This window comes from Antechinus flavipes, chromosome 5 (assembly GCF_016432865.1).
Source record: "Antechinus flavipes isolate AdamAnt ecotype Samford, QLD, Australia chromosome 5, AdamAnt_v2, whole genome shotgun sequence".
Lineage (NCBI taxonomy): Eukaryota > Metazoa > Chordata > Mammalia > Dasyuromorphia > Dasyuridae > Antechinus > Antechinus flavipes.
This window is the reverse complement of record NC_067402.1, coordinates 90376064-90517079: the sequence shown is the minus strand read 5'-3', so window position 1 is coordinate 90517079 and position 141016 is coordinate 90376064. Positions and strand designations below refer to the sequence as shown.

The following is a 141016-nucleotide window of genomic DNA, read 5'->3' as shown; positions in this document are numbered from 1 at the left end:
AGAGAAACAGCATTGACAAATGAACCACAGTAAAACCAGAAGAATATAGGAGGGCCCAGGCAATGGGCACATGGGTCAGGATCACTGGAAGGGACAGAGAAGCAGAAGGATCCAGCATAGAGGCAGCTCAAAAATTCAGATCTGACAAAGTCTGAGGGAGAAACGTGATGCTCTTTTTCCCGGGGAGGAAGAAAAGCTGGGGCTTCATTATCTCTCTGAGAGCCAGTCTGGTATCCTGTCCTGAGACCTTGGACTAGGAAGAGATTGTTGCCATTCAGTCACATCCGACTTTCGTGACCTTGTGTGAGGCTTTCCTGGCAGAGATAATGGAGTGATTTGTTATTTCCTTCTCCTCAGGTTTTCTTGACTCTAGGCCAATACTTTAGCTCATCCAGCTGCCCTAGATCCCAGTTCTGCTCCAGGGCCCCACTTCAGTGCCTTTCCTACAAGAAACAAACCAAATCTTAAGATCAAAAGTCCTTTCTTATTTCTATCCAACTCAACCATACCCCTTCCCATCTGCCTTCCCATTCATTCTGCTGAGTCCTTTGGAACCCATTTCATTAACAAACTTCCCACTGTTTTCTTTCTTTCTTTCTTTCCTTCCTTTCTCTTTCCTTTCTTCCTTTCATCATTTTTTACTCTCAGAAAAATTTGCATGGATGATACAGTATCCTTGATCACACTGTAGGTTCTCTCAAATCCCAGGATAAGGAATTAGAAAGCTCTTTGCTTACTATTGCTACTTCCATTTCCATTCTCCCCCCCCCCAATCTGTCTCTGTCTTTGAAGTTTTCTCTATCCACCTATTCAAATTCTCGTTTCTATAATCTATTTGAGTTACTTTTCCTTTCTTCCTTCCTTCCTTCTTCCCTCCCTCCTTCCCTCCCTTCTCTCCTTCCCTCTCTTCCCTCCTTCCGTCCCTCCCTCCCTTCCTTCCTTCTTTCCTTCCTTCCTTTCTTCCTTCCTGAGCTAATAAGTGAAATAAGAAGCCCTTCTAACTCCAGGGCTGATGCTGCCCCATTGTCTTTTCATCCTAAAGAAAATCAGTACTTAGGCTCAGTCTTCTCCACCCCAAACCTTGCCACTAATACTTGAGGGGATTTCAATATGCACAAATCCTTAAACTTCCTGCCTTGCCAGTACATTGACCTCTTTAAACCTAATATGTCTCCACTCCACCCTAGACACTTACACGAATACCTAAGATTTAGTCATCACTCATAACTACAGCACCTTCATAATTCCTCTCTCCAATAATAACCATCTCCCTCTCTCCTTCCCTTCCTCCTCCCCTTCCCTTCTTCCTCCCCTTCCTGCCTTCTCCCTCTTTCTATGTATTGGTCTCTATCTCTGTCTGTCTCTCTCTCATTCCCTCTAAACATTTTTAGCTTCACAACAATCTCTAGTCCCTTATCTCTTCCTTTAACCTCATTTTTCTTTGACCTTCACAGCCTGATCCTATAATTAACCAATTCAGCTAAACTACATTGTCCTCCATCCTCCATGCCACGGCTCTTATCTTTCCATCCTTTTTCCACATGTCAGTTTTCAGCCCTGGATTACCCACATCACAAGTTTCTCCACTTCTACTAGAAGGATGGCAAATCCCTTTGAAGGAAGTCATCAATCCTGTCCAGTGGGTTCACTTCTAATGTAATCTCAACTGAGCCCTCACTGCTACCCAGCAAAGTGTTTATTCTTCCTGGATTCTTCACTCCATTCCCTTCTAAAAGTTCTCTTGTCAAGCCTCCAGGACCACTCTACTCTGCTCTTAGATGTCTTCACCTTCTACTTTTATGAAGAAAATTGTCTATGTCTTTTTTGGTACATTGTTATTTTTGTATTATCTCCACCATTAGACAGGGAACTCATTGAGAGCAGGACCTGTTTTTTAACTTTTCTTCATATACCCAACATTTAATATACTACTTGGCATGTGCTAGGCATTTGATGAATATTTTATTATATAAATATAAATGGCTGCTTGTAACATTATATTTGTACATTATAGATTATGTGTGATATCATAAATATATTATAAACAAATGCTTTAATTTTATTATGTTAATTAAAATGCACTTTTTCTCTTCTGATTTCTGCCTTCATACTAGGAGACTTCAACATACATTTCCATTCTCTTTCAAACATCCTTATCACTCAGTTCCCCAACCTACTCCTTTCCCATGACCTACTCCTTCATTCCACTTCCACAACTCACAATGATGGTCATATCTTTGATTTTGCCATCACCCACAATACACTACCTCCTTATTCAAGAATTCCAAAATCTGGGGCAGCTAGGTGGCATTGTGGATAGAGATCAGCCCTGAAGACAGGAAGACCTGAGTTCAAATGTGGTTTTAGACACAACACTTCCCAGCTGCATGACCCTGGGCAAGTCACTTAACCCCAATTGGCTGGGGGAGGGTGGGGGAAGAATTCCAAAATCTCCTTATCATGCCATAATCTAGTGTTTTTCTACCTTCTCTTACTAAAACCTTACTCTTCATCCACCATAATTTCCTATGATTTTCAATCCTTCAACTCCTCAGTTCTCTCTTACTTATACTCGCCACTCTCCTCTTTTTCTCATTTTGACCTCTTTGTATATACCATCTCAACTCTATACTTTCCTCTTTTTTTGACTCTTAAGGCTTTTGGTCATCTTGTCAATTGGGCCCTGCCAGCTGCCAACCTTGGCTCATTCTCCCCATCTTCCTCCTTCCCTCCTACATGAGTTCTGCTGAATCAAAGTGGAAAAAAGCACGAAACTTTTCTGACTGGGTCCCCTACAAATTTACATTACACAATTCTCTCAGCTGAAAACTCAGTGTCATATTTACAGGAAAAACTGGGGCCAATTATCATAAATTCCCATTTCTCCTCCTTTTCATCTCATGTTACTCATATGCTTTCTGCCATTATTTCACATGCAGATTACCTTACCAAGGTCAATCCCTCTACCTGCACAATCCATCTCATCCTGTTTTATCTTCTCCAACACTTATTTTCAGTTGTTCCTTTTGATGTCAATTACATACATAAAGTCATGCAAAAACATTTCCATATTAGCCATGTTGCAAGAGAAAATATACAGACAAAACTAGAAAAATGAAGAAAGTGAAAAAATATCTGTACTCATAGCAGGCAAGAGGTCATGGGTATCATTGGAGAGAACAATTTTAGAAGTCTAGTGGGTTTGGAAGGCAAATTGAAAGGGGAAAAATGAGATTTGAGGAAATTAAAGGACATGAATGTAGACATCTTTTTTCTTTGGGGTTTAGCCATGAACATGAGGAGACATACAGCTTGAGGGGATGGAGGACTATAAACTTTTTTTTAAATGTGGGAGACTTAGTCATGGTTATAGGTAATAGGGAGAAAAACAATAGATAAGGAGAGAATGAAGCTGAAAGAGGGAAAAATGATTAATGGGTCAATATTTCTAAAGAAATTGAGATGAGATCTAGGACAACAGGTAGGAGAGTTGGCCTTTAATGTGAGAAGGATCACTTCTTCATAGAGTGATCTAAAATAGAATAGTCTGTGTAAAGAAGGCATTTATGAGTTGTGAAACAGGGAATATGAGGTATGAGATTAGAGGTTGGGCAGGAAAGGTAGATTTGATAATCATCAGCATAGATATGATAATTGAATGCATGGGAACTGATGAAATCACAAAATGAAGCAATAGAGAAGGAGAAGAGGGCCCAGGATAGAACCCTGCCAGACACCCATTGTAAGTGGGCATGAGAATAGGGCACAAGATACTGAGGAGAGAATCAGGAGAGTGGAACCCCAAAAACCCAGAGAGAAGAGAGATTCAGAATGGTGGACAGTGTCAAAGGCTGCAGAGAAGTCGAGGAAAATTAGGATTGAGAAAAGGTCATTGGATTTGGCAACTAAGAAATCATTAGTAACAGTGGAGAGAGTGGTCTCTGTGGAATGATGATGTCAGAAGCTGTATTGTGGGTGGTTAAGAAGAGATGATAGGAAAGTGGGAATACCTCTGGTAGATGGCCTTTTCAAGGAGTTTGGACACAAAAGGAAGGAGTTCCAGAATGATAGAGGGGATGAAAGGACCAATTGAAGGTTTCTGAAGGATGGGGGAGATGAAAATGTTTGTAGGAAGTAAGAAAAAAGTAAAGAAAAAACAATTGAAAATTGGGAATTTGGAACTCAAATTTTTTTAAATGAATTATTAAATTTTTCCTAAAAACTATTTAATGAAACAAATCAAAATATATTTGAAACAGAAAAAAATTAAGTAGTTCTCAGTTCTTATGTTCTCCCCTAAATCTGGACTCTCACATCCCTAGCTTCATAAGAACATGGCTCTTTGGGTTCTTCTGCCAGTCTGACAGTTCTTCTCAGTCTCTTTTATTGGACCATCATCCATATCCTCATCTCTTTCTTCTTTTGGGTGTTTCCCAAACTCTGTTCTACACAATCAAGTCCCAAATCTTAAATCCAACGTTAATTTCTTTCCTGAATTTCAACCCCACATTATCAGTAGCTTAATGAAAATTTCCTTGGGCATGATCCATATTCATCTCAAACTCAACGTGTCCAAAACAGTAGTCATTATCTCCACCTCTAAACCTGTTCCTTCACCAAACGTTCCTATTTTTTTAAGGATACCATTATCTTCCCAATCATGGTTTTATTAATAACCAGGAAATCAACCTTGATTCAATTCAATACCTATTATGTGCCCAATAACTCTCTTTTAACTCCCATATTAAATCAGTTGGATCTTTTCAAGAGGCAGTGGTGAAGAGTAAAGTGAGCCGGCCTTAGAATCAGGAAAATGTGTTTCCAGATCTACCTCTGAAATACCATGGCTAAATGACTTTAGGAAAGTCACTTCATCTCTCAGCACCTTAGGCAATTCTCTAAGACGAAATTTCAGAAAAGGTACCAATCAGTAGTGAGAAAGGAAATTTTCCTTATCAATGAAATCAGAGACCCAGTTCCTCTCCAATTAGTTTCCTCATTTCTCTATAGCAAAGCTTCTTAAACCCATATGGAGTCTCATAATTGAATGTGAGGGCTATGAAATTATGACTTACTATCAACAAATATTTGGTTTGTATACATATTTTATACACATATACCAGGAGTCACATAAAAATATCTCAGTTGAAAAGGAGTCTCAAGTGGGAAAATTTTAAAAAGACCTAATCTATAATATTTCTTTTATCTGCTCCTTTTCTTCTTTCATCATCACCCTTCTAGTTCAGGTTTTCATCACTTGCCTGGACTACTGAACCTCCTGATTGATTTTTCCTGCTTTAGCCTTTTTCCTACTAAAACCATTCTCCACACAGCTGCCTCCCTCCCCCCTTCTCTGTCTTTGTGTCTCTCTGTGTCTCTGTCTCTCTCTTTATGCACATCCATCCATCTATCCACCCATCTATCTATCTACCTATCTCTCTATCTATCGAGAGAATCTTCCCAAGGACCAATCACTTTATTGCTCTGCTCAATAGTCTTCCATGGCTCCCCATTACTAATTGGTTAAAAAACCCATTCATCGAGCCTTGGTCTTTGAGGCCCTCCATGCTCGGTATTCCGCCTAGCTTTCCAGACTTATTTCAGATGACTTCCAGCCAGAGCGGGGAGGTCGGTGGCCCTGATCCCTGGCATTCCATCTCTTGCCCCCACGAAACAGCACAGGTCATTTCCCATTCCCCCTCCCCATCTTCGCCTTTCAGAATACTCTCCTCCTGTCAGCGCCGGAAGCCCCTTGTCCCCCCCTCCTTCTTGGTCCCGTTCCCGGTGTAGCCAGCCCCTCCCTTCCCAGAAAGCTCTTCCAGATTGTTTTGGGACCTCCGTATGTTTGTCTAGAAGCTGCTTCTCGGCGCTCGCCGACTTCGCCAGCGTGCTGTAACCTCCCCGAGAGTCACAGCTTCCCTCATCCCCTCCCGTTCCCGGGCGAGGGCCGGCCCGAAGCAGGGGCCCGGAAGGCGCGCAGTGATGAGTGGGCGGTTCCTCCCAGCGCCCCGGGGCCGAAGAAGGCAGGCAGGGCTGGCTCGCGGAGCAGCCGCGGTTCCCGCTCACCCTCTCCCAAGCCCCAGCGCCCTCTTCCCTCGGTACCTTGGGCAGGGCCCCGGGCCAGATCCGCACCGCGCCGTGATTGAGTAGGGCTCGGACCACGTGTTCCGGGCTGCAGGGCAGGGCAGCGGCCGGACCCTGCAAGGCCCAGTGCAGCGCCGTGTGGCCGCCGTAGTCCATGGCGTTGACACTGACCCCCCGCGACAGGAGCAGCTCCGCCACGGCCACGTGGCCGCGCCGGCAGGCCAGGTGCAGAGGCCGCTGCCTGTCGTGGTCTGCGGCGTCCGCGTCGGCCCCTGCGGAGAGAAGCAGGCGGCACAGGTGGAGACACCTGGAGGGGGCCGCCTCGGCCTCGGCGCGGGGGTGGAAGGGGACCGAGCAGGCGGCCAGGAGCGGGGTCCGGCCTTCGGCGTCTCGAGCGTCCGGACACGCTCCCTTCCTCAGGAGCAAGGCGGCCAGCTCTACCGAGCCCCCTCGAGCAGCCACGTGTAACGGCGTTTCCTCTTCTTCCTCGGACCGGCCGTCCACGCGGGCGCCGAACCTCAGCAGCAGCTCTGCACACCTGAGGGTCAGAGAGGGGTGTGTGTGAGAGAGACTCCTATTCCCCAAACATATTCCCGGCCCTGAATCCTGTCCAGAGCCTGAGCATCACGGAAACAATCTTAGAGATTATCTAGTTCAGAGATTCTTATCAGAAGATTAATAACCTTGGTTTACAACATATATACATATAATGGTATTCAAAATAATTGATTTCATTTGTAATTCTCTGCATTAAAGTCTGTGCTTTTAAAAATGTTACTTTGAGTGCAAGATAACTGTATAAATATGTACACATATATTGGATTTAACATCTATTTTAACATATTTAACATGTATTGGACTACCTGCCATCTAGAAGAGGAGATGGGGGGAAGGAGGGGATAATTTGAAACAGAAGGCTTTGCAAGGTCAATGTTTAAAAATTACTCATGCATACGTTTTGAAAATAAAAAAAAAACTTTAAATAAAAGAATTTGAAAGATTTTCAAGTAGAAAAAAAAGAGTTACTCTGAGATGGGGTTCATAGACTTCAACAGATTGCCAAAAGGTCCATGAAGGAAGGAAATAAATATTTTAAGTGCCTACTAGGTGCTAGGTGCTTTACAAATATTATCTCATTTAATCTTCACAAGGAAGCTGAGAACAAAATGCTATCGTTATCCTCATTTTACTGTGGAGGAAACTGAGGCAGACCAAAGTTAGTTAAGTGATCTGCTCAGACTCAGCCAGCCAGTATCTGAGTCAGCATTTGAACTCAGGTCTCCAGACCAAGCCCAGTCCTCTCTCCATTGTTGCACCCACCCCCTTCTACACATAGATGATTAAGTATCCTGCTCTAGTCCAAGCTCCTCATTTTATAATGAGGATGTGGAGGTCTAGAGAAGGGGAAAGGTGGGCCCCAAATCACAAAGAGGGAGAGTTTCTCAGGAGCCAGCCCTGATGTGCTGCCTGGCTGGGCACTTAGCCTGGTGGCAGGCACCTGGAGGGCTCTAAATAAATGCTTGTAGCTTCCACCGATGCTGGCTTGTCTCATTCAGTTACTATTGTCTGTTTATTTCATAAGGGGATCCATGTCCTTTTCCAGGAAGGGGTGGAAAAGGGGAGAGCAGATATTTAGGATTCTGAAGAAGGTGGGGGAGAGTGCTCAGAGCGAGGAGGACTGAAGGGCAGCCACTTACTGGAGGGCACCGGGCCCCTGGCACAGGTGTAAAGGGCGCCGCCCATCCTGGTCTGGGACGTCTGGGTCAGCCCCCGCCACCAGCAGCAGGCGGGCGCAGGGCGCTTGGCCAGAGATGCAGGCTTCGTGCAGCGCAGTGCGGCCCCCGGGGGCGGCATCCGGCCGGGCTCCCCGATGCAGCAGCAGCTGGAGGACTTGATCGTGGCCTCGGCTGGCCGATACGTGAATCGGGGTGGTCAGCTCCTCCACGTAGGTCAGAGACCAGAGCCCTAGGGAGCATTTGGAGAGCTTGAGTGGGGGTGGGTCAGGGTCAGAGCCCCGCAGTGGGCGGTGGGCACCCTAGGTGGGCAAGGGAGGGATGTTAGGAGATGGGAGTCAGAGAGCCCCTCCGCCCTCCGCGGTACGCCCCCCCCCCTTCCCACGCCCCACAGCCCCGGTCTCGGCTGCCCATACTCAGAGCTCGGATGTTGAATCTGTAATCTCTCCATCTCTCAGGGTCGCTGGTATCAAAGACAACATCCGGGGTGAGACCCGTGTCAGGGGAGGCCAAGAGACGGGACACGGAGGCCGCATCCCCGACCAGCACGGCTTGCCAGAACTCCAAGGCGGGCCCCGAGGCCGAACTGGTAACTATGGGTCCCTGTCCTGGCCCCTTGTCCTGTCTGAGAACTGTGTCTGCTTTCTCGACTAACCTGGCGCAGAGGCTACTCAATGGGGCTCCCCCCAGCTCTGTGCAATCTTCTGGGGACGAGGGGCTCCCCATAAGGAAAGGATAATGGGGTCTAGGGCTGAGGATAAAGATATGGAGAAAAAGAGGAAAGAGAAATAGAATCCGGGGGAGAGAGAAGGCTGGGGGAGAGAAAGAGAAAGGGGGGCAAAGACAGACAGACAGACCGCCGCTCCTCGTAGCCATGGATCAAAGACAGACAGACAGACAGACCACCGCTCCTCGTAGCCGCAGGTCAGAGACGGACTCTCCGCTAAGTTCCCCAGGAGCTATTCTGGGCTCCACATGACTTCAGGTTGGAGCCAATATTTGCAGGGTGGGGGTGTACCTGAGGCGAAATCAACAACCTGGCCTCCTCCTGTCCCCACCCCCCTTTCTCAGCTCCTCCTCCCCCAGCCGACCGCGGGTCCTCCTGCGCTCCCGGGCCCCCGGCTCCATCCCCGCTCCCTCACCCCTCTGGTGACTGCTCCATCGAGGCTCCGCGCCCCGGCTCTCGAGCAGCAAGTCTGCAGTGCTGTGAGGGGGGAAGAGCTCTCGAAGCTTCTCCAGGTCGCCAGTGTACAGTGCATTGTGCAGGACCATGTCCCTGCTGAGCAGGGGGGCCCGCTGGGGCACCCTCCGGGCAGGACAGCCCAGGGGCGGCGAGGGCCCCCAGCCTGAATGGAGGGAGGCTGGGGGCAGCCGGCTCAGCCAGGAAGACGGCCGCCTGCTCTCCGATTCCTTGGGCATGGCCACGATTCTCAGGGCACTTCTGCGGGAAAGGCCCAGAAGGGTGCAGGGCGATTTATGGCCATGTCCTGAGCAGATGCTGGCCAGAATCCAGGCAGGAGAACGGTGCTGAGAGGGAGACCATAAATAGCCCTGGGCTCAGCTGTCCTCCAAAGCAAAACCTGGAGCTGGGGGTGGGGCTGGACATTTGAGAATGGGTTTGGGGCCAGCAGAAAGAACAGAGGAAGTCAGTGCTGATGGAGTTGTGGAAAGAGACAGACACACTAATGCCTTGTCAGTGGAACTGTGACTGTCCCACCATTCTGGAAAGCAAATGAGAAGTATGCTAAGAAAGCGGCTTAAAAGCCCATACTCAAAAGGCCCTACTCTTTGACCCAGAGACCCCACAGCACCGCATGTGCCCCAAGGAGATCAATGGTAAAAAGAAAGAGCTGATGTACACCAAAACATTTATAGCACTTTTTGTGGTAGCAAGAACTGGAAACAAAGTAGATGTCCATCAGTTGGGGAATGATTGAATAAACTGTAGTGGTGGAATACTACTGCACTGCACAAAATTTATTAACAAAATGATGAATATAATAATTACATTAATATTATGATCAATTCCAATAATAGAATGAAGAGATTTACATGAACTGATGCAGAGTGAAATAAGAAGAACTAGGAAAATAGCATATGTAATAACTATAATAATAGAAATGGAAGGAACAACATCAGTGTCAATTGACAATTGTCAAGCATGGCTCTTTCAAAAGAGTTATGAGAATGCATTCATTTCTTTCCTTCCTTTCTTTGCAAAAGTGGGAAACTATTATATCGTATATAATGTTAGAATAGATTGACATTATTTGTTTTGCTAAAGTGTTGAGTTTTCTTCTTTTTTGAGATGGTTCTTGGGGAGAGGGAGAGTGGAGAGATATATTGGAAAATGAAGGGGATGCAAAAATCAATAGTTAACATTTTTAAAGGAGAGAATATCTATCTTATCTTGTGCCCCTAGTTGAGCATATCCTAGAATGCTAGATTTAGAAGGAACCTCAAAGATTGTAGAAATCAACCCCCCCTTTTTTGTATGAGGAAACTGAGACCCAGAGATGCAAAGACTTAGATTTTCCAAGTTAGCACTTCCTTGCTTCATGGCAGCATGCCTCAATCTCTTGGCTTTTCCACCTGCTAATCTACTAGACTCCCTATCCCTATTTGTTCACTCCATAATGTAGAAAGAAAAAGAAATACAGAAAAATACTCAAGAGTCAAAGATGAAGCCAGAAGCAGGGATTGAGATCAAGACGAGAAAAGAGAAGGGAAGAAATAGGAACTGAGATGAACATGAGATAGGTTCATAGAAAGGCAGGATGGGGATGAAGGCAAAACATGAAGAACTGGGACTAGAGAAATAAAACCAGGGAAAATGGGACACAGAGATGGACATCCACACACATTCCCATAATCCCTACAGCTGCTGTTCAGATGTTTATACTTCTATGATCTAGCCCATCCACGCTGAGGATGCTTCCCCTCACACCCTAGTTTCAGCATCCCTCCCATTCTGGCCCTGCTTTGAACTTCATAACTTCTTCTTCTTCTCTCTTGCCAATCTTGCTGCCTCCTCCATTGCTTGTTCCTCATCAGTTTTAAAGTGCTGCCTCCCCAGAGGAGTCTTAATGTACCAATTCTAAGGGGAGTAGGTGAGAAAGCACAGGAGTTTAGATTGGGAAGAAGCAGAAAGCATCCCCATAAGAATCCTTTGACTTGCCTTTCAGCCAATTTCCTCCTCCTTTTTCTCCCCCCTCCTATCTTTAAAACTTCCTCCTTTCTTAACCTTCTCCTTCTTTCTCCCCCCTCCTGTTTTCTTAACCACCTCCTCCATCTTTCTTTCTAACTTCCTCCTCTTAGTAAGTAGGGATTGATCATATTGTAAATATGATGAGTCCCCACTCTCATGAAGAAATACTGGGTAGACCTGTCCCTCACTCTTTCCACATACATTCTTAGTCAACATGTAGCCTTTTTGTGATTTCCTTTTCCTTTCAAAAAGACAGTATAATATAATGGATAGAGAACTGGCTAGGAAGGCTTGGGTTCAAGGCTGTCTGTGGGACTCTGGGATAATTACTTAACCTCAAGAAAATCTGGGCAATTTTCTAACATTAAATGGCAAAGTATTGGTAAAGAAAGTTTTCTCATCTGGGAATTCCCAGTACCTCAGAAATCAAAAATCTAGTACCTACCCTTCCCTTTTTCCTTCAAAGCCTAGCTTTGGTGTTGTTCTCACCTATATAAATCTAGGGGAGGCCCTAAAGCCACAAAATGACTTTTCCCCAAAGCAGGCCCCTCTTATTAGGGGATTTCTCTGGTCTCTTTCCCAAAGGCTTCTGCAAATTCTCCCCTTCTTCCTCAGACCCCCTTGGCCTGTCTCCAGCGTTTCTGGTACCTTCAGCGATTCCTTCTCTTCCTCATATACTGGATCCTTCTTGGCTAGAAAGTCCAAAAACTCACGGGACTTCAGCGGCCGGCTGAGCAGTTGGATCTTTCTCCTCTCAGTCATCACAGAGCGGACAGCCATAGCTATGACTCCGGGAGTGTAGCCATCCGAAACCTTGGTCAGTGCAGTGAGATCTATGCGGTTTACTAAAAGCTTCCCATAACTCTCAATCAAATGCTTCCAGAGAACTGCAAGAGTGAAGGGGACCCGAGAAGGAAATTGTGGGGTACTGGGACAGGGTGGGGGCAGATGGCACAGAGCAGCTGGAGATACAGAATACAGTATCACCATTATTATTGTTTTTGCTGCACTTGGACCAAACAATTCTATAACCATGACTCCATTATCTCTTCATAATAACCTTGTGAGGTACATTGTTTAGAGCAGCTGTTGTTATCCCATTTGACAGATAAGAAAATTGAGACTTACTCAGAGTCACTTATATCAGTTTGCTCATCTGAAAATTGGGATAATAATAACATCTATTTCTCAGAGCTGATGTGAGGATAAAATGAGATAACATATGTAAAGTGCCTAAGTACTCTATAAATTTCAGCTATCTCCATCTCCTCCATCATCATCATCATCATCATCATCATCATCATCATCATCATCATTTCTTGATCAGAGTATAGAAGGGCAATCCAAGACCAGGCTCCCACTAGGAACATAGAACATAAAAATCCCTATTTGACTTGAAGCAGAATGTAATTCTGTATGGGGTCCTGCAGCTTGGTGAGAGGGAAGCTGGGGAGAAGAAAAGGGGACTTTGGGGCTTGAAGATATCTTTCAGTGGTTCTGTGCCTTGCTGGAGGGTATCTGGAAGTGGATAGAGTGCTGGACTTGGAGTCAGGAGAAATTGAGGGGAAATCCTGCCCACCATGTCATTTAGAATGGTATCACAAGCTACTTCGGAAAGGGGGCAAAGAGGAATTGGGGGAGACTTCTGGAGCCACATCTCTGATCTCCCCCCCAGACCACTAGATCCTCACGGTAGCGGGAGGCGTAATCCGGCTGGGGCACCATCAGGATCTTCTGATACATTCTGCACAGCCCGTTAATGTCAGCAATCTGTGGCTGGTTCGATGTTCCAATTAGCATTATTCGGTCACCGGGCTGCAGCTGGCGTATAGCCTTTGCTAGGTCCTTCTTTATCCGTTTGGGTTCCATCTGCTCTCAGGAAAGAGATAAGGAAGAGGAGAGGGGAAACGGATTGCCAGAATGAGGGTCACCAGGTAACAACAAAAGAACCCTGTATCTACAGAAGTTGCTTTAATTATTTAACTCTTTTTGGCCTCTTTTCCATGCGTTACCATACCAGAACTCTAGACCTGGAATGGGAGACTTAGGGGTTGTGTCAAAACACCAACATTTATTAGATATATAGTTTGGGCAAATCACTTAACTTTTCTGAGGCCCAAACTCAGATAATGTCTTTAGAACTATTTACTCCATAAGGTTGTTTGACAAGGAGAGCCCTTTGTAAAGTGCAATGCATTTTTGTTGTCCAAATGCTCAATTTTACCAGTGAAGAGAACTTCCTGAGTGGGAAATCTTTCCACTAAAGTAGATAGGCAACTGTCTGCAACTCAAAATCTTAGCCAGTTGCTAGGGATTCTGAGAGATCAAATGACTTGCCTGTGGTTAGCATCTATAGCATCCAATTATCTATCCATCTGACAATCCATCCATCCATCCAACCACCCATCCATCCATCCATCCATCCAATTATCTGTCCATCCATACACGCAATCATCTATACACATCCACCCATCCATCCATTCATCTGCTTATCCATCCAACCATCTATCCATCTAAATCATCCTTCCATTCTGCCATCCATCCTCATATCTATCCATACATCCATACACATACATCAATCCATCCCACCAGTTGTACGTGTCAGTGAAACTTGAATCCAGATCCTTCTAAATCCAAGGATAGTTGGGTGCCCACTATACCACACTACTTCTCCAAAGTACTAAGTACATGTGAATTGTTGCTCTCCTTATTTTAGAAGTGAGCAAATTATAACAAGGCTTCTCAAATTCACACAATGATTGAGTGGTAAAACTGGGTTTAGAACTCAGGTATTCTGACTCGTAGTCCTGTGCTTTCTTTACTGAGTCTCTCACTCCCCCAAAGCTTCCTTACCCATTTCTCCTCTTTTGGAACCTTCTTATAAAAGGTTTTCTCAGCATTCCCAATCCAGATCACAGAAGGCTGTATGAGTCGAGCTACCTAGCCAGGTGAGGGAAGAGGGATTAGGGGACATGTCCTGACCTAAGATCCTCTTCTCCCTTTATCTGTTGCATTGGACTCCTGGTCAAGGCTACTTCTAAGCCTAAAAGAAATGCCAAAAAAAAATTCTTCAGTGCTTCTTAGTCTTGTTTTTCTTCATCTTTTCTCCACTCCTAGTTCTCTCTCTTATCTATACTCCATGAGACTACTAAGTGCCCCCAAATTCTCTTGGTCTCAAAACCAGTTTTCAGGAAGTTTAATTTCACTCATTCACCCCTCAATGATTCAGTATGAATTTAAATCTCAAATTCCATTTCCCAAGAGTATTTAACAATGCATTTCAAGAACCATCTAGCAACAAGTAGAGATACTGGGATGGAGGGAGAGGTCTTCCTGGCCCCTGAAATTACACCAGGGATAGTGATTCCCTTTTCTGCCTCTATATAAAGTCAAGATTGTCTGGAATCAAAGTTCCACAGAACAAAAGCTTCTCCTTTATTGGAGGGTTAGTTGAAGAATAGGAGGATACGGGCAGGATAGAAGAAGAGGTGAGGTTCAGGATTCCAAACCTTGAAGACCATGTGCATCATCAACTGCAGCCCTGCCTTGCCAGGATATTTTCCTTTTATGTTTTCCGGGGACAGGTCAAACAAGTTAGCCCCAGCCTCAGTACAAACTGCATTAACTAGCATCTTCTTCCCCGTACCAGATGGGCCAACCAGAAGAATGGATCGGACATGGGGAGCCAGAGCATGTATTTCAGCAGAGCCTAGGAGAATGAGAAGGAGAAACCAGGGAAAAAGGAGTAGTCCAACAGAGGTGACAGAACATATAGAATATGGAGAGAGAAGGAACTGTGGGGATGGAGAGGTCAAGTAAGGGTCTTGGGGGTGGGGGAAAGAAAGGGTATGGACTCAGATCTGATGCTAGCCTCTCACCAACTAGCCAGGTAGAGTCAATATTTAGGGTTCTTTTAGATAGAATATCTGAGTGCAATATCAGTAGCTGGCGAGCCATGACCAACTGCATCCAAAGTAGCTTGTGAGACCATTTTAAATGACACGGTGATTCAGGCTGTAGAGGCAGGATTTCCTGACTCCAAGTCCCAAACTCCACCCACTGAAGCACCGGACCCCCAAATTCCCTTTTCTGCTCCCTGGGTCCCCTCTCACCAAGCCGCAGGACCCCATACAGAATTACATTCTGCCTCAAGTCGAATAGGGATGGCATTGGTTCTGTGTTTCCCAATTTCAAAATAGATCCAAGATATAAGTAGTCACCTGAAGAAAGAGCAGTAGAGAGGGCAGTTTGATGAGTGGGGGTAGGGAGAAGAGCTGGGTAATCATCACCCGGGGAGGCACAGGTCACCACTAGCAGTAGAGATAAAAGCGGTAGTTCTCACATTTACAGAGTGGGCCTCACCAATGTAATCAGACAGTCTCACATATTCGCTCTTCTTGATCAAGCCTTCTGCCACGAGTTCTTCATACAATGAGTCCAAGGTTCTGGGGGTGGAGGTGAGGGGTCAGGGTGAACCAAGGGGTGGCAGAGAATACCCCCCAATACAGAGAGTATATGAAGTAGGGAGAGGATGATTATCATTGAGAGAAGAGAGAAATGAAGAGGGTGTGAGATGAGAAGGGAAAAATGGGAAAGAATTAGATGTCATGTGGAGGTGAGGGAGAGGGGGCTTTCTACTTGTCCAGGCCAGTTGTAGAGTTAGTACTTCCATTAGGCAGAGGGAGAACTAATTTGTCACTATGGGCTGGGGTGGGGGGAAGGTGGCTAAAGCACATGGTGGATGGGGAAGCACCGAACACCATATCCAGGATCCCCTCTTAAGGAAGCATTAAGGAATTTTCACCAGGTGGTGATTATTCAGTCATTTCAGTCCTGTCCAACTCTTCCTGAGGCAGGGATTTTCTTAGCAAACATACAGGGATGACTTGCCATTTCTTTAGAGTGGAAGAAGCTGAGACAAACAGGATTAATTGACTTCCCCAGAGTCATACCACTAGTAAGTGTCTGAGGACAGATCTGAACTCAGGAAGATGAGTCTTCCCAGAGTTACAAAGCCAATATATGTCAGAGATAAGGCTTGAACCCCAGCATTTCTAACCCAGGCCCCCATATCTACTGGAATAGGCTACTTTATATCAATAATATTCATATCTTTCATTTGCATAGCGCTCTATACTTTTCCAAATTGCTTTTCCATGTATTTTCTAATTTGATTCTTGGAACACCTCTATAAGAGAATCAGGGTAGGTAAGATATTTTTATTCCCATGAAGGAAACTTATGAGGAAATTGAGACCTAAAGAGTTCATGTGGTTGGTTCATATGGTTAGCAATGAAAGTAAGACTAAAATCTTGGCACTCTGAATGACTGGCCCAGGGCTTTCCCATGATTTCTATATTGCCAATTGGGTACTGCAGGGTCTGGTACCTGTTTGGAGTCAGGTCTTTCTCCTGCCTCTTCTTTTTGCCTTTCTTCCCTTGCTTGCAGTTGGAAGCAAACACAAAGGTTATTTTTCTCTTGCCCTTTCTGCCTCTCAATTTGAGCCTTGACCCCATCATTTTTACTCTTTCTTCCCTTGTTCCTCACCTTGGTTTTGAGCCTCATTTTCTGTGGTCTTGTCATTTCCTTATCTACCACCAAGCGCAGGGCCTGCAGCTCTTGACGCATCAGCTTGTCCACCTGCAGCACACAGAGGTTGACCCAAGGATGGCCATCAGTGGGGAATGAAGAGAGAGGAATTGAAAGAGCAAAAGAGAGAGAAAAGAAAAATAAGGGAAGGAGATCCAGAGACAGGGAAGAAAGTGGAAAGAAGTGGATGTGGCTAAAGAAAGCAATATGAGCATTGAGGAGAAAATGTGGGGAAAGGGAGACACAACTGATGAAGGGGATGCCCCCTTATCCCTCTTTGGCTCACTCCTTCATCCTGAAAATTCTTATTCCCTTCCCATTCAAAACAGGTGACCTTTCTTGTGTCTCATTTTCATGGGAATGAGAATGAGCTCAAATCTGGGTCTGATACTTACTATTGTGTGACCCTGGACAAATGACTTAACCCTGATTGCCTTGAGCCCTGCCCTTCTTCCCCTCAAAAAAGAAAGGGAAACTCCTGGTCATAAATAAATCCTGGAAAGTTAATAGGTTTTTGACAATGAAGGATCACAGAATTTAGAGTTGGAAGAGACTTCAGACATTAATTAACCCAACCCTCTCATTTTCCAGATGAGAAAACGGAGGTTGGGAGAGAATCAGGGACATCCAAGCAGCAGAATTGGGATTTGAAACAGATCTTTTCCAGCACTTTGCTCTCCCCAGAATGCTTTCAGAGAATTACCCTTCCCAGGGACTCTTTCATTTCTCCTTTTTTTGTTCAGTCAGATTTGGGGTTTTCTTAGCAGAAATATTGGAGCATTTGAGCATTTCCTTCTCCGGCTCATTTTCTGGCAATACTTCCTAGGGTCAAACATCTAGTTAAATTTCTGAGACCGATTTGGGGTTGGAGGTCTTCCTGACTCCCGGCCCTCCTCAATCCATTGCACTACCTAGTTGCCCATTTCTAAAAAGCCTTTAAGATCTACAGTAATGATTTTTTTTATAGTGAGCATTTAGGCCCTAGGTGAATAGTTGGGAGAGAAAATCTGGAAGCTTGGGAAGGAACCTCAGAACCCTCAAAATCATATTGCTTCTCCACTTCTCAGAGAACTATACTTAATGACCAGGAGGGAGAGGTTGAGGTAGAGCTGAAGAAGTAGAGATGGAGTCACATGTAGCAAAATGGTAAGAGAGACAAGGAATGCGTGGAGCAGGCCCTGGATCAGAAAATTTACTAAATAAATACTCTTTTTGGTTGGTTTGGTTGGTGTGCTCGGGAAAAGAAGGAGGTGGAAGGCCAAGAGAAAGAGGAAGGGACAGAGAATCAAGTGGGGAAAGATGCAGGAATCGCAGAGGGAGATGGAAATGGGCAAGAAGTCTGCTGGCCAGAGCCTCCTACCTGGACCCGGATCTCTGCTTCCACCTCCTTCTTCTCCGCTATTCGAATCATGTCAGGGTTGAAATCCTGATCTGGGAACATCTGCACATTTGGAGTTGCCCATCTAGCTGAACACAGGCACAGATCACAGATGGAATGCGTGGATGCTCAAAACCCAGACCTCCCCACCCATACCCACAAAATCCCCACCCACTAGGGGTGCTAGTATAACAAGGCTGCTTTTATACGAAACTTGGACATCTAAACAGCAAAAGGCAAGTCAGAAGACTGAATCCCAATACCAAAGAGATGGTTCAGACTCTTGATTCCACCTCTTCCCCCCATAGCCTTGTCTTTTCAGTCAACCAGTGCCACACCAGAGTCTCCTAACTCTTTACACTCCAGTATAAGCAAGGGATCATAGATCTCGAGGATCATCCAATCCAGTGGTTCTCAAATTTTTATTCTCAGTATCTTTATACTATTAAAAATTATTGAAGACCTGTCCAAAGTGTTTTTGTTTATATGGGTAATATTTATAGATATTTACCATATTTATTAGAAATGTAGATATTTATAATATTATAAATAAAATAGTTACCAAATTAGAAATAAAATATAGACATTTACCATATTCAAAAATTAGAAATTAGGAACAAAAGTTAATTTCAAATTTGTAGGCCCTCTGAAAGGGTTTCAGAGACTCCCAAGTATTTTCTGGACCACACTTTAGGAACCACTCATCATAGGACCCAGAGTCCCCACCAACCTAGGAGAACTCCCAGAAAATTGTAAGCCCTAAGTCCTGTCCTCCCTTACTGTGGTACTCCTTATGCCCTTCATTAAGAATGGGTACAAATTTGGATGCCTTTTGCTGCAAATCTTCCTCCTAGAAAAGAAATTCTCTTTTATTTTAGTATCCTCACTGTGCCATTCCATCTTCATCTCTGCCCAGGTCCATCTTCTTGATCTTGTGTCCCTCCCCTCTGTTTTCCTTTCTTTTTTTGGGGGGGAGAGGGCGGGGGAGAAGAAGGGCAGGGTTCAAGGCAGAGTTAAGTGATTTGTCCAGGGTCATACAATTAGTAAGTATCAGACCAGATTTGCGCTCAGATCCTCTAGACTCTATCCATGGAGTCATCTTGCTGCCCGTTTCTCTTTCTAACCCAGACCCCTCATCAACTGCTCCTCAAGTCTTCCTTGCCCTTCCCTCCTCTCCCTACCACAGGAATGGAGTCTCACCACTTTCTTAGGCTTTTCCGCCTCCTTTTTCTTTTCCTTTGGTGATTTGTCTCCCCACTTCTTTCTGAAGTTTTCTTCATCTATAATGTCCAATTCTCTTTTCACCTAAGATCCCAAGAGACCCCATCTCTTAGACCACAGGTTCTCTAGAAGGGTGGAAACTCTGGCCCTGCTACTGAGATAAGCCCAGACTCTGAATTCTGGTCAATGGGATTATCAAGGGGTCCTGGGGAGACTATGATTCTGCAAACATCCTAGCATGGACATCAGAGAGAAATTATCTTTCTATGAGAATTGGGGTGTTTCCTTAGGTCCATGGATTTTGGAACTAAAACTGTCTTTCCAGTGTTCTAATAGTTTCTTTGCACATAATCTATTATTTTTCCAGACCCATCTCTTCTCTTTGACTGCATCTCTTCCCTTTTCCAGATCTGCCCCTCCTTTGGTCGTATCTGAACTCTCCATGTCATACTCCACACTGTTGTCAGTCCCTCAGCTTTAAGCTTTACTGGTTCTTAGGACACACACACACACCCACACACACACACACACACGTATTAATCCCAGCTCTCTTCCATCTATCTTTCCCCTGCCCCTTGGGTACCTGTTGTGGTGTCTTCTCTGAAAAGATTACACCAGAACCACCAATCTCATCACTTGGATATTCAGGGAAGCGGCCAGTGAGGTCACTAATTGGACAGAAGATGAATGGATAGATGGATAAGTGAAAAGATGAATGTGAGACAGACAGGGACAGAGAAAGAGAGAGAGAGAGAGAGAGAGAGAGAGAGAGAGAGAGAGAGAGAGAGAGAGAGAGAGGAGAGAAGGGAAGGAGAGAAAGGGAGATGTAGATATGTCACAGATAACATGAGCATCGTGGGCATTACTAATCCACTTTCCCCCATCCCTGGGTATTGCCCCTCCAGTTTAAAGACTGTTTTGGAGATACAGCCTGAAGGTGTGGACGCCGAGTAGGATCCAGAACTAGGGTCCATGGCCAGGGTTCAAAGAGTGTGGAGGATAAGTGTCCCAGTGGGTGGAGACATGAGGGCATCCCCAAGAATGAGGTGGGAGGGACGGTGAGAAGGGGGCGCTGGGTGCTGGCCAGATACTGACTGGCACTCGATGAACCACTGGCGGATCTGCTTCTTCATCTCTTCCTGTATGTCGGGCCCTTCTTTAACCTTCACTTGATGTCGGATTTCTGCTATTGCCTCCTGGTACTCCATCTCCTTCTCTTGCTGGCGCTGTCTGCGCAGCTCCTCCCTATTCTGGGCCCGGTTCATGATCACAGAATGCTCAGCCTCGCTGGAGGAAGGTATCTAGGGGCCCAGGTTCGGAAGGAGACTTCCCTAAGCTCACCCTCATTGACGGTCAGGGTGCAAGGGGGCCCATCTAGGAGATGCACACAGAGACCCCCCCCCCAAGTTGTCTCACCCCCACCGCACCTTTGTTTTCACCTCTGGGCTCGGCCACGGTGTCACGTAGCCCCTCATGGCCCTGGTGCAGCCCCATAGCACACATGTGACCCTCAGACCGCCTCCCCCCACCCCCCATCCCCCCCACTATCCAGACATGGAGCGGCGGGCGTGCTGGCATCAGGAGAAATTGCATTTGGAGCCGAAATTCATCTCTGTAAATTACTCTGATAATGAGTTTGTGCGCTGCATCTGGGCCGGCCCCCCACCTCCCCCTCTTCCTGCTCACCACTCCCCTGTGGGCCTCCAGCACCCCCCCAGCTTCCCCACCCCATGTCGGCAGCCCAACTCGCAGCCACTTTCCCGCCTCATTGGCTCCCAAATGTATTTTAAATATCACTGTGCGCAGAGACAATTACTGAAAACGCTGAGCTCACACTGCTGATGGGCCCGCGTGGTCAGGCTCATTCCTCACCTACCACCACTGGGCTGCCACCCTGGCCCCCCACCGGGGACCCTCGACTCCCCGTGTGGCTCATCTCCGCCTCCTCGCTCTCCATGGCCTTCCAGGCCTTCTGTTCTCCCATCATGGACCCTCACCTTCCAAACCCTCTGCCCTGGCGACCACCAGCAGGGGCTCTTCCGGCTGCAGACCCAAGCCCACTCCCCAAATGGTCCCCCTCTTGTGTCCCTGGGCCCAGTCACATCCTAGGGCAGGGGGTAATTTTGGAAAGGAACCTTGTTCTCAGGATGCCCAGGGAGCTCAGTTGGGGGGCAGGCAGCCATCCCCTCCCCCAGTCTTTCCCATCACAGGGATGTCTCAAGCTCTGAGGTCCAGCCCATGTTGGTTCTGAGGTTCAGGGTTCTAGCCCTTATCCCACCTCTAGATTGGAAGCTCCTCCTAGGCAGGAACCTTTTGCCTTTCTTTGCATTCCCCGGGCTTAGTACAGCGCCTGGCACACAGCAGGCACTTAAAAAGGTTTGCTGGCTGCCCAAGATCTTGCATTCTGGCAGCCTGTCCCTACCCATGTGCTAGGGGTATAGGAAGATGAGAGGGAAAGCAGTAGCTTTTGGTCTTCTGCCAGGAGCTTTCTCTTCCCCATTCAGTATCATAGCATTTATAGCTAGAAAAGACTTTAGAGACCCTCCAGGGCAGTGCCTTCATATTACAGACAGGGAAACTGAGACTGGGATAGGGAAAGTCCCTTGTCCAAAGTCACAGAGAGAGTTCCTCAAAAATCCCTCAAAATCCAGCACTTTTCTCAGAAACTATTCTGGACTGCTAGTTGTTCTGAAGAATTCCTCATCTTTTCCTCTTTTTTTCCTTCCTCTACTGTTCCGGTCTTTTTCCTTTCCCTTCATCTTCATCTTTCTCCCAGAGCTCAAAACCATCAGGTGCAAAAGGGGCTCTGATTAGAGTTAGAGAAAAGTGATCAGGTTTAGAGAGAGTAAAGAAAAAGGAAGGGAAAAGTTTTCATTTTTCTTTAACTTCCAAATTTTTATATGTATGAATCTCAGTCTATGGAATAGGATACTATATGGTATAATACATGCAAAGATAATTTCCAACATCCACCCTTGCAAAACTTTGTTTTCCAAATTTTTCTCTCTCTCTCCCGTGCTGGTTCTAAGGTTCAGGGTTCTAGTCCATATCTCACATCTGATTCCATTAGATAGCGAACTCCTCCTGGGCAGGAATCTTTTTTTGTTTGTCTTTGGACAACAAGTAATCCTATATAGGTTAAACTATGTGCACGTCTTCTAAAGACATTTCTACCTTTATCATGGTGCACAAGAAAAATCAAATCAAAAGGGGGAAAAATGAGAAAGAAAAAGACAAGCAAGCAAACAATCACGAAGGTGAAAATACTATCCATAATCCCCATATGGATGCAGATGACTCTCTCCATCACAAACTTAGAACACTTTTCAAGGTTCATTTGATATCCTGAGCCATAGCCTACATTCTAGATGCCAGCCTAGATCTTTGTCCTGAGAGAATCTTGTCATATAATCCTTGGGTTCCTAATTTCCAAGAGTATAGAGACATTCCCTGTTATGGGGAGAGAGGAACAGCGAGATGGTACAGTGGATAAACTGTCAGACCTGGAGTCAGGAATATTCATCTCCATGAGTTCAAGCCTGACCTCAGACTTGCTCTGTGACCCCAAGCAAGTCACTTCATCCAGTTTGTCTCAGTTTCCTCATCTGTAAAATGAACTGAAGAAGGGACTGGCAGGCCACTTTGCCAAGAAAACCCCAAATGGGATTACCAAGAGTTGGACACAATTCAATAATAATAACATCAAAAAATGGAACCAGAAATGACTTCTTGGGGAGGGGGGCAAGTACAAGGGGCAGGACTCACCATGCCGATGAATTTCATCTCCAACATCCGCTCCTGTTTAATTTGCCTCCGCCGAAGGAAACCTCTCCAAATCTGGAGTTGGGGAGGGGTGAGAAAATGGGAACCAGAAATTTCCCACACCCATCACCCCACTAGGATGAAGGTTTGGGAAGGGATTTTAACTCCCTTAAGAGATTGGGAGGAGGATCTAAAGGATACCTTCTTTTTTCCACTGGAGATGGAATATTGGAAGCAATATTTTTAGAACCCTTAGCTAGTCAAGAGGCATTTAGTGAATCCCTACAGTTGTACACAGATGTATTGTAGATGCCAGGGATGAAAGCAGAAAGGAAGAAATGGAATAATTCTTGTTTTCCCTCCACAGCTCATTCTGTTCTGTCTCTGTGAAATGTTTTCTCCACTCTACTTTCTCACTCGAGCTTTGATCTCTCCTTTAGCCCCCAGCTCAAGGTCCCTCCAATCTTGTTTGAGCACTAGAGCTCACTGAACTCTGACCTTCTAAAAAGTTCAGGTTTATCTCAGACAATTTAGCCTCTGCTGCTTCAGAGGCTGGTTCTCTCTGTTCCTGGGATGCTACTATTATCTTCCTGAAGAGGGTGTGAGCGCCTTTAAAGAGTTTGTTTATCTTGAAGCACTCTGAGGACTCCTTCAAAGTGGTTGGAGCAAAGAGGGATGGATCAGAGGCCTCAAGTCTTGGTGGTATCTATCCCCATTATTCACAATCCATATTTTCATTCCTCTGCCCCTCCACTGTCCCCTGGTTGGGTAAGGGGAAGATTCCTCGAGTGTACCTTTTGGATGATGAGAGCTGCCCAGTTTCCATCAATCTGATGCTTTCTTTCTCGCATCCTTCGATCACGTTCCACGTCCTTTCGAATCTCTCGCATGAACTTGGCCCGAAGCCGGCCCTGCCTGGCCCGTTCAGCACGTTGGATCATAGCTATCGCCTCTGCCGGGGGTAAAATTTTAGCAACCTGTGGGGAGGGGGAGGTAGGGTCTGGAACATGGCTCTTCCCCAAAGCCCAAAAGGCCCTGATGTCTGCAACTGCCTTTGTTCAGCCTAGGGGTATGGCAGCTGGGGTATGTAGCACTGTATGACTGACTTCCATGTACGTCGATGACGATAACACAGGCTCATGGAATTCAGAATTGGGAGCAATTTTAGAGGCTGTCCCTAGCAGATCCTCCTTATTTTGGTGAGGAGAAAAAAATATGACCCCCAAAAGGGACATGATTAACTGCTCTTACAGCTGATAAATACTTGAATAAAATTCAAATCTAGGTTTTCTGACTCTCAATCCAGGTGGGAGGAAAGAAGACATATCTAGAGTTTCAGTTCTTTAAAAAATATATACCATTTGGTGGAATCAGATGTTCCCTGACTGGTTGCCCTCCTGAATCATTAAGATTATAGTCTCCCAAAGGTTACATATAAGCTAAGGTGAGGAATGTCACAAGGTAGGGTCAGGATCTTGGGAAAGGAGAGGGGGTTTGGGGGCAATCAGTAGCATGAAAGGCTTCTTATTTCTCACAGTCTTGCGTCTCTTTCTCCCAAGTCTGTTCATGATTTCTTCAATCAATGCCTCCCGATCCTGGAGCACTTTCCCCTGCTCCAACATGAAGTATTTGGGAATTGGGATTTCTAGGTCAGCCTGGAAAGAGTGGAGAGAGCAGGGGGTCAGGACCTTCTGCTACCTCAGCATCCCCCCACCCTTACTGGCTGCCCCTGTGTCCCGCCATCCTAGGTGAGTTGGTGACAGCCTTGGTGCTAAGAGACCTCACCCAAAGCCATCCCGTCCTCTCTCATTCCTCCAGGCAGGACCACTCATGGATCCGATTTCTGGAAGGCTGTGACAGAGGCTCCACATTGGATTCGATAGGTACATAAGGGCAGGGTTGGATGGCTCCTACAGAACCCCTGAGTGTCTAGGTGGGAACCAGGAGTAGTTTGAAGGTTTTCCCAGCCATGAGGGAATTCTAACTAGGCAGTAGAGGCGTATACATGGAGACCATGGAGACGCACCTCCATCCTATAAAACAGGAGATCCTTCAGGGCATCCAGAGGACTTTAACATTTTCTGCCCTTTCTCACCACGTATGCGCTGAAAAGCCGAGTCCATCCAGCACTTCCCTACTTTTTATTTAATTTCAGTGGGAAGAGCCATTCCCCAGGAGTAGCCTCCATTTCTTGGGCAAGTCTAAACACTGTTCATAGTGCCCCTTGTGGGGCCGCCAGGCCCCCCAGTGAATTGAGTGCCAGGTGTGGAGTCAGGAACACACGTCTTCCCGAGTTCAAATTTGGACTCAGACACTTGCTGGCTGTCACTAAGCCACCAAGTTACTTACCTCTCTCTGCCTCGGTTTCCTTATCTGTAAAATGAGCTGGAGAAAGAAGTGGCAAACCATCACACAATCTTCGTCACCCGAATGTGGTTACAAAGAGATGTGACCGAAAAGTGACTGAACAACAGTATTCCCTTATTGGTCCATAGGATGGAGACCGCAAAAGGAGCTTGAGAGATCATGCAAACAGCTCTCTCATTGTACTGATGAGGAAACGGAGCTTTAGACAAGTTACGTAACGTGTGTGTATTGGCTGAGGCAATTGGGGTAAGTGACTTGCCCAGGGTCACCCAGCCAGGAAGTGCTAAGTGTCTGAGGCCGGATTTGAACTCTGGTCCTCCTGACTTCAGGGCTGGTGCTCCATCCACTGTGCCCCCTAGCTGCCCAATTATCCCCATTTTAACAAATGGGTACACTGAGGCTGACACAGCTAGGAATGATCCGAAGGAGGAAGTAAACTCAAGGTTCCTTCCCTCCGAGGTCAACATTCTATCTGCTACCTAGCTGCCCCTTAGACAAGTTAGGTAATTGACCCAATGTCAAGTACAAGTGTCAAAAGATAAGGAATCCAAGGCTTTCTTCCCTCTCTACCGTGCTCCTATGCATTTTCCTGCCCCCTTCTGCCCATCTCATCTCCCCGCGTACTCTGGGCCACCGGCGAGGGGCGCGAGTGGGAGAGGAGCCATCAGGAGGAGCGGGGGCTCCACCGAGAGCGGGTCTCCCCCACTCACGGACCGCTCCGCTCGGAGGCCACGCCGCGCTGGCGCCCCCTTCCGGTGCAGGGCGGAGAAGTCCTCCGCTCCCCCCCCCCCCCCAGCTCCGCACCGGGGTGAGTTTGAGGTCCTGAAGCACGTGGTCCAGGCAGTGGTACTCGGAGAAATCCACCTGCACCAGTTCCTCCTTGAGCTCCAGGAGGCGGCCGGCCACGCCGTCCAGGAGGCGCCGGACCAGCCGCCGCTTCTGGGGCTGCACCATCTGGTCGTAGATGATGTCCAGGCGCCGCATCATCCCCAGGTAGTGCAGGAAGAGCGTGGAGAGCTTGTAGAAGAAGGAGTCTTGTTCTCGCTCGGGCACGGGCTCCGGCGGGAACGGCTCCTGCAGCAGCAGCTCTCCCAGAGTCTGGTGCGTGGCGGCCCAGAGCCGCTGGTACGTCCTGCCGGGAGGGGGAGGGGAGAGCGCGGAGAGATTCGTGGGGGCAGGAGATGGCGGGAGGGCGCGGTGCCCAGGGAAGGGCCCGCGGGCAGTCACCTCCATGAGCTTCCTTTGGTCTTTCCTGAGGCAGTTGGGGTTAAGTGACTTGCCCAGGGTCTCACAGCCGGGAAGTGTTAAGTGTCTGAGGGCAAATTTGAACTCAGCTCCTCCTGACTTCCGGGCTGCTGCTCTGGCCACAGCGCCACCTAGCTGCCCCTCTATGAACTTTCTAAAATCACTTTTTTTCCCTCTAAAATAACAGGGTTACACTAACATGATCCCTGAGGTTCTTCTGGTTTTGACCTTATTATCAGAGATTCTATAACCTCATGTTTACTTACACTGATTAATACTGATGGATGAATCTAGAGCAAGATTGGGTGCTGGGGGGGGGGGGGACCAGTATGGGGTTTGGCTTGAATCCCTAAAGCAGGAGTCCTTCACTTTGGGTCCAAGTCTGTGGATGGATTTTAAGGGGTTCATGAACTTGGACGGGGAAAAAAATTACATCTTAATTTCAAAACACTTGGTTTCCTTTGTAATTGTGTGTATTCTGTATATTTAAAAACATTATTCTGAAAGAGATTGTCAGTGGGGTCCCTGGCACAAAAAAGGGTAAAGACCCCCACTCTACGGAGAACTAAGAGAACCCAAGTCCACTAAAGGGCCCAAGGGTCTTCATGGGAACCAGAAGACCACTGAGCATTTCTGGGATGCAATCCGGGTGTGCTAGAAGTTTATATGGGGAGGGGGGTGTATGATGATTGAAGGCAGAGAGAGAAGAGTAAGTATGCTCTAGCTGAATCATGAACTTTAGGCATGGAAGGTATTCCAATAGCCTGTCTCAAGGCTTCTTAAGTTTTTTCCCACTCATGACCCCTTTCTGCTTGAGAAATTTTTACACAACCCAGGAATATAAGTATATAGAATAGGTATATAAATCAAACATTTACTGATAGTAAGTCAGAATTTTATACCCCCCACATTCGGTTATGAGACCCCCATATGAGCTCATTAATTTAAGAAGCTGGGGCTTATCTAGTCTACTCTATACCCGAAGAGATGGGGGATAGATCGCTAGGCCTGAAGTCAGAATACATTTGCTGTGTGACTCAGGGCAAGTCACTGACCCCATTTGTCTCAGTTTCCTCCTCCGTAAAATGTAAAATGTAGAAGGAAATATCAAACTACTGCATTATTTTTGCCAAGAAAATTCCACATGGGCTCATGAAGAGTCATGTCTGAAACAACTGAACAGCTGTAATATATCCAACAAGAGCTTGGAGAACTTAATATTTCCCCAAACCAGTCCATTCTAGGTTTATTAATTGATCTACTTATCAGGGAGTTTTTCCTAACATCAAGTTTAAATTGGTTCTTGTCCAATTTCTACCCTTTGCCTCTGCCCCTCAACCAGATATCTCTTCCCTTATGACCAGGGTTCACATACTTAAAAATAGCTTTCAGATTGTGGCTCTGCCTCCAGCCCCTTTCACACAAGCCTGGTCTTTTGTCTTTAGGCTAAACAATTCCTTTGGTTCCATCAAGTCCATCAGCCTTTAGAATTGATTGGCTTGGAATTGTAGAAAGTGCCCATTGAAGGGTGGGAGAAAACTACCGTTCAAAAGACAAGTCTTCTGTCTTCCACCCAGATGCTCCAAATAGGATTCAATCTGAGTCTTTTTGGGGGGGAGAGTGCAATTTAATAATTTTATTAACAAAGCCAACAGGTTATTAAAAAGGATGATCATTTGACCATTTCTTTTAGATCAATGACAAACATTTCATCAAGAATTACTTGGGACTTATGAGAGAGGACAATGTGAAAGAGGAAATGGAAAAATGGATGACTCGACAAAAATCAAAGGAGGCAATCCTCTTTGATAACATTGACAAAATCCCCTTTGATAAGTATCTGAGTCTTGACCATAGCAGCAAATGGGAAGGTTCTCTGGAATTTTTTTTAGGGGTAAGGGTCAGCATTTGGGGCTTTCTTTCCACTCCCACCTCACTCACCCCTCAGACATGTTGCTATCTCTCTTCCACAGCTGTACTTTGTTCAATGATTGTGGTTTCCATAGAAATCCCAGAAGTTCCACCTGCCCCACCCTGATAACTCATCCCACAAGGTACACAGTAGGTACTTAATAAATGCTTATTGACAAGAAGATGAAGGGTTTATATATTATTGGTAATTTGACATAAACAGACTCAGAAGTCCATAATATACTAGGTTGCATCTAATATTTGTTGAAGGGAATGAGAAGAAAGATTTAAGCTCCAGTTCCTGAGGATAAGTGGGGAGGGCTATCTCTTGGGAGAGTTAAGTCCAGGTAGGCTGTGGGACAAAGGGTATAGATGGCATTGTCACGCCTTGGAGGCCTCCACTACTCTCACAGAACATAGGAAGAAGCTGAGTTTTAGAAAAGATCCATGATCAGTGTAAACACCTCATTCACCAATTATCTTAGAAAGTGGGAGTCCTCCCAATTTTTGTTAGTGCTCTGTCAGTGAGAAAGGAACTTTTTGTCCCCAAATTCAATTCCTTTCCATTCCCTAGGGAATGGGCTTCCATCCAGCACTACTTGGAGCAGGTACATATGGGAACAGCTGTGGTGTCCTCAAGGTGGCCCATTCCCTGGGTAGCAGCAAGCGTCCCTCCAGAGATGTCAGGGTGGTCTGTCCTGTGTCCTCCCCTGCCAGGCCCTGGAACACATCGTTCATCAGTGAACTCGTGATACTCATATCCCTGGGAAAGCCGCCCCTGGGAAGGACGCACAGGAGAGTTACCGACGTTCTCAGACGGGGGGAGGCTGCCAAGACAAGTAAACTACTTTTCTAAGTCTCCACTTACCAGTCTCTTTCTGGAATCAAAAAACAGAACACAGAAGACTGCTTCAGTGCTGTTTTATAGTCTTTGAATCCCTTCTCATTTTAGGCCCAGCCTCGTGTAATGCAAAGGACATGGAACTGATAGCCAGGAGACCAGTTCACTTTGTAACCATGAACAAGCCATTTTATCTTGAGAATTTTCTCCTCCATAAAGTGAGGAAGAAGGTAACTAAAAGTTCTAGCACTGTTTGTTTGTGATATCCATCCTTTAAGGCATGAAGAGCAGGAATCACTAACACAGTTTCCCCATTTGTAAATTGGAGAGGGGAAATTTGCCCAGAGTCTCATAACATGTGTATATGTATCTCTCTGTGTGTATACATGTATGTCTTTATATTACACATACATATATTTACATATCCTGTATGTATGTGTATGTATATGTGTGTGTGGTGTGTATATATATATATATAGAGAGAGAGAGAGAGACAGACAGACAGACAGACAGACACATACACATATATTTTAACAGAATAGGCGTAATGTTCTCTCTAAAATGTAATGTTCTCTGTTGAGGCTTTCTTGGGGTCTCTGGAGGCAGCCTTCGTTTCAGTTCAGTAATCACCACACAATTAGCCAGGGGTTTAAAGTCCAAATCCTTTATTGTCTCCTTCACCTGGGCCTCGGCTAGTTTTCTTAAAGGCCTATTTCTCTCTTTGGTTCCAAGAGCTTGAGCTTCTGCCACCAATCCTTTGCCTTCTCTCCGAATCCAAAGGTTTGTGCTTGAACCTCCAGCCATCACAAAGGTGGACAATGGAATGAATCTGTCTCAGCCTCTGAGAGCGTCTGGCCCTGAGAGAGTTTCTTGCTCATATGCTACATACTTATATGAGTAAACACCAATCATTATATCACTGGGAAACCATTATTTATTGTAGGATTAAATCAATGCTAGACTAGATTTAACCACTGTCTCCTCAATTCCACTTAGTAACTTGTTTCAAGTTCTGGCCCATAACATCTCCTTGTAAGATTAAATCAATCATACTGAACTATGCTAAATTAGATATTGTCTCTATCAATTCCACTGACTTAGCACCTTGTAAGAATCCTAACATCTCCTGCTTTCTTTTGATTTTAGAATATAGGTGGTCATGACCTTCCTGACTTCTCAAGGAGGTGAGAACCCCCAAAAAGGAAGTGATCACATCTTCTTTGCTCAAAAAAGGGGTGAAAACACCATAAAAGGAGGTGATCACTCACTCTCTGATGTCTCAGGAAGGGAGATGAAAACACCAAAGGAATGGGAAATCAGATCAGATTAGTGGGTTTCTAAAGGGGCTCACTCTTAAAATAGGTATACATAAATCCATTAGTATGGAAGGTATTACACATAATTACATAAATTACATAAGCACATAGCAATATAACACAGGCTAGTAGTGATGTAACAAATAATATGAATCAACATGAGGAATTATACATGTCCATAAGTCCTAGAAATAATCCAAAAGGAATCTATTGTCCATTAGTTCATATGCCAGGAATCCAATAATTCCTGCAAGTTTTGCAGTCCTACAGTAGTCTCATCTTGTGTTAGGGAATCCAATGATTCCTGCAGATTTTGTTCTTAGGTCTTTTCCTTTGTTTCCAGATTTTTCTCTTTTTTCTGTCTCTCTCCAGGTGCTTGTTGGCACCTATCTGTTTTCCTTCTCCATCTGTAGAGATATGAGCAAACCCTCTCTCTCAGGCAGTTAACCTATCTAGTTCCTTCTATTTACCACTTCCTAAATCTCTTCTCATCATCTGGCAATTACATTGGAGCTGCTCTCACTGGACACTGCCCTTCTGTTGGGTTAAAAAAAGCCTGTATTCTCTCCAATTGTAATCCTTTTCTTCCATCTGATTGCTTTTAGGCTGATTGATCACATCAGAGTCCTGACCTTCTAAAGATTCTCTGGCTGTAACCTGGGCTGCCATCTTTCCCCATCTGTCTTTTGATTGATATCTTGGGGCTGGGCTTTGCCTCTCATTTCTCTGGGTCACTCTACATTCAGAGGCCCTGTGAAAGCCTCGGTTATATTTTGGACATGGGGTTTTGGGTTTTCTCTCAGCCTGTCCTCTCACTCTATCTCTATACCTACAATGAGCTCTCAGATGCCCAATTTTTCCACACTGAAAACATCAACGAGTCTCTCTAGAAGTCCTTTGCCAAGAGGGACTCTGTCTTTCCATGTTCATCATAGTCTGGGTATAATAAGCACTTGTGCCCCCTGTGGCACAGTGTCTTATGATCTCCTCTAAAGGATCATCTTTGTGTAGTCCTCATATAATTCTTCTGCAAACCTCATTAGCATTTTCCTTAGCCAATTGTCTTATCATAATTCTCGTAGCTGCAATTTCTCTAATAGTTCTTGTGACAGCTGTTTGCAAACGTCCCACAAAATATAGATTTCCAATCACTTAAGATTTCATAAGACAAATTATCTAGTAACATCTTAACATAAGATGATGTAGCCCCATAAAGAGTGCAACCCTTTTTCAAATCCTTAATTTTTTCCACATCAAAAGGAGTGTATCTTCTCCTTTGTTGATGCTTTTTCCTTAGCCAGCTGTCTCATCATAATTCTTGTAGCTTCATTTTATCCAATGGTTCTTGTGACAGCTGTTTGCAAACATCCCACAAAATCCACAAAGGGTTCATGGGACCTTGCTCTATTTTTGTGAAGGCCACTCCTTTATCCCGTTTACCTGGGATAAAACCCCATGCTTTGATTGTAGCAGAAGCAATTTGCTCATACACTGTTATGGGGTAATTAATCTGTGCTGAATTGTCTACGTACTGACCTTCACCTGCTAGTTGGTCAAAAATGATTTGTATATTATCCAGTTTGCTTATTGCGCTGGGCTTGTACCCTGCATAATTCACTATACTCTGAAAGCCACAAGTTTTGCCCAGGTTCTAAACATGTCCTTGCTATGGATTTCCAGTCACTGGAGGTTAGGATTTCATAAGTCAAATTCTCTAATAACATCTTAACATAAGACGATGTAGCCCCATAAAGAGTACAACCCTTTTTCAAATTCTTAATTTTTTCCAGATCAAAAGGAATGTATCTTCTCCATTGTTGACCTGAAGAGTCAAGCTCTTCAATCACAGGTATGCATTTATTAAATCAGATACATCCTATCCTTCTTTTTTAGCCTTAACCATGCCTTTTGTAATCTTGTCATAGGCTGCTTCATGGGAGGTGCTGATTGTGTCACTGCCTCTCCCCCTCCTTCTCCCTCCATCCACGAAGGGTTAATTGAGGGAAGTAGGTCAAGGAATGGGGAGTGCCCTAAAGGCTTCTGCTGTGAAGCACCACACTCAGAATTGTACTTAATTCCATTCTTATCTGATTTTTCATCCTTTTCACCTAGTTTAGTTGGCTCCTCCCCTTCCTGCTCTTTCTTCTTTTTCCTTATTCTAATACTTATATAATTTCCTAAAGCCAGTTGTATTAAATTATATGCATAAAGTATTTCTTTGGAAATTGAGTCAGGTCCATTATTATTGCATTATTCACATAGTTGCTCTCCTACAAATTTCCACTCCTCTAGATCTAATTCTTTTTTCCATAGAGAGCCAAGGAGATGTGTACTGTACAGTTTCTAAAAGTTTAGTGATCTGCTCCCAAATTATAATCAAACCTTGGCTTTTCATAAATCTGACAATGCTCTCTACAGATTTTCCTTGAATTGGAAAAGAAGGCTGTTTTCTAAACATCTGTCCCATTTTAGCTGGAATACTACTTTAGTCCTTAACAAAGTTTCCTTGTCTATTTTTGTACTCACCTTAATTTCTGGGTTACAGATGAAGGTTCTTGGTCCCACGTTCAGGTGTCAAAATGTAATATTCTCTCTAAAATGTAATGTTCTCTGGGAGCAGGTTTCTTAGGGTCTCTGGAGGCAGCCTTCATTTCAGTTCAGTAATCACCACACGAGTAGCCAGGTCTTAAAGTCCAAATCCTTGATTGTCTCCTTCAAAGTCTTCTCTCTTTTCCTGGGGCCCAGTTAGCTTTCTTAGAGACCTATCTCTCTCTTTGGTTCCAAGAGCTTGGGCTCCTACTGCTAGTCCTTTGCCTTCTCTCCCGAATCCAAAGGTTTGTGCTTGAGCCTCCAGCCACCACAAAGGTGGACTATGGAATGAATCTGTCTCGGCTTCAGAAAGCTTCTAGTGTGTCTGCATGAAATAGCACCTTTCTAGAGCCTGAGGAGCAACTGTTGCCTATCTCCATCTCTGCCACCATTGAGAAAAGAAGTAGAATAAATAGCATGGAAGCTCTAGGAGGGATTTAGAGAAAATCAAGCTTTATTAGGAGATTTAAATCTCCTTTTAGAATCATGGTACAGGGTATGAAACACCTGGGTCTCCCATTCCTATTTGTTATGGGCCAAAACTCTGAACTTGAAACAAAAGATTGTTACAAGACGCTAAGTCAGTGGAATTGATGACCACATCAGCCCATGTAGCATTGCAGTCCACAACACTTCCCTGTACCGCCAGAACCAGATTAAAATGTCATTTGGAAATACTTAACAAAATCAATAAAAATACATTAGACACAGAAATTGTGCATATGTGGTTTTCTAAGTCAATAGGTGACTACAGGGACCCTTAGGTAAAGTTGAGTGACCCCAAACTTTTCCTTGGTTTGATGCTGTTGGAGATACTATTTCAGCTGAGCTGTGAAGGAAGGTAATGAGGCTAAAGTGGAAGGGGAAGATGTTCCTGGCATAGGGAATGTGACCTGTGCAACACCACAGTGATGGGAGATGGAATGTCATTCAGAGAGAGCAAAGCAGAAGGATTGCAGTGAAATGAAAGAAAGAGTAATTTGCAGTAAACCTAAAAAAATAGGCTGGAATCAAATTGTGAAGAGTTTTCAAAGCCAAATGAGCTGAAAGTTGTTAACTTTCTATTCTTCTGAGCCCCACAGATCCTCTTCACTCCAAGGTGGATATTTCCAGTCCAGTCTAGTCTCTTGCTGCCTTCACTTGTCAGTACAAAGGCTGGCTGCCTAGTTAATGTGATAATGAAATGCACCCATTATCTATTTGGATCTCTTCTAACCAGCCTCCACTTCAGTTAGAGCCTTCTGGAAACAGTAGTTCCTACTTATTTTTCTTTTATATATATATTTATTTAATTTGATTTTTTTTTAGGTTATACATGTACAGTCATTTTTAACATATTTCCGTGAGTCATGATGGGGAAGAAAAATTAGAACAAACAGGAAAAACTCTGAGGAAAAAAAAACAAAAGAAAAAAAAGATGAAAATACTATGCTTCACTCTACATTCAGTCTCCATAGTTCTCTCTCTAGATGCAGATGGCGTTTTCCATCCAAAGTTTTTTGAAATTGCCTTAGATGACTGAATGACTGAGAAGAACTATGTCTATCATGGTTAATCATCAAAAAAATCTCACTGTTGTGTCTGAAATGTTTTCCTGGTTCTGCTTGCTTCATTCATCATCAGCTAAGACTTTCCAGGATTTTCTGAAATCAACCTGTTCATCATTTCTTATAGAACAATAATATTTCATTACATTACATTCATATAGCATAACTTATTCAGCCATTCTCCAACTGATGGACATCCCCTTATTTTCCAATTCTTTGCTAGCACAAAAAGAAATGCTACAAACATTTTTGCACACATGGGTCTTTTCCCCTCTTTCATGATCTCTTTGGGAGACAGATCTGGTACTCTCCTGGCTAATCCAGAGCAGGGGTAAAAATTATAGACAGCTTGGGGATTTGGGGAAACGGGTAATTTTAATCATTTCTGGTTTGGGGGATGAGAAATGAGGATGGGAGAAAAAGTAAAGACATATATTTACATTCTCCTACTAAATGTCCAGTCCTTAAACTTGGGGAGAAGGAGGAGAAAGGAATATAAAGTCACAGTCTTCAGGGAAATTACAGTGATGGAAATTCAGGGTTTGAAGAAGAAAAATGAGCAGCAGCCTAGGTCAAATGCTAAATGAGCAATCTAGGCTATGGTGACTATAGCCACTCAGAGAGGAGAGAGATCATTGCTCTGGCTGTGGTTAATCCCTTCTGTCTTTCAAGGTTTCAGGCTTCCTGGATCCTGATAGAATGAAAAATAGTGGGAAGGACATGGAGGTAGGAGTTAATAAGGCAGCTAAGAGAGAGATGGCTTTACAGTCAGATCCCAGCTTCCTAGCACCATAGGTCAGGTTTATATCCAATACAGGCCTTTCATACTTTGTTTTCTGTGATACCTCTCTTTGGAAATATGTTAGACCCCGAGAGCACAGAAACTGTATCTCCTGTTAGTTATGATTGAAGTAAACAGTTTTGAAGACTTTTTCAATTGAAGTCAATCAATAAGAATTTATTTAAATTTACTATGTGGAGGTACAAATAATGAAATGATCCCCAATTTCCAAGAATGTATATTCTATCAGAGGAAACAACCTGTAAGCATATACAGAATAAATACAAGACAGTTTAGGGAAGGGAAGAGAAAGAAAAGAGGAATTTCCCTCCCTGCAATTGAGAGGGGAGGGGAAATGAGAAAAGTTTTCAGTAGAAACATCTTGACGGGAAGAGGACTTCTCTGAGGCAAATGGAAGGAAGCAGTGTCTACTAGTGATAAAGTCCTGAGTAACTAGGTGGGATTGGCAGAAAAAGCCTTAAGTATTGAAAAGATCACTTAGTGTGGCAAGCAGGGAAGGGCACTCCACCCTCTGTGGAGATCTTGGGTAGCCCCACCGGCTATATCCAGCCAGAAATCCAAGTTATGTTGAGGTTGAATTTCCCTATAAATCTGGGGCCCACATTCTCTTTGCGGAATCCTTCTGGGCCCTGGCAGCATTTTTCCTTGGGGTGTTTCTCCTCACCCTTTCCCCATGTCTCAGGGTATCTTTCCCCTTCTTAACTAACCCTTTTTTTAGTTGAACTGAACTCTGTGGATTTAGCCTGCCAGTAAAGAGAGTATTCCCATCTCACGGCATATTCCCTTTCTCCCGTTTAATCGTGAATTCCACTAGGGAACTTGTCCTTTCCTTGTTAATTATTAAAGCCACTTTCCTATCTAACTTTATGCTCTCCCAAATCTATGGCATATTCACCATTGCTGGGATCTGTCGTATCTCTTCACTTTGTCTGTAACCTCTTCCCATAAAAAGCTTACTTTTTGCCAGAGAATGGCCACTGAATTCTCTATGACAGCGCGCCAATATTTGGCGCCAAACCCCAAGATGCCAGTTGCTCTCCTAAATCTCATTTGTTGCTGAACCCCAAACCCATCACTAGAGAGAGGAGGCAGTGGCTGCAAAGGGATGGAGATCTGTGATGGCGCGCTGTCCGCCGCTAGGGGCAGCAGAGAACCCGTCTCCCTGCTGGGACCTGCCAGGCCCTCGGACCTGAGGCAGACCGTGTCACAGGCCCCCTCAGGGCCGCAAGGCGGGCCACTCGTTTTCTTCCTTCCTTCCTCTCTCCTTCCAGGTCCGCGGCAGAGCCGTGCTTTAAGTAGTTTTCCTTCATGGCACATTCTCTAGCGGCCTTCCAAGCGCTTCTGCATTTCTCACCTGTTCCCAGCAGGTCTCCCTCTCCTGGGGGCTCAGCCCTGAACCGGAGACCCCCAGGGGGTAGGAGCCGCGTAGCAGCCCCAGCCCTCGCTTTTGAGGTGGCTTTTCCCCAGTCTCTCCGGAGAAGTCACTTCCGTGAGAGCAATTCACCTGACCAAGGGGCTTCTGAGAGGGAGAGCACCTGGGGAGGGCGGGCGCTTGGGGGAGGAGCGCCGATAGCTCAGCTCCCTCCTAAGGACTCCCGGGTACTATTGGATTCTAAGTAAGCGCGGATGGAAAATACTGCCTTGCTCCCAGGCAAAGTCAGAATTAGGGGTAGATACCACACACAGGGTGCAGAAAAGGGACTATTTAACAATGCATTTTTTTTATTATTTCTGCAATTATCTTGCTACACAAGAAAAATCAAATCAAAAAGGAAAAAAACAAAATGCAAACAATAAAAGAAAAATGAAAATACTACGCTGTGGGCCACATTCAAACCCACGGTCCTCTCTCTGGGTGCAGATAGCTCTATCACAGACCATTGGAACTGATCCGAAGCGTCTCCTTGTCGAAGAGGCCAGATCATCAGAACAGATAGTTGTATAGTCTTGTTGTGGTGTACAATGATCTTCTGCTCATTTCACTCAGCATCAGTTCTTGTCAGTCTCCCCAGGCCTCTCTGAAATCATCTTGCTGGTCGTTTCTTACAGAATATTCCATGACATTCATGTACCATAATTTATTCATTCCCCAACTGAGGGGCAGTCACTGTTTTCCAGCTCCTTGCCACTATTAAAAGGGCTGATGCATGCATTCTCCATGGCATGATTCCATTTTTGTTTGTCCTTCCTTCTTGAAGGGGACCATGACATCAGGAAGATGGTAGCATGCCATGCAAGTAAATATTTCAGTGAGGGAGGGCTGTGCAGACATCAGCCTTACGAGCCCAGATACAAACCAGGAATGACTGGAGATGCAGACATGCGGCAGGAGACCTTGGCCTCTGTAAGCTAAGGTCTTCAACAGGTCTCACTTCAACTGGGGAAACACCCATTCTGTTATTAGGCTAGGTCACAAATAAGCCCAAAAAATGGCTTCTTTCACCTAGTCAAAAATTCAATTAACCAACATGAGAAGGGGTTTCTGGTCAAAACAAATGACTATTATGCTCTGAGTCAGTTGGGCCCCGAACAGTGACCAACTGGGACTTGCAAGGCCTGGGACTCATTGTTGGCAATGATGGTATGTGGATGGTAGTCTGATATCGTGGCAGAAATGCCTGGTTTAGAATCATGAGTCAAGAGTTTGACTTCCCACTATGCCTCTTCGCTGTGGTCTATGAAACCACAGGAGTCATTTAAGGTAGAATAGTGCAATTTTTAATTTCTTCATCTGTAAAAATGAGAATACATGTAGTAACATACTCAAGGTTCTATTGAGTATGTAAAGAGTTTTGTAAACTTTAAAGTGCTAAATTTAGCACTTAGGGGTTCTTATTCTATCGATACTTATTTTGTAATGTCAAATCAAAAATGTTAGTGATGATACAAAAGCATGCAGACAACAGTTAAGACAGGAGGAACAATTATTTCCTTTAAAAATTTTATTTTTATTGCTATCTTTTTTTTTTTTTTAAACATCACCATTTTGGAAAATAGCCTTCCCTCTTCCCCTACCCAACTAATCACCTCTGTAACAAAAGAAAAAAACACAGCAAAACCAACACATCAACCAAATTTAATAGGTATAGTGTTCTACCCTTACACTCCCCCACTATGCAAAGAGAGAAAAATAGGTTTTTCTCTTTCTCTGGTGCCAAAAGCTATCATTATAATTATATGGCAATTTGATGGTTTATTTTTCCCATTTACAATGTTGTAGCCATTGTATCTATCTTCCCAATTCTGCTTCCTTCAGTCTGCATCAGTTTGTCTTCCCATGCTTCTTTGAGCTCTTCATTAATAATCATTTCTTTAAAAAGATTCCTTTGGTGTACCACAATTTAGTTATTCCCAATTAACAGTTGTCTACTTTTTTTCCCCCAGTTCTTTACTACCACAAAAAGTACTATTAATATTTTGATGTGTATGGAATCATTCTATCTTTTTGACTTCCATGGGGTACGTGCCTAATAGGAGGATAAGATTTGAAACTGTCCTGTAATTCCAAACTGTTCTCCAGAATGGTTGGGCCAATTTGTAATTTTCTCCTAAGGTGTATTATAGTACCTGTCTTTGTAATCAGGAGGAACAATTTCCAAATCTTGCTATGGGAGGGTACAATTTCCTCCTGCTTGTCAGACATTTTCTCCCCTTTCACAAAGGGCTCCCAGGCATTTATCAAATGCCTCAAGTCCATAAACCAGCTAGTGTTATCAACAGTACATCAAGTATTTACTGAATACCTACTAAGTGCCAAGCATGTGCTATTCAGGGATACAGAAGCAAAAGCTATTGTCTCTACTTTCAAGCTTACAATCTACCTAGGGAGGCAAAACTAAGGCACCTGGTACAACTGGAGAGCAACTGTGCGCTCAGTAACCTAGAATGCTAATAAAGGCTTGTGGGCCAGGACAGAGCTCTTCTGGCCTGGAGCAGTGGGGAAGGCTTCGAAGGCATGGCAGGACCAGACAGATGGCTAGGGCTTGGGCAGGTACAGAAGCAGGGGCAACAGGAGTATGTACTGGGATTTTTCTTCTCATCTCCAATGTGTACAGCCTTTAAATTTCACGTTACATTCTTCACATCCCATCTACTTTGAGAAGCAGCCTGATACAGTGGCACATTGTTAACCATCAAACCTTAGCATGGATGCATTATCTGTTTTTTTACTTACTGATTTAAAGACTTGAGAGCATGAAAGTATGAAACCCTAGAGGTAGAGCCTTGGGGAAGAAGGATGGAAAGAAGGAATGGAGGACAAAATGAATAAAGGGGAAAATGCAGACAATAACTTGACTGATTTCCTAATTTCAGCTTGGACAAGGAGCCCATTTTTTAGAATTACAAAAAGTGCAAATTTCTTTTATGTGTGTGTGTGTGTGTGAATCTCATAGGTTCTGGAAATTTAAAACATCAACAGATTAGGGGCTTAATGTTCAAGGATTTAACAGGAAGAGGGTAATGCTTATGCTAAAGGAATCAATTGTAAATAGAATTTCAGGTATCACTGAAAACATTTTTTGAGAGAGTTCTCGACCCATGTGGCTCTCTTTGTAGAAGTTAAGATCCTGAGGGTCCTGGGAAGCCTAATGAAAAAGAGCACTGGGTGTGAAGTAAAGAGGATCTGGGGTCCCAATCCCAGCTTTGCTGCTTACTGTGAGATCTTGGGGCCTGGGTCCATTTTCTATAAAAGGAGAGGGGCTACACTGGATGACATTCAAGCTAGAGGGCCAACTCTCAGCACTCACAGCCAATTTTGAGGGAAAGTTCCTTAAGTCCCAGGGAAAAATCCCTTCTGAGCCTATCAAGGGCAAAGGAGACAGTTATTCATCCTGCCCCAAGGCCTTTCAGCCACCTGGTCCACCTCCTCATTTAAACTTCTTCTCCTTGTCCTAGTTCCCCTTCCACTGAAAACATTCTGCTGCTCTGCCTCTCCAAACCTCATACAGCCCTAAAGGACTGGCTTAAACCCCACCTTCTCCCCGAAGCCTCCTCTGACTCAGCCCACAGGTCTTTCAGATGCCTCCATGGGCACAAGAGTAGTCCCCCAAACCCCATCTCCCCCTGAGAGGAACAGTTATCTGAGGACAGGCCCCTCCCCCAGGGTCAGCCATACAGACCAGGCCCGAGCTGGGGTTGGCTGTGAGATGGCTTCTGATGGAGGGAGAAAAGGGGGCAGTTGTTGAGGATGCCAGTTCACAGCCGCCCCTGGAGGTAAGCCGTACTGAAGAGCATTGCTGCGAGCGGGCCAGATGGTAGAAACATTAGTAAAAGCAGAGTCCAAAGGGACGGTCTTTGCACAGGCTCTGACCAGGACTCCCTCCACAGCACTGCAGCTTAACAGACTCCTGAGCCAAAGGCCCGGAGAATCCCGCTCACTCTCGCTCCTAACACTCAGCCGCTCAGGGCTGCCCTTGGTGTCCTCTCTACCCTCAGATCCCCCTCCGGGCCCCATAATACAATAGGGGCTGGGGTCTCCATGTTGGGGGCTGGGCTGGAGAAGGGAACAGTACCCAGGCCAAGGAAGCAAAGTGTGGCTGTGGCTTTTTTTCCTTTTTCTTTATTGGACGCTTTATAGGGGTGTCAGGCAGATCTGGTAGTTACACTGTTAAATAATTCTTTAAAAACCAACCAGGACCAGGACCAGGGCCCCAGTCCCTACCTCTGAATCGGAAGCAGAGGGGAATAAGAAGCAGAAGGGGAGGGAAGAGCAGAGGAGGGGTGGGGGCCCTCCTCACACCTCCTGGAGCCCAGACTCCCTTCACGGGGGCCCAGCTGTGAGGGCTGGGCCCACTGCCCCCAGGTGACCCTAACTGCATCCACATCCAGGCATGGATAAGGTAAACAATAGGGGAAGAGGGAGGACAGCCAACTGTGGTCCAGACGTGGATAAAGGTGAGCAGAGAGGCTGGGACACAGACAGTTACTGTCTGTAGAGGTCAGAGTGCTACTAAGGCAGGAACAGGGAAGAAATGGGAGGGGAAAGGGAAGTGGTGGCGAGGGATGAGGAATATTGCAGTGAGGTGAGAGCGCAGCCCGGGCTCCAGTCCTGGGTGGCTGGTCAGGGGAGCAGATGGTCTAGAGTCCTGACCCAAACCTGTGACGGCCAGCTCACACATTGTGGGTCCTCTTGGTGAGCTGGGGCTCCTCGTCCACCAGCTTGGACTTCAGGTGTTCTTTGTAGGCCAGGATGTCACCAGACCACTTGGTGATTGTCTGTTTCTCACAGACCCAGATCTCTTGGGCGACCTGAAAGGAGAATCACAACAGTCAGCTCTTTGCACACAGTCCAACAAATTAGGATGCCCTCTGTTCTAAGGCACAGTCAAATCCCCTCTCTGCAGAAGGGAACATGGTGCCCAAGGCTCAAACTCCAGCTTTGCCAGCTATTTACTAGTTGTATAAACCACAGGCAAAATACTTAACCTCTCTAGGTCTTAGTTTCTTAATCTGTAACATGAGGATGACGAAGATGATCTCTGATGGCTTCCAGAGCTAAACGTGTTATCTACAATTCTACAATCCTCCTTCACTAACTCATGATCCCAATTGTTAGCACTTCCCTTTCTTCCCCCCATAGACCAAAAGCCTCCAGAGAAGAAAGTTCCTCCTCAACAAAGTAGTCAGATGGGGCAGTTAGATGGTGCAGGCTAGAGCAGCAGCCCTGAAAACAGGAGGACCTGAATTCAAATCTGGTCTCAGACATGTAACACTTCCTGACTGAGTGACCCTGGGTGAGTCATTTAACCCCAATTGTCTTAGCAAAAAATTATCTATATCTATATATCCAAATAAATAAAAGTGGTCAAACCGGGAAACCTAGATTTCTTCCTCTCAAGAAAAGCAACTTTTCCACTGAAGCTGCTTTAGGAATGACTCTGTACCCTCCCCTCCTGTGTTCCTACCTGCTGGATGAGCCGGAAGTCGTGGCTGACTAGCATCATGCCACCCTCAAACTCGTTGATAGCATCAGCCAAAGCATCTATCGTTTCGATGTCTAGATGATTGGTAGGCTCATCCAGGAAGAGCATGTGGGGGTTCTGCCAAGCCAGCCAAGCCAGGCACACGCGACACTTCTGCCCATCTGAAAGGTTCCGGATCGGGCTCACCTGTTGGGACCACAACCCTTTGATCTCCACGGACACTGGTGCAACATTCGTCAGCACCGTGCTAATGTCAGATTAGACCACAATTCTTAATTTGGAGCTAAAAATTGTTCAGGAGTCAGAAACTCAGGTGGCCTGACTCCTGGGACAGGCTTCAACCTGATATCCAAGCTACCAGCTCAGGAAGCACTAAGTTTCCAATCCTGGCTCTGAATCCAGGAATCTGATTCCCTTCATAACCACAGCCCACTTACAGGAGATTACTGCAAATATCTGTGTTTTTTGCTACTCTTTTTCCATCAGGCCCCTACCCTGAGGGCACAAAACATGAGGTGCAGACAACGAAGATGTCAAGCCCTTCCTACCATACATCCCATTATAAAACTTTAAACCAGGATGGAAAAATCATAATCCTAAAACAAGATGAAACATTGAAGACAGTTATGTTCCTTCTCTGTTATTTGGCCTTCTCTCTTATCTGGGAAAGAAGGAGAAGGGAGAATGACAAATAGCTAACATTTAAAAAAAAATGTTATTGTTGTTGCAGTTGGGTTTTTTATAAAGGAATTTCACCAAGAGTCTGAGGATCTGGCAGAATGACAAGGTTCAGGACATGACGCCCATAATCCATATGGTTCTGGATTCCCTCAGTTCCCAGAGGGCCTTCCTTGCTCACCTGCTGCTTCCCTGTTAGGCCATATCGACCAATGATCTTCCTCATCTCCTCTTTCTCTTTGATCTCTGGGTAGCACTTCAGCATGTATTCTAAGGGGGACAGATCCAAGTCCAGTTGCTCTTGTAAATGCTACATGCGGAGAACAGCAATAAGGCAAGAAGTGTTAAAGCCTCTTTCTGAGTAAAACCCTAGAAGGGATAATCTGGGGCCTTGAGCCCTGAGGTCTCCTATCTGAGGGACAAGCTGTGTGCTGTCTATTTGGGTCTTTATGGCATGGGTGACCGAAGAACAGGCTAGATAAGCTGTGTACATCCCTTATTGGGGAGGTGGAAAAGTCAAGGACAATCAGATAGAGAGCTGTCTTTTTCCACCCATGACCCCTTTTCACCTCAGAAATTTTTATGCAACCTCAGGGATACAGGTATAAGTTCACAAATCAAACATTAACTGATAATAAACCATAATTCTGCAATCCCACATTCAGTTACATGACCCTCACATGGGATCACGATGGACAGTTTAAAAAGTTCTGCCTTGGGTAGCTGGTGGCACAGTGGATGGAACAGCAGGCTTGGAGTCAAGAAGACCTGAGTTCAAATCCATGTGCTCCTGGACAAGTCTTTAAATGACATCTAACTTCTGTCTGTCTCAACTGTAAAATGGGCACCTACATCACAGGGCTGCTGTGAGGATGACTAAGATAACCTTTGTTAAGCACTGGGCATGCCTGGCACACTTAGCAGGCACCACGTAAATGCTCCTTCCCGCCCCCTTGTACCTGATGGTAGCGGCCAATCTTGACGTGAGAGTGTTTCCGAATCATCCCATCTGTGGGCAGCAGCTGAAAGAATATAGCCAAGGCACAATGCATAAAGTTTCCCACCCAAGGGATACCCCTTGCCCCCCAGCCATAGCCCCTTAACGAGGCTCTTCAAACACACAGTTAAACACAATGAAGCTCCACAAAGTCATGTTTGTATCTTGGCCACCCTCAATGTATTTGAAAGAGATCCTAATCTTCACCCCTCTATCCCAAGGAGACACACAGAGGTACACAAGACACACAAATGAGGAAGACAAGACAGACAGCACACCATTTCTCAGTAGTCTCTCTCTTATCCACACTCGAATATACTCTATTCTGACTAAAGCAATGATAACTTCCTGTCTGCTGCTCTTAGAATAAAAACCAGCTGTTTTCTGAAAATACACTCAGATCAGCAATGCAAATCCGAGCAAACCTCATTCATTTTTTCCCCCCAAATCTTACTCTTGGCTAAAGAACCTCAAGTAGCCCTCCATTGTCCAGATATTTGGGGAAAATTTCCCAATCACAGAATTCTTTAGATGTTTAGTGAATAATCAACAGACCCCTTTTCTCAGAATGACATTTTAAATGTATAAAATAAAGCATGCAGGATTATAAAAGGAATCAATTATAGTGAAATATAAGGTCATTTTTCTCATTCAAGGTGAGTGACCCCTTGAAATCTTATCTGCGGACCACAAAAGAAATCCTGCTCTTGATGGAGAGGAGCCTATGTGAAACAGGACGGTGATAGCCAGAACGTGATGACGGTGGGTCCTGAGTCATCAAGGATTGTTGCCCTATAATTTCCAGCCCTCTGAGCACTCATGGGGATGGCTTCCTAAGCCCACAAAGCCTCTCCTTTCTCCCAAGTGGACACCCACCCAGTGTGACCCTCGTGATCTTACCTCTCCTGTTAGCAGCTTTAGCAGAGTCGACTTTCCAGCTCCATTGGGCCCCACTAGAGCCACACGTGTATCCAGGTCAATCCCAAACTCCAAGTTGTTATAGATGCAGGGCTGTCATGTGTGTGCAGGAAAAACAAGATACTACTTCAGTTTCCCATCCTACTGTGGCAGTTTCCAGACCACAGATGAGAGACTAGCACATCTTTGTCATCCCCTCCCCAGATGGCAGATCTCAAAACCTTCCTCCTCTCTAAAGGGGTATCAGTGATGATCTGAAAGGATAGCCTCCCTCCTCCTCCTTTTTCCCACCATGTGGCCCCTCAATCCCCAGTATGAACTCACCCCATCATCTGTGTACTTGAAGCTCACATTCTGCACCATGATAACAGGTGGAGGAATCTTCCCACATGGCGGGAAATAAAATGAAAGCGTCTGGGAAATAGAAGCAGAGAATGCTGGCTGAGGTCTAGGCCCCTTTCCTGCCCTCTTCCCGCCAGTAACACCCGGCCAAAGCCCGCGGCCTCTACCTTATCGCTAACCACTCTCTCCGTCAGGCCTGAGGCCATCATCTTCTGCAGCGTCTTCTCCTTGCTCTGTGCCTGCCGGGCCAGCTTAGCACTGCCGTGACCAAACCGAGCGATGTAGTTCTGAAACAGACCGGGGCCACCTCAGTAAGGGGCCTGCTCGCCTCTCCTTCCCCCCATGCCGTTTCTTCAGGCAGCCATTGCCTTTTATACCTTCATGTGAGCAATCTGATCCTGTTCCCAGTGGAAACGCTTCATCTGATTTTCTTCCAGTTCTAGTCGTGTCTTTACATACTGGTCATAATTACCCTGCAGGAATGAGGTGGATAAAGCAGGCAGCTGTATTCACTCAGGTAGGTCAGAGGCCAGGGAAAGGACTGTTCTCCTGCCTCTAGCTAAGCGAGAACATACAGCAAGTAAGGAGGGGGCAGCTAAGTGACCCAGTAGACAGTACGCTGGGCCTGGAGTCAGGAAGACAAATCTAGTTCAAACCTGGTCTCAGGAACTTACTAAGTGTGTGAACCTGGCCAAATTACTTAACTCTGTTTGCCTCAGTTTCCTCATTTGTAAAATGAGTTGGAGAAGGAAATGATGAACCACTCCAATACCTTTGTCAAGAAAATTCCAAACGGGGCCAAAAGGAGCTGCCACAATTAAAGAACGACTATAAAAAAGAGAGGGATGTGCTTTACGTTTGGAAATCTATAAACTTGAGGGCAATTGCTAAGCAGATAGCATGGCAACTATTGGGGAGAGCAGCAAAAAACTCAATATTCACCCAAAGAACAATAACCTTTCCTATCACCTAGCCCAGGGCACAGCATAACCAAAAAGGATTGATTTTCTTCATCATGGACATGAGTAAACAGTCTTTAAAAATAAGATAAGATTCTCGTCTTTGTTCTTTTGTTCTGATGGGAAGATTAGGATCTAGGCCCAGTGCTTTCTGGTAAGGAAGAACTGGAAAATTTTGAGTGTTTTTAAGAATATGTCTTGAACAAAAAAACTGTTATAAAGATAGTTCATTAAAAGGGGGAAAGAAGAGGTATATTAGAAAATGAAGATAATGTAAAAATAAAAGATGGATAAAAGCAAAAACAAATCTCTATAACATGCTTGAACCCAAAGAAGTCACCCCACTGGGGCTGCAGGAGCCCACTCACTGTGTAATACTTGAGCTTCCGATTATGCATGTGGATGATATTAGTACAAACACCATTCAGGAAGTCCTGGGAATGGGAGACGAGGACCAGAATTCGCTTGAAGCTGAAAAGCCAAAGAACTCATGAAGGAGGCCAAATTTTATTTTCCTTAACCACTTTCTTAAAAATCAGGCAGGTGGAGGTGGTAGCAAACAATGAAGCAAAAGAAAAGACAGCTGAATTGGATATGTATGCATACACACAAATAAAATGTGGAAGTGGCTATGGATAGACAGCTGCCTGGGCTGGGAGGAAAGTAGGATGGATGAAAGAACACAGAAGTTAATAGATTTTGACAGACTAAGAGGATAGTGTAGAAAACATCGACCAAAATCATTTCCAAATGTAGTGTAGTATCTATATAAATCAGGGACTTTGTTAGGTTTTACCAGGATTCTTCCTTATTCCCTTTACAAGAAAATCTTATACAGAAGCTCCTCCCGAGTCTGTTTCTAATTTGCTAGAAGAGGTGCTTCTGATCTTGTCCACAGCCCATGGGTTTTTAGCCTGGGAACCATGGATTTATCTTTCTAATATTAAAAGAGGCTTGATCTTATATATTTTTGGTATTTCCAACCATTATTCTGAGAAAGGGCCCACAGGCTTTACATCAATCTGTCAAGAGAGTTCCACGGCACAAAGTTACCAATCTAGCCCTAGCGTCCTCCCCCACCACAACCACCCACACAAAGCACACCCTCTTACGTCTTCAGTTCTTCTTCTAGCCAAACGCAGGCATCCAGGTCCAGGTGGTTGGTGGGCTCATCTAATAGCAGCATGAAAGGGCGGATAAAAAGGGCTCTGTGGGGAGGGAAGAGGAGCAAGAGAGGTGCTTATTACACTTGGTGGTAGGGACATAAACACAGAGGCCCAGGGGAGTCCCAGAAACAGCTGGTGGTTCCCCAGCCTTAGAGGGAAGGGTAGAATGGGGAGGTATAAGAGAGTGGCGGAAATGATCACAGAATTAGACACAAAGATTTTTAAACAAAGGAATTATTTAGCCTGGAAAAGGGAATTTCCAGAGGACTCATAAAAACGCTGAGGTTTCTCTTATAAGTCTCTACTCCCAAAAGGGACATGAAAAATAAAGTGGGACAGCCAAAGGCACCCCCTTATGCCCCCAATAACAGGGAGGCCATGGGATGTGCTCCATTCCTAGAGTGGACACCTCTCCTAAGAAGAGACGTAACTAAAGCCTACTTCTGCCTAGAAGCAGAGAGATAGATTTTAGAATTCTTTCCCCTCTCATGTTCCAAATCATGAGTTGGTAGGTGGTCATTCCAAAATAGCACTTTTAAATATTCACTTCTCGAAGGAGGAAAGTGAAATAAAAAACTCAGAGAAGGAGTAGAAAGGGAAGCCAATTTGAGGAATATCCCTAGGAAGGACCTGTAGCCTCCAATGGGTAGCATAAAACGAGAGAGTAAATACCTTAAGTTAAGCACTTTTGTCAATTATTTAGCACAGATTATTAGTTATCAGACACAAGACAAAAAGGGGAAGAGGAGCTAGAAGGATTTGCCAGAGAAGAAAAGAGGCCTTTTTAAAAATTCTGTCCTGTTTAGGCCTGTTATCCACCCAACTCTCCCACCATAACCCCACAATCTGTAATTAAAACCATTCCTTATTAGACATACATCACTGCTGACCCTTGTTCTAAGATAACTGTCTCCAAAGAGTGGTTGGGGTTCAACTCTAAGAAACTAGTGACAGATGGTGGTGATGTGCCTCAAGGAAATTAGGCTGGCCTGAGGTGGGGAGGAACCCACCTGGCAAGAGCAACTCTCATTCTCCAGCCACCACTGAAGTCCTTGAGTTTCTTTTGTTGCATGGCAGGTGTGAAGCCCAAACCATGTAGAATCCGTGAGGCCCTCATCTCTGCCTTGTCGGCATCCAGCTCCTCTAATCGTTCATAGAGCTCCATCAGCTTCTCACATTCGGCTGCAAGTGGGGGGAGGACAGTCTATAACTCTAAGGATCTTAGTGAGCACCACCTTTATTCACTGTGAGTTCCCACTCAAGTTCACCCGAGGTCCATACCATCCTCATGGGCCAGCCGCTCAGCCTCTCTCTCCAGCATGGCCCTCTCTGTATCCACCTCCATCACACACTGCAGGGGTGTCTTGTCACTAGGAGGCATCTCCCTAGTCAGGTGGTAGATATCAATGTGCTCTGGAATAGGCACTTCCCGCTTACCAATAGCAGACAGCAGCATGGATTTTCCTGAAGGTAAAGGAGAAATTTAGAAAAATTTGAGGAGGGAGTAGGAGACAGGATATACTCTGGCTGCCATTTATCTCTCATAATTGAGCCGGCTTTCCGCTTTGCCCAGAAGGGACACTCCTCCCTAGAACTGTAAACATTACCTCCACTCTCTTATCTGTTGCCTATCTCATTTTAGCCCATCTTAAAGGACCCAGTTCTCCTTCCTCCCAGAAATCCATGAGGAAACTTCCCTTGGCTACTTCAGCCTCGAATTTTCTCTTTCCTTTCACTCACAAACACTTGATGCCCTTCCCAGTCTCCTGGAACTTGTTATGCTATGCCTGGTACTATTCGGTTGCCTCTTTGTGAGGGACCTGAAGGCAGGAGGAATCCCTGGTCATATCTGCCTCCTGCTTGGTGCCTGGCACCCCAGCTCTGCAGTAGATGCCCTCTAAGTTCTGCTGGTTGACAAAGCAACAGACCAGACACCTCTCACTATTCTGGAGCCTCACCAATTCCATTCAGACCAATGAGGCCGTAGCGACGCCCTGAGTTCAGTTCCAGCTTCGTGTCACTGAGTAACTCTTGGCCATGGAAAGTGAGCGAGAGGTTAATGATGTGGACGTCAGTGCTGTTGGGGTGAGAGGCCAGGACTCCCGTGACAGCTCGGGCAGCAGCTTTCTTCATCTCAAAGTCTTCCAGCTCCTTAGTCAGCAAATCCACCTCTATGGACAGCAGGGGAAGAATGATTACTAGGACCACTGCTCCCAGACGCCTGTCCAGCAGTGATGAAAATCACCTGCTGGATGGAAGCCCACGCACCTAGAATCTGGGCACAGTGCTCTCCAACACGACTTTATTTACATTCGATGCCTGACTTCTCTGGTTCAGTCAGGGAGATGGACAGAGCCTCATCTCACTGTACCAAGCGACCTCTCCACTGCATTTATTTCATCATCACTTGCATAATTATTTTTCTACATGTTAAAAGTCCCTTAACCAGAATCTAAGTTCCTTGAGGGAAGGGTTGCTATACTTCATCTGTTCTTCAGCAGATGCTAATGGCCACGGCCCCCTCACCCTACTAACTAAGGAGGCAGGGATACCAGGAAACCTCCCTGCCAAGAAGAGACCAGTCCCCACCAAGGGAACACAAAAGGAGCTTATTACTATTGGTGCCATCACTCTCCTGCTGAGCAGGAAATGACTATATTTAACTTCCACAGAAAAAGCCAGGGTCAACGACGGGGCCCACACCACCAGATGGTGGTTCATTTCTTGTGACTCATGGAGTTATTGCTCCTTTATATTATCTGAGCCAAAATGACCTCCAAAGATGGTCCCTGAGGCAGTTCCGGGGTTATGGGCAGCCTACTCACACCCCTTTAAGTTTTAAAATCATTATTTTGAAGGGCAAAGGGAGAAACTGTTTGAAATTTTCTTGGATAAAGAGAAATGGGGTCTGGTAGGAAAACTGATGAGAAAGTTTGGAAGATACAATAATACAGTGGAAAGAATACTGGCTTTGGAGTCCAGACGCCTAGGAGCTAGTGCTAATTTCTTTATTAATTCTTTAATAATTAATTTCTTTATTATATTATCTCAGCCAGTTTATCTTTGGGCATCTCTTGCTTTTTTACATTCAGAGAATCTTAAGAATTGGAAGACATTTTAATGATCATCTAATCCAATCCCTTTAGGATGGGCTCATTAAGGTAAAGTGCCCCCTAATCACACTGCCACTGCAATGAGGGATGATCCAATGCCTGCCCCACCTACCTTGGGGTTCTTGGCTTCTCTTCAAAAATCAAATAAAAGGATGGATATAAAAAATGCTTTGAAAATAAGAAAATGACATGAATGTGAAGATGAGTCTTAGAGGATGACTAATAAATATAGAAAAGGAATGGGGGCTGAGCTGGAAAATAAATGCTCCAGAAACACAATTGGTGAAGATAATAGAACTGGTCTGCTGTGAGAAGATGAGGCCTTAGAGGGATAAGATAAAATTTAATGAAGATGTGAAGAAAATTCAAAGGAATGTGAGAGAGAGCCTACAATGAAAGGTTTTGTAATTTAAAAATATTGAACTTCAGAAACATTTAGGTTCAAATTCCACCTCCAAACTGACTAGCAGGTTAATCCACAATGCTGAGTATCATTCTTCTCCACCAGATTGGGACGATACTACCTACAGTATGAACTCCCCCAGAGTGTTGCACACATTAAAATTTATTTTTTAAAAGTGTTTTGTAAACTTTAAAGTGTTATATTAAATGTCATCTACTATTATCATCAAGATTTTTGATAATACCAAGACTGATGCTAATGACAGCATCAGACTAAATGCCATGGCACTGCCAATGGCCCCAGAGACAACAAATTCACGGAGAAAGAAGCTTACAATCATCAGACAAAGGTCTGAACTGGAAATGTAAGCTCCAGAGAGGAATGGATGTAGGACACCTGCTCATTCTCAAAATCCCCAAGCTGGCCATCTTTGCAGTTTTTATGTACCTTGGAAAGAGAAGCTTTCCAATGGTGGGGAATGATGATGGAAGTTGGGATGGAAAGGAAGAGTATGGTCTGCTTAGATGGAGTTCCAGTCTATTTGGGGATTATTGTTGTTCATCCTTTATTTTCAAAGAGGATCTCAACTTGTACAGTCAAATTTAATAATTTAAATTTTAGATTTAAGAAAATGATCAAAGCTCCTTTAAGAGCTGCTCCCATATCCCTCTTTTTTCTTGTCATGAACCCATGATCCCTGGGTCATTTTTCTGCTTAGGGTCAGATCACCCCCTCAAAAGGAGAATGATAGATCAACATTATCATGCCTGTTAGTTCTCATCTCTTCCCTCACTATTCCCCAACACAAAACCTTTTGTCCTAGCCAAGCCAATTTCCTCACTGCTCCCCAAGTAAATCACATTCATTCCTACTTATATTTTGGTTCATGCTGTTTTCCAGAGAGAATATTGTGACTGCTGTCAATCTTACAAATCAAAAAAAAGAATAACGATGGTTCTCTTTGATGGTTCTTTTGTTTTTCCATGCTCTGCTTCCTTAGAAAGATTGGCTGGCAAACTCAAGTTTGACAATATGTAGCTCAGAGTCACTCCCAAACCCTATGGGGAGCTTGAGAGAAGAGTTGGCCTTTGGCAGCCTGGAAGGTAGGACCAAAGGGGTGTTGAAAGAAATGGTAACCCAAATAGCTGGTAACAAGGTAAGCTCCAAGAGTTAGAAAGAAGCCTAGTTCTAGTTCTTGAAGAGGCATTGCAGAGTAACAGAAATGATAGCCTTAGCAGCAGGAAATCAGGTTTGAACTCCTCCTTAGATATTTACTAGAGGTCTGACCTTGGGCATGTCATTTATTTTTTTTGCTGAGCCAATTGGGGTTAAGTGACATGCCCAGGGTCACATAGCTAGGAAGTGTTAAGTGTCTGAGACCAGATTTGAACTTGGGTCTTTCTGACTTCAGGGCTAGTTGGGATACCAACTAGCCACCCCTGGACATGTCATTTAACCTTAACTTACAGGCTCATTTTCCTCATCTGCAAAATGGGAATAATACCTGTTCTACATCTGCAATGTGGGGTTATGAAAAAAATGCTTTGCAAACATTAAAAGCACTAAATACATATGAATCTTTATTGTACCTTAGCAACTTGAGGTAGAATGATAAGAGACTAAAATCAGACATAGGTCTGATGACATTGAGGAATGATTCTTTGACCTAAGAATGGAAGAGCTTTGTGGTCAAATTTCCTAATTCATTCAATGTGTATTCATTGCTTTAAAGACCACATCAATCCAAGATAACAGTTTCACTTTCCCAAGAAGAGGGCTTCATCATCCTTTGTTTCAAATGACACATCTTACTTTGGCCACCCTCATTTCTTCTATCTAACCCATGTGCCCTCTGAATTAGGCAAAAAAACTTTTCTGCCCCATGGTTTGGGATGACCTGTTATTGTGAGTCAAAAATGCTTATGCTATTACGGGAAGCATAAAGTACTAGAATAAATTAGAATTCTCCTATGGGATCCTAGGAAGCGACAACTCTTTTGTGAGAAGTGGGAACCAAATTTAAAATGACTAATCTTTTTGCAACCATACCAAAAAAATGCATAAGACTGGCAGGTTAGATATGAAATGTTCATTGGATCCAGAGCATGAGTCTTACCTGAGTATCAAATGAACCAGCACTAAGGTCCAATGGAAGCTTTCTGTTGCCAAAATTTAATAAGTACTTCCAGAAAAAAAGGCCAGTTTTGATATCAGAAAAGCTAAGTAGTCTATCGTAAACATCGAGAGAGCTATACTGAAGGCTAGTTTCCAGTTTCTAAATGAGAACAATTATTTAAAGCCAAATACACTATATCTAGGTTAGGCTAAGATGCCAGTTAGACATTGGAGAATCTGAAAGGAAGAACCAATCTTATCTTTGCTTTGAATCCTGATTCAGATAATTAGGAGGAGGGTTGAATAGAATGGAAATGACATCTTGAGTTTGTAATTTTCATTTTCTCCCCACCCTCCCACTCCCTTTTTAAATCTCAGAGATGTCTTGACTAAGTTAAAAACTTGTCTGACACCTTAAAGAAGGGAGGCCAAATTTCCAGGGTTAGGTTAGTGATATAAAAGCAAAATAAAATGCCCTTTTGGGGCACTGGTTCAGAAATTGAGCAGTAAAAATTATTCCCTTTCACCAACACTTTTACTACATGGCCTGAGGTCTTTCTAGTTTTCTTCCAATCCAGACATGGAGTAATCCCCTAGTTCTTATTTTCCTCCCTCATTCTTTCCTTTATCCCTTCCTTCCCTGAATGCTTCTTGTCTGCACCACTTTTTTTTAATCCTCCTTATTAGACAGCTATTGCGCAAAGTACTTTCATGGGTACAGAGGCTAGGAATAAAAAAATGGAACACAAAGAGGCAAAAAGAAGAAACTCCCTATCTGGTTCTTGTTTTCAAGATACTTATACTCTAGATGAGGAAAAATGATATAAAAAGAAAAACAATAAAAGAAAGCATTTGTTAAGTGTAAAATAATATGTATAAGTAATAAGCATTTTATAGGAATCTAATGAGGAAGAGCTTACTGTGGGCTGGTGTAGCTGAAAAAGGCTTCATTAAAGGAGAAGGTATTTATAGACCATGAAGTAACAGTACTCAGATAGCTGGAGAGGAAAAGGATGTTCATTTCAGGCAAAGAAGGCTGAGAAGCCATGAGAAGTAACAACTTGCAAGAGAAGCTCCACATAAAATGAATAGATCAATTTTGGGAGTAAGAGGGTAGGAAGGATATATAATTTCATTGGTATAGGAAATTACTGATGAGGAAAAACTTTCTGTGATGGGGGAAAGGAATCATTCTGCATATTATAGTCTTAGGGCTAGCTTGAGCACTGATTTAGAAGTTAAGTGACTTATCCAAAATCATTTAAATAATAAATGTCTGAGGTGGAACTCAAACTAGATTTTCCTACTCCCAAGATAGGCTATATTAAAGCACAATGCCTCTCAATTAATTAAGTAAAAACCTGAACAGATTATTAAGAAATTACTTAAAACATTACTTTGATATAATCAGTTAATTTTTTTTTTCCTTTTTGTATTTCATCTCCCCAAACTCCTTAGAAGATTGGAAGGAGAATGAGAAACTTTTTCTATCATGTTTTTCAGACTCTAGTTTGGTGCCTTGTAAGTAGAATATACTAAACATTTCCAACAAAATAAAATAGAGAAAAGCATTTCTTTCTAGGGGGTCAAACATAAGGCATCTTTTCCTATGTGGTCAATAATTTTTGGAAGGTTCCATGTGACACATAATCCAGTACCTTGGCCCCCATGTGGGCTCAGTGAATCATTATCCACTGTGAAAAACAATAGGCAGAGAAAGGAAAAGTACCCAGATACTAGGATGAACGTGCACCACTCCGGCATCAGATATTGAACAAAGACTGTAGGCTCAAGTCACTGACCCAAAATGGGGCCCAAAATCTATGACACAAGATAGGTCCATTGTCCTTTTCTGCACCTAAATCAAGGCTAACAAAAGCCAAGGTTTTGACAACACTTCATCTAGGAGCCCCACGTGAACTCAGAATTATCAGAGAATTCCCATAAAAGACACTTCACCCTTACCTAAATTTTCTTTGCCATTGGCTTCTTCATTTTTCTCCTCCACCACCTGTGGCTCTGTGACAACATCTCCATTTTCTTCATGCCCTTTCTTGGGCCTCTGCCTGGCTTTAGCGGCTTCCTTCTTTTTGGCTGCCTTCTTCTTGGCCAGATCAGAGGGCATGGTGATGAGCCACAGGTGTTAGTTATTTCAACTTAACCTGCCATGAGAAAGGTAAAGAAATTCAACACAACCCAAACACACACCACAAAGGTGCAAGCCCTTCCTCTGTTTTCTCCCTAGGATCTCCCACCTAGCAATCTCCCCCATTCCTCAGTCCCTGGTACGTCCCAGAGATTTTGCTGGTTCCAACCAGATCACAGACTAATGCTAAAACTGGAGTCAGGGAAATCAGAGTTAGAATCTCAGCTTTTCCACTTAATTAGCAATGCCAGGGACTTTTCTGGGCCTTTGCCTGTAAATCAACTTTGGTTTAAATAATCTCCAAGGTCCCTCTCAGCTCTAAAATCTACATTCCTAGATCTAGCTTGGCCTCCCTTACTCCTCCACTCTGCCTGCTTCTCATTCCTTCTCCTAGTTAGGATCCTCAACATGACACAAGTTCCCTGCAGACGTCTGCTCTCCCCAGTACGCTGCCCCTTTAACTCCACCTTTTAAAAGTCTCTCTCATTCCATCCTTTCCTGTCTAGTTCTCCAGCCTGTTCTTCCTTCTTTCTTCCTCTTCCTTCCTGCTCTCTGTTCCCCTCTTCACTCCTGCACTGATTCTCTCCGGTACCCCCCTCCCCCCTTCCTGGCCCGTCTCTTTCTCATTCACTTCTGATTCTTCCCCCACTCTCGCTTTCTCCTTCATTTCTCACTCCTCGCCCATCCCCCACTCCCGCTTTCCCCACTTTTCACTTTGTGGTCTCCCAACTCCCCTTCTCTCTCTCCTTCCGTACCCCTCCTTGCCCACTCTCTCTCATTCTCTCTCCACTTTCTCCCCTCCCCCAACTCCATCTCTCCTTCCCGCAAGTCTCTCGCCCTTTTCCCCACTCCTCTACTCTCTGGTCTTTTCCTTCCCCCACCTACTCTCTAAAACATTTCCTCTACTTCTCCTCCCCCTCCGCCAACTCTTTTGCCCCCAACTCCCCTCTCTCCGATCTTCCCCTCACCTCCCTTCCCCCCCCCCCCCAATCCCCGGCCCGGTTCTCTTCCCCTCACCAACCGTCCCTCACCAGACGTCCTCTTCCCCCCAGATCTCCTTTCCGTTCCCGTGGTCTCCCCGCTCCATCCCTCGCCTTCCCTTCAGGCCCAGTTCGACTCTCCCGCCCTCACCGGCCGGCACCCCCTCCCCCAGCTCACCGGGCCTCGCCGTTCGGCCTCTGTCGCAACACAGCAGCTTCGGCTACTCCGCGTGCGGCCGGCTCGCCAGCCAATCACAAAACCCGCCTGCTCCCGGCGCGCTTCCGCGCAGCCACCTGGGAAATGTCGTCTTCCCAGAGCGGCAGGCTAAGGATAGGGCCGTGCACGCGAACTACCGCAGTTCCCAGAGGCCTCAGCGCAGTCGTGATGACGTCATCTAAGAGAGAAGCGCAGTATTTTCTGGGAATTGTAGTCCAACGTTCCCCGTGCTCGTGGGCTGACATTAGGTCCCAGGAACTGCAAATCCCAACAGAATGTGCGCACAGGTGTGTGTGGTGTCTTTAGGTCCTCCCCCACTTTCCTCAGTTCTTTTTTGCGGGATGCCGGGAAATGGAGTTCCCAGGAAGGAGTCTAACAGGAGAGATTGCTGAAAACTCCAACTACATTCCCAGTATTCACCGCTTGGCGTGAGCTGGGCCGACACAAAGTGCCGGCGGGGATTAAGGGGATGGGGGAGTGGGAGGCGGAGCATCGCGGAGAGCCGAGCCGAGCCAGGAACTGGAGTAGTCGGGGTGTTAAAATAATTATGAGATTTAATCGAAGGCCTTCCCAGTCCTTCGAGCCTAAAAAAGCTTTCCTTCGGCTTTTCTGTGCTTTACGAAGCCCAGCTTCTTGAAACAGTTTTCGGCAGCTCGAGCCTCCAGTTCTTTCCTGCGCGTCTATCACGTCTTGGCCCCGAAGCTTCAACCCCTCCGCGGTGGGCGTTGGGGGGAGGGGCGAAGGGGACGGCGTTCTCTATGAGATCACCTACGGCCTCCTGCCTCATCAAATCCTCGGCCTTCGGACGCCCCCTTTTCTGGTTCTCCTACTTCACAACAAATTCCTCTATTTCCGTGGGCTCTTGAATCTTTTCCCAACTCCTTTAATTTGGGTGGCCCCCAAATTCTTTCCCTTAGTCCTCGTTTTCCATTCTACGCTCTGTTCCTCTGTCTCCACCCCCCTTTAAGCCAAGCTTACCGTTTTTTTCTCAAAATCGGTTCCTTTCTCTGACTTTCTGTCCGCGGCGCTTTCTTTCCTCTCATATCTTTTAATTACTTCTAAATGCTGTTACTCGACCTCCACGAAATCTGCCCCATCCATCTTCTCTGCTCCGTTCCCACTGCCACTGACCTTAAAGTCATGGCCATATGCCTAGATGATGAAACCGCTTCCTAGTAGGGGTCCCCACCTTCGTTCTATGCCACCCCTCCATCAACTTTCCATGGCACTAAAAAAAATAATGTAAGCGATGCAGATGCATCTTCTCTCAGAACCCCTCAGTGACTATTACTTAATGAGAAAAGTTCAAACTCGATTGCTGGCATTCAGGGCCCTCTCTGATATCCTTCCTGCTCCTGGAATATGCATTCATATTCATAGAATTCAATCTCTTCTCATCTCCACCTGGCTTCATGTCTCAGCTAAAATGCTGCCTTCTAGAAGAAGCTTCTCCTGATCCCCCTTAGTTCTAGTGCCTTCCCTATTATCTCCAATTTAATCTGGTATACGTTGTGTTTGTACATAATTGTTTGGGGTGTTCAGGGAACATCATATTTGGTATCCACTTCTCATTCAGTTCTCATCAATTGTTCCAAGATGCTGTAGCAAAATAAAACATCTCAAATAGATGGGTTAAATCAGGTTCAGAGTAACCAACAGGCTTATTAGTATGAAAAATGTGAAGACTTCCCCCAGCAGAAGGGGCAGACAATAACAATTTGTTGGAATGGCCATGATGGCTGAAAAAGGATGAGGTTAGACATCAAAGATACCAAGGTCATCCCCTGCATCCACTATGCTATCACAGCTTGCTCATCCTGGAATTTCCCTTTGCCCCTGATCTCACAGTGAAAACTCTGCCATTATGGCCTTTTCTTCTGATAGTGCCTCCCAGAACCTTTATTTTAAGGAAAATGTGAGGTTCATTCCTCATTTCTACCACAAATTCCCCAGATTGTTCCAATTTCTTATGCGTTGTCTTCCCTCCCCAACTGCCATTAGAATGTAAGCTTCTTAGGACAGAAGACAATCTTCTTATAGTTGTATCTTTAGCACTTAGCACAGTGCCTAGAATTTAGTGAAATGCTTAATGAAAATTTACCTTTGCTGTTGTAAATGCATAAGACTCAAAGAAAAGCATTCTCTACCTTCAAGGAACTTACATTCTGTTGGACCCACTTCATCAAATCTATAACCTAGCTTAAGTCTCTGATGGCCCTAGACTACTGTGAGCTCTCTATCATTCCTTTGATCATTTAAGAACTTGTTATTAAACTCTGGGCAGAGCATTGGGGAAGAAGGAAAGACAATTTAAGCATGATCCCTAACTTGAGCCTGTAATGTACCAGAAAAGACATGGCATGTAAACCAATATGTATAGCTGTGCTATTCCTATACATCTAAATGAAATATGAAAAATGAACATGCAAAAATCAAAGAAGAAATATTATCAATTCCTCTAGAATGTGTGCTCTGTGGTATTCATTTAACCCTTGGGCTATACCACTTTATATTACTAATGTTTTATGTGTATGCACTACTAAAATTTCATTTCCCAGTGCTGAGCACAATACCCTACACATATACATCCAATAAATATTTCTTGATGATAGTGAGTGTGCAATCAGGTCATTGGCTTCAGTGGTTTCCAAGATGGGGATTACAGCTACATGACAGGCATGACTTCAAAGGGTATGTGAGCAGCCAGATTTCTCTAACATAGCTATACTTCTGCACTCATTATCCACCTGCATGCCTTCCTCTGTTCTCTCCCACTGTGTCAGTTCCTGATCTCCCCCATTCTGTATTAGATATCGTCCTTCAGGGCAGTTATAAGCTAACAGGAAGTGAAGACCCACAGTAGAAATTCCTCTCCCATCCCCAGAATACCCACCTCTTGCCCTATAAATGATCTAATGGCTATTGCAAAAACTCCTAGAAGGTAAGTCTGCACTTCCAGGGAGTGACCAACAAGGAAAAATGCCACAGCCTCCCTTTTGTTTTGTACTGAGTACAGAGAACGAGCAGACATGCATCGTTTCAATCTGCATTATCTTCCCTCAAAAAAAACCCACCCCTCTTTCAAATGTTTATCACTTTTTTTTTTTTCAGGTATCCAGATTTGAAATCTAACTTCTCACTTTCACTAATCCGTACACACAGTTTCCAAATCTTATCATTTCTTTTTCAACAACACATCACTTCTCCATTTGCACAGCTATACCTTATCACTCGAATATACCTTATAATTAGATATACCTTATCTATCATTTGTTCTGTTAAAATGGCTTCCTAGTTGATTTTTCCTTTCTCCACTCTATTCTTACCTGCTGAAGTGATTTTCCAAATGGTAAGGTCAAACTATAGCAATAGTATTACACAAAATTCTAGTGCCTTCCTGTTGCCTCTGGGATCAAATATAAAATCCTCTATTTGGCATTTAAAACTATATTCAACATGATGCAAATCCACCTTTCCAGGCTTATTATAATTCTGGAACTTTGTTTCAATTAAATTCACCACCTTGCTAGGAATGGAAACACAGCTAAAACATTCAAATATGAATATAAAAAAAAGAGGTACTGTATTGGGCATCCAGAGCATGTGCAGACGCTATCAGATTGCTCAGCAGATGCATCCTCTTCATGTCAAGATTGCTTCCGGTAAAATGCTGATGACATGTAAGGAAAGTGCCTTGGAGAAGTGTGCAGTATACAAAGACATTCTGTAATTGGCTCAGCTAATCACATGAAGTGAAGTGGAGGCACTTTGGTTGGTTTCAGAGACATGTAAAAATCTCATCAACATCCAACACTATTTTTTTTTTTTAACCTCAATTGCTCTCACATGATCTTGGAGACTTTTGCTTAGGTTTTCTAGTAAATCTCAGGCTCTTCTCTGAGGTTATGTGGTCCCTGAGAAATAATCCTGAATCTTTGGCTTCTGCATTTGTTCTTTTCCAAAGGACTTGAGCCTCTTTGACCTTGTGAGTTTGGAAGTTATGGAGAATATCTTTGTACTTAATGTTCCAGGATCTTAGTTCTAGGCCATGTTGTACCAATTTATGCCCTGAGGAGCAGAGTAACCTTTTCAACCCTAGTTCAGCAGTGACTAAGATAAGTATAGTACTTGTCCATCATTAATGCTGCCTTTGGATGTGAACTGAATAGGACCAATATTATGTAGGAATTGACTTAAGTTTTGAGACAATTCCCCATAAGAATGAAGTGATTAAGTGGAACTGGAACACTGCTCTCGGGTTCCTAACAATGAGAGCAGTAGAGCTAGTGGAGGTGGTAGAGAAAAGACAGCCCCTAGAATCTCTTGAGATACTCTGGAAAGCTGAGGAGAAGTAGCCTGCTTGACTCATGAGAGGGACAGATTGTACACATTTAACATGGCATATAACATTTATTACATAGAGAAGAATGGATCTAGTTTGTTCATTGTTTTTTATAGAGCAATAATATTCCACTATCTTCATGTACCATAACTTACTCAGTAATTCCCCAATTGATGGGCATTTACTCATTTTTCCAATTCTTTACCACCACAAAAAGAGCTGCTACAAACAGTTCTGCACATGTGGATCCTTTGCCCTTCTTTATGATTTCCTTGGGATACAGACTCAATAGTGGCACTGCGGGGTTAAAGGGTATGCACAGTTTGATAATTTTTTGAGAATAGTTCCAAATTGCTCTCCTGAATGGCTGAATGATTTCACAACTCCATCAACAATGCATCAGTGTCCCAATTTTCCCACATCCCCCTCCCACATTTAATCATCTTTTCCTGTCATCTTAGCCAATCTGAAAGGTGTGAATGGTGGGACCTCAAAGTTGTTTTGATTTGCATTTCTCTAGTTAATGACTTATAACGTTTTTTGTATGGCTATAAATGGCTTTAATTTCTTCAACTAAAGATTGTTCATAATCTTGGACCATTTTATCAATTGGGGAATGACTTGTGTTCTTACAAATTTGACACAGTTCTTTATGAAATGAGACTTTTATCAGAAACACTGGCTGTAAATCCCCTCCCCCCCAAACTTTGTGCTTCCCTTCTAATTTTGGATATATTGGTTTTATGCAAAAACTTTTTAATTTAATGTAATTAAAGTTATCCATTTTGCATTTTATAATGTTCTCTAGTTCTTTGATTACAAGTTACTCTCTTCTCCAAATATCTGATAGGTAAACCAACCCTTGCTCTCCTAATTTGCTTACACTGTCACCCTTTATGTTTAAATTATGTACCCATTTTGACCTTATTTTGGTATAGGGTGTAAGATGGAGGTCTATCCTGAGTTTCTGACATATTATTTTTTCGGTTTTCCCAGCAATTTTTATGGAATGATAAGCTCTTATTCCAGAAGCTGAAGTTTTGGGGTTAATCAAATGCTAGATTAATATAGTCATTGATTATTGTGTCATGTAATCTGACATCTAAACTATTCCACTAATCCACCACTCTATTTCTTAGCCAGTACCATACGTTTTTGATAACTGCTGCTTTATAGAATTTTAGGTCTGCTGCTGAGTACCATGAATATAGCATCTTTATTTCTTTGCCTCTTGGATTTGTCTTCCTTGATCTTAGATGAATTGGTATTGAAAGAAACATAACAGATTACCATTTTGTGAGTTTTAAAAGACTAGAAAAGACACCAGAAACCCTACCAAAGGAATCAGGTAACACTGTCAATAGTTGCAGTGGCCGCATCAAATAGAGATTTCAAAGTAGCCAAAAGGCTATTGTCTGCAAGCAAGAGAGCAATTCATTCATATGCTGCATCTAGAAATGAACTTATTGGGAATTCCATGAAGAGAGAAAAAAGACTCTTGGGGTCAGGAAGCACCTCTCCCTCCATACAGGGTGGAATATTTTGTAGCCACCTCAAGTTTACTTAGGCTCCTCAGGAGCAAAGAGAGAACCCCAGTTGCAAAAGATATTACTGTATATTACTTCTTGTAGCTTCTCAACTTATTTTCCTTGGTAAAAGTTAATTGGTATTAAGTGATCAATTGGCTTTGAGGGAACATATTAGATGAGAGGTCCTGAGTAATAGTATTAGAGAAAACTCAGTAGTCCTTTGGGGTTAGAACTCTAAGAGGAAAAGTAGTCCAAATCATATTATTTGGATCCACCCCACTGGTGTGAATGTGAGTTGGGAGAATGAGCCCAGAACTTGTGCTACACTTAAATCCAGGTATCAGGAAGACTAGGAAGTAGCCAATACTGGAAATAACAAAAGATCATCAGATGCTGCTTTTTCATGAGAGTAAAATTTCAGAAATAGTTACATCATTTGAGAGATTGGATGGCAAAATACAGTAGTAGAAGAAGCTGATGTCTAAGTAATTGAAAATGCTATACTTTTAGTTTTTGATAAGACTGAAACCTACCTTTGCAATAATGAAGATAATTGTAAATTATCATTCAAATGCAAACTATTATTTGATAATAACCTGAAGAATGCTGAGTATTAAGACCTGTGAGTCTGTCATTCGATTCCTTCTTCCAAACTTTTTAAATGAGAGGAATTCCAAGAATATAGGAACTTTAAATTCAATAGGACAAATAAATCTTGGTACATATCTGTAAAGAGGACAGTTCATAAGTAAAGGCAAGTAGAGCAAAAGGGGTCAGGATTTTCTGTAGGATTTTGATAAGAAAACCCAAGACCCATATATGTAGCCAGCCCAGTCATCACCAAGGAAAAATGAGCATTCTTATGGTGTAGTAGAAAAGGCATTAAATTTATATGCAAATGACTTAGGCCCTCTTCCATCAAAGCATTCCTCATGTGTACATCAAGATTATACAAGATCTCTTGAAAAATATAACAAAGATAGCTTTGTTCTACAATCCACTTGGTTCATTAATAGCAGGTGAAGCATAAAATAGGGAAACATTTCCTCAATAAAAGTGTTTGTTAGTTTCATGAAAATCCAGCACAAAGTCCAGATTAAGGAGCTGTTTCCTATCAATGTTAAGGTCCTCTAGAGTATCCTAGTTTGTTTGTTTTTCCTGAGCTCCAGAAAATTACAGGAGCTCCTAGCTGAGATCCACAAACATTCTAAAGAGTTTGGCCTAATTATCCACGTAGAGAAAACCAAACAGCTAGAAAATAATCATTATCCAGACTATTATATACAATTGAATGGACCACCTCTGGAGCCCATCCATTAATATCTACAGCAAATGGACAAAAAAAAATGGGTCCAGAATTGAACAGGAAAAGAGTAGACTGGATTGCCTTTAGAAAATTGCAAAGTTCTTTTCCTGACTAGGAACTTCTCTCTTAAACAAACATGCATTTTTGAAATACCCATATTTACCTATTAGCTTGAAATGTGCAACATTACAATAGCTGAATAAAAAAGAATAATGTCCAGAATATAATGGAGGTAGATATAATAAGTATGAGTAGACTACAACACATTATGGAGAATTAAAAGCAACAAAATAAATGATACCATCAAATAAATGTATGACTGAAAAAGATGAACTGTTCACAAGGCAAGAGCAAGAAATAAACCAACAAACAACTCCAGGTGCTCTATTGATGTCCTCGTGTCAAGAAAAAGTGAGTAAAACTTTTCAAAATGCTTCTGTAATGAATTTGTAGAAGATATGCCCAAGAGTTCATAATAGATAAGGATGCATTCAATTATTATGGTTGGATATAATATTCACATTGATGAGATCACCAATCAACCAATAAACATTTGGAACAGGAACACAGATTAATAAATCTCCCACTATGTGCCAGGCACTGTGTCCTGTCCTAAGTTTACAATCAATGAAGACAACTGTACATACACACATTATATTAAAAAAAATACAAAGTAATCTTAAGTGGAAGGCACTAGGAACTTGGGGGAGATAAGGAAAGGGCTACATACTCATGTAAAAGGTACATGAGTGTGAGCTGAGTTTGGAAGGAAATGGATTCTAAAAGGTAGAGGTGAGGAAGGCATGCACAGGGACAGTCTGTACAAGGGTATGAAAGAAGATGGAGGTGAGTAAAGGGATGAGGAAGGAAAAGGGGAGAGAAAAGGAAAGGAAGGAGTGGCAAGAAGATAGGATGCATAAAAGGAGCTGCTTTAGGGTTGGAGAAGAGACATGTGTCTTTCATATTTCTATACTTGATCTTTAGAACAGAACTTGGCGCATTTGTTGTTCAGTCACCTCCAAATCTTTGTGACCCTTGGACCACACCAGGCCAATAAGGTACCTAGGTGTTTTTGGCTAAGATACTTGGAGTGATTGGCCATTTCCTTCTCCAGTGGAGAAACAGCCTTGCTTGGAGTCACACAGCTAATCAGTGTCTGAGGCCACATTTGAAAGTCCTGGACCAATGCTGTATCACCGGCGCTCCCTCCACTTTGCACACAGTATGTGCTTAATACATTTTGTGGGGTGATCTGAAGAATTTAAATTATGGAAAGTGGATGAGAAGGGGAGTAGGGAAGCAGTTGGGTGGGGGAAGGGAAACGGGAGGGGGAGTCCCAGGAAGAAGCAGAAGGCCAGTGACCGTGCCCAGTAGTAAGTAAAGGCTCTCCTCCTGCGCTGAGGACGTCGTCGTGGAGATGCTCTGTCCCCGGCAGGGCGCGCTGTCCCGACTTCGGAACTCGAGCTTCAGGGGTGCGCGGCCGCCCAAGCCTCCGCTGATCCGGCGGGTCCGCGCAGTCCCCCGCCGGGCAGCCCAGTTTGTAGCGGGCCGCACTGTCCCGTCCCCACAGCGCTGAGCTGAGCTGTGCTCGCCACCCTGTGGTATCCTCACGGGAGCGGCTCTTTTCCCGCGGGATCGCGCTGTTCTCGAGGATGCTCTTAAGGAGTTGAGCTGCCGTCCGGACTGCTCGCTCCCCACGGGGATACTCTGTCCTCACTGTCCGCCCCGGGCTGCACGGTCCCGTGCCCTCCGGACTGCTCTGTCCTCTAGGAGCCGATCTAGCTGTCCTCAAGAGGTTGAACCGTCATCCGGAGGTGCTTTGGCCCCACTGGGGAGTTGCTGTTCTGTCCTTAAGGGAAATGAGCTATTTGTTATCTGAGGTGCTCTGACCCCGCTGATCCCGGCGGTCCCGAAGGTGGGCGCTATTCTATGTCGGGTGTACTGTCCCAGCAGGGCCTCTCTATCCTATTGGAGCATGCGTATCGGAGCCCAGAGAGAACCATAGAGAGGGCTGGCTCCCGGAGCCAGCGCCGGATGCGGTCACCATAGTGACCGGGGAAGCGGAAGAGGAAGGAGCGGGCCCAGGGGGCTGTGAGGTGGCAGCGGCAGCAGTAGCTGAGCCGGCAGGTCTCCGGAACTTGGGGTCTGGTTCGTTCGTGTCTGGCGGCCGGAATCCGGGGTTTGGCATCCTCGAGAACAGCGTCAGGTCCTCTCCTATCCTTGCTCGGGATCTCCCTTCCCTAGGGTGTGTGGAAATTAGGCTTCTGCGCGCCCCCCCTCCCCACTCCCCTCCGGGTCCTTACAAGTCGGGGGCCGGTGGGGCCGGAATCAAGCTCGCTTCGCTTTGGGCTCCCTGGGAGCAAGCTCGCTGCTTTCTCCGGAGCTTTTGCTCAACCTTAAGACCCTACTTGTCAGGATCCCCCCTCCTTTTACCTTCTCTCTTCTCCCCTCCAAAGAGAAAAACGGGGGATAAAGTAATTGCAAAGTGCACTTATTTTGCCGCTTCTTCCCCATCGCTCCTTGAAAGAATAGGTTTTCAGCGTGTCCCGGGCTAACCCCAAGCTCATCTTTTGTGTTTTCGCAGACTGGTACTTAGTCCTGGCTTCTGGGAAGTAGAACTGCATTCCCCTTTTGATGTTTGTCCATCCAAAGCTAGCTGAGCTAGGCTTGCCCTCGCAGGGAGACCCTTTCTTCCCCATCCGGGCTTTCTTTGGTGCACCCAGGCTTTCTTGGATTCTCTGGGCTAAAACTGGAAGGGAACTTAACCTCTTCCAACCCTCTCATTTTACTGATAAGTAAAACAAGGCCCATGGGGGATTGAAGTGACTGTCTAAAATCACCTCTCTATTAAGTAGCCCAGTCTTTATAGGAGCAAGAACTCATGCAGCAAGAACTACTGGAATTCGGCTCTTCCTTTTCCCTCAAAAAAAGGACCAGGAGAAACTATTCTTTGCAGCTTGCCTTTAGGCATGCGGGATTTCAGGAAGATGCCACCTGCCACTGAGCTCTTTTGAGATAGCAGACAGTATGAATGCTCAGTCAGCAAACTTGCCTACCTCATCCGGGTACCTGTGCTCAGATGCAGAATATTAGTAGCTGTAGGTCACCTTGTACTTGTGGGCTACCCTTTTTCCCACATCACTAAAGGGAGGCCAAGGAGAGCCAGACTTTCTTTCTTGGATCAATCTTGACCAGTAGAGTATTCTAGGGCATGGCTGATCTAGAACCTGGAACTCTGCAGGATAGGCAGATCTGGATCGAGGTAGAGGTTAGTTATTGTGGTTGGTGGCTCTTGATTTGAAGTGCCATGAATCTCTCCTCCTATCCTTCTTTCATCTCTTCTAGCCAGTACCTGCACTAAGTCTAGATTGCAGGGGTTTATGGTCCTCACACCTTCCTAGTATCAGGACCAGGAATCTAGTTCTTTAAGTTTTGACTTCTCATCTTTCATCAAAAGACCAAAAGCTGTGATCTCAGCTGTGCTACCTTGTCAAGCTAAGTGCAGGTTTAATTGCTTCCTGTTCAGGAGTTAGATTTTTCTGCTCTGACAGCTGGAGAGTCAGGGGTTAGAAAATAAAGGCCAGGATAGGCCCCAGGGAAGCTTCCCAGCTGTTTTTGTCTTGAACTTCTCTGATAAATGCTGGACCTTGGAGACATATCTACTCTGCTGTTCTATTCACCACATTGACTCCAGATTCCTTATTTAAAACTTTAAATTTAGCATTGCTCCAAGCTAAATAATCTCCAGCCCAGTTGATCTTTGAGGCTGTGCCCCTTATTAGGGGAAGGCATCATTGCCCTAAGGAAGCACCATCATGCGACTGAGCTCCCTTCTGGCTTTGCTGCGACCTGCACTACCCCTCCTCCTAGGACTGTCCTTAGGGTGCAGTTTGAGCCTCTTACGGGTCTCCTGGATCCAGGGTGAGGGTGATGATCCCTGTGTGGAGGCTTTGGGGGAACTTGGGGGGTCACGGAAGCTGGATTCAAGGAACCAGCTTGGCCAGAGTGATGAAGACTTCAAGCCTCGGATTGTTCCATACTACAGAGATCCCAATAAGCCATACAAGAAGGTGCTCAGGTGAGAGTTGTGCTCTGTATGGTCCTTAAGATGCCAGATCCCTATTTTGGCTTTGTAAGAGGCCAAATCTCTAAGCTTCTTGAAGAAAGAGGGACATCTAATTCATATTTAGTAAAGCCATAAAAAACACTCACAGTGTCAGATATTGTCATACTTTTTTTTTTTTTGGTCCAGACCCATAATTTCATCAGTGTAAGGAAGTCCCAATGTGAAAACTCCCTCCGGTGAAGCAGATCGCCAAAGAGTAGTCTTAGAGAGCTGCCAGGGGCACTGAGAAGTTAACTGATTGACCTGTGGGCACACTGCAGATTTGTACGGTACAAGACCTAACCCAAGCTTCCTGATTCTATTACACCAGGGTGTCTCTCTGTCAGGGAATAGTCTATTGACTGGCAATAGAGATGGTCTCCTCTACCTTCTTTCCTAGCCTAGGCTACAGGTAGTGTAATCTGGAGGATAAACTCTATCTAAGAGGGCTCTGGAGAGTTGAGAAGATGGTCCTTTGACTTTGGTGGTCTCTCTGCAGGACACGGTATATCCAGACGGAGCTGGGCTCTCGAGAAAGGCTGCTCGTGGCTGTCCTGACCTCCCGGGCCACACTGTCCACACTAGCAGTGGCCGTGAACCGCACTGTGGCCCACTACTTTCCTCGGCTACTGTATTTCACAGGGCAGAGAGGTGCCAGGGCACCAGCCGGGATGCAGGTGGTGTCCCATGGGGATGAGCGCCCAGCCTGGCTCATGTCTGAGACCCTGCGCCACCTCCACACGCACTTTGGCGCTGACTATGACTGGTTCTTCGTGATGCAGGATGACACCTATGTCCAAGCCCCCCGCCTGGCTGCACTGGCCGGCCACCTTAGTATCAACCAGGACCTGTATCTGGGACGGGCTGAGGAGTTCATTGGTGCGGGGGAGCAGGCCCGGTACTGTCATGGTGGTTTTGGCTACCTGCTGTCCAGGAGCCTCCTGCTCCGGCTGCGTCCCCACCTGGATGGCTGCCGTGGAGACATCCTCAGTGCCCGTCCTGATGAGTGGCTTGGGCGCTGCCTGATTGACTCGCTGGGCATCGGCTGTGTCTCTCAGCACCAGGTACTGCCCTCCCTATAACTTCAGGCTCTGGGAGGCTCTCAGAGTCTTCTGAGTGATCCCACAGCCTGAGTCAATTGATCTCTGCAGAAGCTACTGCCAATGCAACCATTAGCTTAGCAGCTACTTGCATTTTCAGCAAAAACCATCCCTGCCTCCAATCTGTCTTTGCATCAATTTGCATTTCCCCAGCACTAGTCATAAAACTTCAGAGACATCAAAATTCTTAGCAAAAAATTAGGCCCCTGACCAATAGAGGTAGGAACAATATCGAACAGATGAGAATTTGCTAGACATGTTCTCTACCAGAGAAAAACTATCTTTTCCCTTAATGAACAAATGTGTTCTTTTCCTAGAGAGAAAGAGCTATTATTATACATTCAGCCCTCTCTTGAGAGAAAGGGACAGTTCCTGGATATGTTGCACCCTCCCAGCCCTGAAAGATGGGGTTATTCCTTGGAGAACTAGGAGGCCTAATAAAGGGAATGAGGTATTCTTAGCTGCTGTTCTCTCCTTTCTGAGATCAGCACGTGGGACTCAGAACTGAGTTTGAGGTACAAGCAGGAGTGAATTTATAGCCTCCATCTTTCACCTTGTTTAGAGCACCAAGAATGAGTAACTCAGAAGGTAGGGAACTCTTAAGTAGCAGTGGGGAAGTCTGCACCTTTCTTGTGTGTTTAGAATCCCATGGGGATAGTTCTACCAGAAAGGAGACATTTTCTTCTCTCTGTCCCTCTAGGGGCAGCAGTATCGATCTTTTGAGTTGGCCAAAAACAGGGACCCAGAGAAGGAAGGAAGCTCAGCATTTCTGAGTGCTTTTGCTGTTCACCCTGTCTCTGATGGGACTCTCATGTATCGGCTACACAAGCGCTTCAGTGCCCTAGAGTTGGATCGGGCCTACAGTGAGATAGAGCAGCTGCAGGTGAGTCATAAAAGTGGGGTAGCCTACACACACAGGGAGCTGGGAGAGGAAGGAATCGAAAGGGGAAGCAAGTGAGCTAGGCTGGAATTTAATGGAAGATGGTGACCAGATCTGTTTGTTGACCATCCTCATGGGAAGAGGACAGAAAGAGAAAACTATTGGGTGGGCCCAAGGACTGTATCTGAGATTATATGAGGAGTCAGAGGGATTTTAAACCAAGGGAGAGTTGGTTACAGGAATGTTTTGTATTTTGTGAGGCAGAAGGTTGACAGTGGTTTATTTAGAAGAGAAGCTTTTGTTCCTGTTCCTGGGGACTTATGAGCTCTAGAAATGTCCAAAAGAAACAAGGCTCTGAGACCAGATGTAATAGTTAATGTACAACTGTGGGGTGAGGTAGTGGAAACTCTATAGGAAGCAAATGGAGACAAAGGAGAGGCAAGAACGGGGGCTGCCTGTACCAGGGATGTTACTGGATTTGGGAATGAGGGAGAAAAGTTGTTACAGTTTATATATTTCTAGTCCTCTTGTTCAAAACAGTTCATTTCTCTTATCTGACTCTCAGAACAATTCTATGCAGCAGATAAGGATTCATCTCATCTCTTATTTTACAGATGGAGGGAAAAGGTTTCATGATTTGCCTAAATTTCTGTGGCCAGTGAGTGGTAGGGCCAGGCCTGAAACTCGGGGATCCCTGCTCTTAGGTAGAAAGGAGCATTTGGGCTTAGAAAGCCCTGGCCATGTAAGGCCCGCCTCACTCACAGGTTATGGTTTCTCTCTCTAGGCACAGATCCAGAACCTGACAGTGCTGACCCCCGAGGGAGAAGCGGGGGTAAGCTGGCCAGTGGGGCTCCCTGCCCCCTTCACTCCACGGTCGCGCTTTGAGGTTCTGGGCTGGGATTACTTCACAGAGCAGCACATCTTCTCCTGTGCAGATGGGGCCCCCAAGTGCCCCCTCAGGGGGGCCAGCCGGGCAGACGTGGGCGATGCAGTGGAGACGGCCCTGGAGCAGTTGAATAGGCGCTACCAGCCCCGCCTGCGCTTCCGAAAACAGCGGCTCCTCAACGGCTACCGCCGCTTTGACCCGGCCCGGGGCATGGAGTATACTCTGGACCTTCTTTTGGAGGCCGTGACCCAGCGCGGGCACCGCCGAGCCCTGGCAAGAAGGGTCAGCTTGCTCCGGCCACTGAGCCGAGTGGAGATCCTGCCTATGCCTTACGTCACTGAGGCTACCCGGGTCCAGCTGGTGCTGCCGCTGCTGCCTACGGAGGCTGCCGCTGCCCCGGCCTTCCTGGAGGCCTTTGCGGCTGGCGTCCTGGAGCCCCGGGAGCACGCTTTACTGACCCTGCTGCTGGTCTATGGGCCGCGGGAGGGCGGTCGGGGGGCCCCCGACCCCTTTGCAGGGGTGAAGGCGGCGGCGGCCGAGCTGGAGCGCAGACACTCCGGGGCCCGCCTGGCCTGGCTCGCTGTGCGAGCCGAGGCGCCCTCCCAGGTACGGCTCATGGACGTGGTCTCCAAAAAACACCCGGTAGACACGCTCTTCTTCCTCACTACCGTCTGGACCAGGCCCGGGCCTGACGTTCTCAACCGCTGCCGCATGAACGCCATCTCAGGCTGGCAGGCCTTCTTCCCCGTCCACTTTCAGGAGTTCAACCCCGCACTGGCCCCAGTGAAGCCCCCCCAGGGGCCTCCTGGGGTGGGCCCCGACCCTCCCTCCCCGGCTGGGCCTGATCAGCCCCGGGGGGCCTCTGCCGGGGGCCGATTTGACCGGCAGGCCTCTTCGGAGGGGTGCTTCTACAATGCCGACTACTTAGCAGCTCGAGCCCGGCTGGCCGGGGAACTGGCTGGACAGGAAGAGGAGGAAGCCCTGGAGGGGCTGGAGGTGCTTGACGTTTTCCTACGCTTCTCAGGGCTGCACCTTTTTCGGGCAGTTGAGCCGGGCCTGGTGCAGAGATTCTCACTGAGGGACTGCAGCCCGAGACTTAGTGAGGAGCTCTACCACCGCTGCAGGCTCAGCAACCTGGAGGGCCTGGGTAGCCGGGCCCAGCTGGCCATGGCCCTCTTTGAACAAGAGCAGGCCAACAGTACCTAATCCACTGCTGTGTACACTGGTACTTCCTCATCCCTTCCCTTCTGCTGCCTTTGCCCCAGGAAGGGCAAAGCAAGATGGTCTGAGACAGACGGAGAAATTGTTACTGTATTTTTTTTAAACGAGAAAATATTATTAAAAGTTTCTTCTACTAAATTGTTGTTAGATCTGGAGTCAGAGCTGAGAGAAAGGAGACACCTTCCCAATTCCCAATAACTACACAGTTACTGGTAGCTGAATGACCTTTAATTTGGTGCCCCCAGGCCCACGTGGAAAATTAGTCTGGAGTGATGTAACAGCCCAGGGGGAGGTCCCTGGGGGTAGGGGGTAGGAAGGAGGCAGGGGACCTGGCCCTGGAGGTCTGTGGTGGTGTCTGGTCCGAGGAGGTGACCCTAGGTGTTGCGTACACCCAAGGATTGCTCCAGTTCCTGCCTGCGCTGTTGGATCTGCAGAAAGGAAGAGCAGGACTGGGTGTAGCATCCCCGGAGAGGGAGAGCCCACCCCCAGGTACACAGGCCACCTCATTGTGGGGGAAATCCTAGGAGCAAGTGTCCTGACATTAGATGGAAGCAGGGGAGGTACTGCACCGTGGGATCTGAAGAGGGACAGATTTCCCCATAAGGAAATAGGAGAGATTTCTCTGGGGGGAAGTCCCTTTTTTTTTTTTTTTTTTTTTTTAAAATAACTTGCCCTGAAATGGAAGGGATGGGGAAGAGAAAGAGTGTAGATGGTTGGAACTGTTGTGCTACCTTGCAGTAGAAATAGCGGCTGACAGCTTCCTGGGACCAGGGCTGGTGGTAGAACTCTGCCCGACGTTCCTCCTCGGGATTTCCTGCTACATCGGTCATTACCTGGAAGGGAGCACAGAGGTCAGCCTCCCAGCCCAGAGCAAGCTTCCTAACACTCAGAATCAGCCCAAGTCTCTCTCATTCGCTACACTCACAGTCCCTGAGCTTTTCCTCCACCACTTTCTTACCTTAAGGTCCCGACTCTGGGAGCGGAGAAGGTCTTGGACGTAGCCTTTGGGGTCTCTGGAGAAACTCAGCATGAAATCCCTCTGAATCTTGAGCTGGTTTATAGACTCGATGGTCTCATGGATCTAGAATAGAAAGAGAGGGACTTTCTTACTCTGAAACCTGTCTCGGTGGGACAAAAGGAAAGTCAGGGGAGAGGGAGACAGGGCTTTTTTCTCCTTCGCTTCCAGAAGTGAGCCCCACAAATCCTTTAACCCTTCTAAGATCTGGAGGAAGGGCACCAGCAGATATTGAGGTTCAGCAAAAGGGAAAAGGTGTAATAGTAATGGTATCATGATCTGCTCATGCGCCAGGAATTTCACTCTGTTCTCGGGGTTTAGCGCTGGATGCCAGCTCCAGGTCCCTACCTTACTGTCCAGGGCACTGATCTCCTGCTGGTTGGCTGTAGACAGAAGGAAGCTGCTCATCTGACCCTTCAGTGGCTCTTCCACCTCCACGTCAATGTCATAGCACGCCGTCTTCTTCTGGTCTGAGGGGTCCACGCTGCCGGAAGAGAGACAGCCCTTAGATTCCAGGGCCTGTCCCAAACCCAAGGGCCTAGGGGGCCAAAGGAGTCAGTGGGAAGCTGGGGAAAGACCAAAAGCCAGAGGCGGGGAAGGGAAAGGAACCGGAGAGCTCTAGCATGGGGAGGAGGAGAGGAACCATCTCACCTGATGACATGGTTGATTACAATTGGGTCTGGGGGCAGTAGCAGGGCTGTGAGGCGCTGAGGGATTTCAGAGAATTTCAGCCGAGGACAGTCAAAGATCTGGGAGAAAGGTGGAGGGCGTAAAAAAAGTTATCACCCTTTTGTACTTGAGGGTGTCAGGGTCTTTCAGTTTTCCAGCTCCAGAAAAGCCCTTATGGAAGCCCAGACCAGCTATCATAACTCAGAAATGGGATATGCTGAGAGGACAAAATCTCCATCTGAGATCACCTTTTGAGACTATTTAAGAATATCTTATAGAATCCTTTGTTTTTCAAAGTGTGTTTTACAGTATACAGTGTTTATTTTCTACAATAGCCCTTTGGAGAGTAGCTGAGGCTGATATCTCTTTCAAAAGCAAAAGATAAAACTCTGAGAGGAGGTTAAATCTGTTCAAGGTCACGTAGTTCTTGGAGCTAGAAACGGGACACTTGACTCCCAGGCCCCGTGGAACCTGCGCTTCTAAAAAGCTAGAACTTTGGAGGGTTTTAGGTCTGGTTAAGGACACTCAGATGGTTTTAGTGCCTCGGGGCTCTGTCCACACGGCCATCATCTGTCGCTTCTTCCTCTACACATGTGGCCTCCAATGAATAGCTACTTCTTGCCTTCCATGAAGCTTGAATGGAGCCTGCACGTGGTAGGAGTTCAACAAATATCTGTTAAGTTAGTGAATGGTTTTATTTGATCCTTCGTTCCCTTGGGCAGCAGGGAGAAGAGACAGCTTCCCCATTTGAAAGATGAAAAGGAGATTCCAGAGAGTTTTAGGTTCGAGTTAACTTCTCGGATGCCTCTGTCCCTACTTGTTGCTCCCCAGAGCCCTGGATTCAGGGGAGAGGTTACCTGCTGGAAGTACTTGTCCCCATTGATGTACTCCTTGTCATGAGAATCCTGCAGCCGGTTAGTCTTTACATACTGCCACAGAGCCTGGACGATGGCGGAGCGGCTCTGGGTGTGGAGCCCCAGCAGGCGGGCCAGGCGAGGATCCAGTTTGAACTGGGGAGGCTATGGCAAGAGGTGTGGGGGAGGACAAAGAGATGCAGCGGGCCGACATTCTGGAACAGGGACCTTGGGGCTCAAAGGAAGGGACTAGCCTTTCCAAGGAACCCACCCAGAGGTCTAAGGGCCTGTCACCGGGGACCCCTTCCCACAAGCGTGTGGTGTTAAGGTCAGGCAGACAGGAGGGAGAAAGTACCTGGTAGTCCAACATAAGGAGTAAGGTACAGCGCACGCTCAGGTCCCCTGGGCGCTTTACCTGGAAGCCATCTGTCTCCTGGGTTGTGGGGGTCCGGTGCCACTGTAGGGGAAAGAGCTAAGGTACCAGCGCAGGCCCACCTGGATTTGGGGGGACTTTGAGCTGCGGGAGGCCAGTGCCCAGGGCTGAATGCTGAGGGGGGGGGACCTGCTGCAAGCTGCCCTAGAGCATCATGCACAGGAGGCGCCTGTTTGCTACCGTCCCTCAGGATGGAGCACTGGGTGGAGGGAGCAGGACTGGGGGCTCCCAATAACGAGACATTTTTACTTAGGAACAAATGAATGAAGAGCATCTCTCACCTCCACCAGGTGGTTGTCTGGGCCATAGAGGTCTTTGTCCAGCTCAATGACCAAACTCTTAAAGAAGGAAGAAAACTTCCGCTTCTGCTTGCTGGGCTGTGGGAGCACAACAGGGGCCGTGGGGGCAAAACAGGGGCCGTGGGGGGGGGGGGTAGAATAAGGCTGGGCTGGGGGCAGGCAAGGGAGGGGCTATCAGGATGAAATCAGCGAGGCAAGATGGGGCAGCGTGAGCTGGGGCAGCTCCCCTTCCTGGAACTGGTGCCCCCCACTGCTGCTGGTCCCCGATGTCTGGCGCAAACGGAGCTGCCCCCCTCCCAAGCCCTCCCCGGGACCGCGGGAGAGACCTGGGCCGGGACATACGTCATCCAGCAGTTTCCCCTCCACCCGCAGCTCCCAGGAGGCGATGCTGCCGTCCGAGTCCTCGGCGTCCGGCTTGGCAGGGTTAAACGTGTTGGAGATGTAGAGCCGAAGCTTCCGCTTTTGCTGTGGGAGAAAGCGCCCGCCCACCACTGAGCTCCGGGGGAGAGAGAGCCTTTGATCCCCGAGGCAGATAGTGCGCGGGCAGGGCTAACGCTCTGTTTGATTCTTCAGGGAAGGTACCGGGTGTCCTCCTGCCCGGGAACAGATGCTCTGATCCCCGCGGGGCACGGACCAGACTCCCCCGGAGCAGTTAATAACTAACCTCTGCGAGAGCTGGCTAAAGTTCGCCAAGCACTTCTCACCCATGGCAGCTAAGCCTTGCTCCGGGGCCCCTGAGGGCGGGACTGCAGCCGAGAGGCTAAGGCCGGGTAGCTAGTGTGAGGCCGGTCACCCAGCCAGTCGGTGTTCGGGCCGGGGAGGGAGCCGGCCCTCTCGGCTCTAACGCAGATCTCCGCCACATCCCCGCTGCCTCCGGGAACTACGTGCCCAGGAGCGTGGTTCGGGGGGGGGGTCCCCACTCCCAATCCCATGACACCTTCATCGGCCTCTTCAGGGCTTCTTGGATGTCCACCCGCTTCCGCATGATGGTCTGGTCCAGCTTCCTCTCAAAAGCCAGCAGGTCCATGTAAGCCTGGGACTCGGGGACCAGCTCTCGGATCTGGAGGGAGGGGCAGAGAATTAGGGGCTCCCGCACCCGGGGCTGGGAGCGCGGGACTCCGGCTGAGAGCGCCAGGCCCTCCCGGGGCATGAAGTGCCTGAGGCGAGGGGAGCCTCCCAGGCAGAGAGCCCGGTGCTCCCTAGAAAAGACTTCACCGATTAGGATGAGGAGTGATCGTCCTGAAGGAAACGTCCGCTCTGTCACTAGGGAAGGTGGGATCAGCCGCAAACGGAGCCAGGCAGGACAAAGCCTGCTACTTTCCCCTTTACTTTGAAGCTTTAATGAGACATGACGGCTTCCTTAGTGGTCACTGGGAGCTGGGGCTCCTGGGTTCTTGAGAGAACTGAGGGAAGCTGCGGCCGGAGTTCGGAGGACGAGGGGGCCAGACCCCGTCTCCCAGCGCGGATGGCTGGCGTTTGGGTGACTCACAGACATCCTTGCTGGCTCCTACCCTTCACCTTAACGTGGAACCATTACCCTGTCCGGTCTCTTCGGGATCCTGTTCCTGTACTCCCAACCAGTTTCTATGTCAGCTCTCTGAAGTATCCTACTTCCCTGCTCAGCCCAGACCCCAGCTGTATGCTCCTTCCCGCTGCCCCCCAAAGCTTCAGGACCCCCTTCTATTCCCAGGCTCTATTTCTGGATCCCTCAACTTCTACACGCTGAAATCCCACCTCCCCCAGCTCCAGTAAGCATTCTAGCCCCACAGATCTCTGCGTCTTTCCTCTGTCCCCCTCCCCCTTCCCAATGCACTGGCCTGGGGAGCCTCACTTCTTAATTAGCTTTTTAGAGAAAAAGTGAAAGTGACTGTGACGAAGAAGCTTTGGCCCGGAGGGAGGAGGGGGAGGTATCGCAGTGGGGGGGGGTTTGCAGCAGAGGAGGGGAGCAGAAAGGGAGGGGGGCAGGCAGGGGGGCTGCCGTGAAAGGCACTCACCCTTTGAGGGAGGATTTTGTCAGCCATCTTCCTCCTCTTGGCACTGTACATTTTTTAAAGAAAAAACCAGGTTACCATGGCGACAGATCTGGGAGTAACGAGGCCACCTGCTAAATTATCCCGACATCTCCGCCCGCCCGGCTGGGGTTCCCACAGCCTGCCCGATTGCCTGAGGGGCTCAGCGGCCAGGCAGTGGGGCTGGAGCTGCGGCCTTGGGGGGGGACGGGGCAGTCACTGCCTAGCCTCAGAACCCCCCTCCCTCCCACCCCATCCACAGGGCCGGGGAGGATCTGGAACAATTTGGACTTGGGGGACAAGGAGAGGGAGTGGTATTCAAAGGTCTCGTCGCCGGGGCTCTTTCAGGAAGCCTGGACCGGAGGGAAGAGCAGGGATGGGGGCAGGGCAGGGCTGTGGAGCTCGAGCAATAAACTCCAGCGCAAAAAGGGCAACTTTGGGGAAGAAGGGATGGGGCTGGGGCCGGCGGCCTACGCTAAGGGAAGGGAGCCTGCTCTCCTCCTACTCACAGGGGAATGAGGTAAGGATGTGCTCTGACTTGCGTCTGGAAGGGGCATTCAAAGGGTACACATGCATGTCTAATGAGGAAGGCAGGTACGATCTGGGGCCCTCATGCCCACGGCCCGTGGATGCCCAGGGCAGGGACACCACTTAGTATTCCATACAGCCGGGTAGGTGTGGCTGGCACCGGGACACTAAGGGATGGGGCCACGTAGGGGCTGGGGACAGGACAAAGATCTCAATCTCGGTTTCAATGATCTCTAAGATTCCTTCCAACCATAAACTGTCCAATCGTGGGATCTCTTCTCAGACCCAGCTGGGGAAGTCCGAGGCTGGTCGGAGCACGTCCTGGCTCCACACTGCCCCTCTGTGGTGCTCCATCCCACTGCCCAGCTCCCCGTTCACCCCTCCCCTCTCCCCCCAGCCAAGGGAGGTGAGCAGAAGGGCTCTTTCATCGCAGGGGCACCTCACTGTATGGAAAACCCAGATTTCCAGGAGAGAAACCAGGGATGAGTTGGGCCATCGATCATTGCCTCTACCATGAGATTCCTTTGGACTCACTGGATTTAGAGTTGGAAGGGACCTCGGAGGTCATTTAGGGAATTCCTTCATTGGACAGATAAGGAGACTGAGGCTTTAGGGAGGGAAATTAACTGAATGTTTTAAACTAGGATTCGATTGAACATTAATGATAATTTACAAAAGTTCAAATGATGCCCTTTTCAAGAATTCATCTCTTGTGCAAAATAAAGCTTCCATGTTTTGCTAACACTCAGACCTAGAGGGAGTTTTGTATGTGCAGCCCAAGCTGTAGCAAGGAGGAAGCCGATAGTGATGGGACTGAACTGGACCACCAGGGTGTGGAGCCCACTGGATCGGGTGGTCCCAGCATCCTCCTGTGACCTCCACAACCCCCCAGAACTATGTCCCACTGAGCCCCCCCCCAAGCTGACAGAGAACTAACAGAGCAGATGTACAGGGGCAGGGAGACAGGGGGACAGTCTGGGGGGGAGGAGGGCTGAACAAGGTAGAATGAGGGAAGGGAAGAGAGCATGTCGGGGGAGAGGCAGAAGCTGTGGATATGCCGTCACTTCATTATGAATTGTGGAGGGAAAATGGGGAAAGCCAAAGGCCAAAGCCTAAAGGAAGGACTTCTCTAGGATGGGAAGGAGGGGGGACATATTCCTCCATCTGGATCGGTCCTTCCTAGCCAAAAACTTTGCCTCTAAGCCTCACTATTCCCAAAGCCGGTCACTCTCCTCCCCCACCTCCTTCCCTCCACTTGCAGGTAGCTCTCTCACTCACCTGCGGCTCCTGGTAGGGGCTGTGGGCACTGGCTGGCCCTGACTCTGCGCCTGGCTCTGCCCGGGCGGGGGTGCTGCTCGCTTGCGGGCTGGCTCCATTCCGGCCGGGGCCAGGCCAGGCCGAACGGCGGGGCTGCCCATGTACGGGGAACCCGGGGGACCCATGGGCGCCCCCTGATGGGGCATCCGGGCTCCAGACGGCATCCCGGGGCGCTGGGTTGGGGAGCAGGGTGCGGGGGGAGAAGGGGAGCAAAGCAGAGACATGGCGAGCCAGTCAGACTGGAGCAGCTAGCCTTTGACTGTGCTCCAGAGACCACCCCTGGAGGCTCAAAGCCCCTGTGAGAGTTACACCACTAATGTGGCCCCATCAGCCTCTGGATGTTCCCAGCAGCACCGATCCTTCCCACCCCCTCCCAGATACCTTCCGAGGTCCAAGACCCTCGGCTCCGACCCTGAGCTTTCTAGGCTGCTAGCAATGAGAGGGATAAAGGGGATGGGAGGGTGAAGGGAGGGGATTTCTCAGGGAGTGGAATATGCTTTATTTTAGTGCACCTCATCCTTACAAAAGGAGCTGGATGCTACCCAGGCAGATGCTAAGGGGATCCCTTTTGAGTCCTGCTCAATCAGGAGCCACAAGACTAAGAGCACCCACACTTTTTTCACACTCATGATTACACCACCTAGTACAATGCTCTTTGCATGTTGGTCAAGACACATGTTTCACAGGTTTCAGGAACTCCCTCCACTACAGCAGATCAACAACTGAGGGCCAAAAATGTCTTGGGCTGTCTGGGGGCTCTAAGAGTTTAATCATTTGCCCAGGATCGAGCAGTCAGTACGTGTCAGAGGGAAGAGCTCTGTTCGATACCTCAAGGCTGTATGATCCATCACCTTCACATGGCCCTCCCTCACCAATGCACATCCTAGGCCTTCATTTGCCTTAGAAGATATCAGCATGAGTTACTCTGGCATCCAGGCCTCCGACAACAAACTTCTTGCACCTGGTTGGGTCATACTTGGATGGTAGATAGGTCGGCTACTGGCCCCATACATACTGTTCATCCTGACAGGTCCTGCCAGAATTTATACTTGGCCAGGGTCACCTCCACATCACAATGATGCATCGTGGTCAGACTTCTGTGAAGGTTGTGCATGAGCAGGAATTTGCCGAATGAAGGAATCTTATTTGATTCTCACAAAAACCCTTCACCACTAGTAAGGAAAGTATTATGCCCAATTGATAGACTAGGAAAGTGAGATTTAGTGATTTGCTTGTGGTCATAAAATTATAGAATGTTAGGGCTGCAGAAGATAGATCACCTATACATTTCAAGGGGCCTATGAACTTAAATGGGAAAAATTGCATTTTTATTTCAATATAGTTGGTTTCCTTCATAATGTTATGTGTTTTATTTTGTGCATTTAAGAACATTCTGAGAAGAATCCCATAGGATTCACTAGACTGTCAAAGGTAGATCACCAAAAATGGTGAAAAAGTTGCCAAGCTAGTCCAACTTCCCATTTTACAGAGAGGAAAGCTACAGGTCACCCAGCTAGTTTATGGCAAAGGCAGACTTAAAGAATCTGAGCCTCATGACTTCTAGCTCTGTAATTTCCTTTAGAGCATGCAGTCTTTCTCACAAAAGGGGCTAGACTCCTAAGGCTCAATCCTATCCAATCTCAATCTCAATCCCCAGTCTTAACCTCACCTCCTAGTTTTCTGCTTCCTAACCCTGTCTGCTCTGTGTGTCTAAATAAAGGAGCTGACTTTTTTTGAAAGAGGGGATGGGGTTCCTGGACCCATTCTGCTTCTCCTTGGTAAACAGGAGAGAAGAAGGCAGTTAAATTACTGAAATATTATAAAGTAATTGGAAGGAGCATCACAATCTGGCCAAGTCATCAGAAAGCTTTCTGGCTGGCTGAGATGAAGATTAGAAGAATGGATGAATGAGTGCATACAGAAAATTCAGGTGGGGCAATCCCAAAATTGGCTTTAAAGTGTTCTTAAGCAAGGGTACATTCATCTGAGGCTATGGGGAGAATATGACATGATGTTTTGGGGGCTCTTGGCAAAGAAGGAATCACGGGCCAGACTAGGCCTGGGGAACTTTAGTTAAGGATTAGGTTAGAAAATTTAGGTGCCATTCAGTCTGGGACTAGGTCGGTTTCTTTTACACATACTTCTAATTACCTTGCCCTGGTGTATTATTTTTGAATTTGTGCATTCTCTTTTTCTTTGTAAATAAATCCTAGAAAATTCACTCTTGTGGTCTGGAAGGGGTAGAAAGGAAAGAGGGAAATGGGTGCAATGGTGGCTGCAGCAGAGAAAGGAAGACAGGTAATTAGGGATTGGATATGGCAGTTCTGTGAATCCAAGAAACTAAGACAGCTTAGTGAGCCAAGAAGCTAGGGAAGCTCTGAGCTTCTGACTGGGGTCAGTGATGAGGGAAATTTAGAAAGTAGCGAAAGGTGGAAGGCCTACTATTGAATGTAAGTTTCCTGAACTCTTTCTATTTGGAGGAACCGATGCCCCTGGAAGCTGACTGGGATTCAGATTGGATCCTAAAATGGAATTCTTTCCACATCCTCAACGAATCCTTTTCCAGGTCCCCATGGGACCTTGTTTCTTGCTCATCTGATTCTAATCCCCAATCCTCTATTTTCCGAAATGTCCCATTCCACTTGATATTACTCTGTTCTAATCCTTATCCACGCTCTGAGAGAAGAGCAGAGGAAGATAGGAGGCCAGCAGCTTTCTTTTGAACATACCAGAGGACAGATCAGAGATGGGATCTTGTTGGGTTTCCCATTTCTTTTCTCATTTGGGGGTGATGAAAGATAGTATCCAGAGACAAGGTCAGAGATGGTATTAGGGTGAGCCCTAATGTTGGGCCAAAGAGAGAGTCTGGGGCAGTCAGAGCTGGAAGCAGGCTCTGTAAAAGCTGCAGAGGCCGCTTTGAAGACACTTCTCTTTGGATCCCTCTGACAAGTCGGGGAAAGAATGTTTGTGGACCCCAGCCCCTATCAGTCCAGTTCTTTCAAAGGATCTCATACTTCTCTTCCTGTTCCCCAAATGCTCTTCCTATCCTCCCCTCCTCCCCCCAACTCAATCAAATCCTGCCACTCAAGACAGTCAGGGGTCAGAGGGGCCTTGGGGAAGGAGATGAGGCAGAAATCAGCATCCCTGTCCCTGGGTGGTCAGATGACATGCAAATGAGATGCAAATGAGCGAATGAAGTGATCCACATGCTCATTAACCCCAATTGTCCAGGCCCTAGAAAAAGGGCCAGGGGAGGGAGGGATGGGGAGCAAGAGAATCCAGAAACTTGCAAAGAGGGAGAAGGGGGACAGTCGGGGTCAGGGAAACAGAGAGGGAGGTTAAGGATTCTTTGCACCTGTCATCTTCTCATGAAATTGCCAGTTGTGGCCCGAGTTCTCCCCTCCCAGGAATACAGCTGCCTTTGAGTCACAAGGAGGAGCCTCTCCACTGAGCCTGATGCCCCCAGCACAGCCAACTCTCCTCTGCCCCAGAATATCCCTAACCCTAATCTCCCCTCCCCCTGCCTGAGGCCAGCTGTCTCTGCCCATCTCTCCTAAAGCCAAGATACCAAAAGGAGTCAGGATAAGAGAATCCTGAAGGGAGGGGGAGGTTAGTCACTTCCCCACAACAGACCCCTTTCTCCCGTCCCTACTCTTCCCCCCTCCCCCCCGCTCCTAGGAAGGCCCGTTGGTCCTGTCACTCACACTTCTGAGGTGGCTTGCTTGGTCATGGATATTCAGAGCAAGTCCTTCTTGGAGCCTCAGATTGCCCTTCCACACCCACAGAACAGACTCACAGAGGGTTGCCTGATCTCTATGGAGGGAGGCAAGGCAGAGGGCACTGGGCAACACCCTTAATGCTCTAGCCCCTTTCGACATATTAATCTCACCCCCGTGCCCATTTTCTCAAAGGGGCTTTATTTGGAAATGGGCTTGGGGCTTAGTATCCTTGAGAGGGGTTTCCCCTGTGAGTTTCCTCCCAATGCTGCTCCAGAAGTCAAGTCCAAGGGCCATCCCAAGCTCTTCACCACTTGACAAAGCTATTCATTCCCATTCCTCCTTTGCCAGGGGACCTTCTTTGCCCCCAAGATAATGGGGAGCCCCAGATCTCCTCCCCAAGGAGCCAAAGAGAATCACTTAAATGCTAGAGAATTTTCCATAACCTAAAAGGGGATTTCCATTGGGGGCAAATCCCAAATTTGGTCTTTTAAATCAATTTTCTCAAAAAAAAAAAAAAAAAAAAGATGAGGGGACCTGAATACACCTCCCTCTCTTCTCACCACCACCTCTTCCCCAGCAGGGGATGCCATGGCTGCCCTGAGTCATTTGCCCCAATTCTCCCATTGCTCTCCTCCCCTCGCACACACACACCCTACTCCACGTGTCCCAGGCCATCCCCTTCCCCTTTGGAGCCTTATTCCTTCCAGGTGCACCCCGGCCTCTCTGAGATCCCACCTCCCCTGCTCCCGTTCCTGCCATCCCAGTCACCCCTGGGGATGGCGACTCTGTTCTCGCTCCCCACTGGGCCCCACCTCTTCACACCTTTGAGGACCCGGGAACACCTTCCAGGCTGCTAAGAGAACTCTGAAAGCCCCAGCAGCCTCTGGCCTCCAAAGGCAGGCACATGCACGGCGGGAGGGCTCTCCCCGTCCCCGGGGCCAGGGGGCTCCGGCCGCTCTCCCCCCACCCCCCTTTTGCCGAGATGCTGAGGTTGCACAGGCCTAGCCCGGCCGCCTCTCTGGGTGCCGGGAATTTCTCCCACTCGCAGCTCCCTCAAAGTCACCTGCTCCTCACTCCCGAGTCCCGGGAGCGAGCGAGACCCAACGCCGCTGTCCCAGCTCCGACAGCCCCGTTTTCTCCCGGGCCGGGAGGGAGAGAGGGGCCGGGGTCACAGACTAAGTTTGGGGTCACAGAGGGGCTGCCCCTACCTGAGGCTGTCCCCAGATCTTCCCCTAGCCCTCTCCCCGCGGCGCCCCCAAGTCTCCAGTGAGGACCTGAGTGGGCGCCTCGCCCCCTCCTTGCCCATCCCCATCCACCCCAAGATGGTCCAGGCTCGGAGGCTTCCCTGGCACACCCCGCCGTGGGGCCGGGGCGCGGGTCCAGCACGCCCCCACCCCCAGAGCCGAGGGGCTGAGAGGGGAGAGAGCCCGCCCGGCCCCTCCCGGCCATCCCTCCATTCAGCCGGAGCCAGCTCACTCACCCTCCCCCGCTAACTTTCCCCCACTCACCACCCCATGGACCAGAAACTCAAAAAGTTTGCTTTTCGTGGCTTTGCGCGCCCCTCCAGTAACTTCGTCCGCGGCCATCGGGGTGGGCTCAGCCGCTCCTCTCTCTCACACACACACTCTCTCTCTCTCTTCCTCTTTCTTTCCCTTTTCTGCCTTTTTTTTCCTCCAACTCTCCCCTCTGAGTCCTGCTGGGCTCTCTCACACTTCTACTAGAGCGGAGTGGGGAGGGGGGCCCCTTCAGGGCTGCCCTGACGGCCCACGGCCCACGCCGCTCCAGCTCAGCTGCTGCCACCACTGCCGCCGCTGCTGCCGCCGCCGCCGCCGCCGCCGCTGCCGCTGCCGCATTCCTGCACTGATAAGACAGAAATAGTCCGGGCTGCCCGGGGTCTGGCTGTTTACTCGGTGGGGACAGAAAATCCTGCCTTTTTAAACCTCGCTGTCCAAACAGCGCAGATAAGCGGGGAGGCGATCTGAAAATACCGTCTGTTGCTTGGCTCGGCTCGGCCCGCCCGCCCGCCAGCCCGCCCTGCAGCCCCGAGGCCTGGCTGGAGGGGGCGAGGGGAGAGGGGAGGGAGGGCTGCGAGGATGGGGGAGTGGAGGCTGGGGACCGGGGCTCAGCCGCCCGGGGGCCGGCTCCGCAAATAGTTTCTGGGTTAGGGAATTCGCCAAGAGAGCCAGGCGAAGAACAATCATTTCCAACTTTCCCCCCCTTCCCTCCCCAAGTTGTTCCTGCTGCATTTCTAAGGCTCTTTCCCCCAGAGACCTGGCAGGCCGAAGCAGGGAAACATTCACTGGCAGAGACTCCAGCGCGAGGCCAGGAATGGAAGAGAGCCCCTTCCGCACAGGGCAGGGAGGCGGCGGGGGCTGGTGTGCAGGCTGTGGGGGAGACGGCCCGGAGGAGCGTGTGTACCTTGTGTGTGCACGGCTCCGTGTGAGCGTGTCTCCTTTGTGTGTGTGTGTGTGTGTGTCGGTGCCTGTGTGCATGCGTGAAGCCTTGTCCCTGCGTCTACGTGCTTTCTGGGGTTTATCTCTGGGCTCGAACTCTGCGTGTGAGGCCGGGCTCTGGGCGAGCCGTTAGATGTCCATGCGGGAAACGGACCATGTGCTGTCTATTTCAGCCCGCTGGTCAGGGTGTGGGCCTGTTTCCGCACACGGGAGTCTCCGCCGCTGTCTCTTTGTGAGAGAGAGGGGGCTTTCGGGAACTGTTTGGGGAAGAGAGTCCAGGAGGCCCGAGAACACGGAGAATGCCAAGGGCGAAGAAGGGAGTGGGGAAGAGCAGCAGGAAGGATGAGAGTGCCATGCAGGGAGAAGGCCGCGGCCTCCACACGTCCTGGCTCTGGCCTTGGGGGCCTGAGAATGGCGGAGAGGACGCTGCAGCTGCCATCCCAGGCACCCAAGTCCCGCTGGGACAGCTGGAGGTTCCAAAAGCAGAGAAGGGCTGTCTCAGGAGGTGGGGTTTGCGCTTAGGGAGCCTGAGAAAAGGGTTTGTGTGGGAGGGAGAGGCCGGGGAGTGGAGGAAGGACGGGAAAGGAAAAGAACCAATCTGCCAGTTCTAGCATCTGCAGGGGCGCCTCTGACCCCTCTCCCTGACTGCCAGCCCTCAGGCCAAGGGGTAGAACCAACGCTCTGCCACAGCCACCCAAGACCAGGGGTAGTCCTGCAGAAGCTCTCTGGCCTCCAAAATCAACCCTAGGCAGCCCAGATCCTGCTTCCCTTTGTCCTCCAGAACTAGGTGCTCCAACTCAAACCTAAACACGGATGCCATAGAAAGAACAAGACACAAAGGAGGAGGAGAGGAGAGCTCCGTCTGCTTTGCCTGGTTTCCCTTCTGCCATGCCCTGCTTTCTTGTCCATCCAGTGTCTGTATGTACACAAGTTGCTTTACACAGTTGCCACAATCCCTTCTGTGCCAATCCCAAAAGAAAGAAGCAAGACACTTGAACACTTAGAATCCTTAACCGTCCCAAAGGGCTTTTCTTTTGTTCACTTAGATGTCCCCCTCAAGTCAGAATAAAATAATTCCTGGAAAGGAATACTTTTCAACCAGTTAAAGCCATAATGACTGTAAATAACAGAGAGGTTGGATTGGATCAGCAGGTCCCAGGATTCTTTGTATAGATTTCAGGGTCTGTGAATTTGGATGGGGAAAAAAAAATCACACCATCATCTTCACTAACTTCTAACTGAAATTTAGTATTTCCTTCAATATTTACAAGCATTTTTCTGAGAAGGGATCTTCACCAGACTCCCAAAGGGAAAGATGACATAAAAAAAAAAGATTGGGGTAAGAAAGCTGCTACTTATAGGCACTCTCCTCCCCTTCTCCCAGAGACTTCAGGAGAATGAGAGTTCTCCTTTCCCCTACATTTTACTTTTTTTCTCCTTCCCAAGAAATAGTACCAATGTACTTCCCAAGAAATAGTACCACATGAGAAATTCATGCTGTTCTCCTTGCTGGTGATGGTCTCCTATCTCTGCCTATCCTTTGAGCCCCAGTACAAAGTTCTACCTCTTCCTTGAAGTCTGTCTGATTTCCCTAGCTTAAAGTGGTCTCTTCTGTTTCATTTTACATTCACTGTTTGTACCACATAATTTAACACTTAACTGAAAAATAAGTGTTTGTTCTTTTGTTACTCGAGTTGTATATCTTGTCTCAAAAGAAAATGGGTTGCAATCTCCTTCAGGACAAGGGAGTTTCTTCTATAATTCACCACTCCTTTCAATGTATAAACTATATCCAATGCAATAGGAATATCAAGACAAAATGAAGCAGACCCTGCTCACAAGGAGCTTACATTCTATCAGTGAGATATGGTGTGTATAGGAATAATTATAATACAAGGCATTGGAGGAGAAAGAAAGCACTGATGACTGAATGAGGAAAGGCTCCATGGAGGAAGTAACACCTGAAGGGAGCTGTGAAAGAAGATAAGGAGAGAGAGAGAGAGAGAGAGAGAGAGAGAGAGAGAGAGAGAGAGAGAGAGAGAGAGAGAGTTCATTCAAGGCATGGAATAGAAAAGTTAACAACAGAGCCAGCTCTCCATTTCACAGCACTAAGATTTACTCTTTTTCAAGTACTTTTCATCTCCAGGGTTATAAGAGCTCCATGATGTCATTTGGGAAAGGGAGTATCAGGGATGTGTCCAAGTCCTAGGCAAAATATAATTCAACAAAACTTTGCCAAGGGCCTACTATGTGCAAAATGGTGCTGAGGGGGATGAGAAGACAAAAAGGAAACAATTCTGTCTCACACTGAGAGGTGAGAGGAGGGAGAAGAGGGGAGGAATACAAAAAGGAAAGGATGTCCAACCCTAGAATAGGGTCTAGGGGAAGTTAAGAGAGAGAGAGACATTCAGGCTTTTGTAGGGAGAGGAACAGTGATTGATTATTTGTTGGGAAGAGATGGATTCAGTTACTAAAGGGACTGAAGCCTCAGCCTTGACATGGAAGCTCTTCCTATTTAAATGGCCCCAGAGGAGCTGGGTAGAGGTCCAAGGCCATCACCATCTCTTCCAGAACGATTGCTAAGGCAACACCGTGGTTCCACTACTCTAGTCCGTCCCCTGGGCCGCCCCAACATACAGGCGCCCATTCACACCCAGAGGGATGCAGAGGCGCCCCACTTGGGACGGAACCCAGGGCACGTGGCCGGGCTAGCGGTTCGGAGTATTTAGGAATTGTGTGCGTATTCCTAGGTGGATCCCGATGGAATATACAGACATGCACGCACAAGGAAGTACACACCCTTAGGAGGCAGCCAGGCTGGGGCACACAGACGGGCACACGTGGCCGGTTTGCCCCCCTCCCCCACACGGGCTCCCAGGAACGCCCGCCGGGGTCCGGGTCTGGGAGGCGGGGTACGCTCCGGCCTCCTGCCTCGATACCCCGCCGCCCTCTCGGGGCTAGAGGCTCAGCCCCGCGGGATGGAGAGAGGGGCCCCAGAGAAAGCATCCCTTCGGGGGCCTCCTCTCAATCTCGCAGGGACGTCGCCCCCGGCAGTGACCCGGGTAGGGGACCCAGGGACAGGGGCGGGTGGGAGTGCCTGAGCCCCTGCTGCGTGAGAGGCCCTGATCCGGGCCCCCGCCTCCCCCTCCTCGTCCCCCCGCCCGGGCTCTGCAGCAGCGGCGGACGGCAGCGGCGGCGGCGGCGGCCCGAAGCGAAGCCGAAGTCCCCCCTGCCGTCCCCCCATCTCTCCTTCACTCACTCAAGCACCAAATGGCAAAGCTCCTCTCTCTCCCCAAGCAGGGAGAGAGATGCAGCCCCAGCCGTGAAGCAGAGGCTAGGGTCCCTGGATGCTCCAGCCCGGGGAAGGCGCGCCTTCCCTCCCCCTCCCCGGCATCGTGGACAGGGGAGACGGGGTGGGCAGTGTGTGTGCGTGGGGGACACATCTCTCCAGGGCGGCCGCCGCCGCGCCTCCTCCCTCTGCCCTCCCTCAGCTCTAGGGTCCCCGGGCAGCTGAGAGCCGGGAGCAGGGCTAGGCATGCGCAGTATGTCCTCCCAGCCAGTGAAGGTCAGCCCAGGGCCTAGCTGCGGGACTGAAAGGCAGAGGAGGGAAGGAGGGAGAGGAGGAGGGGGAGGAGGGGGAGGAGGAGGAGGAGGAGGAGGAGGAGGAGGAGGAGGAGGGATGCAGGGAGGAAAGCTTAACTCTTACCCTCCTGGGGAGGATGCTTCCTTTGGGGTGGAGTCTGGTGCCTCACTCCCTAGATTCCTTCTGAGCCTTTCCCATTACTGGGGCTTTTAGCTTATGTCATTGGGGAGGGAAGGAATAAGAGCAGGGTAAGAGACAAAAAAGATGGTGGGAAGGCAGATACATGGCTGCGAGAAGGGGAAGAAAAGGGGAAGGGAGCAAAGGGAAATGGGAGCAAAGAAAGAAAAGGAGGAGGAAGGGAAGCACGAAAGAGGGGGAGGGCTCTTTCTCCTTCCATGCCCCTCCACCCTAATTCCCTGGGAATGAGGCTTTCTTGGAAAACAGGATGACTGACAGGTAGGCAAGGGAAATTGAGACAGAGAAAGAGAAGCAGAAGGAAATAAAGTCCCTGGGAGCTACTACAGCGCATACGCTTGGAGCATTCCTCTTGGGGAGGGGGCAGGGCAGCGGGAGCCTGCCGGTTCTGTGCTGCACTCCATAGCCCGCTTCTGGAGCTGACCACGCATCCCCCCGGGGCAGGACCTTTGTGACCTTGGAGGTGCCAGCTCCCCGATCCCTGCATCGAGGAGAGCCCGCCTCTTTACCCTGTCTGAAATCCTTTTAGAAATGTTTTTGTTCTGGGACTGCAGGGATCGAAACACAGGTTTCGTGGCATATTCTGAGTCTTCCGAGGGGGGCTTCCAGATCCTGGGTATTAAGGTCTGGAGAGCGAACATATGCCCTTCTGGGGTTATCTTTTTGAAGGGAGAGGTCAGTCTCCATATTTCTTTGTGTGTGATGGAGAGTATGGATGCCAATCTATGTCACCACAGTGCTGTGACTATGTCTATGAGAGAGAGAGAAACAGAGACACAGAGACACAGAGAGAAAGACAGAGATAGAGACAGAGACACAGAGACAGAAAGAGAGACACAGAAAGACAGAGACAGAGATAGAGACAGAGACACAGAGACAGAGAGACACAGAGAGAAAGACAGAGAGAGACAGAGACAGAGACAGAGAGAGAGACAGAGAGACACAAAGACAGAATGAGAGACACAGAGAGAAAGAGAGACAGAAACTGAAAGGGAGGGTCAGAGGGGGAGGGAGGGAGGAAAAGAGAGAGGAAGGGAAAGAAAGGAGGGAGGGAGAGACACAGAGACAGACAAAGAGACAGACAAAAAGAGAGAGACAGAGACAAAGAAATAAAAAGAGAGACAGAGAGATAGAGACAGAGACAAAGAGAGACAGAGAGATAGAAACAGAGACAGAGACAAAGAGAGACAGAGGCAGAGAGACAGAGGACACATTCAGAAAGGGAGATTGAAATAGCAGGTCTCCCTATGTAGTTGAATCTCAGTTTCTTCAGGTAACATAAGGTAGATATAAGCGATTGTTAAAGTCCCTTACAGCTCCAATATTCTGTTATTCTTTATAATAAAAAAATCACCAGAGGGATAAAAATTAATGAGAGAGCAATCAAAAGAATGAGTTAGTGAGCCCATGGGCCGTCCAGATGCTAAAGCCAATCTGGGCTGCTGGATCACCTAAGATCCTATTATCAGCTTTATACTCATTGTGTGTATGTCTCTGAATTGGCCATTGCCTCTCTCTTGGTCTTCTCACCATCCCACAGTTAACATCAGCGTTAGATGCATCACATGTATACATTTGCTTACTCCAAATTTTAGATGTTCTGATCAGAAAACCTCTGAGTAGATGGACAATGCAGAGGTCAGAGTCCAGAGCCTAGCGCTGTACTGGCTCTCCAGTGGGTGTCTAGCCAATACTTCTTGACTTAAGAGTCCGGTACTCCCGATACCCCTTGCTATTATCAGATGGACTGACTGCTTGTGACTGTACCAAGAGTCCTATTGGCCCATTCCCCGAGTTCCATGACCACAGAGTCAGCCTGCAGGTACTTGGACAACACGGAGTCTTGTACAGCCTGACTAACGGGTAGATTCTGCAGACAATATGTGTTTCTACAGAATTAAGTGGAGGGACCATTGTACTGCACATGAGGTGGGGGTCCTGCAAGTTCTACTGAGGGGTGCATGCTGCCAATAATATGTGATTCTATGCAATCATCTTGAGGGAAGGGATTAGATGAAGTATGCTGTACGGTCACAAGAAGGGATGGAGCTGTAAAATATGTGTGACTGAAAATCTGACTGAGGGATGGGAATGTAGCAGATTCATATTCCTATCTAATAAACTGTGGAGAAGGAGCTATAGCACAGGGCTTCTTAAACTTTTTCACTGGAGACCCCTTTTTGCCCAAGAAATGTTTATGTAATACTGGGTCTTTAGGTATATAAAATAGGTATACAAATCAAACACTAATAATAAATCATAATTTCATGATCCCCCACATTCTGTTACATGACCCTGTCATGAACCACAGCTTAAGAAGTTGGGCTATAGATAAGATGGGGTTGTACAGTGTGGATAGAATCCTGGATCAGAAGTCAGGAAGGTCAAACTAGCCTTAGACACCCTCATTAGCTGTATGACTCTGAGCACTTAACAGCTAAGAAAGAGTTCTTAGTTTTTTTATATATAAAATGAAGATAATAATGACACATCTTTTTTTGTGAAAATCATGTGATATTTGTAAAGCAGTTTGCAAAATTTAAAGCACTATATAAATACTATTATTATTTTTATCATCATTACTTGGCAAGCCTTGGGTATTATTAGAACTATACCTAGAGTGAGGCAAGTAGGGATTTGTATAGGATATTGGAAATGTTGATCTTAGATAGCACTTTAGCATCTACAGGTATTTGAAAAATTCTTATTGATTGACTAATCTCTCTGGAAAGATGGGTCATGGCCAGATTGTGTTTCTAATTTTATATCAGAGGCAACAGAAAGCTATTGAAGACTTTTGAGCAAAGGAGTGATGTGGAGAGATCGGTGACTAGGGATGGTTTATTTGGTGGTTGTATGGAAGATGGGTGGTAACGGAAAGCTGGAACACTAGTTAGGAGGCTATTAAGCTAGCTAATATGAGAGGATGGTGATGGCTTGAGCTAAGGTAGTGGCTATGTGAGTGGAGAGAAGGGGACCTAACAGGAGAGATGAGGTGAATAGACAAAGGAAAAGGTAAGTCATTGACTAGACAGGAACTGTGAGGTGGAAGAAAAAATCTGAGATGACTTCAAGATCATAAACCTGGATGACTAGAACAAGAATGACGTCCTCCACGGAAAAAAGAAAGTTTGGAGGAGGGGTGGGGCCAGGGTTGAGGAAAAGAATCTGACTTCAGACCTCTGGAGTTTGGGATGTTAACAGGATGTCCACCCAGATGAAGATGTCCAGCAGCCATCTGATAATATGGAACTTGAACTCAGGAGAACAATTAGGTCTAGCTCAAGGTATCATGTAGTTAGATAGTACAATAGACTGCTGGAACTGGAGCCAAAAAGACTTGAATTCAAATTGTGTTTCAAATATTTACTACCTGTGTGACCCCAAGCAATCATTTAATCTATGTACCTCAGCTTCCTCATCTGTAAAAAAAGAGATACTTAAAAGCAGCTACTTCCTAGTATTTGCTATCAAGATAAAAATGATATGCTTATAAACTGCTTTACACTCTAAAATGCCATTATTATTATTATTATTAATTAGGCATTATGGTCTTTGTACAATCATATTGGAGGGGAATATATGCCAAATGGGATCGTTTGTGTTCAGATTGAGAAGTGGGCTTTATTCATGAAGTGATAATGCAATGAATGATATACAAGTTGTATCTTCAACTGAGGGGATGAGCCTCTATGTCCCTTAGAATCTCAAAACCATATATTGGCTAATGGAGCTCGTTAGGAGTATAGCCTGCTTTAAATTTGATTTCAGATACTTCCTAGCTGTGTGAACCTGAGCAAAACTTAACCTTACTGTGTGTCTTTGTCTCCTTGTTGCAAAATGAAAAAGTTGGATGTGATGTCATCTGAGATCCCTCCCAGCTATAAATCTATGATTCTATGACCTAAGCTCCACCATTGGCTCTTGGCTTGACCATTAGCTAGCTGTGTGGTCCTGGGCAAATTATTTGCTCTCTCTGTGGTTGCTTCTTTGTCTGAGAGATGACTATATCAATATTTGTTATATCTACTGCATAAATCTTTTATGAGGATCAAATAAAATGACAGAAAAAGAATGATAGCTTATATTGATATTCATCGCTTAAGATTTACCACAAACACCGTGCATATATCAATTCATTTGATCTTCAAAACAACTCTGTGAAGCCTTATTATTATTATTATTATTACAAATATTACCATCCCCATCCTATAATTGGAAATAGAAACTCAGAGAAATTAAGAATGAGCAGTTAGAAAAAATGTTTTAAATTAAAAATTAAAAAAACCAAAACAAATTAATAGTCAGTGGCAAAGATGGAATTTGAACTCAGAATGCCTAATTCAAAGTCCAGTACTATTTCCATTACCAAAAAATAAAAAAGCGATCTGCTCAGATTATGGGACTCTCTGTTAATGATCCTTGATGAATTATTGACAATTATCCCTCAAGATTCTTATCTCCTTCTTCTCTCAGAGGAGCTGACCTGGAAGCTGAGAACTAGATGACTTAACTGCCTTTGTTCAGGTCTTAAAACTGATGGAGGATGAGGAACACCAATAGGAAAGAAATCCTTTCCTGTGTGTCCAATCTCCTTTTGGGTATTTCAACATTGCCTTCTTCTTGTTCCAAGGAGAGTGATGATGACCCAACCAGATAGGTGGGAACCAGAATGAGAATGAGCTCTGGCCCCTTTTTTTTCCCCTCACTTCCAAATCTGGTACATTCCACCCTGGCCGTCTTTTATGCTTTTATTAAAAGAATGAGAAACAGAAAATGACTTCTAGCACAGATGTATATAAGGTAGTACCCAAGGGGCAGAGTTTGGAGATTCAACCCTGTAAAACCTGAAGTCCAAACAAATGGAATGATTATTACAAAAGTCTGTAGAGTCTCCAAAAGTCTGTTGTAATTTATTTCTTTGTAAAAATGGTAGGATTTGGGAATCATTTTTTTCTGGACAAAATACCACATGAATGTGTCCCACAAGTGCATACAGAGCACTAGTACAGACTGGATTTTAATCCTGGCTTGGCTACTACCCCTACTGTATGTGATTTGGGGAAAATCGCCTAACCTTTCCAGGTCTTAATTTCCTTTTCTGTAAAAAAGGAATAACAATGCCTATTCTATCTCATAGGGTTATTATAAGGATCAAATGAGATAATGTATGTAGAAGCACTCTGAATAATTATAATCATCATTATGCTGTATCTGACAGGGGCAGCAAGGGATGGATTATGGGAAGGAGTAATTATTCTCTTAGATGTCAAATTCAAAAGATTAAGGATGTGCCCCAACACTCTAGATTCCCTCAATATCTCATTATGGCACTATTGTTCATAAATGTGTCTCGGTCTTCTTTGGACCTATCTGAACAGTTCCCTGGAAGTGCTCAAGCAGGGGCCAGATGACCACCTGTCAGAGAGATTCTCCAGGGAATTCTTGGCTGTGTGGGCGCTCGGGGAACAGATGATTTTCAAGGTCTCTCCCAATTCCAAGATACTATTGTTATATTTGTGCTGGTAGAGAGGGATGAAGGGGGAGGGGAGGGAGAGAAAGAAAGGCTACTGTGGAAAACAAGAAATAGAAAGCCTGGGAGGAATGGCCTTAAGTCTAAAATCAAAGAGACAGAGAAGGGAAAACTGACTAGTTCCTCAAGTCCTGGAACAATAGGATTCGGGAATGGTTGAACAGGAGGAATAATTTTTGAAATTTACCAATTAAAAAAGAAAACGTTTCCCTTTCTCCTTTAGAGTGTAGGTTGACGGAATCTATTATTCCCAGACGGTTCTAATTATGTACACACATACACGCAGATAATTGTAAATTAATAATATAAACACACACACACACACACACACATATATATATGTATTCATAAGAAATAAAAATATAAGGGATGACATCAAAGAAAGCTGGACAATAGATTTGTAAGGACTAGAATCAGAAGACCTGGCTTTTTTGCTCAGTAGAGTGACCTTGGGTAAAACAATCTCTCAAGCCTCAGTTTTTTTATCTGGAAAATGGAGATTATAATGTCTTCACTATCTACCTGAGGATTGCTATAGAAAAAATACTCTTAAAATTATGATTTGATAAAAAGCATTATATAAATGTGATTTTATTATTTTTATTTTATTATTATAGAAATGTGAATTTATTATCATTTTAAATTATAAGACATGGTTCCAGTGCCTATGAATAATTTAATAAATGTTAATTCAATTGAACCAAATTGTCCTACAGAAATTTACAATTTAGTCAAATAGGCCATTCATATATACTAATCACTGGCAGGGGAGGCACAGAGAGGGAAAAGGTCATTAAGGTCTTGATGCTTTCACAGTTCCAAAGGCATGATGAAAAAGTGCCATCCATGGAAAATGTTATCCACATCCAGAGAGAGAACTATGGAGACTGAATGTGGATCAAAGCATAGTAATTTCACTTTTTTTTGTTTGTTGTTTGCTTGCTTTTTCTTTCTCATGTTTTTTTTTTCTTTTTGATCTGAATTTTTTCTTGAACAATATGACAAATACTGAAATATGTTTAAAAGAATTATGCATATTTAACCTATGTCGGATTGCTTGATTGTCTTGGGTATGGAGAAGGTAAGGAAAGGAGGGAGAAAAATTTGAACACCAAGTCTTACAAAAATGAATGTTGAAAAGTATCTTTACATGTATTTGAAAAACAAAATACTATTAAAAATACATTCAGAAAAAATAAATAGAATATCAATGTACTATTGTGAAAAATTCTTTTTTTTTTTCACAAAAAGAAAAGCAAGGAAAAATGCTACCTACCTCCAGAAATAACTGATGAACTGAGGGCAAATTAAAGCTTATTTCTCTCTCTCTCTCTCTCTAAACATCATTAATATGGAAATATGTTTTGCATGACTTCATGGATATAATGGGTATCATATTGGTTGCCTTCTCAATAGGTGGGGGAGAAGAGAATTTAGAATAAATATATTTTTTTAAAATGTTAAAAAAATTTTCTAAAGCAAAAGAAAAACAAAACAAAACAAAGATCTTAGTGCTTAAAAGATTGCCAATTAAGAAAGCAAGTCACATCATACAACTAAAGAAACTAGACTATAACCCAGGTATATGTTATAAAAATGGGAAACACTAAATGGAGCTCCTATGGATAATTAGGCAGGTCAGATGCGCCATCTTCACAACTGTGACAAGTATGGGACATATTGGTTAAAAAAATATCCCATTTATGAGGAAGAGGACAGAGAGAAGCCCTTCTCTCTGCCATAATGCATCTTTCACTGCCCATTTTTGAGACACTATTTCTCACTTCTCAGATTGGCTAAGGTACCAGGAAAAGATAACGATAAATGTTGGAGGGGGTGTGGGAAAACTGGGACAGCAATAAATTACTGGTGGAGTTTTGAAATGATCCAACCCTTCTGAAGAGGAATTTGGAACTGTGCCCAAAAGGCTATCAAACTGTCCATGTGCTTTGACCCAGAATTATTTCTACTAGGATTATATCCCAAAGGGATCTATCTTAAAGGAGGGGAAGGGACCCACATGTACAAAAATGTTTGTGGCAGCCCTTTTTGTAGTGGCAAGAAACTAGAAACTGAATGGATGCCCATCATTTGGAGAATGGCTGAATAAATTGTGGTATATGAATGTTATGGAATATTATTGTTCTGTAAGAAATGACCAGCAGGATGAATACAGAGAGGCCTGGAGAGACTTACATGAACTGATGCTGAGTGAAATGAGCAGAACCAGGAGATCATTGTACACGGCAACAAAAGACTATATGCAATGATCAATTCTGATGGATGGCTCTTCTCTGTGGTGATTCAAGGCAATTCTAATAAACTGGGATGGAAAATGCCATCTGCATCCAGAAAGAGAACTATGAAGACTGAATATGAATCGAAGTATAGTATTTTCATTTTTTCATGACATTTTGCTTGTTTTTTCTTTCTTGTTAATTTTTTCTCTTTTGGTCTGATTTTTTGGGCACAACTTGACAAATATGGAAATATATTTAAAAGAATTGCACATATTGCTGTCTTGGAGAGGGGGGAGGTAAAGGATAGAAGGAGAAAAATTTGGAACACAAAATCTTAAAAAAATAAATGTTAACAACTATGTATTTGGAAAAATAAAATACAATCAAAAAATTGTAAAAAACAATGACATCACAGGTTTCTAGTACTAAATCAAATTAAACAATTAAAAAAAAACATGGCTGGAACTCATCTCCAGGAACCCTTTCCTGATTAATATCTCCATTTCTGTGAGATCAAGCCCATACTTACTGAATGTATACCAGGTATTATTCTGTTAGATGTCAGGGGGATTTTGGAAGATATGTAAGATATACTACTGGCCCTCAAAGAGTTTACTTAAGGAGACAAAAATATACAAAAAAATTTACCAATGAAGCAAGACGATATAATACAGAGTCCCTAGTGAATTGTACAAAAAAGTACTCAAGTTTAGAAAGAAAGAAAACATTTTAGCCTGGATTGATCAGGAAAAAGTGCTGAAAGATGGGTAGAATTTGAACATGTGGAGAAGAGACATCAAGACATTATAGAATGAGCCCATTATTCATTTACAGAATAGCACAGTGCTGTTTTTTACATTGCCTTGAAATACTTGAGTTTTTTTCAAACTGGATTGGATTTGGAGGTCAGTTAGCTACTTACTATCTGTTTGATCCTAGGTAAACGATGTCACTTGTCCAGGATTATTTCCTCCTCTATAAAATGCAGGTTTGTAGCTGAAAGTCTTCTAGCTCTAAATTCTGTGATGGTAAGTCAATGCTCTCATTTTACATTGGACAGAACTTACCAAGAGCACCCGATGGTTTAAAATTATAACCACTAAGAGTCTATAACAAGGTTAAACTGTTCACATTCCCACTTGGGAAGATGATACTTGTAACGCCTAAGAATTTTACCATAATAAGGATAGTTAGAAGAAGTATATATAGAGAGTATGTGAGTTGGCTATGATGGGATGACTTCAAAAAAATAAAATTAAGCAGTTAAAAATGAGGGTTGCATTGGGAGAAGGGGGAAGTAGATATTTCAAATTCCTCTTTTTTGTGTGTGTGAGGCAAGGGTTAAGTGACTTGCTTAAGGTCACACAGCCAGTAAGGCTGTCTGAGGTTACATTTGAACTCAGTTCTCCTGACTTCAGGGTCAGTGCTCTATCCATTGCTCCATGTAGCTGCCCCAGCATCCACATTCTTAAAGGAAAAGTAGAATGAGTTATAGGAGAAAATAGTAAAACTATACTACTGGGGGACATGACCTTTCCCCTCTTAGAACTAGATAAATCTAATTTTAAAAGGAAAAAGAAAAGAAAAAAATGAAGGAGATGAAAAAAAATTTGAAAAGTTAAATATGATAGGCCTCTGGAGAAAACTGAATGGGAATAGCAAGGAATATACCTTTTTCTTAGCAATACATGGCACCTACACAAAAACTGACCCTGTATTTGGGTATAAAAACCTTATAATTAAACACAGAAAAGCAGAAGTATTAAGTGCATCCTTTTCAGGTCATAATGCAATAAAAATTATATTCAATAAGAGGCTGTGGAAAAATATATTAAAAATTAACTGGAAACCAAACAATCTAATCCTAAAGAATGAGTGGGTAAATATATATATATGTAAACGATAGATAATTTCATTAAAGAGAATGACAACACACCAAAATGAAACATGCCAAAATTTCTGGACCACAGTCAAAGTGGTACTTAGAGGAAAATGTGTATCTTTAAATACTTACATGAATAAAATAAAAAACAGATCTATGAATTGGACACGCAACTAAAAAATTAGAAAAAGGACAAATTTTATAATCCCTAATTAAACACTAAATTAGAAATCCTGAAAATCAAAGGAGAGATTAATAAAATTGAAAGCAAAAGAAAACTATTGAACTAATAAAACTGGAATTGATTTTATGGAGGAAAAACAATAAAAGAGAAAAGCATTGGCTAATTTAATTTTAAAAGGAAAAAAAACCAAATTACCAGTTTCAAAAATGAAAATGGTAAACTCACCACCACTAGCAATTATTAGGAAATATTTTGTTTAATTGGATGCCAACAAATCTAACAATCTAAATCAAATGGATGAATATTTTAAAAATATAACTTCCTTAGATTAACAGAAGAGGTAACAGAATACTTAAATTGCCCTATCTTAGGACTCATAAATGAGCTTACTAAGAAAAAAAATCCCTAGGATTAAAAAAAAATATTTAATGCCTAAAAATCTCTAGGACTTGACAGATTCACAAGTTAATTCTACTTATGGTGGAATACTACTGTGTTATAAGAAATGATGAGCAGATTGGTTTGAGAAAAACTTGGGAAGATGTATATGAGCTCATGCAAAATGAAGTGAGTAGAACCAAGAGAACACAATAACAACAATATTGAATGATGATCAACTGTAAATTATTTAGCTATTTTCAACAATACAACAATCCAAAAATCCTATCTAATCTGCAGAGAAAGAACTAATGGAGTCTGAAGGCAGATCGAGGCATACTGTTTTGTTTTTTTTTCCACTTTAATTTTTCATGGGTTTTTTTTTTTTGGTCTATTGTATTCTTTCATAATGCCTAATATGGAAATATTTTGCATGAATACACATACATGATATCAATTTGCTTGCCTTCTCAATGAGGATATAGAAACATTTGGAGCTCAAGTTTTTTTTTTTTAATGTTAAAAATTGTTATTACATATAATTGGAAAAAATAAACATTTTCACATAAAAATTTTTAAATTATGTTTAAATTGTTTTTATATGTAATTGGAAAAATATAATTTTGTAAAAAAGAATTATTCCAGTGTTCCCTATAGATGAATTTACTCTTTCTTCAAACTATATCCTCCTTGAAGGAAGATCCCTAGTTCTATACCAGTGAAAGTGATGGGACTAAAGTCTGAGTCCTGGCTCTTTCAGTGGTCCATGTGGTCTGGCTCCTGGCTAACCCACTTGTGACCAGAGATCCTAAATGCTCTGTAACTGTCAGGAAGAATCACCCACTCTAAGCTCCTGGGAATGAAGAATATTCACCTTTTTGCCATCTCCTTGGCTCTCATAGTCCATAAGTCGGGCAGTTCTCATCAGCTACAGTCTAGAATGTATAAGGGTCCAAAGGATGCTTCCTAAAAGGGCCAGGGTGACTGCTCAGTCCAGTCATCCCTATTTCATCATTTTTGTATCCCTTGATAGCACTAAACAAAGTATCTTATGTAGGAAGCACTAAAATATTGATTTGATGGTGACTGAGGTGGAACTTGAACTCAGGTTTTCCTAGTTCCAGGTCACTGCACTGGGATTACATTCAGTTACTGAGTGATTAAAAAAATCAGCAGTCGGCTGGTCAAGTAAGTTTTTACCTATGAGGATCTGCCTGCTTGTTTTTCCTTCTCTGACTGTCGTTCTTCCTTGGCAGGTGATCGGGTATATCCCCAAAGGGATTTCTTTGTCTGTCTGTCTGTCACTACCCTTGTTTCCCACAAAGGCTTCAGGGAATTTCTTTAGGGGGAAGAGTCAGTAACAGGGGGGATTATTTTTACTGGACCAATGAGTGGCTGCTGTGGGATCCACAGACTTAGAATCGCCTTGACCACCGGGCGCTGAGATTCAGGCCTTCCTGACTCAGAAGCTGGCTCTCCATCTATTTCAGCTCGGCTAGGAAATGACGGGATGGAAAAGAAATCCTGTGTTAGCAACTCAAAGTGTGGGAGTAAGGAACTCAGTAGGGGTTGGAGGGAGAACATAGAGGCTCCTGAGTGGACAGGATACACACACACACACACACACACACACACAGGCTGCTGCCTCGGACAGTAGTACAAACGAGTGGAGAAACATATTGCAGACTTAAGGAGGAATTTCTAGAGGGCTTCCAAAAACTGAATGGGGGCCCCATGTGACAAACGAAGCCTGAGGAATAACCACCCACTAGGTATACACAGAGACACATTGGCTCCCTGCCGTCATCCTAAAATCTACCGTGGGAAAGTGACCTCAGAGAAATCACTCAACATTTATTCTTGTTTCCTTAAGAAGGGAGGATATGGGGAAAATCACAGATTTGCCATGAGGCTCCAAAGAAAGCACTTTGGCTCTTCAAAGGAATCTTGGGAAGTTCCAAATCGACCTTCTGGACCAATAGCTCAAACTGGAATTATGCTCCTTTCTTCTGCAATCAGGGCAGGAAGCTCTTGGAGGGCTTCCTCCAACTGGGAGCTTCAGTGGGCTTTGGAACAGAGAAGGACCCATGTGGGCTTTGGGGAGCACCAAGAGCCCACGTTTGCTCAAGTGTTTAGGGAGAGAATGATTTCTACTCAGGGGATGGAAAGCAATGCTAGGCAGCCCCCTCTTCCAGATGCATGTGTGTTAAGTGATCACTGAGCCATCACTGCTTCTGAGGGAATGGGGGGGGTCCCTGGGGGTCCCTCCCTGCCTCTCAAGGACAGAGTTACAGACCTGGGTTTTAAAAAGAAGTCAGAAATTGAGACTGGTGAGAGCCGGGAGGTGGGTTTCAAAATAAGCTAGGAGTTTGAACTAGTAAGGAAGATAGGTAAAAGTCAGCTCAGTCTGAAAGGGGAGGAGAGTACCAAATTCTCAGGGAATGAGGGCCCTAAGAGAGAAGGGTCTGGATTTGGAGGACTGAGATGTTGATGATTAGACCAAAGAAAATCAGTAAAAACAGCACTGGTTCTAAGACAGATAGGTGCTATGGACAGCACAGCTTTCGTGTGTGTGTGTGATTCCAGCAAGTCTCTTCCCCATCTGCTTGTAGGAGACATTTTAAGCCAGTGACGGGATGGACTGGGGGCTCTAGGGGAGCAGGTAGCCCCTTTTACCCTTTCTCTGCTGCTCCTGTCATTCCCCACACTTTTCCTGCCCTGATGCTGCTCTATGTGAAAGTCCTCAAGTTGTGTCTATTTAAAGGCAGTATGGTGTCAGTGAATAGAAGATCAGGTCCAAGTCCCTGCCTCTTGATATGTATTATTAGTGGGATTCTGGACAAGTCATTTAACCTCCAATGCCCCAGGTTCTAAGACTATAATTTACAGAGAAAGTAGAACACACACACACACATCACACACACAGAATGATGAATACTATGGATGCTCTGTCTTTATCTGTGATAGAAAGAGCGGCGGACCTGGGGTTTGAGTCCTACTTCTACCACTGTCTGGGTGACCCCAAGCAAGTCCCTTACTAGTATGTGACTCTGAATAAGAGCACTAAGAACAGCTGGTATTTATAGAGCACTTTTAAGGTTTTGCAAAACTTTGTATATAGATATGTTTTCTCATCTGATTCTCAAAACAACTTTTATACCCATTTTGCAGATGAGGAAGCCATCAGAAACAGAAAGATGGAGTGATTTGTCCAGAGCTAGTGAGTGCCGCAGTTCCAACACAGCTGCGTGATCTTGGGGAAGTCACTTTGCTTCACTAAAATTCAGGGGTTGGTTAATCTCTAGAGTCTCCTGCCAGCTCTAAATGACTTCCCTCTTCATCTATGATCACCTCATCTGCAAAAAGTAAATCTACATCACCCTCCCTGCCTGTACTTGTTCCCTATTCTTTATGGGAAGTTTTTTTTTTAACTATGATTTTATCAAGAGCGTAGGGAACTCTTGGTGAGAAATAACTTCTGCAAAGGCAGGCTGGCACTTTTTCTGCAATTTATTGTCTTAAAAAGTAGCCCGAGACACTGAGAGGCTCTAGGACTGGCCCAGGACATCACTGCCGGTATACACAAAGAGGCAGGGATTTTCTTAATTTGGAGAAAGAGTAAGGGGCTTCCCACTCACCGAGGACATTCCCAGTCCACCCACCACTCTCTCGTGGCCTTGCTGTGCACAGCCCCACGGCAGAAGGGGAAGAGCCTTGCTGACAAGGCCTCCGATGATTTCAAGGGGTCCAGAACAGCCGGGGGAGGCCGGCTTCTCAGCTGAGCTGGATGCTGGGAGTGAACCGGAGGGCAGGGGCAGACTTCATGGGTAGATCAAGAAGCTAAAGCTACGGACGGGATGTCATGAAATGAGACTGTCCAAGAGACATCCGCTAGGGCCCCTGGGGGACTGGGGCAGGAACATGGGAACTACCAGCTAATCCAGCAGTAATGGACCAAAGGGACCCTCGAGGGCTATAAATCAGAAAGAGGTTACCAATGCAACTGAAACTGAGAGGCAGCCATGGCAAGGGCCCAGGCCCCTACCTTCTTCCCCGGCCAGTCCCGCTCCCCAAGCATGGGATGGCTGCTTCTGCCTCCTGCCTGCTCCCCCAAGCTCCACGGCCAGAAACTCCTCTCCATCTTGCAGCCCTGACCTATCCTTCAAAACCACCTCGAGCCCCACTTCTAATAAACCTCCCCTCTGAACTCCCACAGCAGTACTTAGTTTTGACACGGGATTAGGTGGGAGAAGGGAGAAGAAAGGAAAGGAGGAGGGGGAAAGAGGTAAGACAGAGAGAAAAAGAGGGGAGAAAGGAGGAGGGAGAAAGGGGGAAGAAAGGAGAGGAAAAGAGAGGAAAAGGGGGAGGGGGACAGAGGGAGGGAAGAGAGAAAAGAAAGGGGGAGGGGGGAGAGGGAGAGAAGGAGGGAAGAGAAAGAGGAGAAAAAGGGGGAGGGGAAGAGAGGGAGGGAAGAGATTGAAAGAAAAAAGGGGAAGAGAGAGGGAGGGAAGGAGGGAAGAGAAAGAGAATAAAAAGGGGAAGGGGGAGAGAGAGGGAAGGAAAAGAGAAAAGAAAAAAGGGGGAGGAGGAGAGAGGGAGAGAAGGGGAAGAGAAAGAAAGGAAAAAAGGGGGAGAGTGAGAGAGGGAGGGAAGGAGGGAAGAGAAAGAGAAAAGGGGGAGGGGGGAGAGAGGGAAGGAGGAAAGAGAAAGAGAGGAGAAAAAAGGAGGAGGAGGAGAGAGGGAGAGGAGGGAAGAGAAAGAAAGTAAAAAAAGGGGGAAAGTAAGGGAGGAAAGGAGGGAAGAGAAAAAAGAAAAGGGGGCGGGAGAGAGAGGGAGAAAAAACAAAAAAACCAGAAAGATGGAGACAGAGAAGAGGAAGATGAAGAGAGGGAAGGAAAGAACCCCCCAGTCTGGTTTTGAAGCTCATTTTCAAGAGGCTTTTACCTGGAATTATAGGATTCAGATCAAGCATGGACTTTAAAGATTATCTTAATTTCCTTATCTGTACAAATCCTTTTAGAGATGAAGAAATTGAGGGTTTGTCTAAGGTCCCACTCACTAGCACTGGGAGCTTTACCAGAACACAGTTCCTCTGATTCCAAAAAAAGTACTGTCTCCAGTACTCTATATTCCTTTTCCATCGTCTTATACCCAGAAGGTACTCAATAATACTGAACCATTTGATTGGGGCACAGATCTATGGTTTGGGATGTGAAGAAGAAAGGAGAGTGAAATTGTGGAGATGAAAGCTGTGTTGTGGGCAACATGGGGAGCCTGAGATGAGCAAGGCTTCTGGGATGGGGACAGATCTGTGGTCCTGCTGAAATTCTGGAAGGCTTCCCTTCCTTTCCTCAGTGACCTTGGATTTCCAAAACCATGTTGTTTCCCCTTTTGCTCAATGCACAGGGTATAGGGTTCTCCCAGATCCCCTGCATTAGGACTGTCATTATTTCATGTTTCTCAGCTAATTATAAAAATTACAGGATCTCAGAGACCTACCCATACCTTTCACAAACCGCTCCCTCAGTACAAATACCCATAATGTCATAGATCTGAGGCTGCAAGGGAACACGGAGGCCCTGCAGATAAAACCTTTCCCCCTTCCCATTTTACAGATGGGGAAGCTGAGGCCCATAAGTTGCCCAAGGTCACACCTCCATCACACAGTACTAAGTGGCAGTGCATGTGCAACCATGCAGGTACCATCTCAGGCATCCAGCCGCCACCTGAAGCCTTCTGGGGAGGAGAAACTCACCACTCCAGAGACTGCCCCTTCCACTTCTGAGCAACTCTAGTTATTAGGAATTTTTTTTTCCCCAACAGTACTTAAGTTCTTTCTTTGTATGGTACCTAAGTTTGCATCTAGTAAATATTTTCCCAGCCTTGATAGGAAGGAACAATGGATCTTTGGGCCATTCAAGAGCTTCATTCTGGGACAAAAATTAGACCATGTAAAATACGGAGCCAGTAGCAGGACTGGGTACAATCTGGAGATGGAACTCCAAGCCAGTCCCGCTATGTTCCTCCCCAAGCAGGAGTCCTTGGCAAGAGATCCCAGTTGTGAAAAGCTTCTGGTGGGGGAAGGAATATTCCTAAGAAAGAAAACACAAAAACTAGAGATGGGATGTTTGGGGTTGGGTCTCTCTCTACAGGTCAGGTGAGCCCCCACAGGGCTTGTCTGGAAAGTCACAAGGCTCCCCTGGTCTCCTCCTTACAGGCTTCCTCCAGTGTCTAAAATCCTCACCAATGGCCACTTCTGATGTTGAAGTTACTGAAAACCCTCTTAAAATATAAACATGACACCTGGGGTGGAGTGCAGGATGCTATAAAAGGGATTAGTTGATCAGATTAGCTCAAGGCAAGGGGGAAGACAGTAAGCATTTATCTAGTGCTTTCTCACCAGATATGGTGCTAAGTGCTTTTTACAAATATTGTCTCATTTGATCCCCACAATGCCTGTCAGGTAGGTGCTATTTTTGTCTCCATTTTGCTGCCGAGGAAACTGAGGCAAAAATATTAAATGACTTGCCTGATTGAATATGGATCAAAACATAATGGTAATTTCACTTTTTATTTCTTTCTTGTGTTTTTTTCCCCTTTTCACCTGATTTTCTTGCCCAACATGACAAATCTAGAAATAGGTTTAAAAGAATTGCATATACTTAATCTATATCAAATTGCTTGCTGTCTTGTGGAGGGGGGAAGGTAAGGAAGAGAGGAGGAAAAATGTATCTTATAAAGTCTTACAAAAATGAATGCTGAAAACTATATATGTATTTGGAAAAATAAATTAACTATTGATAATAAACAGATTTGAACTCTTACGAGATGGGACACATGTCAAATACATTTTTATGGGAGTGAAAAAAAAGCTTGAAACATAAAGCTTGTGCTAGGGATAGAGGTCAAGGTGGGACTCTGACAAGGTCAAGCTAGTATATTAAAGGTAAATGTCACCTGTAGCCTATTCCCCTGAAAATTTTGGGGATAAATTGTATGTCAAATGAAAATATTCTGACTTTTGGAAATGAGAGGGACCTGTTCTGTTTGTTTTCCTTCCTTTTTTTCATTTTGGGCCAGGTGGATGCAGTTCTTTTACTCAGGTAAGGAATCTGGCACCAGCTTGTCATAAGGAGCCTTAGTGATTGGCTGAAAGGATTGGAATTAAAGAATGGACCCCTGTGCTGATGTAGATGGCCCACGCCTCAGGTGGGGTGTGTTCTAAAGAGAAGGTATCCTTGTGAGGTTATAAAAGGAGCTGACAGAATGTTGCTCCTCTGGGCCCACAGAAACTCTGGACAGCAAGCCAGCTCAGGGAGGGCTGCAGGGCAGTTTAGGAAGCTTAGAGCCCCAGGCCTGGAATCAGGAAAACCCAATCCAACCTCAGACGCGTGTGACCCTGGCCAAGTCACTTCATCCTGTTTGCTTCAGTTTCCTGGTCTGTAAAATGAGTTGGAGAAGGAAATGGCAATCTATTTTAGTATCTTTGGCCAAGAAAACTCGAGGAACCAGACAAGACTGAAATAACAGAACAAGCAGGGGTTTAGGTAATGACTTTTGACCAGAGACTTCTGCCCTCAGAATATTCCTATTTTTTTGTTGACAGGGAGGAAGGCCAGTAACAAGGAGGCTGAGTTGCAGTTATAGGGGCAAACCAATACAACCCCATTTGGCAAAAATTAAAGAAAGGGTCAGGAAATTTAAGCGATTTGTCCAAGTTACATGGGATGAAAGCCGAGTGAGTAGATTTCCAATCTGGAGCACTGTTCCCTGCTGACCACCAGACCGTCCGTGGCCTTCAGGCCCTCGTGATCCTCGCCCTTCTCCCTTCCCCCTCTCCTGCCCTGCGCACACCAGACTGACACCAGCCATGACGCAGCACAAGGCTCTAATAGGACGATGGGCTCTGGGCCATCAGCTCCAACCCAGGAAAGAGTCTTGGCACTCACCCGTGATTGCTCCCTAGAGTCATTAGTCTAATGTGTTGCTCTGGCCCAGGCCAGACAGATTCAGAGCATCTGCAGAGCTGAGGGGCTTAGCAACCTGTCTACCACATTCTCCTTTCCCTGAGCAGGGCCCAGGCAGGTTCACAACTACTCTGCCATAGGTCCCTCAGAAGGACACAAGGGCGCTAGGGACAGAGTGGAGTGCCAAGAGGATGGCACTGGGTAGGAGGAGGGGGAAAGACACCATCCTCGAACCCACCACAATGTGGGATTTCTAGTTTTCAATCTAGAAAGAGGGGGCTAATTGGGGGCTAATTGTATGATCTAAACTCATACAAACAAAAAAGGAGAGGGAAAAGGGAACGGCCTTATTCCCCAATCCCAGAATAGGAAGGTTCCTTCTTTTGACATTCCAAGATTTCCTTAAGATAAGTATCCGAATGTCACCTCCTTGAGAGCAGGTATTATTGTTGCCTTTCTTTATATCCCTAGTGCTAACAGCGGATCCCCAGCACACAGTGAGTGTTCAACAAATGCTTTGTGGAAGGTAGTTAGATGGCACTGAAGTCAAATTCCTCCCTTTTCATTTCCTAGCCGTATGATTCCAATTGCCTCTCCAAAAAACCCAACCAAATGCTTTGTTAATTGCTTAAAATTTCAGGTTTCTTAGAAAACAGCACATTTTCAGGAAGTCCTCACCAAATAATTTACAGTAAGACTTTTTTTTGGAGTAAGTCTCAAACAACTTCAAAAGAAATCTGCTGACAGATACCTGGTGGTTCCTAATGGAAGCCAGGGAAGTTTGGAGCATCTCCCTAAAAATTTAAGGGTGACCTAGGGAGGGGTGAACGATGCTTCCCCCAGCAGGCCCCTCAGGCTTTTTAGAAGCTAAAAAAAAACCCCAAGCTTCAGGGTCCCACGGGGCTGACCCCAGCAGGTGACCCGATATTCCCGCGAGGCCGGCAATCATTACCCACTCAGGGCAGCGACTGCCTGTCCCGGCCTCCGAGATGCAGGAGCTCAGCTTCTCCTGGTGACACCTCCAAATTCATTAACTCCGCCACTTAGCGCTGGCTAATGAGCACTCACTTACAATCACACCCGCACACTCGGTGGAAAGATGGGTGCCAGATGCCAAGTGCCATCCTTCACTTCCCCGACCCCAGTCTAGACGAGGGGGGCGGAGAGGGGGGGCTTGTCAGCATCCCAGCGACTGAGCCTGTTCTCTCTCTGCCAAAACAATGTTTAAAAAAAACCCCACCCCAGCCCGATAACCCACTTGGGTTAAATGGAGGCCAATTTTATGCTAATGTAGCCCCAAAATAAAACACTCAAGACATCACGCAGCACATCTCCCCTTCTGCCAGGATCACTGGGTTTGATGTTCCTTGAATTAAAAGTGGCCTCCCTTCCCTCAAGGATCCTGGAATGAGTAGAGGACGTTTTTGAGGGCTTATTGTAACCCTGATGCTCAAGAATCCAGGCCTCTTCCCCCTAGGTTGGACCTGACAAGGGATCACTAGGGAGGCTTCCCGGCATGTTCACTCTTCTTCACCCCTAGAAAAGGTTCTCTCCCTGGGGCACTCTCAAAATTTGCCTTCAGTGAACCCATAAAACCTTTTTTTGTGCACTTGCCTCTTTTCCCAATAATTCTCCCCTCCCCTTTCCCCCACCCAAGCACGCAGAGCCTTAGTTATCATACTGCCTGCCTGATAGGGGGTCCCTGCCTCTCACCAGGAAGGACAGCCATTGATAGACAAATTTAAATCGAACAAATATATTATCCCTTCCTCCAAATTTCCTAAATTAAAAAAAAGTATAGAAAAGGGGAAGGTTCCAGTGAGAAGCAAATTTTTAATACAAAGAAATGGATCTCTAATGATAGAATTTGGGCTCTCAGATATGGCTCTGGGGGAAGGAGCCCTTCCTAGACCCCCTAAAATCATGAATCCCATATGGACTGCCTACCATGAGGGGGGCTTTGCCCTTCTCCCTATTATATGGTTCGAGGGCAGTCTGATTTTGCAAGTCACTGGAGCTGGGCACAACCTGAATTTCATTGTTTCCATGGTGATAGGTCAGCCTGGTCATTACCCCTGCTGGTCTAATCCCTAGAATCCTGCAGTAGGCCTGGAAGCAGACCTTTGTAGACTGCCCACTCCCCCAGCAAAGCATGGGGTAGGAGGCTCTCTTAGACACACCTCATGCCCCTCACCCCCTTCTCCCCCCAGTAGGAAGAAAGAAGTTCTCCATTTGGGAGGGGTGTAAGCCCTTCCCCTTCTGGACATCCATGGGTCCCCAAAACCCCACCTCCTGAGTCCCAGAGCCCACCTTTTTGGAGAAGAGTAGCCCCAAGAGGAAATCATGTCTCTTTCCTCAGATTTCAGGCAGACTTATTTGTGAAGGCTCATGTATGGCCTAGAATTGTTAATTTACCTTTTCAAGTGGACCCCTTTGATGGCCCCAGATAGATCTAGACCATAAACTTCTGAAGGAAAAGCACCAGAGCTAAAGCCCAGAGTTGACAGATTGGGCCCATTTTTAGAAATGTATATATTTTTAATGCCAGAAAATGCTACTCTTTGGGGCACATGGGCGTTTGTCATGATAAAATTAAGGTTTAACACCTTTGGTAGGGGCTAACTATTTCCAAATACTTCTGCAAGGGAGAAAGGGTTGATCATTTTCAAATCTTGCCCAGAGCATGGAAATACTTTGTCTGAACTCTGGCAGGGACCATGCTTTATGCTTTTTTTGTATTCCTGATATCTCTCAGCACAATGTTATGTACACACTGGGACTCAAAACATACTTGGTGATTGATTCTGAGAGAGAAACCATACAGTCTGGTCAATACTTTGGGCCAAGGGCTAGGGAAGTAGCACATCTGATCTGACAAAACGAACAATGATCTAGGACACCTGGGATCAGTCTAGTTCTAAAGGGTGGAGGTGGGGAGGGAAGACATCCCCTGCCTCCATCATGCTGTGTGACTGGACAAGGAGCTCCATTTATCATTCTGTATCTTCTGTACAATGGGGGAGTAAATGGGGAACATCCATTCTTTTTCTTGAGTACAAGGATGAGTGAGACAGCAGTCAGGAAGGGCTCTGAGCATCCTAAAAATCTAGTCCTTGTGGGCTTGGAGTATATTTTCTGGTTACCACAGCAACCCCTTTAGAGGCTTCCATGGGAGAATTTACCTTATTGAGAAAGAAAATGCCATAGGAGGCTCCCTTAGATATACTGAAATTTCAAAATTACCTTCTAGCTACTGTCCTTCCCCACAAGCCCTCCCCCTTCCTGGATCACACAAAGATGTTTTGGGCATGAGGAGTATTTGTGTGAGTGTCTGTTGGGAGAGTGTGGGGACACTCTCTAGTGTCAGAGAAAAGATCTGTACACATATAAAGCAAACCTACATGTGAGGGCTAGATGTATGGGGAAGGAGAGCACTTGTGCAGGAAGATCATGGGTGTGTTTGCTTGGAGACCAAGCAGCTATGTGGAGGGCTCTGTGTGCAAGTACAAGTGATCTGGTTTTCTCTGCAGGGGAAGGGAGGGCTGCGTTTGTCTGCCTGCAAATAGAGAGAATGTGTCTTGGTACAGGGAAATAGGGATGTGTAGGAAAGGGGGAGTGCATGGAGAAAGAAAGATAGGTGTGAAGAAAATGTGTTTGTGCATACAGGAACTGGTCTAAAACACATCAGAATCCCCCAATACTTAAACATTAGAACAGCGGAAAACCTGACGCCCAGACTCCTTCTCTCCTTTGCCCAGGTAGGAGAGGGGAACGAGGGAACCTAGTTATAGAAGTCATTGTGGAGAACCAGGCTGGGATGGCTTTGCCTTGTCAGAAAGAATAGAAAAGATGGGGGGGGGACAGAGAAACAGACACACTGCGAATGGTCCCTAGGCGCTGAGCAACCAGTTACAGAAGGCAAGCAGTGGGAGCCCTGAGCCCAGAGCGGTGAGGGCAAGGCCGGGAGGCTGAGGGCAGGAGGGCGGGCAGGCAGAGGAACCTACCTGTACCACGGTGGGCAGGTGCTGAAGGCCTGGAGTCATAGATGGCTGAGTCCCTTGGTGGGGGAGTCATCCAGTGCCCCCTTGGCACCCTGTTCCCGAGGGCTCCACTCCTCCAGCACCAGGGGCCATTCTGAGGAGAATCTGAAAGGATAGGATGGGAAGGTGGCAAGGGCTAAGACTCCCTTCCCCCAGCCCATCGCCGAACACCTAGGCTCTCCGGGAAGGAGCAGAGGGGGAGGCAGAAGCTGGCCTGGGCCCCTGCCGATGGCCAGTGGAGAAGGAGGAGGCCTTCTGAGATTTACGGGAGATACAGGACATAGGAATCCATCCACAGTGCATGTGTACGTGACACACATATATGTTGTCTTGTCCAGAAAGCCCGTGAGGAGGCTAGTCCAGGCATGTGTGTCCCACCTTTGCAGAGGTTGGACACCTTGTTCGAGGTCACACAACAGGTAGGGAGACCTGAGAGCCTAGGCCTTCTAGCCCGAGTCTAATCCTGAATCCCAAATGCAGAGTTCTTTTTTTTTTTAACCAAACCACCGTTGTTTCCCTTAGCGTAGGCTGAAACATAGCTAAGGTTAATGAATGGAGAAGGGGATGGGAAGGAGAGAGAATAAGGAATAGGATACGGGGAGGGAAGAGAAGATGGAGGGGACGGGCCAGCCAGAGAGAAGGAATGGCCCCTGAGCATAAAGGGGGCAGTGTCGAAGTGGGAGGCAGCGGCCGCTGGAAGCGCCCAGGGACTGGGAATCACAATAAAAGGTGGCCGGCTGCCACACTAGCTAGGAAGCCCAAGTTTCCAAAGCCGATACTAGCTTAAGTCCTGGCAGGGCAAAGGCAGGGGCTGAAGTGGGCACTGGGGCCTTCACTGGCTGAGCGATCACTGCCAGACAGAGGCAGGGTGGGAATGATAAGGAAGATCCTGATCCTGTTAACTGATCTCACAAACCTACACGCAGGGAGATTTAAAATCTGCAGAGCCCGCTGTGTCCCCGGGTTCACCTGAGCATCACCGCAAGCCCATGGGGTGGGCCCTACAGGTTATTTCGGAGGCCGGACCCACACAATGGGTAAGAGGAGGGTCATTGGGGCAGAGGCAGAAGAGCAGGAGAGATGGAGGCAGAAGCTGACCCAATTCGGGGGGCAGAGGCAGAGCTGGCTGAGGCAGGGGCAGAGACAGATCAGGAGGGGAGGGGCAGCGGGGGCAGGGGGAGAAAGGCACCACCCACCTGGAGGAAGGATGGGAAGGGGAGTGGGGCAAGGAGAGGGGAGGGATGCAGAAGTGGGCCCTGGGCAGGAAGATGGAGAGGCAGGGGCAGAGCTACGGTACAGGGGCAGGCAAAGCAGAGGGGAACCAGCCCGAGGCAGGAAAGCCCGGGGCAGACAGGGAGCCAATTCCAGGGAGCCGATCGAGGGGCAGGGCCAGAGGCCGGGCAGGGTGGGGGGGGCCGGAGGTGCAGAACTGGAGACAGGCAGATTAAGAGATGGACAAAGGCACAGCAGTGTGGAGGGGGAGGGGGGCGAGCCAGTAAAGGAAGTGGAAGGGGGGAAAGAGCCAATGCAGGGAGGATGGGAACAGAGGCAGTGCAGGAGGGACTTAGAGCAGGGGGAGGGGGAGGGAGCAAGAGGCAGAGGCAGGGCCAGTGCAGGAAGGATGGAGACAGAGGCAGTGCAAAGTGGGGGCGGGGCGCAGCCCGTGCAGGGGGAGCTGCTGGGGCCAGGTCAGGGGGGGACCTGCAAATCTAAGCCCGGGGCTGTCCAGGTAGGCACAGGAGGAGGGATAGGCTGGATGGGGAGAGCTGGGCACAGGCTGGTAAGGTACCAGCTTCCCCATCCCGAAGTCCCCTGTTAAGCCCACCGTCTATATAAACACAAAGTTGGGCCTAGCTTCCATCGGGGCTCTTTGGGGGAGATCTCCAGGATCTTCCTGGTCACACCTGGGCAGGTTAAATGCTCCTTCTCCCTCTCCCCCTCCCTTCCCCACCTTGCATCTCAGGTTTATCACATCTGGTGACAAGAAAAGCTGGAGTCTCCAGGAGTGAGCCTTGCCCTGATGGAAGACAAACAATATGGGAAAGAGGACCTGGGATCAAATTTTAACTGAAAAGACCTGCATGACACTGGGTAATTTGGCTTTAGTTCCTCATTTCTGACATGGATGAACTGAACCATTTAAGAATCTATTTTTTAACTGGAATTCTCAATAGTCCCACAGGCTTAGTCCTGAGCTAATCTTCACAGTTGCGTCTAAGAGGCCAGGATGCTGTAGAGAGGGGTTAGACAGAGAAGGCAGGGCTGGAGGCGGATACGTGGGGATTCTACATCCTGGAGCAGTCAGGACAGATGGGGAAGAGCAAGAAGTACAAGGGTGTTACTAGGGGCCGAGTACCTGTGGATGGGAAAGGAGTATGTGCAGAGGTGTCTGTGTGAGAAAGAGAGAGGAAATAAAAAGAGAAAAGATGAGAGAGAGAGAAAAAAGAAATGAGAGAAAAAACAGGAGAAAAGAGAAAGAGAAAAGAGGGGGGATAGAAAGGAAAGAATGACTAGTCAATGTTAAGAGGCTAGAGTGCTGAGGGGGGATGTATTAGGTAGGAGCCAAGAGAATGGGAAATGGAAAAGGTGAGAAAGGGCTTAAAGGGATGAGGAGAAAGAAAAGGCTGGGAGGGTGCTCCAGCTGGAAAAGGAAAAAGGTATTTTTCAGTAGGGAAAGGAGGCTTGTCAAGACAGAGAGGAGGAGGAGGAGGAGGATGGGGGAGGGAGATGTCAAGTGGGGGAGGGGTGTGCCAGGCAGGAGGAGGATGCCCGTTCAGGACAAGGAGGATGTCACCAATCGGGGCTGAAGGGATGCCAGCTGGGGAAGAATGATACAGGGGTGGAAGAATGGAGGAGATGCCAGGGTTGTATGTGCCAGGAGGGAAGATACCAGTCTGGAGGGGAGAGGGAGATGAGATGCCAGGCGAGGAGGGGAGGGGCTGTGCCAAGAGGGAGATGCCAGTCCGGGAGGGGAGGGGGGATGCAGGCAGGGAGGGGAGGGGGTGATACCAGAAGGGAAGGCGATGCCAGTCCGGGAGGGAAGGGGGGGGGATGCGAGATGCCAGGTCGGGGAAGGAGGGGGAAATGCCGGGGGGAGGGGAGGGAGGTTGCCAGGCAGAAAGGGGAGGGGAGGGAAGACGCCAGCCGGGAGTGGGGGATGCCAAGCGGGGGGGCTGCAGGGGCCGGGCCGCCCAGGGGGCTCACCTGCTCCCGGAGCTGCTCCGGTTCTGGCCCCGGGACTCCCAGCCCCGCGCTCTGGCCCTGGCCCCTCTCCCCGGCTTGGTGCTCGGGCTCAGGCTCGGCCAGCCCGGGCGCCTGCGCCGCTGCAGCCCCGGAGCGGGGGAGGCGCAGGGAGCGTCTGCAAAGAGCGTGGAGCGCGCGGCGAGTTAGGGATCGGAGCAGGGAGCGGGGAGCAGTGGAGGGGAGCCCCCCATCTCCTCCTTCACAGTGCACTCCCTTCCTGCTGGGGGCGCTGCCCTCGCGGAGCCCTGCCCACAGCCACTCTGGTGCACGCCCGCCCCCGCCCCCCCTCTCCCCGTGCCCTTTGCAGACAATCAGGAACACAGACGCTCGCCCCGATGCGGGCACCCACCGACACACACCCCGGCCCCTCTCCGCTTCCCTCCGAGCCCCCCTTTGGGGCGAGGCCTTGGGATTGGGGTTCTGCCCCCGCTGGGCCCCCCTTCCACCTCCCGGGCCTGGCTAGTAGGCGGCTCGCTATGGGGGCCAGTGATCGGCGGGGGTCCTGAAACGGTGCGGTGGCTCTGCTCCCCCGGAACCCACTAACCCCGCCAGGGTCCGGGGCAGCCGCGGGGGTGGCCTGTCACAGTAAGGGAGCTCCTGGCGGGGACTCCTTTCCTGTGCCTCAGTTTCTAGGAGACAGTAGCGCCCACGGATCCTGCGTCCTGTGAAAGGGTGCCGGTAGCCCCCATCCCTAAGCTAATTTCCAGTCCTAATTTTCTATAAATGGAGAGCCCTGAGATTCACAGCCCCCTTCTCCAAGCGTGTTTCCTCCTTCACAAACAGAGAATAATTCAGGCGCTAGACACCCATCTCCTAGGATAGTTAAGAGTTCTAGGAACGGGGGTGGCCGGCGGCCCCCCGCGTCCCAACAGCCACGAGGTTTCCACAAGCGCTGGGTCTCCGCCTCCGGCAGGAACCCAGCAACATCTATTTTCTTTTTGCCACCAGGGCCCTTTTGTCCCGGGAAGGGCGCCCTTCTTTTCTGAAGCTGGGCTCTCTCATTTCCTTCCCTCCTAAATCTGCTAGGCCTACAGACTTTTCCTTGAGAGACCACACACAGACCACCCATAAACAGGGATGATTTTTAAAGGCGCTTATTAAAAGAAACAAAAGGGGAGGAGGGGAACGACTGCAAATAGAATGAAACAGCTTTATCTGTTCCCTAGTTACAAAATTGTTTCTAAGTCTGCCCTACCTCTCTCCCCATATGAATAGAAAAAACAAATGACTGGGCTTGGAGACCTTGGCTCTCCGCTATAGGATTGTGAGCAGATCACTGATATGTTTTAATAGTATATTATTTTTCCACCTACATGTAAAGACTCATTTTTTGGTGAGATTTTGAGTTCCAATTTTTTTCCTCCTCTCCTTCCCCCCCCCAAGCTAAGTTATACTTCTACATTCATTTTAAACATATTTCCATGTGAATCATATTGGGAAAGAAAAATCAGAACAAAAGGGGAAACCCATGAGAAAGAAAAAAAACACAAAAAAGAAAAAAAAGGTGAAAATAATGTTCTTTGATCTGCATTCCGTCTCCATAGCTCTCTCTCTGGATGTAGATGGCATTTTCCATCCAAAGTCTATTGAAATTGACTTGGATCACTGAATTGCTGAGAACAGCCAAGTCTATCATAGTTGATCATCACACAATCTTGCTGTTGCTGAATCACTAGGTCTCTAAGTCCCAGCTGCCTCATCTGTGAAACAGGAATAAGAATAATTAGAGATAGGAGCAGGGGCATTCTAAACCCCTTCTAACATTCTCTGATACCCTAATACCTCAAGAAGCTATAATGATTAGATAAGAAAGCATATGAAAGTGATTTATAAACTGTTAAAAATTCTATGCAGATACAAGGAATTAAAAGTATTTTTCTGAACTCTGGGAAGGCCTGGCTCAATTCACACTAGAGAACTTCCTGAATCTCTTGGGTGCAAATTCTTGCTTTGAGTTCTTGTCCATTCTTTTCATTTTCCTTCATCCTTTTCATTTCATCAGCTAATTGAAGGAAAATGGCTCTCCATCCTGATCTAAACCTGCCTGATTCAGATGTTTTCACTCTAGTCTTCCCTCCCTGGAGCCCAGTGCAATCCTGGTTCTTCCCGTTCCTGTTACCTAGGCCTGCCCATCTCCTTGGCCTGGGCATTAAGCTCATTTACATCCGGAAGCTTGGCTCCCCTTGGCCTAAGCTACCTGGCTCAGGTTAACAGATTGGCCCAGTTTCCTACTTGTGACACAGTGACCTTACCCAAGCAGCTTTTCTTCAAGGTGCCTTCATTACATTCTTAAAATGAGCCGTTTCAGTATATAGCATTATAGAGCCTAAGCATTAGAATGCATGGAGAATGCTTCTGGCCCAAACCCCTTCCTCCCCAAGACACAGTCTCTCCCTTTATGCCAGGAGTGAGCCCGTTCCCCTTGGATCAGCACTCAGCACCGTGCCTGGCTCCTAGTAGATGACTAATGTTTGTCCATCGACTTGGATTAGATATACTAACAGCATGCTAATGACCTTAGAGTTCCCTTAGTCCAACTCTCCTAAGGTATGACTCCTTTCTACAAAGTTTTCTACAGAAAGTCCCTCTGCCTCTGCTTCAATACTTCCAGTGATAGGGAACTCATTACATCACACAACAGGGCATTCCAGTTCTAATTAGGAAATTTCTTCTTAGAGATGAAGTCTGCCTTTCCCTATAACTCTTATTAGATTCTAAGTGAAGAGCATTTCATCTCTCCACTAGAAGCATATGAACATGAAACCCCTGAGTTAGAGCTAGTTCAACGCCTCATTTTACAGGCAAGGAAACTGAGGTCCAGAAACGCTACATCTTCATTTGTCAGAAATTCTCCAAGGGGAGGTTAAGCCACCAAAGAGATGGTAGGAATAAATAATGCAGCTGCATTCTGAACATCTAAATACTGGGAGCTGAGTCTGGCACGTTAGCAATGCCATGTTGCACAGAAGCGATCCATCACTTATGATATAATCAAGGACTTATACGACCAGAAAAGGGCCAGTCGAAGAATGGAAGCCAGACATGGCCAACGACCAGCTTCAGTGCTGCACTTAACATGCAAGAAATGCTTTCCCTGCTTTGGGCAGATTTTCCTTTCTGGGCTCATTCCCCCAATCCCCACTGGCACTGGCAAGCTGGTCCCCCCACAGTGCTCCATCCTCACCGTGCTAGGGGTAATGCAGTAGCCAGGGTGCTTCCCCTTAATGGGTCTCAAGACTCACTTCTCAGCAAAGACATCTACTCAAATGATAGAGCAAGAACAGAATACTAAGCAGTTTCCACAGGAAACATGGGGTCAACTTTCCCACAGATAGACACAGAGTCTATGACAAGGAGGGGACAGCATAATGACCAACTTAAAATAGAGTGATAATGGGGTATGTATATAAGGAACCATAGAGCCAAGACAACTGACTGACTGTAGAACTGTAAGGCTCTGATGTACTTCTTTCTATAAAGAATTCCCAAGAAGTTCACAGTTGAGCGTTAAGTTGGTGATGGATAAATTCTTTCCCTATTTAGCTGGTTAGCTTTTCAAAAAGCAAGGTGTCTTTACTGGTTATGTTCCCCACTGGGCCTTGCTCCTCACTGGGCAAAGGTGCTGCCGAGCTAGGTCAAGCAGTTTACCCCACTACTGAAATGGCTCTTTATTGGGCTGGGATGCTGCTGGACTGGGCCAGAAAGGCTGCTCTGCAGCTGAACAGGTAGTTCTGGACATGGCCAATAAGTTTACCCTGGTGCTAGACCGCTGCTGTCATCCTAGACCGGAAAGTTACCCAACCAATGGGTGCATTATCTGTGTCAGCCAGATTATTTAGCTGCTGGTTTCTTTTTAGACTTAAAGCATCTTTGTTTAAGGTAAAGTAATTGATTTTTAAAACACTGATTTTTTTTTATCCTCTATCCTAGATATTTCTCTTACCTGGTCTACCACAATTCCTGAAATCCCCACCTTACTAACTTTTCAAGGAAAAGGCATTGAAGGTCAGTTAAAAAGCGTTACCTACCTGCCATCTAGGGGAAGGAGTGGGGGAAAGAAGGGGAAAATTTGAAACAAAAGGTTTTGTAAGGGTCAATGTTGAAAAATTACTCATGCATATGTTTTGTAAATAAAAAGCTTTAATTAAAAAAAACAAGTATTATCTAGGAAGAGTAATAATATTAAGCTATTATAAGTCATTGACACTGTAATTCAAATTGGTTGGGCAGATTATGCCCACAAAGAGTTCCATTTATTATGGAACTCATGCAAATTTTGGGGGGATCTTAGTAAAAGGTAAATTTTCTGTCTTGAGACCCTATACAGGAGTTGTAGGAAGGACATGAGGGCAGATTTAGGACACAGTGTATCTTGGAGTTGGCAGGTGCATTCTGCTATAACTTTGTCCCTGTCTAGTTCTGTCTCTGCTGGCTATATCCCTACATTCCACCCACCCACCCACCCATCCATCCCATCCAATCAATGTGCATTAAATCTGTATTCATCCCATCTGATTTTCCAATAGACCTCCTCCCTATGAATGAGTTAGGCCAGGCAGTTACTTCTTCATTTAGGAAACTTTCAAAATGCAGTTTCTTGCGAGGCAGGGACATCATGGAATAGTGCAACGCAAAACAGGGTCCTGAGACTTCTTGACTATGAGGTCAAAACTATTTTCATAATTCTAAGATGCTATTTTCCTATTAAAATACATCTCCCTTTTCCAACCACATATCTGTGTGAGGCCAGATTTTCCTCCTTTATTTAAATCAAAACATATCTAACAGCAGATTGAAGCAGAAGCAGATATAAGAATCCAGCCATTTTCTATTAAAGAAGACATTAACAAGGTTTGCAAAAAGTGTGTAAAACAAACCCACTCTTCTCACTTAATTGTTTTTAAAACAATATTTTGTGTGAATGTATAATGTTTATCATTATTTTCAAATGAACTCGATGTTTAAAATTATCCATTTCAATTTCTTATGTGTTAATCATCAATAGATATAAACCATTTAAACAAAATCTCTTCAGGATCCTCAAAAGTTTTTTTAAGTTTTTAAATTTATTTTAAACTTAAAATAAGAAAGGAAAAATACCTATTTTAAAGAACATAAAGGGATCCTAAACAAAAATAGCCATTAAGGCAAGGGATTCAGAGAGAGAAAGATTCAGGTACAAATTCTGCCTCCAACATTTATTGATTTTGGACAAGTTACTTAACTGCTTCATGCCTCAGTTTCCTAATCTGTAAAATAAGGAAATTAGGCTCACATGATCTTTAAGATTTCTTCTAGTCACAAATCTACAATTCTAATTCTCATTTTACAGTTATGGAAATTGAAGTTTCAAAGGTTTTTTTAGTTGATTTTCCTAAGATCAGACAGGTAAAACTTGAATTAAAACCCTGATCTCCTTTATGAAGATGCAGGATTTATTTTCCACTATATTCCATAGTCTAGTTGAGGATCCACGATCTTTTAGTTATTACAAAGATTGTTGCCAATTTTAGAGTGTAAACCTCCAGTGGGCAGGGGCAGAACAGGGGATTAGGATTCCTTAACACTTTGAAACAGTTTAATTCAGTATGATAAAGATGATATAGGTTTTTGGCTATTCCTCACCTTGGGCAAAATCATGAAGTCAGAAAAATGTCTCTGTTGCCCCAGGCTATCCCCCCCAGCAGGGAGTCCCACTCCCCATTCTAGCACCTCTCTCCCTAATCTCCATTCCATGCCATCTTCATTCTTTACCTTATTTCTCCCTCTGATTCCTACTGAGGTGTTCCATCAAAGTCTGCCTTACCTAGACAGCATTAATTGTCTTTACATTTTCCCTCTTCCTTTCTTCCTATCAAAATTTACGAATCCTATGTCCTATTCTCTTAGGGCCCTTCTGGATCACTAACACTTAAATGATAAACTACTACATTTTGCCCATAGTACATAATGGCTGATAATGGCTTGATGAGTTGCTTATTCCTCCTTAGAGTATTTGTGTTTTAGTAGAGGGTTTCTAGAAACCCAAATGAATGAACATCTAATAATGGTATTTGAGACACCATTGCAGGCCATTAGGGGAAAGTTTTTTGGCCAGAGGAAACCCCAGCCAAACAATGCTATAGTATGCTTTGGAGAGTGCTAAAGGTTTTCTACATTTACCATAAGTAATCTTTACTAGTATTTATAATCCCATCATTATTATTTTAGTTCATTAAAGAGCCCTTTAGATTTAGTGTCCTCCTCTATCCACAACTCCCCCAAATCAACATAGTAAGTCAACAATTTCCCTTAGGTATATAAGTCCATCATTCTTTTAAAAGTAATTATTTTAATTATCAGTATTCTATTTTTTTTTCTCTTACCTTTCCCCATACATTGAAAAAAAAAAAGGAAGATTCTTTTTCTCTTACCTTGCCCCATATACACTGAAAAAAAATGGAAAAAAAAAACTCTGGTAACAAAAATGCATAGTCAAAACAAATTCCACATTGGCCAAAAATAAAAGCTTCATTCTGCATCCATCACCCCTTTGAAAGCAGGCAGGAAACATTTCATCATCTGTCTTTTGGAATTGGAGTTTTAAAATCTTTCAAAGTTGTTTATAATGTTATTCTTATTGTACAAATTATTGTCCTGGTTCTACTCAATTTTGCAAACATTTCTCCAGTTGATGGGTACCCTCTCTTACTTTCTACTTCTTTGCCACTACAAAAAATATTTTGCAAAAATATTCAAGTAGAAAGATATGGATTTAGAAAGAATGTTAGGCTAGAGTTTGCAAATATACTGCAACTGGGCTGGAGATATCAGTGAGGAAAAGAACTAGCAATACTCAGTAATCTGATCAGAAAGCACAAGCTCTTTGGACCCTCCCAATTCAGGACAGACTGGACCTCAGAAACTGGGCTTAACTAAGGAAACTATGAAAGCACCGGGAACAGATGGGGGCCAGAGTGAAGGGCTACATTCAACAACAGAGTCAAAAGTCAAGTTCAGTGACTCAGTCAGAATACACTATTGACTGAACATCATTGTATGCAAAGGTCAAAGGGGCTGATAAAGTAAGAGATACCATTTCCTATTGGACAAGTTACAGTTGATGATTCCCTGTAGAGCTAGAATTAGGGCAAATGTATCTAGCTCTTTGTCCTCAATTAGCACAAATAATATGCATGTCTGCGCATGTAAAATGTATATAAAATGTTTTGGTTTTGTTTTTCTTTTACCTCTTGGTCTGTCTGATTTTAAATCCCCTTTTTGCTTAAAAAAGGAAAAAGGCAGGGATTATCCCAATTTAGAGCAAAGAAAAGAGCAATGGATTTAGGTGGAAATCAGATCTGGATTCAAGGATAGGGGCCTTTGCCATTCTGTGGCAGAGTTCTGAAGTCCTGGACCTCAGTTTCTTTTTTTGCTTAATCAGTGTGTTGGAAAGGAACAAGCATTTATTAAGTTTCTCCTGTGTGCTAAATACTTTACAGATATCTCAGTTGACCCTCATAACCATCCTGGTGGTAGGTAATGTTATTATATACATTTTTCACTTGTGGCAGACAGCAGTTAAGTGCTGGGCCAAGGACCATGGCTCTTGTAAGAGTCAGAGGCCAGATTTAAATTCTCGTCTTCATGGCTCAGCATTAGCACTCGATTTGTCTTGGTTGCATTTGATGACCTCGAAAGGTCCCTTCCAGGTACTTAAAGCATTTTCAATCCCTCTCTGCCTTCAATTTGTTCTCATTTGGCTGCTCTTATAGCAAGTATCAGTCCCCCACTTTGATCTGAAGACAAAGGGGAGTTCCTGCAGAAGGATAGAGCCTCTGGTGCTCAAGGTGGAACTTACTGCCTCCAAGATAACCCATCCACTTCTCCATGATTTGAATTGTTCAGGAAATTTTTGAGTTTAAAACTGCTTCTTCAATATAGCCACTTTCCCCAGTTCTTCCCTCTGAACCTAAGGAGATCAAATCTAATCACTCTTCCATTTTGAAAGCCCTTTAGATATTTGAAGATACTCATTTTGACCCCTTTCTAAGTCTTCTCCAAGACTTCGTCTGATCCCTCGTTATGTCCTTCCTAAAAATATGGCACTTTTCCATTTGTCCATTTATCTAGGGCTTATTGCCTACTCCATTCTCAGATTTGTGATTTTGGATGGAAATCTGATAAGCACATTTGGCTTTATACAGTTTTGCTGATTCTGAAAGAAGTTTTTGGGGAACCAGACAAGATTAAAACAGCTAATTCTTTTACTGAGTACCTACTATGTGCACAACACTGGGGTGGAGGTGGTTATCAGAGGAAGGAGCTGTGCTCTCAAGATGCAAGGATTGGAAAACTTTCAGAAGTAGGTTTTGAGATCATTCATTCATTCCCATATTTCTGTTTCTAGAAGGAATATATATTTCATGCTGGCTATTAGGCTTGAAGGAAATTATCAATTATACTGGAACTACTATGTTAAGAGGTATACCAAGAACACTAATTTTCTTGAGTTCCAGTCGCGTAGACAGTGGATCAGTGCTAGCTCCAGTCTCTGTGTGCCTCTTCTATCTACCTTTACCTAGTGTGTTAGAAAATTTATGTCCAAGAGTGTGGGAGGAGTACCTACCTTAGTAGAACACAAGTAGAGTGTTAGAGGGATCTGGAGCCAGAAACTGGATCTCATTGGAAATTCTTGTTCAAGCCAACACGTATCAATGTCCACGTATGAGTTCTTTCTCCTATTTAAAATGTTTCTTGCTCCTTAAGAATCTAGCATTGAGAATGGCTGGAGGAAGAGAGAATAGAAAGCAAAGGAGGTAGAGGAAATTCAGTTGAGGAAATTAAGGCAAACAGAGGTTAAGTGATTTCCCCATAATTACACAAGTTAGTATCTGAAGCTGGATTTGAAATCAGGTTTTCCTTACTCCAGACCCAACATTCTATCTATACCCACCAATTAGGGAATGGCAACATCTAACCTACCCACTGGACAAAATTCTAATTTGTTAAGCAGGCATTCAAAGCCTTCTGTGTTCTGGTTCAACCAAACCATCCATTCTATGTCCTTTTACCCATTTTACATCATTATATATAGACATTATATATTATATAGATATATAGAATTTATTTTTTCAAAATCCCACCCATCTTTTCAAAAACAAGGTCAAATGGCACCCCCTCCATGAAGTCAGAATTCATCCTCTTATTGCCTTTCTCCTGTGCTCCCAAAGCTTTATTATAACTCCCTTTTGCTCTACTCATATTCTGCCTCGTAGTTATTTGTCCACAAGCCTTGCCTTACCATTCCAAAAAGGAAAATCTCTCATCTTGTTCAATTTTGTGTTCTCTCACTGCCCTGCATGTGTAAGCCAAGAGACCTAGATCTCTTCTCTCAAAAGCTCTTACCTCTCATACAGACATGGAGTAATCATTCTTCACCAAAGAAAATAGTGTCGTGCAAAAAGATTTGAGCCCAGAGTCATACCCCTAGTTAGGTGTCCATTAAACATTTGTTAAATTGAATTAACAGTAGGTCAGAGCTGTGTTTAACTTTCTAGTGCCACCTGGTGGGCTTTTCAGTGCATAATAGCCTGTTCTAGATGCTTAAGAGTGAGAATGGTTAAAAGTTTAATAGACAAGACTCATTTTAGCTATCAGACCACAGAGGGCTTTTGTAGCTCTCTTTGTTTTTACTCTTCTTTCAATTTCTTGCCATTATTGAGTACCACACTGAATAGAACCTGGGAATCTGAACATCAGAAGTGACCTTGACCAATCCAAAGCTTAACGAGTCCCTTTGATAACCAGCAAATGATAATTCATCTTTCACATGAAAACTTTCAATGGGAGATAATCTACTATCTTCTGAAACAGTATTGTAGACCTCAGGATAACTCATTTTGTTAAGAAGGTTTTCTCAATACAAATCTAAATTTGCTTCTTCAACCAATTGTCCCTAGTTTTTTTTTTTTTTAATTAAGAATTAAGATGTATATTTTTGTATCACCTAAATTTCCTCTTTTGTCTCCTCTCTCCTTCAGCCATCCCACATATCAAATCTATTTAAAGAAAGAAAGAAAGGCGCAGATAAATGGTGCATAGAACACCATCTCTGAAGTCAGGAAAACTCAAGTTCAAATCCAGCTTCAGAAACTTATTAGGTATGTGACTCTAGGCAAGTCACTTAACCCCAATTGTCTTTAAAAAAAAAGGAAGAAGGAAAAAATCAGCAATATATTGGGAAAAAATCATGCAATGTTCCAAGTCCACAAATCCTCTATAAAAGAACAGCTTGTTCTTTGGAAATTTGCAAAGTCCATTTTTGTGATAAATTCTTTTCTTTCTTTGACTTTTTCCTCATTTCCCCCCCAGTTATATGTAAAACAACATTTTTTAAAACATATTGTTCACATATTCCCACATGGATCATATTGTGAGAAAAATCAGAACAAAAAGGAAAAACTATGAGAAAAAACAGAAGAAAAAAAATTTGATTTACATTTTGTCTCCATAGTTCTCTCTCTGGTTGTAGATGGCATTTTTCCATCCAAAGTTTATTGGGGTTGCCTTGGATCATCAAACCAATGAGAAGAACCAAATCTATCATAGTTGATTATACACAATCTTACTGTTCCTGTGTACAATGTTTTCCTGGTTTTACTTGTTTCACTAGCATCAGTTCATGTAAATCTTTCCAGGCTTTTCTAAAATCAACCTCTTCATCATTTTTCATACAAAAATAATATTTCATTACTTTCATGTGCCCTAACTTATTCAGCCATTCCCTAATTGATGGGCATCTCCTCATTTTCCAATTCATTGTGTGGTTGTTCTTTTCATTTACTTTTTTATGATTAACATGTGTATTGATTTCTTGGCTCTGCTAGTTTCACTTTGCATCTTTCCAGGCTTCTTTGTACTAATCATATTTGTCATTCATTACAGAACAGTAATGTTCCATTTCATTCATATACATTCATTCATTTTGTTTAGTCATTCTCTAATAGATGCTATTGTCCCTAGATTTGCTCTGAAGGACTAAGGCAGACCAAGTCAAAACTCTCTTCCACATGTCAAGAAAACTATTGATTTTTCTGTCCTTATATTCTCTTCTTCCAAGTAATAACCCAGCTCAGCCAGCCTTCTATGGCATAACTTCTAGTTCCCTAATCATCCTAGATCCTTCTTTTCTAGTTTGTCAATGACCTTCCTAAACCACGTCCAGAATTGAACACCCTAATTCAGCAGAGCTTTGACCACAGCAGAGCCATATAGTAAAGCTATGATCTCCTATATTTTGGACGTTAAAATTTCTTTTAATCTATAAACCAGTCTTTATTAAGTGCCTACTATGTGCCAGGCACTATACTAGGTTCTGAGGTTACAAACCTCAGAAATGAAATAATCCCGAAGGGGCTTATATAAGGGGAAATAATATGACTTAAGAAATTAGACATTGAAGTATGAGGAGATCCTTCTTCCCTGATTCAAGTTCAGGTGATCACATGGAAACTTCGGAGGATGCTGTTTCTGGCATCTCTGGCTAGGAGGCCAGTACTTTGCAATGATGGAAGGTCTCCTCTTCAGTGTACTTACAAAAAGAGAGGTCTGCTGGAGAAGCAGACAAGGGAAGGGCCACAGCTCTGTCCACCACCAGACTAGCCTGAGTTATGAGCCTATGGCTGCCTCTATTTCTTTTGTATTTGCTTCCCCGAGTCAGTGACTGCCTAGCCTCCTCAGGGTAGACCTGTCCAGACCACAGTAACCTGGTGAGTTCAGGCGATCCAGAGGTCTCCTGACAAGTCCCCTTAGTGATCAGAGCTAATGGTGGCAGTTACAACATAGAAGTGTAATGTCCATCTGATGGCAGTGGAAGTACCTGCAAAAAATGTAAAAGTACAAGACCAAAAGATACTGAAAGCTTCAGGGAGAGCGCGACCCACCCCCTCACTCCCCCAGTGAAAAGAAGTAAGGACTCTTAGTAACCCTTTTTGTAGTGGCAAAGAAGTGGAAATTAAGTGGATATCCATTGACTGAGGAATGGCTGAGTAAGTTACGGTGTATGAATGTAATGGAATAGTATGTTCCATAAGAAATGATCAGCAGGATGATTTCAGAGAAGCCTGGAAATAGCAAGATTATGTGATCAACTGTGATAAACTTGGCTCTTCTCTGTGGGGATTCAAGGCAATTCCAATAGATTTGGGAGGGAAAATGCCATTTGCCCTCAGAGAGAGAATTATGGAAATCAAATATGAATTGAAACATAATGGTAATTTTACTTTTTATTTTTCTCTTTCTTGTGGTTTTTCCTTTTAGTCTGATTTTTCTTGTACAACATGACAAATATGGAAGTTTGTTTAAAAGAATTGCACATACTTAAATCTATATCATATAACTTGCTGTCTTAGAAAGGGAGGAATTAAGGGAGGAAGGGAGAAAATTTTGGAACATAAAAGTCTTACAAAAATGAATGTTGAAAACTATCTTTATATGTATTTAGAAAATAAAAGACTACTAAATTTTTAAAAAAAGAAGTGATGACTGAACTTTAAAAAAAAAAAAAAAGAAATAGCATAAAATTTAGATTCTGGGAGTCCAGCTGAGAGACTCACCCAGGAGAGAGCTATACCTAAGAAGAACTTCATAAAGAAAAAAACTTCCAGAATCAGAAGTTGGAAGATGTCCCTTTTGCCATATTTTTCCACGTGAGTACTTCATTAAAATTTCATTTTAAGATTGAGTCTACACTTTCCATGTATATCATGTGTATTTGTGGGACAGTGTGCCTTGGATTTGGGAGTGAAAATAAAGTGCTTGGATGAACTGTTCTTGCTATACTTTCTTAAAAAAATACCTTGTATAAAAAGAAAATAAATTCAGGCTGACTAGTTACTAATGAAGAGCACACTGATAAGGGCATTGGTTCAATAGTATTAGAAACTTGGGTTTATGTTGGCCAATATGTTAAAAGTTTAGGAACCAAGTTGAACATTTAAAAGAAAGAACAATACTCCCAAATTCCCAAGCTTTTTCCAACAGTAAGAACCAGACATTTGGGAGTAGAAAAGAAGGGGAAAAGAAAAAGATTACATAAATAACCTATGAAACATTCCATTTTCTATTAAGGGGGAAGAGATATGGAACATCATGCTTCCCCCAGCATATACTAATCCCCTGAAATATCTTCACCATAAATGTGGAGTCAGCCTTTACACCAGCACCTTCTCAACTTCTCAATTGTTCTTCTCTCTAATTAGACAACGGGAGAGAGGAGCAATAAACTCTTCTCAAGCCTTCCTTTACAGAGCAGATCTTGGTTTCTATGGGACATCATGCCCTGAAGACAAGAAGATTGTTCCCTGCTTTTCCAGCTTGTATTGTGTTTCTCCAAAATATTGTAAAACTCCTTGAGATGATTTAAAAAAAAAACTATCCCCAGTACTTAAATTGCTTTTAATTGAATTGAATTGATTTAGAGTTCTTCTCAGCCCAGACTTGGGATTTTATCCAGTAATATCCTATACAGATAGTTCTCATAGTCTTAGCTCAGAACTAGTCCTTCAGAATCAGTCACTCTGCCCAGATCTCCTCCATCTCCTCTTTGCAAAGACTTTCTGCTTCTTTCCTTGGCCAGCGCCAAGTCCAGACACAATGCTCAATACTAGCCATCCTCATCACTCTGTCCTAGAACCTAGCCACGTGGGTGTCCCAGATTCATTTCCAAGGACGCCTGACCTCAGTAGGGAAGAGTGCAAGTTTGTTTTCAGTCATGTCTAGCTCTTTAATCCCAAGTGGATTTTTCTCGGCAGAGATATTGGAGTGGTTTGCTATTTCTTTCTCCTGTAAATTTTACAGATGAGGAAACTGAGGGTCACACAGCTATTAAGTGTCTTAAGAAGAGTTTGAACTCATGAAAATGAGTCTTCTTTTATCCACAGCACCAGCTTAGCTGTCCCAAAAAGGAATTAGGTTCCCTATTTCTCTCACTGGCCCATTGTCTCTGTCCCAGGCAAAGTTGATGATTATAGAAACTTGTTGGGATTTTCTCAAAAAAGGAAGTAAAAAATGGTGCCTTATGGACAAACATGAATTCAGTACAGAACAGATGATTTATTACTACCAAATAAATGCAATGGCAAACGTAGGAGAACCAAAGAACTCATTATCAAAATGTAATCAGGATTCAGTAACTTAGCCCAAAGCTATAGAGGCAGTTGACTGGGAGGCCAATAGGTCCTTTTTTCTAAACAAAAAGCAATTTTTAGCTGCAAGGCTGCTAATTAGACATTTCGTTTTTTAACAAAATTTCTGAATCCAATCAAATGCTGAGTTTGATTTTCCCTGTAGCTCCTCTTTCTTCAGAGCTCTCTCAGTCATAAACACCGTCATTCTAGGGCCACTGCAGCCACCATATCCCACAAACCCTCTGGAAACCTCTGATGCACTCAAGTTTGTTTATTAGAGAAACGGGGCTAAAGTGACTGGAGTCCCAGATTAAACTCCCCTAGTAGAATCCTCCCATGTTGCCACAGAGGGGGATCTTTAGGCCCCCAGGATTGGAGAATCCACCCTTCATTGAAGTTTTTGCTTTTTATCTCAAGGCCTACTGGCAAAAAGACTCTGATAATGGTCTCTTCTTTTATAATATTCAGCTCCCTGGCTCTCTGCAGCTGTCATGAGGCAAGGAGTGACCAAAGAAACATTCAAGGTCCATCACATCTTAGGTGGGAGAAGCCAGGAGCATTGTCATCCCCAAAGACCCAACTAAGGAATCACCATGTCCTTGGAATTTCCTGGAAATAAACAGAGGCTATCTGGACATGATCAATGGGTGGGGGAGGAAGAAGACCTCTCCCAAGGTCAAGGTTAGAGGTACAGAGCTCATTCTGCCCCCATGTTAAGTCCAAGGCCTCTGGAGTTTAGGGAACCGAGTAAATAAAATATCCATCAGGAGCCAGCTATCTTGGTCTCTTTGCTCTGAGGCTAAAACACTGTGGGCAGAACCCAAGGTGGATTAAACATGGCAGCAGACTATAGAATTTAGACCTGGAATTATGTATTTGTCTTTCAAGTACCAAGCATTTTTTGTGTGTGTCTACTAGCTTCAAGTGCTCTGCTTGGCACTGGGCATACAAACACAAAAATGAGGCAGCCCCTGTCCTCAAGAAGTATGTTCTTCAAGGGAGCTTAGAGATAACCTAGTCCAGCTCCCCCAGGACACAAACGTGGTGAGGTCCAGGCAGGGGAAATGACTTCCCATTTTCTTCACCCTGAATCCACATAGTCCCTACATACAAGACTGCCGCCCTGAAATCCAATGCATGAGCAAGTTGAGACACCACCCTGGTGATGTCACTGGCCCTTGTCAAAGGCAAGCATCAGCACACACACACAACACACGCTTTTTCCCCCTATTCCTACAGGAGGTTGTTTGGGAAAATGTGTAGAGGAAGCCCTAATTCCGAAGCTATATCTTCAAAGAGAATGTGTTTGGGGCTGGTTCTGGGTCAGCATAACCCAACATAAACCTGAATCTCACAAGAGCCCTCAACTCACATTATCTTTAGATCCAAAATTTGGGAGAATTGTCTTTTAGGGGCCCAAACCATGTAATGAGAAACAGTCTGTTCCCGTGGAATCAGTTACACAGGTGATGTGGGGGCCTGACCTGAGACACTATTATGAAGGAGGAGAGGGTTGTTTATGGTCAGTTATCAAGTCCTCAGATCTCTGGTGTCTATCACTATTTCTTAACGTCCAGCCCTAGATGAGGCCCTTGTTCCAAACCCTTGTACCCACATAATTTCATACAAATCTAACTTCATAAATTTCCCCCTTCTAGTTTGCACATCACCATCAGATATAGTATTGCTTAAATATCACTAATAGAATTATAAATTGGACTTGTTCGGGTTTATAAGAATCATGTAGAGTTCAACCTCATTATAAAAAAGATGAAATTGAGGGTCAAAAGCAGTTAAATGGCTGGCCTAAGGCCGCATGACAAGTAAGCACATAATAGTCAAGACATTAACGGAGAATCGGGTCCCCAGACTCTTTTACATGCGCACACTGTCTCATGTAATTCCTCTGCTCCCCAGCATTCAGAGCATCTGCCTTTCAGAGACTTTACTATAGAACTTTGATGTGAACTTAATCTCTTCCCTGTCAGGAAGAAGCCCAAATGGTTACTATCAGATATAACCAATTCCCAGACTATGCTGTTTGTATGGAGTGATTGTGAGGATGGAACTTTTTGTCTGTCCCTCAAACCTCTTGTGCATCTTTAAGCAACCTCTGCGATATTGATTAGCATTATCTTTAGACAGGTCCCAGACTCGGCCTGCCGGGTGCATTTTATCTGGCTCTTTGATCCTCCCTCCCAGTTCCTGCCTTTACTTCCCAAGCTTCCCATAAAAGGTCTGCTTATGATGAAGATCTCTTGCCAAGTTCTTTTCAGAGCTAAGCTACTCTCTTCCTCCTCATACAGCCTTCCCTTTAATGGAGATTTTCTCCTTACTAACTCTGGTTTAGTCTGCTGAACTCCTCCAAGGATCTAACCGGCCAGTCCATGGCTTATTCCCGCCTAATGGAGCCTTTCCTTTCTCTTCGTTAATTGTGAGTTCCTCTGGGGAACTTGCCTTTTCCTTGCTGACTGTATGCTCTCCCAACTTCATTTCATATTGTCACTCTGAGTGCTTATTTTGCCTATAACCTCTTTTCCTGAATAAATCTACCTTTTGGCAAAGAAAATGTCCATGGGAATTTGTCACATTTATTTTGGACTAGGAACTGCTACCCTGACTTCATCAACTTAAGCCAGGCTTGTCCTTCCCAACCAGTAACTCATACGCTATACCTCTGTGTTCTCTCAACTTAAGGAAAAAAAGCAAATCTCCTCTGTCCAATGTCCCTTTCCAGGAGGGGCTGGTTCTTGTTCCAATTTGATTAACTTATTCATACTCAGCTGAAAGCAGCTTACTGTGCTACCCCTCCAAAGCCTTAGGAAAGGCTTCTAAAACCCAAATGCCTTTGGGCTAAGGAATGAATTTCCAGCAAAGCAGGAGATGGTTGTGGAACAGGAGCCTTCTCTTTCACATAGGAAGCTGCCTCTCCTGCCTGTACTTGTCCACATCCCTGAGCTTCTCCGTGGGGTCTGTCTTAATAATCACAATGGCCAGCATTGATAGAGTGCTTTAAAGCATCTCGCGTGTATTCACTTTACATACTATCACCAGCTCAGAGGCAGAAGGAATAGCCTGGACAAAATGACTGTCTCCTGCCTTTTGAGCAAGGACTCCCGACTAATTGCTTTCTTGTTGCTTTACCTCTGCAGATCCATGAGCTTGCCTCTTCTTCCCGCTCTATCTTTGCTTCAAGCCCAATGGATTTTCTACCCTGACTTTGTGAGAAACAAGAGGTTGCTGCAGCATCCCAGGGGTTATTAGCAGAACTAATGGAGCAAACTGATGTCTTTACTCTGATCTGGGCAAGCAGCTATTTTAGGGCTCAGCTGCAGGGCCCTTTTAATGCAGAGCCATGGCAAGCCCAGAAACATTTACGAACACAGTCCCAGAGGACTCTAAGTGACTGAGTCAACTCATAGTAATCCTGGGAGAATACTCTAGAATTCAGTATTTGGTAGTTCACAAATAGGTTGGGTAGTATCCCATGACCTAAGGCTCCTTCTGGCAGGAAAGTTTTTATCAAGGGGGTCAGGAAATTCAAGACTGAAATTCTAGTGGGAGAGCTGCTGTTGAGTCAAAGGATGAAATTGTAAAAGGAAAGAAGGCACTGGAGTTAAGAGGGGTTGGAAAAAGCTTCCTGTAGAAGTCTGGGTTTTAATTGGGACTCAAAAAAAGGCAGAGAGCTTAGTAGTCAAACCAAAGGAAGGAGAGAGTTCAGGACATAGGGGACAGCCAGATGGAAGTCCTGGAGCTGAAAGATAGTGTGTCTTGTTTGTGGAATGTCCAGAAGGCCAGTGAGTAAGGTGTAAGAATACTGGAAAAGTAGAAGTGGGCTAGATTATGAAAGACTTACAAGCTAGAAAGAACATTTTGTATTAGATCCTGCATGACAAGAAGCCATTGCAGTTTTTGGGGTGTTTGTGTTGGGGGGGAGAGCGAGAGTGGTGGTGACATGATCAGATCTTTGTTTTAAAAAAGTCATTTTAGTGGCTGAAGGTTGGATTGGAGTGGGGAGAGACTTGATGCAATAGTACAATTGTGAGGTGATAAAGGTCAGAGAAAGTAAGAAGAATTATATGAAATGATACAGAAAACAGAACCAGGAGAAAAAATATATACAATGACTCTAATATTGCAATTTTGAAAACTTAAGGATTATAGTAAATAAAGTCACAACTCCAGAAGATTCAAATTAAAGTTTAAATTGTAAATTTCATCCTTAAGACTGTTAGCTCCTTGAAGGCAAAGACTGTATTTCCCCCCTTTCTTTATATTCCCAGGGCTTAGCATGGTGCCTAGCACTTAATAAACACTTAAAATGCTTATTTATTGATTGGTTGATTGATACTTCAGGGAAGTATCAGGGAAGGGTTGGATTACAAATGCAAAATGAAATATGTATGTTCAAAGATGGCCAATATGTGAAAGCATTTTTACTTGATTGTTTTTGTTTATTTATCCATGTTACTGGGGTATGGATAATCAAGTTTCCTTGTGATGGACACCTTGGAGAACATGGATTTTCTCCAAACAGATTCTTAATTTAAGCTAGTGATTTTTCCTTTGCTATAACATGTCATGGTATTTTATCATCTGGAAGCACAGGGAACCTAGTTTTGGCTTTACCCAAAGGAAGACTGTCATTTTCTAGGGTAAGAGACCTAATTTTCCTCCCACTCAAAAATAAACTTTCTCTTTCAACTTGAAATTTTTCAACCTCCTTGCTGTTTGGTCCCTCTTGTCTTTTAAAAAAATTTTTTATTACAGCTTTTTATTTACAAGATATATGCATGGGTAATTTTTCAGCACTGGCCCCTGCAAAACCTTCTGTCCCAACTTTTCCCCTTCTTCCCCCCATCTCTCCCCTAGATGGCAGGTAGATCAATACTTGTTAAATATGTTAAAGTATATGTTAAATACAATATATGTAAACATCTCTAAGTTATTTTGCTGCACAAGAAGAATCGGACTTTGAAATAGGTCCCTCTTGTCTTATTAAATAAAGTATCTACATTTCCCCCCTTCCCCTTCTCTTCCTCCTCCAAAGGGGACATGTAAATCAGTTCCCAGGTACTTTTCCCTGTGGGTCAAAGTATCTGAAGATTGTGAATAATCAGGAAATTCACAGAGTAATAATAACAATAGTTAAAGCACTTTATAAATATTATATCATTTTATCCTTATAATAGTTCTGGCTGCTATTATTATACCCACCTTGCAGATGAGAAAACAGACAAGTTAAATGACTTGCTAGGGTCACAGCTAGTATCTGAGTCAGGAGATGAATTTGGGTCTTCTTGAATCTAGGTCTATCACTCTATCCACTGTGCTACCAAGCTTACTAAGTAGGTTCCCTACTGCTATGTAGATTCCCTGCTATGAATTACCTTCTAATTCTTTAACCTTTCTCTTTAATTTTCGTATAGTCCTCATTTCTCTAGGTCTACTCCTAAAATCATAAGGCTTTCTATGAATTTTTAGATCAGAAAACCATTATGATACTTATTAAAGCTATTAATATGTCACTCTACAATAGGAATAACATAAAATTTATATTTAACAAATCAATAATTCAAAACTAATCATTAAACAGCCTATACAGTAATAAACAATAAAAGTAACATTCAATTGTAAAATGAATAAATGGATTTAAAGCCAGTTATTTCTTGGAACATGTACAGACATTCCCTGCCTGGTTCCAGTCCACTGCATGGAAGCTTAGGAGAGTCTACTTCCAACCATTAGAAGGGGCTTGCTCTATATAGTAATGAAGAATCCCCTCATTGATTGCTGAACTGGAAGAACTGATGACTCAGGAGATTTGCAAAAATAAGAGAACCGGCTCTTGGAGTTCTCTTGTATCAGCTGTGAAGGATGTGGACTATTTTGAGCTGGAACTTTTAAACTGTTATCCAGAGAGTACCAAGAGAAGGATTGCTATGTCTCCTACTTAGCTTCCATGTGACTATGCAGGCTACATGAAGACTCTGTGACAGAAGAAAAGATTTCTAGTACTAGTCGGTCAGTCATTCAACAATTATTTTATCAAACACATATTGTCAGAAATTGTGGTAAGCACTGGAAATACAAAAACAAGAAAAAAGCAAAAAAAAAAAAAAAAAAGCAACAAAAATTACAAACCCCACCCCGGTTTGTTCTCAAGAATCTCACATTGAACAGAGCAGATTTGGCCTGAATGTGTCTGAAGCTGAGCAGGGTACAACCTAGTTAGTACGTGAATGTGAGACAGTCCAGAATACAAAGGGTGCTGTAGAAAAAATACCACGTAAATTTTACAGGGATCTAGTAGGAATGACAACGAAGGAAAGATCTCCTGCAGAATGTGGGATTTGATTTGAATGTTGAAGAAAGTTGGATATAGGAAGAGCAGCATTTGATGCATGAAGCAGATGGTACAAAATGCATGGAGTTGGAAGCATTTGAGCATTTTGTATAAAGAATAGTAACAACACTAGTATAACTATATATATGTACATATATATAAAATAAAAAAATTAATAAAAATAATAAAATAATGATTATGATAAGCTGAGGGGAATAAAATGTAAAAAAGACTGGAGAAGTAATAAAGGGTCAGGTTGTAAAGGGCTACACCTGAAGTTTATTGTGATAGCCAGACTTATTCTGTAGAAAGATCATCTTGGGTAACTCAATGGAGGATGGATTGACCTGAGGAAAGACTTGAGATGAGAAGACGCATTTCGTTAGTCTAGATGAGAAGTGATGAGGACGTGTATGAGGGTATTGGTTGTAGAATGATATATACATGACATGTTGTGAAGGTAAGAACAGAAGTTTTTGGTTACTTTTTTTCTACACATGCTCCCTTCATTTGTGTATCATTACCATTGCGTGCTTAAGTTTGAGTCTACTTTTCCCTTGGATCTGTGTGTTTTTGTGGAAGAGACACACTCTAAGACTTTGTTGGGGGCAAGAAGGAAGAGAGGGAATGTTTTGAATAAACCATGCTTTTTTTTGTTTTTCTTCCCAGGTTATTTATACCTTCTGAATCCAACTCTCCCTGTGCAACAAGAAAACTGTTCGGTTCTGCACACATATATTGTATCTAGAATATACTGTAACCTATTCAACATATAAAGGACGGCTTGCCATTTGGGGGAGGGGGTGGAGGGAGGGAGGGGAAAAATCGGAACAGAAGTGAGTGCAAGGGATAATACTGTAAAAAATTATCCCGGCATGGGTTCTGTCAATAAAAAAGTTATTAAAAAAAAGAATAAACTATGCTTCTAAACACCTTTGCTAAAGACTTAGTGTACTACTAGCTAGTTAAAAGTGGAAGCATTTCAGTGAGTGTTCATTCAGCACCTATGTGTTAAAAGTATAGTCCCACAGGGTTATTCCTAGAACTCTGAGAATAGTCATGTATTTGTGTAGAAATACAATTCTATCATTCACTTCACTCAAGATACCAATTTAAGTTTCTCAAGAATTCTCTTCATATTTCTCCTCAAGAGTTAAATTTGGTCTGTCAAGAAATGTTATTTTAGTCTACTTTTTTTCTTTTTTTATCCTCTCTTCAGTCTTCCCCCAAAGCACTGTAAATGTCAGTCCTTTGCAGTCTATTCACAGTACATAACAGGCTATATGCTAAGGTGTCTGGGACTTTTCTCCATCTTCACTGAAATTGCATCATATAGAGAGCTGCATAAAAGCAAGCCTGATAAAACAGAAACGACCTCCTCTTCTACAGATATGGCACCCAGCATCACCAGCTGGGACAATTGGAGGACTTCATCCATTATGTCCAATTTATCTTGTACATTTCTTGTTTGCACGTTGTCTCCAACCTCCCATTAGACAGTGAGCTCCTTGGACTGACTCTTGCCTTTCTTTGTATCTTAGCACTTAGCATAGTCCCTGATATGTAAAAGGCAATTAATAAACACTAAATGATTAACCCCCAAAGTTCCCTGGTAGTCAACCATAATGGAAAGTGTGCATGCTCTGATGAAGGGGAGGGATGAGAGGCAAGGACATTCACTAAAATAGAATTCTCTTTATAATATTTTTTCTTAAAATAATTTAATTTTCCATATATTTCACAGAAATCAAAACTTAACCCTCACACACTGTCTCTGACTCCATAGGAGAAAGCACTTCAAAAAATAGCAGTTATAATTGTAACTTCAAACTCACAACCAAACTGCCTTTGCCCCAACACTCCATTTGGCTCTTAAAGAGACAACAAAAACATCTATAGGCTCTGTGGGAGAGTCTAATAAAAGATAGACTTGTGGGACAGAATGGAAGAGACAGTAATAATGATGCAGACAGAAAAGTGTGCATGAAACGTTATAATGGGGAAGAAACCCAGTCCTTAGAGCAATAATCCTTTTCTTGCTGCAAATCCACAAGGAGGTTGGAAATGAGTGATGGGGTGGGGGGAAGGGTGCAGCTTTGCTTCTATGCTAGAAGCATCCAGGGCCATCTCCAGCCATCCCGAGCTCTCTCTCACCACTGGACCCACAAGGCTCCAGAAGAGCGTTTGGTGACTTTGCAAGTCATGGCATTTTCCTCCCGATGTCACGATCCCCTTGGAGAAGGAAGGACAAATAATAGAGGGCAAAGAGGTATCTCTTGAGTTTCCTGTCGGAATGCTGTTTGGGGATTAAAAGCCATTTCACTGGATGCTAAACTGGAACAGCCCGTGCCTCAAAAAGGCTCAGATGCGTGAACTCTGTCTCTCTCTCCCCTGATAAGCAGCCAAGGGAGAACAGCTGTAGGCTTGAGGGGGAGGACTCCGGCCCTCGCTACCCCTCAGCTGCCATCTGTCCGTGAACCTTAGTGCCTCTGCAATTTCTGTTTCTCTTGTGCTTATTCTCTCCTATGGTGGATGAACATCAGAGATGAAGCCAGCCAGGTTGTGATTTTGAACTTTGAAGGACTTCAGAGCCGTCCCAAGTGCCTCTGGTAGTTGGAAGTGTCAGCAAGCTCTGAGGAACCACTCCCTGGCTCTAGGGTCACACAGCCGCTATGTGTTGGAGGTGGGCCTCCAACTTGGACCTTCCTGCTTCTAACGTGAACTTTCTCTTAAGGGACTGGGGATCTGCCTATGGTAGCTCTGAGGCGTGCAAATAGCTCAAGCTCTCTATCTCACTATAAAATCTCACAGACACAGCTTTGCCTGGGCCATTCTGAAGTAGTCTATAGTTTGAAGGGGGTCAGTTTTCTGGGTTGTGGTTAGGTGCGTGGCTCTAGAACCAAGCTAAGTCATCCCCAAGGGGAGTGGTAAAATGGAAGCTAATATCTCCTTGTGTCCCTTTTTGAGTGAGTTAGTGTTCCTCTTTTGGTTCCAAGGCTATTAATAAACCCTAAAACTATGTAAGAGATGGGGCTATGACTGTGTTTCTGTTCTTGGAGATTAAGAACTGGACTAACATTCAGAGTCAGTATGTTTACTTTTGTCCATTTTCAGTCATGGTTTGTTTGAATTGGTCAGGGCGAGTGCTGCTGTACCTACATGCAGCAGCAGCTCGCCTTTATCCTTTCTTCTGATTTGATGTTGATTCTGACATTCGATTCAGCTTGTTGACTGTTGGACTGCACACACAGATGATTCAGAGACGACTCCCCCAGAGGTAGAAATAACTCACTTTTCTCTGTTACAGTATGGTCCATTCTGACTTCTGGCTGGGATGGCTGCTGGAAGAGGAGGCAGACCTCCCAGATTCTAACATATTTACTCTAGCAAACCCTGGTTTGCACCAGACCACATAATGATCAAGAAATCCAATGAGAAACAACAGTCACTTACTTCTTTTACCCCAAAATTGCACAAAAAACCAACTGCAAGCAGTATAAAAGAGAGCTGCCAGAAAACCCATCTGGGAGGTCCCTAAACAACCCAAGATTGGACAGGAATTAAGTAGGTTGTGAGGCCCTGAGTTCAGAGGTAGTGAAGGGCTTCCCTAAGAAAGCCTCAGGGTGGTCAAAAAATCTGGGAAACCTCAGAGCACCACGGGGCAGCAGACAGAAGGGAGCTCTGATACTCAGACTAATGCAGGCCTGGATCAAACACTGACCCCCACTGAAGCACCAAACATCCCACCTCAAAGGCAGAGGGTGGGCCTAACTTTAGGAGGTGAAAGTAAGTGTAAAAACCCAAGGGTAAGACCAGAGACAACCCTCTCTAAAGTGAAGAAGGGGAGGAAGTTGGACCTGAAACTGAGAGGAATACATTTTTAAAAGGAGAACACTGACCAGTACAGTAAATGATTGCAAATCTAGAGATTTCCCCAAAGAAAGAGTCAATAATGACCCTCATTGTAATAACTGAAAGCAGAAACTTAAAGAAAAAAGGGATTTTTAAATACCTAGATGAAATGAAATGAGAGATTAAAAAGAAAAACTCTGGAAGAAAGAATTGAAAGGAAAATAAGTAGCTTGGAAGAGTGAATCTTACCTAAGAAATTGATCTCTGAAAACTAACATAGAGCAAACAGAAATAATTGACTCCATTATGCAATATTCCATTAGAAAACATATTAGAATAAAATCAAAAGATTGAAAAAATTAGACAATTTAAGATAACTATTTAAAAAAAAAAAAAGAATCACTAGAGTTCCTGAAAATCATGTATTTTTTAAAATGTCTATTCACTACAAAGTATTTCAAGACATTCTAAATGACAATTCCTTTGAGCTCTTAGTATTAGAGGTCAAAGTAAAGATAGAAAGAAATCTACTGATCACCTCCTAAAGGAAACTCATAAAGAAACAGTCCCTGGAATATCAGAGCCAAAATACATAACTTCCAGGACAAAAAACAAAATACAATTAGTATCTAGCAAGAAGCAATTCAACTATCAAAGAATGAAGAACCAAATCAGGATTAAATGAAACCTGGCAGCTTCTACATAAACCAAAGGAAATCTTGGAATACATATTCTAAAAGCACACAACTAAGAATAACTTACCCTGCAAAGTCATATGTAATCCTACAGGAAGAAAAAAACAACCTTTAATGGAAAAGAGGACTTTTAAGCACTTTTCATGAAAAGATCAGGGCTGAGTAGGAATTTTGAAATACAATCCAATAACCCAGAAAAATTTATAAAGGTATTAAGCAGGGAAGAAACATTAAGGGGAAATATTTGTTGAATAAATGATTGAACTTATTTAAGCAAGCAGAAGGAGCTATCTAATTGCACTTATATTACAATAGAGAAAAAAAATGTCCCTTCTGAACCTTACATGTTTTCAATGGTTACTGAAGGAGTTAAATAGAACAAAAAGAAGTTATGACAATGAATTAGTATGTTTTTCAGGCTTCAAACATGGAAAGAAAAGACAGTAAAAGGAGGGAAATAATGATGTAGACAGGAGAGAGATGGTAATGGAACTTGAAATTTCTCATAAATAGGGTATGTGAGAAGATTATACAAATGTTGAAAAAGGTCCATCAAAGGATTAAAGCAAAATTTAACATTTAATTGAAAATTATTCACAATGAAGATATATCAGTAAACTTCTTTATTAATAACAGAGATGGTAGAGATTTTTGAATTTATTTTTCTTTCTCCAAAATTGTTGTATAATTAATCATATAACAAAGTGCAGAGGGGATATAAATTATCCCAATATTCTATCGATTTTTTCCAATTCCATAGCTCTATAGCAATGTGTTTATACGTATTCCTACTTCAGACTCACCTTTCTTTCCTATGTTATTATCTCTAAATTAATAAAGTGGATTTTCTTCAGGATCATTTACCTCTCTGAGAAGCCAAGGGACTAGAGTAAAACTAGAATTTTGAGACACTGGAAAATAAGACTACCCCTATCCTTTGTAGGTCAGAAAGAGAGTAGGGAAATGATGGGAATTGCATGTAGATATAGAGATCTAGAACTCCATTTTTGTTGTTGCCCTTAGGTGAGACTTCATGGATGCCATGCAGGGTAGAGAGAACCAGCAGTAAACACAAATGAACTGAGCTCTTGAAATTCAGGAATCCCTGTGCTTCTCTTCTGTATAGGCTCCAGACATAAACCTTTCCTCAATCCATGACCTAAAAGGGTCGGTATTTTGGGACTATTTTCCTAATACCTAATTCCTAAAAAACAAAATACTATTTTACCTAATACCTAAAAATAATAAATATATGGAAAGCTAAAAGAAAGGAATTTCAGGAGATTGGAGGCAGAGGGTTTCATATACAAGTGCTTCTTTTCATTTTCTGTATTTTCAGTAAATAATAAACTATGTGGCTATATAGTATATGTTAATACTTGTGCCATGAGACTGTGGGAGGGTCATTTTGGCTAAGAAGATTTTAAATGTGGGGTAGGAATTAATCACAGGTCATCCATTTAAAACTATTTTGTGCAATATTTTATGTAATTCA

At 45.1% G+C, this 141016-nt stretch overlaps 5 protein-coding genes and 1 long non-coding RNA gene across 13 annotated transcripts in view; 2 read left to right on the top strand and 4 right to left on the bottom strand.

Annotated features, from left to right (window-relative positions):
* ASB10 (ankyrin repeat and SOCS box containing 10) overlaps window positions 1-9354 on the bottom strand; it is a 15356-nt gene extending 6002 nt beyond the window's left edge. The window contains exons 1-4 of one of the 3 annotated variants that reach the window (XM_052000989.1): window positions 8234-8937; window positions 7782-8049; window positions 6103-6622; window positions 1-443 (exon numbers count right to left, since the gene is read on the bottom strand). The exon at window positions 1-443 is cut by the window's left edge and continues 218 nt beyond it. In XM_052000989.1, coding sequence (XP_051856949.1) covers window positions 432-443; window positions 6103-6622; window positions 7782-8049; window positions 8234-8693 — 1260 coding nt within the window. In that variant the 5' untranslated portion in view covers window positions 8694-8937 and the 3' untranslated portion in view covers window positions 1-431. Of the gene's footprint in view, window positions 444-6102; window positions 6623-7781; window positions 8050-8233; window positions 8938-8959 lie in introns of those variants that run through there. The other 2 variants (XM_052000990.1, XM_052000988.1) reach the window with 2 other exon arrangements.
* A 52-nt stretch (window positions 9355-9406) lies between these two features.
* IQCA1L (IQ motif containing with AAA domain 1 like) lies at window positions 9407-26575 on the bottom strand. The gene is made up of 18 exons (XM_051962365.1): window positions 26147-26575; window positions 24511-24630; window positions 23770-23952; window positions 22979-23050; window positions 20309-20514; window positions 19797-19881; window positions 19193-19297; window positions 18773-18842; window positions 17975-18081; window positions 16573-16665; window positions 16414-16466; window positions 15388-15470; window positions 15138-15245; window positions 14535-14734; window positions 13879-13965; window positions 12717-12894; window positions 11674-11912; window positions 9407-10914 (listed from the first exon to the last, which is right to left on the bottom strand). The coding sequence occupies exons 1-18, from the start codon at window positions 26573-26575 to the stop codon at window positions 10807-10809; spliced, it is 2526 nt and encodes an 841-aa protein (XP_051818325.1). The 3' UTR covers window positions 9407-10806.
* An 11942-nt stretch (window positions 26576-38517) lies between these two features.
* Window positions 38518-56621, bottom strand: ABCF2 (ATP binding cassette subfamily F member 2). 3 transcript variants are annotated; one of them, XM_052001011.1, is made up of 15 exons: window positions 56512-56621; window positions 55173-55369; window positions 49535-49747; window positions 48858-49040; window positions 48587-48758; window positions 47523-47618; window positions 46779-46881; window positions 45829-45924; window positions 45619-45738; window positions 45434-45523; window positions 45092-45202; window positions 44154-44216; window positions 43376-43504; window positions 42499-42702; window positions 38518-41842 (listed from the first exon to the last, which is right to left on the bottom strand). In XM_052001011.1, exons 2-15 carry the CDS (start codon window positions 55330-55332, stop codon window positions 41705-41707), a joined length of 1878 nt encoding a protein of 625 aa, XP_051856971.1. In that variant the 5' UTR covers window positions 55333-55369; window positions 56512-56621; the 3' UTR covers window positions 38518-41704. The 3 variants fall into 3 exon arrangements, with proteins under 3 accessions (XP_051856971.1, XP_051856972.1, XP_051856973.1); XM_052001012.1 differs by lacking the exon at window positions 56512-56621 and adding an exon at window positions 56385-56490; XM_052001013.1 differs by lacking the exon at window positions 56512-56621 and adding an exon at window positions 56375-56394.
* A 9187-nt stretch (window positions 56622-65808) lies between these two features.
* CHPF2 (chondroitin polymerizing factor 2) lies at window positions 65809-72057 on the top strand. Its single transcript, XM_052000998.1, has 4 exons — window positions 65809-67805; window positions 68332-68896; window positions 69633-69815; window positions 70597-72057. The coding sequence occupies exons 1-4, from the start codon at window positions 67543-67545 to the stop codon at window positions 71902-71904; spliced, it is 2319 nt and encodes a 772-aa protein (XP_051856958.1). The 5' UTR covers window positions 65809-67542; the 3' UTR covers window positions 71905-72057.
* A 72-nt stretch (window positions 72058-72129) lies between these two features.
* On the bottom strand, window positions 72130-114532 carry SMARCD3 (SWI/SNF related, matrix associated, actin dependent regulator of chromatin, subfamily d, member 3). 4 transcript variants are annotated; one of them, XM_052001004.1, is made up of 14 exons: window positions 114422-114532; window positions 111182-111322; window positions 79005-79216; window positions 77184-77226; window positions 76127-76249; window positions 75532-75654; window positions 75172-75267; window positions 74813-74914; window positions 74461-74622; window positions 73586-73683; window positions 73283-73472; window positions 72878-73000; window positions 72651-72752; window positions 72130-72347 (listed from the first exon to the last, which is right to left on the bottom strand). In XM_052001004.1, the coding sequence occupies exons 2-14, from the start codon at window positions 111218-111220 to the stop codon at window positions 72294-72296; spliced, it is 1467 nt and encodes a 488-aa protein (XP_051856964.1). In that variant the 5' UTR covers window positions 111221-111322; window positions 114422-114532; the 3' UTR covers window positions 72130-72293. The 4 variants fall into 4 exon arrangements, with proteins under 4 accessions (XP_051856964.1, XP_051856967.1, XP_051856963.1 ...); XM_052001007.1 differs by lacking the exon at window positions 79005-79216 and having other exon boundaries at window positions 114422-114530; XM_052001003.1 differs by lacking the exons at window positions 111182-111322; window positions 114422-114532 and adding an exon at window positions 84271-84552.
* On the top strand, window positions 112187-136578 carry LOC127564466 (uncharacterized). Its single transcript, XR_007954275.1, has 3 exons — window positions 112187-113308; window positions 118391-118465; window positions 135644-136578. It is a non-coding gene; the product is annotated as an uncharacterized LOC127564466 (long non-coding RNA).
* Window positions 136579-141016: the final 4438 nt, after the last annotated feature.

Bases quoted from the DNA above. Each gene is read 5' to 3' on its own strand.
- IQCA1L (XM_051962365.1), bottom strand. From the start codon at position 26,575: ATGGAGGTGACTGCCCGCGGGCCCTTCCCTGGGCACCGCGCCCTCCCG. The intron at 24,631-26,146 runs GTGCGGAGCTGG...CACTCTTTCCAG, and splicing joins AGGACCTCAAACTCACCCCG to GCTGACCTAGAAATCCCAAT. The intron at 12,895-13,878 runs GTAAGGAAGCTT...TCCTGAGAGCAG, and splicing joins TTCCAAAAGAGGAGAAATGG to ATGGAACCCAAACGGATAAA.
- ABCF2 (XM_052001011.1), bottom strand. From the start codon at position 55,332: ATGCCCTCTGATCTGGCCAAGAAGAAGGCAGCCAAAAAGAAGGAAGCC. The intron at 45,203-45,433 runs GTGAGTTCATAC...CACACATGACAG, and splicing joins TCAAGTACACAGATGATGGG to CCCTGCATCTATAACAACTT. The intron at 42,703-43,375 runs GTGAGCAAGGAA...TGGTCCCAACAG, and splicing joins GCCTAACAGGGAAGCAGCAG to GTGAGCCCGATCCGGAACCT.
- CHPF2 (XM_052000998.1), top strand. From the start codon at position 67,543: ATGCGACTGAGCTCCCTTCTGGCTTTGCTGCGACCTGCACTACCCCTC. The intron at 67,806-68,331 runs GTGAGAGTTGTG...GTCTCTCTGCAG, and splicing joins CCATACAAGAAGGTGCTCAG to GACACGGTATATCCAGACGG. The intron at 68,897-69,632 runs GTACTGCCCTCC...CTGTCCCTCTAG, and splicing joins GCTGTGTCTCTCAGCACCAG to GGGCAGCAGTATCGATCTTT.
- SMARCD3 (XM_052001003.1), bottom strand. From the start codon at position 84,348: ATGGCCGCGGACGAAGTTACTGGAGGGGCGCGCAAAGCCACGAAAAGC. The intron at 75,655-76,126 runs GTGTCATGGGAT...TTTCTCCCACAG, and splicing joins CCCTGAAGAGGCCGATGAAG to CAAAAGCGGAAGCTTCGGCT. The intron at 75,268-75,531 runs GTATGTCCCGGC...GTGCTCCCACAG, and splicing joins AGGGGAAACTGCTGGATGAC to CCCAGCAAGCAGAAGCGGAA.